Source organism: Acomys russatus, chromosome 8 (assembly GCF_903995435.1).
Source record: "Acomys russatus chromosome 8, mAcoRus1.1, whole genome shotgun sequence".
NCBI lineage: Eukaryota > Metazoa > Chordata > Mammalia > Rodentia > Muridae > Acomys > Acomys russatus.
The window spans coordinates 16,383,510-16,526,054 of record NC_067144.1 but is presented as its reverse complement, the minus strand read 5'-3'; the positions used below and the strand labels follow the sequence as shown (position 1 = coordinate 16,526,054).

Genomic DNA, 142,545 nt, shown 5'->3' with positions numbered 1-142,545 from the left:
CGTGCAGCAGCCCACGCATGACAGGAAGTGGAGAAGATTAACTGTGTTGACAATTCCCATTTCCCCATCTCTCCTCCGTGAGCTGCAGGACATTCAGTGAGATGAGAATGTGAGTGAACAATTTTTTTTTTTTTAAGCATCCTTGGCACTTGCTAAGTCTGGCGACCTTATCTCAGAATGGGCAGGGATCCCAAAGTTTCAGGGGCGCTTCTGTGGGGGGGGCGGGGTAAGGCTGCGGGGAGGACACTGAGGACAGGAGTCCAGATGGTCTGCATATGCCATCTGTGCCCTGTGCTAGCCGGGAGGTAGCAATTCATGAACAGGTGCAGGAATGGAAAGGGCTTTGGAGGGCATTCTCAGAGGCTAGCAAGAATGGGATCTGAGTATAGAGAGCCGACCTGGCCTCCAGTGACAGTCAAGGCCGATTTGTGATGTTTCACTTGGTTTTTTGTTTTGTTTTGAAATTATTATTATTATCTGTTTTCACTGGTGAGCATTCAGATCTGTCCAGGATGTTAAATTACCCTTTGAGGATGGGTAGAAATGCTAGAAGAAAAGCAAAAGGGTGAGGCAAAGGTGGCTTGCATGTGTCTGTCGGCCGAAAGGTCTGTAAGTGGCATAGAAGGTGGCAGCGACGGCACAGGGCTGTTAGCTCTCACACTTGGAGGGTTGTCCATGCAATTACACTTACGGGGTGGGAGGGACTCCCTAGCTACGTACCGTGGATCCCAGAGAGGGGGACCTAGGGTGCTCTCAGGCCTTGATCTCAGTCCATTTGGAACCCTGGACATCAGTGTCATCCACGGACCTTTATTCCCCTGAAATGGGTGAAGATGGTGCCCTGTTACCTCTTCCCCGGAACCTTCTGTTGACAGATGTATTGTTTCAAGCCTTCTCATGCCTGCTGTTCTTTGTGCCCTGACCAGACAAGAGCGCTATGACCGCACTTTAGAACTTTTTCATCCAGCCCAAGACTGTTTTTTTTTTTTTTCATTTTCTCAAGTTTTCTTTCCCTATCCAGGTAAAAACATGAACTTTTTGGGGGGTAGAGGGAAGGGTTATATTTAAAAGAGTTAAACAATGTGATAGACATATTTCTGAAAGTCCTAATTCCTCCTTCTCCTCTTCTTCCTCATCTCCTCCTCCTTCTGTTTTTGTTTTGTTTAGTTTTGGGGACAAGGTCTCTGTGTAGCCCTGGATATCCTGGAACTCATTCTGTAGACCAGGCTGGCCTCAAACTCAGAGATCCACCTGCCTCTACCTCCCACTACAGGTGTGTGCCACTGCCACCTGGCCTGAAAGCCTTCTTTCAGTAAGATAATATGTTTATAAGTCCAGTATTATTATCCCACTTTATCCTTCCTACTTTCTTCCCTTCCTCCCTCCCTTCCCTTATTCATTCATTCGTGGCGTGCATCTCGAGCCCATGCATGCACCAGGCAGAGATGAACTTCAGCGGGAGAGTCTGCAGAACAGCAAAGCACAGGAAACTCTCAGTGACCTCAGGCCTGGTACCCAAGTCCTTTGCATCCCCTGTACTGCCCCTTTGGGGTTTCAGAGGTCAGCCACCTGACCATTCAATAGTATAGGCAGAACGAAATGAGTTCTTGCCAGCGGTGTCAGCTAATGTTTGGCCGTGTTGCCTGAACCGAGAAATTTGAGTAATCTGTGGTTTTCCACCTCTTAAGACCAGACACATGTGGGAGTTAGGCTGGCTCCTTCTGCCCTGTCCTGAGCTCTTGGCTAACCTGACTAACGCGGTTCTTCCTGGTTTTCTGTCCACAGAGCTGTGCTTGAGATGGAGTTCCTGCCCCTTTGGCTATGCCTGGGTTTTCACTTCCTGATTGAGGAATGGAGGAGCGGAAGTGGGACAGCCATGGCAGCTTCCCAAGGAGGCTGCAAGGTGGTGAGTTTCTCCTTGGACTTGGACCTCTCTTTTGCCCCTCTCCTGATGAGGCTTTGTCTGCTTGGAAAACTGATGCCTCATCAATCAAAGAGGACAGGGAATGAGTGGGTCAGACTCAGTGTGTACCAGCCTAGTGGAGTACCTGCCCAGTGCCACGTGCTTACTGCTCAGTAGCAGATTTTCAAGATGGCACTTGGGAAGGACTGGATGTCCCTGCCCCACTTTCCCCCTATGTACTGAAGACAAGAGGCCCCAGAAACAGGCCTAGGTCAACTACCAAGAGCCTGGCTAAGCCTCTGGATGATGGAGAGCCACGAATACTGCCAGGAACACCAAGGGAAATGCCCCAACACCTGAGAAGTCTCGCCTGTGAGTTCATGTGTGAGCCAACACAAAGGCTTCAGCAACCCTGAAGAGAGCATGCTCCCCAAACTGCACTGCAGAGCAATGCCTACCCATGACCAAGCTCAAGCTCTGAAAGTCCAGGGGTGGTGGTGGTGGTGCCCTGAGCCTTCACAGCTGCCTTCGGAAGGCTTCCTGCCTGCAAATGGAGAGAGATTTAGGCCATCACTGGGGTCAGTGCCAGAAATTTGCCTATAACTGATGGATATCAAACATCTGTTTGAGAAACACACACCTAATAAACGTTCCTCAAGCCCAAGACTGGAAAGACAAATTGGAAGGCAGAGTCAATACTTATATTCAAGATCTTTTTCAGTGTATTTGGTGCTAGGGAAAGAACGTGTTCTTAAAGTTGATTAATCTTAAATACCATGGCTGTCATGGTTCTGAACTGCTTGTGGCAACAGGTAGCCACTGTGCTTGAGGACACTACAGTATGGTGTGGGGGTCACTAACCAGACTGCTCAGGCTTAGCTGGTGACACTGAAGTCACTCTGTCCCAGTTTCTTCACCTATAAAATAGAAGTAATAATACTATCTCTTAGTCATTGGTGGCACATGTCTGTCAACCCACTACTCAGGAAGTGGAGGCAAAAGGGTCAAGAGTTCAAGGCCAGTCTCAGTTACATTTCAAGTTCAAGGCTGGTCTGGGCTACATGAGACCTTACCAATAATAATGATGATGTTGATGATAATAATAATAATTTCTACCAATGGTATCATGACACTGGGCTGTTTTGGTGACTGAATGAATGGATTACCAGCTCTCGCGATGATACCTGAGATGTACTGAGTGTTTTATCAGTCATTAATATGTTATTATCAGTGTCATCCCAGCTTCATTTGACTGTCACTATTCCCTTACAGAGGAAACAACTGACTAAACTTTGCAGTGGCTATTTGAAGGCTACTAGACACAGGAAGAGAGGGGAATAAAATATGAGCTCTTCCGCCACTTTTCAGGGCTCCACCTGGACTTTCTGCCTGGTGGAAAGCGGTAGGGGCTTGACCATCACGGAAGTCACAGAAATGGATTTTCCCTGGCTCTCATGCTCAGTGCAGTCAGGAAGTTAAGGTAGTGTTCTCCATTGCTCTTCAGCACATTAGCCATTTGACATCAGCACAGAATGGGCGTGGTGAAACCTTCTGTGTGCTCTGGTGACCATGCCCTCCTTTGCAACACTTCAGTGGTCCATGGGAGTTACCGAGGCCTGAGTCCCCTTTGGCTACAGCAACTGTGGAGAAACAGGGTCAGTTACAGGCTGAGGAAGTCCTCTTAAGTACGATGATATCCAGAGAGGCCTCAGGAAAATAAAGAGAGACATAACACCTGTCTCTCAGCACAGGGATTCAGTTTTTTTTAAATGTCAGTTCTCCACTCATTAATGCAATCCCAAGATAAATGCAGTAGGCTTTGGGAGGGGCCGTCAGGGTGGGGGGAACCTGGAAAGGGAAAATTTATCCTAATGTCTGTGGTGAAATTAAAACAAAACAAAAAGCCCTCAAGTGTTCAACAACGAGCATCTTAATTAACTAACACATGCTGATAATTACAGCTGACATGATAACACTTATTAACCATAATAAATGAGATTTACATAAGCAATCACACTCAGTCCTTGAAAACAAAAAATAAATCTATGAGAAAATTACAAGTATAATAGTGACTTTTATCTGAGAGAGCGTCTAGGAGTATCTGAGTTTCTTTCAGTTTTGTTTGTTTGTTTTTGTTTTGTTGTTTGTTTGTTTGTTTTTTGTTTTTTAAGAAAGGCTCTCCCTATATAGTTCTGCCTGTCGGGAACTCTCTATGTAGGCCAGATTGGCTCAAATTCACAGAGCTCCTCCTGCCTCTGTCTCCCTAGGTGCTGGGATTAAAGGCTTGTGCCACCGTGTTCAGTTACTTTTCCTTTCTTATATTTTAGGATAGTATCAGCTCTTTAGTTGCTAGGTTTTATTTTTAATAACCAGATAAAAAATTTGAGACTGCAAGAGGTTAGCTCTCTGCTCAGGGTCAAATTAACATACAGCAGAGAAGTTCAGACTTGAGTGCTGCCTCTAAGCCACAGCGTCTCACTTTTGGGGGACTTTTCTCCTCATTTCACTCTGTCTTTGGAGATTGGGCCAATTGGCACTCATTGGCCTTGTCCTAATGGCCAGCCTATGGGAAATAATGATGTTGCTCTTCCTTTTTTTGTTGTTGTTGTTGTTGTTGTTGTTGTTGTTGTTGTTTGGTTGTTTGGTTAGTTTGGTTTTTTGAGACAGGGTCTCTCTGTGTAGCCTTGGCTGTCCTGGACTTGCTTTGTAGACCAGGCTAGCCTCGTTCTCACAACGTTGCTCTTCTTAACTTTTTTTTCCCCTGGACACCTAAACTGACACCTTCCGGCTAGCTAACTTTTGCAAACAACGTTTCTGTGCCTAAACTTCGTATGTTTTTGGACCTAGGTGGACAGAGCCACTGACTGCCGAGGCCAGAACCTTGCTTCCGTACCCAGCAGCCTCCCGTCTCTTTCCCGGATGCTCGTCCTGGATGCCAACCCTCTCGAGGTCCTGTGGAACCATTCCCTCCAGGCCTACCCACATCTGGAGAACCTCAGCCTGCGCGGCTGCCGCCTGGACCGTATTGGCCTCCACGCCTTCCAAGAGCAACACCACTTATTCAACCTGAGTCTGGCAGACAACTGCCTCTCCGAGAACTACAAAGAGACTGCAGCAGCTCTCCACACTCTGCGGGGGCTCCGCACACTTGACCTATCCGGAAACTCTCTGACTGAAGACGTGGCAGCCCTTTTCCTTCACAACCTCTCCTCGCTGGAGGCTGTGTCCTTGGCAAGGAATACCCTCATGAGGCTCGATGACTCTGTCTTTGAGGGCCTGGAGCACCTCAGGGAGTTGGATTTGGAGAGGAACTATATCTTTGAGATTGAGGGTGGGGCGTTTGATGGCTTGACTGAGCTGAGACGTCTCAACCTCGCTTATAACAACCTCCCCTGCATCGTGGACTTCAGCCTCACGCGGTTACAGTTCCTCAATGTCAGTAATAACATCCTGGAGTGGTTCCTGGCAGCCAGTCAGGAGGTGGCCTTCGAACTGGAGACACTGGACCTGTCTCACAACCAGCTGCTCTTTTTCCCACTCCTGCCCCAGTGCAGCAAGTTGCACACCCTCCTGTTGCGGGACAACAACATGGGCTTCTACAGAGAGCTGTACAACACCTCCTCACCGCAGGAGATGGTGGCTCAGTTCCTTCTTGTGGGTGGCAACGTGACTAATATCACCACTGTCAACCTCTGGGAAGAGTTTGCCTCCAGCAACCTGTCAGCGCTCCGCTTCCTGGACATGAGCCAAAACCAGTTCCGGCACCTGCCGGATGGTTTCCTAACGAAAACACCTTCCCTTTCCCACCTGAACCTCAACCAAAACTGCCTGAAGACGCTCCACATCCGGGAGCACGAGCCCCCGGGAGCACTCACGGAGCTCGACCTGAGCCACAACCAGCTGGCAGAGCTGCGCCTGGCTCCGGGGCTCACTGGCTCCCTCAAGAACCTGCGGGTGTTCAACCTGAGCTCCAACCAGCTCCTGGGAGTCCCTGTTGGCCTTTTCGACAACGCCAGCAACATCACTACAATTGATATGAGCCACAATCAGATCTCACTTTGTCCGAGGAGGACGGTGCCCTTAGACCGGGCGGGGCCCTCCAGTTGTGTGGATTTCAGAAATATGGCCTCTTTGAGGAGCCTTTCTCTGGATGGCTGTGGGCTGAAGGCATTACGAGACTACCCTTTCCAGGGGACCCCCATTACTCATTTAGACCTGTCTAGCAACTGGGGAATTCTAAACGGAAGCATAAGCTCTCTCTGGGCTGTCGCCCCTACGTTACAGGTCCTGTCTCTCAGGAATGTGGGCCTCGGTTCTGGCGCTGCCGAGATGGATTTCTCTGGGTTCACGAGCCTGAGGGAGTTGGATCTGTCAGGAAATTCCCTGACCAGCTTCCCAAGGTTTAAGGGCAGCTTGGCCTTGCAGACTCTCGACCTCCGCAGAAACTCTCTCACGGCCCTTCCTCAGAAGGCTGTGTCTGAGCAGCCTCTGAGGGGTGTGCAGACCATCTACCTCAGCCAGAACCCTTATGACTGCTGTGGGGTGGAGGGATGGGGGGCCCTGCAGCGCCTCAAGACTGTTGCAGACTCGGCCATGGTCACTTGCAACCTCTCTTCCAGGATCATGCGTGTGGTGGAACTGCCTGAAGGCGTGTCTCAAGACTGCAAGTGGGGGCAGCTGGATACTGGCCTGTTCTACCTCGTGCTCATTGTACCCAGCTGCCTCACCCTGCTGGTAGCCTTCACTGTGGTCTTTCTCACTTTCAAGAAGCCTTTGCTTCAGGTCATTAAGAGCCGATGTTACTGGTCCACCATCTACTGACCTGTGTGTGCGCCGCGTGCGCAGGCCGCGTGCATAACACTGCTTTTCTCCGCGCTGGGTCTTCACGTCTGTAGGTGTCGAGTGTGATGCATTGAAGGTTAAATTAAAATTTAAAGGACTTTTATCCTTACTCCCATTAACTTCTTCTCCCACCCTTGTGATTTATTCTCATCGTCCTGGTGAAATATTTATTAAGTGATATTCTGTGAGAGTAAAGGGCGCACCTCATAAATATTTTTAAGACCAAGTGCTTCTTGTGTAATGTTCTTTGATGGGTTCCCTTGGGTTGTTTTTCAATGATCTTTCTTTGGTGACATCCACGAAGGCAGTGGGTGACAGTCTGATGCTACCTGACAACAAATCCATCTCCCGCTGTGTGTCCCAGGAGGGTGAGAGCCAGCACACGCAGGAGAATTCCCCAGGAGGAGACTCCCAAGACACCCCGAGAGGGTCTGGCCCCGGGTGTGAACTCCCCACTCAGGAGACAGCTGATTGCCACCGCATCGAGAAAGAGGCCATGGTGGGACCCTTTCCAGATGCCCTGGGTTCATGTCTGCAATCTCTGGCAGACAGGCATAGCGCTTCCATAGACAGGCTAAGAGGATACTAACTCAGCCTGCCTGTGACATGGGGTAGTGCTTGCTCTGAGGGAAAGCGGAGGCATGTGCAGAAAGGAAGGGAACGGAAGTCGGCTGAGGACCCTCCCACTCCACATCCGTCAGGGTAGGAATGTTCAGCAATCACTCGCCCGGTTCCTGAAGCCCTTTCTCCTTGCATTCTTCCAAGAGAAGCAGAGCGTTTCTGTGCTCCTCTCAGGGGCGGGGGGTGGGGGGGGGGGGGGGTGGGTTATAAAGACACAGTTCTGCTGGGCGTGGTGGCACACACCTTTAATCCCAGTGCTCAGGAGGCAGGTGGATCTCTGTGAGTTCGAGGCCAGCCTGGTCTACAAAGCGAGTCCAGGACAGCCAAGGCTACACAGAGAAACCCTGTCTCGGAAACAAAACAAACAAACAGAATTATATGAAATGAACAGAGGACAACTGAGGTAACAGAAACCCCGCCGACTAGTTTCTATTACTGTGTAGACTAATATCAGGAGAAATGTTAAGACATCAAAGATTAAAAACCAATGGTCTTAACTCGGCAAAGCAGTCGTTTCCCTTGAATGCTCTGCATGAGTGTGTCAGTAAGGCACCATATTCCATCTATCAGTGGCAACCCTTAGATACCATTAGACTTTGCCCTTAACGGTCACCCACCTTTCCTATTGGTGGCTTCAGACGTCCTGCACAACCCTTGCCTAGAGCTGCCTGCGACCCTCTGAAGCCTCTTTTCAGCCCTGCCAGGCATGTTCTCTCAGTTACTGCTCATAAAACCAGGCCCTCCTAATCTCTCTGTTAGTAAGACCCATTCCCTGGGGCCTGCTATATCCCAAGGTGCTAGCTAGCTTCTTAGACAAAGAAACTTACCTGGCATGAGGTAGCACACCGGGCTTTAGTCACCTGGTGCTTTTAGGGTCTCGTGACGAATGAACGGTTGGTCCTACCTGATTAAAGTATCATGGGAATTTAAGCAAAAGGATCTTGGGAAGTTCTGAACACTCTGGGGGAAGCTGAGGATTGGTTTCAGAAAGTGGGTGGGAACACAGGATGCCATGTTACCATTGGTGCCACAGTCTAAACCACGCAGGAGACAGTGGTTTTGAGAATGTGGCTTACTCCTGGATCCACAGTTCACACTGCTGCCAGGTCCACAGGGTCATTGTCACAGCCACTGACTACTGTCTAATAAATGTTCCTTAAATTCTGCTGTGCCGCCAGCTGATACACACCCTGGCGCAAGCGAGTGGTTAACTCACTGTAGGTCCTGTGCCCCTGCCTGGCTGCCAGCAGAACGGCCACGGAACACAGGATGTGATGTCTTGCAGAGTCTCCAAATTCCGGAAAGAAAAAAAGATGCCAAAAAGATCAAAAGAGTAGTCAAAAGGCATCACACATTTTTAGGCAAGTGTGTACATTTTAGCAGAAGACTTCTAGGAATGGGTTCTTGGCATAAAGGGTTGATTCTAAAGATGGCAACCTCTAAAGGGACTTTAGTCCATTGGGGGGACGTTTGGGGTCTGTGAGGCCCTGTGATGTTCCTTAGGTCAAACCATGTAACTGTTGTTCTTAGGACCCAGCCTGGCAGGACTGCAGATTGAGAAGGGACAGAGCCCTACCCTTGCTGCTGTCTATGGCTTCAGAAGGCTGTGGCTGTCCTGCTAGTTTGTTCTATGCCCCGTGTCTGAAGGCTTCTTTCATGAGGTTTGGTTAGGGGAGGTGGGTTTTCAAAAAGGAATAGTTGCAATTTTAATCGTGTGAGCGTGTGTGTGTGTGTGTGTGTGTGTGTGTGTGTGTGTGTGTTTCAGTAAGGCATGTGAGTACACAGGCCAATGGAGGATAGAGGTCTTAGATTGTTAGTGTACTGTCCCCAGTCTGCCTAGCAACCCATGATGTCATTACCTGTTCACCACTAGGTGTGCCAGCTGCCCAGGATATAAAAAAGGGCAAACCCACCTCATCTCTCTCTCTTGTTCTTTTTTTTAATTAATTAATTTTAATTGATTCATTCAGATTACAGCTCAATTGTTATCCCATCATTTGTATCCTCCCGTTCCTCCCTCCCTTCCTCCCTCTCTCTTGCTCTTCTTCCTCTCTCTCTTTCTCTCTCTCTCTCTCTGTCTCCCTGGGGCGCTCTCCCCTTCCTTCTTTCCCCATGCTTCTATAATAAATCATAGCACGTATGTTGTGTGGTACATATTTAATACAGACCCCCTTCAAGCTAGAGTGGCAGGTGGTTGTAAGCCATCCGGCGGTTCCTCCGCAAGAGCAGTCCGTGCTCTTAACCTGCTTTTAACTGCTGAGCCATCTCTCCAGCCATGGCCTCCACCTTCAGGTAGAATTCTGTCTCTAGTCTTGATCTGTGGTTTCTTCCAGCAAATTCTGTACCTCTGCCCTGATTTCCCCACCCTACATCCATCCACCCAGCCCTTTTCTAAGAGGTACACTCTAAATATTCGCTCCGGACGCTGGAGAGGAGAGAACCTCGAAGGCAGTTAGCAGAGTTCTCTGGTGGGACCCGAATGGCTTTTTGCCTGAGATCTCCTACGTAGCCACACTGTGGGTGGGAAGGTGCCACATGCCAGAATACTCAGATGTGAGAACATTCGGATTCAAAGAGGAAAATGGGAGACGCGTTTGTTGGCACAAGTCAGTCAGGTTTTGACAGTCACAAAGCGAAAGCGCAGGGTCTTCCTCGAAGTACAGAGGGAGTTGCTGGAGGTCAGCTGCAGTTTAACAGACCCCAGTTGCAAGGAACTGAATGGCCCTTAGTTTGATTCCATCTGGTCTCCATTTGCCCGTTCCTGGTCCACTGATTATTCAGTGTGCTGTATCATTTCCTCTGCACTGTCGTCTACTCTATCTACCTGGAAGGCTAATTTGGCTAACTAGGAGCCTCAGCAGATTTGAGGGGACACATGGGAGGTCATGGATTTTATTTCCCTGACTTCTCTTCCTGTGGGTTTATCTTGAGCTGGCTGCAATTATCAGCTGGAGGCCACGCTTCTCTCAGGGTGGTCTGTTAAACTCCTATCTCTGCCTGGAGTCTAGGCCCCACTGGCTCTCCCTGCCCTTTCTCTAACTGTCACTGTGCAAACAGTACCTTTGGAGCGCCTTGGGGCTTTCCTCTTGCTTGACCATACTATCTGGTTCCAATGGGGACCCAGATAGTTTGGTAAAGTTCCTTATTCGGCAGTACCAGCTTGGAAAGCCCTAGCATTTGCATCAAAAAGCCACAGAATGCTAATGAGATAGCCAGAGCCTGGAAAGCCAGCCGTGAAGATGGTATTCCTGAGTCAGTGTGGGTGGACTTGAGGAAGGAGGTGGCCATGAATGGCTGGCATATCTCATCGTATTACAAACTGACATAGACTTTACCCAAATTACCATGGGAGATGTTTCTAACTGAGGGTGGGTGTTGTGATGGATAAGGGAGACAGGCAGCAGGGGCTAAGGAAAACGTGTTATCAAAATACTCCCTGGGGCTGGAGAGATGGTTTACGGGAGGGTCGCCGCAGTAAGGAAACAACCCAAATGGCTGCAGTATTATTGTGGATAAGAAAAAGAGATCACCCAGAGGCAGTTGAAAGAGTTCAGAGGCGAGAGAAAAGGAAGCCGATTGGACATGGCCAGGCCTAGGGCAGCTAAGGGGGGACAAGTTATGCAGGCTTTCAGGATGAGGAGCTGTGGGGGAACGAAACCCCGAAACCCGTGATCTGGAGCAGGTCTGTGAGTTCAGGGTAGAAGGACAAAGGTGGGCCTTTGAAATGTGTGACAGGCACTTGTGAATGGGGACTGAGGAGCCTGGAGGCCAGCGTGGGGTGCGGGGTGTGTGGGGTTTGATGTGCAGCCATGGCTGTATGTCAACGGAGAGCCATGTGCTCCTTTTGCCAGAGGCAAGGGGGAATCGCTCCTTTTGGTGGACAGAAAAGTATTTCTCAGTTCCCAGGGAATGCTGGCTTTTACCTAGCAGCCAGAAATTCTCACAGTACAGTCTGAGCTAAGCCTAGACTGGCATTTAGGACATACGCACTTCCTAACCATGGCTCGGCGGTTAGAGCACACGCTGTTCTTCCAGGGGACTGAGGTGCCGTTTCTAGCACTCATGCAAGGCAGCTCACAATTACCTTGGTCCAAGAGATTCAATGCCCCTAGCCTCTGTGAGCACACACAGAGAGGCAGAGACAGACAGACAGACAGACAGACACACACACACACACACACACACACACACACACACACACAAAACAGAATCCTTCATATCAATCCTTATCTCATACACAGAACCTAGATTGAATGGGTTCATCAGTGAGTGTGTTTATGCATAGGTACAGGCATGTGTATGTGTACTGAGAGAAGGGGACTAATGGTCTAAAAGCAGGATGGGGGGCACACAAGATAGGGTGACAGAAAAAGAAAGAACAACAGAAAGGGTGTGACTGTATTCGGGGCAAAAATACTTATCTACAAAAAGAGTTTTTTCTTTTTAATGCATTTTCTTTTTAATGAGGACAATACTATGGTTCACAGCAACTTGACTCCACATGGGGCCTTGCATGTTTCAAGGTGCTCTCTGTGGGGTCTCAGCACAGAGATTTCACCGTTCCGTGCAGTCAGAGATGGCAGTGGGGTTGGAACGCAGTGGGAAATTCAGGACACAGTTAAACAGGAGAATGCTCTAAACTAGCATCAACTTAAGAAATTCCCACTACTCATCTCTTCCTCCATTATCATCAACAATCCCCAAGCACTTCTTTTGTGCTCATGTTTTGGATAATTTCACTTACTCTGAGGGCAACCCTGGGCGGAGAGCAGTGAAGATTTGCCGGAGGTCACATGGAATTCAGGCCAAGATATCGGTGGGCTGAAGACAGCAGTCTCTGACCCCCTGCCTGTCTTTACCAAAGTTATCAAACTCCAACCCTGGGTGGCCAACAGTCCCTGAAAAAGGCTGATCGACTGGCAAATGGGGAGGAGAAGGTTCGTTTGGGGCTTTGGTAAGGAGGTGCAGACAGGCGGTAAATTAGCCTGTCAATCTCACTCCATTCTCCCCGCCCCCACAGGGTTTCTCTGTGTAGCCTTGGCTGTCCTGGACTGGCTTTTCAGACCATGCTGGCCTCAGACTCACAGAGACTCGTCTGCCTCTGCCTCCCAAATGCTGGGATTACAGGTGTGCTTCGCTCAATTTTTTTTTATCTTTCTGTTTGTTTGAGATGGTGGTTGTAATGATTTAAAAAAAATAAGATGCCAGTCAACAGATATGCTATGGAGAAGCTTATTATCAGGGAAGAGGTGAGAGAGAGAGGTGGATGGTGGGGTGGGGGGAGAGGAGAGAAACAGGAAGAGAGAGAGAGGGATAGAGACAGGAAGAGAGGGAGAGGAGAGCAAGAGAGTGGAAGAGAAACAAGAGAGGGAGAAAAGATGGATTTGTCCTTTTATATACTCCTGGGCAGGCCAGGCCTAGTGGCAGGTAGGTAATGACTCCATAGGTTGCCAGGCAGATTGGGGCAGTATGCTAACAGCGGTCCCATGTAACCCAGGTTGGCTTCAAACTCATCTCTGATATTCCCTCCTCCTGCCTCCTATGTGCTGAGATTACATACCAGTGACACTATGTTCAGTATTGGCCTCCTCCATTAAAAAAAAAAAAAAGTGTGTGTGTGTGTGTGTGTGTGTGTGTTTGTGAGTGTGTGTGAGTGTGCGTGCGTGCCAGGGAATGTGTGTGGAAGTCAGAGGACAGCTTGTAGAGTTGGTCTTCTCCTCCTGTTGCAGGGCCCCCGGGGTTGAACTCGGGTTGTCAGCTCTGCTGGCAGGCATGTTATCACAAACGCAACCATCTCACCAGTCCCATCAGCCCCAACATTTTGAGTGCTGGGATGACAGACACCAAACCAGCTTTGAATGGGGTCAAAGTTAGCTTGAGTGTTGCCCAGGTCCTAGCTGTGGTACAACCCCATGGACTCCGAGGTTCTTGGGGGGGGGGGGTAGGGTGAGGTCAGGATGGGAGGGCACAGAGGGTGTGGGTGGGCAGAGAGGGCCACGCTTTTTTGAGGGTGTGTGTGTTTCTCTTTCCGGCTGATGTTTTCGATGCGGTAAGCACATCCCTTCTACGGAAGCCCTGGAGAGGAAACCTGGCACTTCCTGTTCTTACCGATGCTGTTTAAAAAACAAAACAAAACCAAAAAACCCGCAAACTATAAGTGAAGAGAAATTGGGGGGAAGGGAGGAAATGAAAAGTTGAAAAGTTCTGGCTGGGTCAGGATGCCAGGCTCTGGAAGAGCTCAGCTGGCTTTTTTCCAGGAGATGCAGAGGAAGAGGCACTGCCCCCATGCCAGATGCTCAGACCAATCAGGATCCAAAAAACAATTTCTCCACAAGAGAAGAGCACCTTGGAAAGCGGCCCAACGGACAACACAAGAGAATGAAGCTATACATAACGGGTGAGATTGCCAAAGGAATGCGCTAGCCCCAGTGCTGCCCTTCGTTCTCTCCGCTCCTCCTCCTCCTGCAGCACTGGAAAGAACCGTCTCAGCACCCGATTCTTCTCATTCTTGGGAGGAACCGTCTCTGCTTCCGTGGAATAGCTATTCCACAGGATTTAGCAGTACATCATCCTAGCCTCTGGGCAGAAGTCCATAGAAGCCGCTCCCAGGTGACAGGATATTTAGATGTTTATTTTTATCACGAAAACGAAGCCAAATACCTTTCTTTCTTTGCCACAGCACCCACCGTCCTGTCCTGTCCCTTTCAGAAGAGCCTGTCCGTGCCTATCTTTTCTCTGATATTTTTCAGACACCATCCTTCTCCCCTCTAAAATGTTGCCTGGCCACATGCCTTGTCCCTGACCCCCTCCTAATGCCATGGGAGCCCTCTCATGCTGGGGCCCGCTCCTCCTAACACACTTGCTTTCAGGCCGACCCTGGCTGTCTTGAGCTAGATCCCTTCCTCTGGTGACTGTTTAAAGGAACAGAGCATCCTTTCTGGAGAGAGATAGCAAAAACGAAAATCCCACTTTGATCTTAATGTTTGATTAGAAAAAAAAGCGCCAGCTAGACCTCTAACTTTTCAAAAATGTCATGCTTTCCCTGCCTGCCATACTCAGCATAAGAACTGAGCGGTTATTACTCTATTCTTAACCCTCTAAGCTAATCTGGCTTCCTGCCAGCATACATCCCAGAGGTCCTTGCATTGTGTAGCTTTCCTGCTCCAGCTTTCTCTGTTGGTGTCTCCTGGACATCTCTCATGGCTGAATCCCCTGCTTCCTCCTCCAGCTCCTCCTCCCCCTGGTTGGCAGCAACTCCGGCCCTGTTCTCTCCACTGTTCAGTGACAGTGACTGGCTGTAAGCTGCTTTATTGGCATATCAGGGGACAATTGGAGAGCAGTGTTTACACAGCATTAGGAGTCTCAGAACAAGGATTACAACCAGATATGGAGTGGGCAGGACAGAAATCAGTATTTGAATTACACAATAGCCTTACAACCACATACCTCTCCAGCCGCAGCAGGTTTGCTTCTAAGGATGCCTTCACACTTCTTTTTTCTTTTCTTTTCTTCCTTTTTTTTTTTTTTAAGATTTATTTATTATGTATACAGATCTCATTATAGATGGTTGTGAGCCAACATGTGGTTGCTGGGATTTGAACTCATGACCTTTGGAAGAGCAGTCAGTGCTCCTAACCTTTAAGCCATCTCTCCAGCCCCCGCCCCCCCCCCCTTTTTTTTAAACCAGATGTGCCAATGGTATTTCATTGACTTCTGGACCAACCTTAATGGAAATTTGTCAAATGCTCTGTAATATCCATTAGGTCTCTGTGTATAACAAACCACCATGATGGGACCCCCAGGGTCACTTCTGTTGAAACATTGGCTCTAATATCTAATATCACCCAGAAGATGTCAATCATTGACAGGAATGGAATGGAAGGCTAGATGGCTCTGTCTTTATACTGTGTCTGTCTCCTTTGCTACCTTAGCCTTGTGTCAGATCCTCCTCATTCTGTGGGCTGACTCTTCACTGGAGCTGGTTACTGTTACTCCTACTCTGTCCTTATGCTCTGTCAGCAACTGCAGCCCAAGCATCTAAGACTCTTCATCATAAGGCCCAAACAAGGGCTGGAGCGATGGCTCAGCAGTTAAGAGCACTGGCTGCTCCTCCAGAGGGCCCGGGTTCAATTCCCAGCACCCACATGGCGGCTCCAAACTGTCTGTAACTCCAGTTTCAGAGGACCCAAAGGCCTTTTCTGCACACTAGCGAATACCAGGAATGCATATGGCACACAGACATACATGTAGGCGTGACATCAATATACACAAAACCAAAGAAGGAAGAAGAGGAAGAGGAGGAGGAAGAAGAGGAAAAACGCCCAGAGAGAACTGCCTGGCCAGAATGTTTATGCAGGAAGACGCGCCAGATGCAAGGGAAGCCCAGCCGCTCCGGGACAATGGGGCTGCCTGTAAACCCCAGGGCAGGATGTTTGCCCACGTAAAGTCAAACATCTCCTGAAACTACCCATGGGAAGTTTCCAGCTCTTAAATCATCCCAACAAACAAAAGGGCCTCTTCAGAGAGTAGCCTGGTCTGTCTATTTGGCTTCTACTCATGAGCTAAGTCCCAGTTAGATCTGCCTGTGTGTCTGTGGTGCTTGGCTTGGTGCCCTTGGTTGGTACTGTTTCTGTGCCCAAGATCCGGTCTCTGAGAGGATCTCTGAGATCCTTGTCTTGAATGAAGATGTTCTTCTTGGCTGTGTTCTTGTGAGTTTATGACAGGATGATATTGCATTTAGGTGGGCTACCTTTGTTTTTGTTTATGGTGTGTGTGTGTGTGTGTGTGTGTGTGTGTGTGTGTGTGTGTGTGTGTGTGTGAGTGCATGCTTGGAGACCAAAAGTGGTTTCCTAACTTCTTCAACTTATCTCCCCTTTAATATTTAAAATTATTGTTGTTGTTGTTGCTGCTATTATTATTGTTATTGCTGTTGTTGTGGTGGTGACGATGATGATGATGATGATGTGTGCATGAGTTACACTACCTGGTACATGTGTGGAGGTCAGAGAACAACTTTCAGGAGTCAGTTCCCTCCTTCCACTATGGGTTCTAGAGATCAACTCAGGCCATCATGCTTGTGTAGCAAGTGTTTTGCTGTTGTTGTTGTTGTTTTGTGTTTTTGTTTTGTTTTTCTCCTGTAGCCTTAGATGTCCTGGACTCACTTTGTAGACCAGGCTGGCCTTGAACTCACAGCAATCTGCCTGCCTCTGCCTCCCAGAGTGCTGGGATTACAAGGTGTGCCATGAGCCCAGCTATAGCGAAGGGCTTTTACCTGGTAAGCCATCACCTATTTTGGGGACAAGGTGTCACACTGAACCCAGACATCCTGCCTGCCGTTGATGTGTGTGCTGGAGATCCCAACCCAGGCCCTCTGGCTTGCGGAACAAGCACTTTAACCGCTGGGCTATTTCTCCAGCCCCGGCTTTTGGTTTTGGGTTGAGACAGGCTCTGTCTTGGTTAGGGCTTCTATTATTGTGATAAATACCATGGCCAAAGGCAACATGAGGAGGACAGGGCTTATTTCAGCTTATACCTTCCACATAACAGTTCACTCCTTTGGGAAGTCAAGACAGGCACTCAAGCAGGGCAGGAAGCTGGAGGCAGGAGCTGATGCAGAGGCTATGCAGGTCTGCTGCTTCTTGGCTTGCTCCTTATGGCCTGCTCAGCTTTTCTCCTTATAGCACCCAGGGACGGCATCTCCAAGGATGACTCCACCGAATGAGCTGGCCCTGCCACATTTATCATTAATCAAGACAATGCAACACAGGTTTGCCCACAGACAGATCTGTTGGGGGGAGGGGGGCGCACATTCTAAATTGAGGTTTCCTCTCCTCAAAATGACTCTAGCTTGTGTCAAGTTGACAAGCAATTAACCAGGACAGGATCTCACATTTTAGCTCAGGCTAGCCTGGAATTATTATAGCCTAGGCAAGCAGCAGGCTCCTTGCCTCAATTTGATGAGTCCTGGGAATATGGCTGTAGACCACCACACCTGGCAAGTCTTACTGTCTACGCTCCTCACTTTCCTCTTCTTGCATATAAAGTGAGCTTTCAGGTGTGTGGGGACATCTACATGGATCTTCTTGTTCCTCACGCTTGAGAGTCTTAACTAACTCAATATGAAACTGGATGCTAAAAAAAAAAACAAACCCTGGATGCTGCCGAGAAGCCCAGCAACCTTCTGGATGTGGCTCTCAGCCCTCCCTGCACTTCCATGAGAGTTTTGGGGTCCACCTGTGACAGAATGACCAGGATGGGCTGGAATTCTCCTCCTCCACTTCCTAAGGCAACCAAGGGCAAGTGGAGAGACAGGGCTGGAGGAAGATTAGGAGTTCCTGGGGCTGACAGAGGCACTCCCCCGAGAGCTGCCCACAGGTTTCTTGGTATCTGTCAAGAGTGTTTTAGAGAAATAGCTTCGTCAGCCCACCCACACATCGTCAAACTTGAGAGCTGCATGTAGCTCAGGGTCTTCTGTGATCTCAGGGTCATGAGCAGTAGGCGTTCTGACCTTTAGGAACATGCATTGATTACTTTGGCTTATTTTTATGTCTGAACACACAGAAATACTGTGCCCTTGATTCCATGGTCTTCACTGTTGGCTGAGGAGGAAATGGCCACTTACTCACTCAGGAAACATTTATAGACACCCCTCCACTCTCCCCCGCCCCCCGCCCCACTCCCAACTCCCAGCTCAGTGTCAGGTACTGCTTAGCTCTGTGGATACATAGAGAGTTTGAGTTTGAGGCTTTGGGTTTTTTGTTTGTTTGTTTTTTCTTTATTGGCTGTCACTTATAAATCCTCTCTCCTCATTTGTACCTCTAGTCCCTGCACTGTGTTTGACTGTCCTCAGCATCTTTGAGAGCTAAGAATTGACAAGGGCTGAGGCACTCTGTTGTATGGGGGCAACAGCGAGGAGGGGGTGGGTGTGGTGAAATCGCCTCTCTTAGGTCCCTTCAGCTTTCTTAATCAGAGGTCCCAAGAACGGGACTCAGTTTCTGTTCCTGTGTGAAGAATGCATTTGCTTCGTAATGGAACGCAGTTTCCTCCTTTTATTTTTGGTTCCAAAGTTGGGTGACACAGAATATCAAACCATCGCAGATTTAGTCATCTCACGGGTACATTAGACCAAGCTCTCATCTCTGAATTTTAAAGAAATTAAACATACCAGTCTAGTCCTGACGCCAGTCCAGTGTGCACTCTTGAGTGCCTGTGCGCGCGCGCGCACACACACACACACACACACACACACACACACACCAATAAATAATAACATAAATATTTTTGGAGTTTTTTGTTTTGTTTTCTAATGACAGGATTTCTCTGTAGCCCTGGCAGTCCTGGAACTCACTCTGTAGACCAGATTGGCCTTGAACTCATAGAGATCTGCCTGCCTCTGCCTCCTGTGTGCTGGGATTAATGGTGTGCGCCACCACTGCTCAGCATGCCTGCTTTCTAATTTATTTATTTATTTTTGTTTTTTGAGACAGGGTTCCTCCGTGTATCCCTGGCTGTCCTGGACTCACTTTGTAGACCAGATTGGCCTCAAACTCACAGGGATCCACCTGCCTCTGCCTCCCGAGTGCTGGGATTAAAGGCGTGAGCCACCACACCTGGCAGCATGCCTGATTTCTAACACAGGCCAATCATAGGAAAAGCATATGACAACCTCAATCTGAGGTAGTCTATAAACTATCAGACCAGTAGTTCTCAGCATTATCATGGCCATAAAGAACAAGGAAAGGCAGAAACAAAATCAAATACAGTGTAGTGTTCTGGATTGGATCCTGGAACAAAGTCACGGGTGAAACTCAGGTGAAATGAGGTGGTGCTGGAGTTAGCCAATGGCAGTGCACGGATGTTGTTTTTCATATTTGATAAATATATTAGGCAAACAAACTGGTCAAGGGATGCACAGGAATATTCTGTCCTTTCTTTACAACTTTTCTATAAGTCTACTAAGTGAAAAATATGAATTACCAGCCACCTATGATGGCACATGCCTTTAATTTCAGCACTCAGGAGGCAGAAGGGTCACACATTAAAACCTTGACTTAAAAAATATACAAATTGGGGCTGGAGCGATGGCTCAGAGGCTAAGAGCACTGCCTGCTCTTCCAAAGGTCCTGAGTTCAATTCCCAGCAACCACATGGTGGTTCACAAACATCTGGAATGAGATCTGGTGCCCTCTTCTGGTGTTCAGGTGTACATGCAGGCAGAGCACTGTATACTTAATAAATAATTTTTTTAAATATGCAAATTACTAATATTAGAAATAAGAATTAGTCAAGGAATGCTGGCACACGGCATTAATCCCCTCACATAGGAGGCAGAGGCAGGCAGATCTCTGAGTTTGAGGCCATCTGGGTCTACAGAGTGAGATCCAGGACAGCCAGGACAGAACACAGAGAAACCTTGTCTCAAAAAAAAAAAAAAAAAAAAAAAAAAACCAAACCAAACAAAAAAACTAAGCCAGAACAACAACAGCAAAATACCTCTGAGGGAAAAAAAGGAAGAAGAAATGAAAACTGGAATTTTGCTACATTGCTGAAAAAGCAGTAAGATGATATGATGTCTTTGTGCATTAAGTTGAATGATTTGTGTATTGTTTTTGTTTATTTAAGTCTTAAATGTTAAGAGACAGTGGTATAAGCCTTCAATCCCAGCACTGAGGAGTCAGAGGGAGAAGGATCTCTATTGGTCTGAGTTCAGCCTGCTGGTCTACTTAGTGAGGAGGGGGGGGGCAGGGGTGGGAGGGAGGGAGACAGAGAGAGAAAGATAGAGAAAGAGAGAGGGGGAGAGAAAGAGAGAGAGAGAGAGAGAGAGGGGAGGGAGAGAGAGAGAGAGAGAGAGGAGGGAGAGAGAGAGAGAGAGAGAGAGAGAGAGAGAGAGAGAGAGAGAGAGAGAGAGAGACTTGCTATATTTCTTAGGCTGCCTCAGAACAGAAATTCTGGCCTCAGGAAACATTCCTGCCTCAGAATAAATTGAACAATATATAGTTCAATTAGCAAGTTTTTTTTTGGAAAACACAAGTAAATAAAATGGATACAAAAAGAGAAAAGACGATCTGAATGGCACTAGAAACTGAATCTGTAAGTAAAACTTCCCACAGAGAAAACTCCACCTCCAGATGGCTCTGCCAGCTACCTAAGGAGGAAACATATTCTCTAAGAATGTGTAAAGCGAGGCCATCCTGGTCTACAAAGTGAGTCCGGGACAGTCAAGACTACACAGAGAGACCCTGTCTCGAAAAACCAAAAAAAAAAAAAAAAAAAAAAAAAAAAAAAAAAGTGTAAATAATAGTGGGGAAAGTAATACTTTCCAACTTTCATTTTGTTTTGCTTTGAGTCAGGCTTTTACCACGTGGCCTGGATTGTCCTCTAACTTGAAATCCTTGTGTCCCAGCCTCCCTCGGATTATATATCATCTTGTCCAACTTGTTTGTTTGAGACAGGGTTGTTGTTTTTTGTCCACAACCTTGGCTGTCCTGGAACTTACTATGCAGACCAGGCTGGCCTCAAACTCAGGGTTCCACTTGCTTCTGCCTCCTGAGTGCTGGGACTAATGGTGTCCACACCACTATGCCCCACCAAACTTGTCTTGTTTTGGTTTTTTGTTTGTTTGTTTTGTTTTTCGAAACAGGGTCTCTCTGTGTGGCCTTGACTATCCCGGACTTGCTTTGTAGACCAGGCTGGCCTTGAACTCTCAGCGATCCGCCTGCCTCTGCCTCCCGAGTGCTGGGGTTGAAGGTGTGTGCCGCCACACCTGGCCCCATCAAACTTGTTTTGAGGTAAGCATAATCCTAATGTCAGACCTACAAATGGCATTGCAAAAGCAGAAAATTATTGAATGATTCCTTTAATAAGCCCACACACAACTACTATAAATAAATGGTAACAAATCAATCCAGAATTACACACACACACACACACACACACACACACACACACGGCACGATTCTTTGGTTAGTAATGCCAAGTTTATCCAAGGAATGTGAGATTAACGTATCATTCCAAAATCAGCAAATGCAAATTTAACATCAGCAGACTAAGGGGGAAATAGCTGCAGCTACCTCAGGTTCTCAAAGGCACCGGATAGACTATGATATGTGTTATGTAATAATGTTTAGGAAACCAACAGCAAAATATTCTCTAATAAGTTGTATGCATCTATTAAAAGCCTATTGGTACCAAACTTAATACACTAATACCGAAATATCATTTCATTGTTCTGATATCAGAAGCAAGGTTGCAAAGATGCAGTGTGCCCCAGAGGCTCTAGTGACTACTATAAATAAAGCAAGGAGAAAAGGCACAAGACCTGGGGACAGGTGACACTAGCACAAGCCCGTAGCTCCACTGACTCACACTGCTGATGCGGGGACAATTGTGACTCTCAGTTTTCCCTTTTTAAAGTTTCTTTGTGTGTTTTCTCTGAATGTTTGCCTGTGCGTCACACGCATGCAGTACCTGAGGAGGCCAGAAGAGGGCGTCCCATCTGCTGGGACTGGAGTTACAGATGGTTGTGAGCCCACCGGAAATTAAACCTGGGTTTTCTGGGAGAGAAGCCATCTCCCCAGACCCCTAAGCCCTGCAGTATTTGATTGTACAACATAGTGTGGAGCCCCAGAGGAACCCCTATTTGAGACTGGAGGGGCCAGGAAGCAATATTGATATTGAACCAAATTACTATGTGTGTTCTGTAGCTGTTTGGCCCCTTGTAGGGTCCAGCTTGACTCAAGGCCAGCCAACCTATGCTGAGGGTCCAGCTGTATCTAAAAATATTCCACTACCCCTACCCCTGGAATGTACTTACCCGTCCTAGCTAGCCTGCTAAATTCTGCTTTTACAAAAAAGATATAAAAAGCACTTGCGCCTGCTTTCAGGGATCAGCAGCTTGAAAGAGCTTGTCAGACCTCGATGCGCATCGACTCAATATAATTCCTGTGTGTATTGCATCGACATCGGACTCCGTTTCTCTCTGGGGACCCCGGGTATAGACTAGAGATCTCTCTGGAGGTCTCAGTCTTGCAAGACCCCTGTAGAACCTTGAGGCCCTAAAAAAGGCTACATCTAGGAGCCTAGGTAACTCCTTGACAGGCTTCGGCTTCTTGTTGCTTATAAACTGGCCTAAGCCTCCGTTCCTCAGAAATGAGCCAAGTGGTTACTGGAAATACTGCAGAAAATTGGCAGCCAATCAGAGATGGCTTAGCCACCTTACGTTTGCTTAAGGTTGGTTTACTGCTGGTCTAATTGCTTAAGGATAATTTACCGCCGTTCTGGAAATCTGTTGTCTTATGATTAACTCATGACCCTGACTAAGTTTGCTTGCACTTTTTCAGTTCGAATGCTCCAGACATGTTAAAGATTGCTTAACCTTCTTGGAACTCCTTGGAATGCCTTTTAAAAAAAGCCTGCGATCTCACCGCAGAGCCTGAGAGCTCACCTCTGGGTTACCATTTTGTCTAAATGGTGATCCCACATGCTGGACTTCTGCAGAAATAAACACTCTTTGTTGCTTACATAGTTTCTGAGTCTGGGGTCTTTCCTTCCATGCGTTCCAGATCCTAACAACAGTAACACGCTGTTTCTGGAGAAAGAAAGAGACAGAAACATTCATAGTAACACAATGTTGATTGCTGAAACAATCAACAAAAAAGTATTAGAATTGTCTCAGTTAGGGTTTCAGAGTGGTGAAGAGACACCAAGACCTTGGAAACACTTTTGTTTGTCTGTGTTTTGAGACAGGGTTTCTCTGTGAAACAAGCACTGGCTGTCTTGGGCTTACCTTTTTAACCAGGCTGGCCTGTAACCCACAGAGATCCAACTGCCTCTGCCTCCCAATTGCTGGGATTAAAGGCGTGCGCCACCATGCCAGCGTCCTCAGCAACTCTCACAAAGAAAAATATTTAACTGGGGCTGGCTTGCAGTTTCCAAGGTCTAGTTCATTTTCATCATGGCAGGAAGCACGGCAGCATGCAGGCAGACATGGTCTTGGGGGAACAGAGAGTACATCGTGATCCACAGGCAGCAAGGAGTCTGTGCACCACACTGGGCATAGCTTGAGCATATTTAAGAACCCCAAAGCCCATCTCCACACTTTCTCCAGCAAGGCCACACCTCCTAATAGTTCCACTCCCTTTGGGCCAAGATTTGAAAGACATAAGTCTATGGGGGTCATAACTACTCAAACCACCGTAAGAATCTGTACATGAATTTAATAAGGTTTCTAGACGGAAGGTTAGTATAGAAAAGCAAACTGCTTTTCTATACATTTCTGTAATCAATAGCAAGGGAACGATTCAAAAAGTCATGTAAAATAATGTTTTAAGTACTGATAAATAAAAGCCAGGCTTGGTAGTTCCTGTCTTTATTACCAGTATTCAGGAGGCAGAGGCAGGTAGATCTTTGAGAGCTGGAGGCCAGACTTGTCTATGTAGTGAGTTCCAGGGCATGGAGAGATGGCTCAGAGGTTAAGAGCACTGGTTGTTCTTCCAAAGGTCCAGAGTTCAATTCCCAGCAACTACATGGTGGCTCACAACCACCTATAATAAGATCTGGTGCCCTCTTCTGGTGTGCAGGTGTACATGTAGACAAAACATTGTATACGTAATAAATAAATCTTTTTTTTTTTTTTTAAATTTGAGGGCTGGAGAGATGGCTCAGAGGTTAAGAGCACTGCCTACTCCTCCAGAGGTCCTGAGTTCAATTCCCAGCAACCACATGGTGGCTCACAGCCATCTGTAATGTGATCTGGTGCCCTCTTCTGGCCTGTAGGTGGACATGCACTGTATACATAATGAGTTCCAGGACAGCCAGGGCTATGTAGAGAGATCTTGTCAAAACAAACCAAATCAAACAAACAAAAAACCCTGGTTAAGTAAGTTTGCTAGAGACCTGAAAGTATGTGACTCTGCTAAGGGGAATGAAAGAAAGCGCATATGCTCCACATGTGCTGGCGCGCACCTTTATTCCCAGCACTCAGGAGGCGGAGGCAGGCGGCTCTCCGAGTTCAAGACCAGCCTGGTCTGCAGAGAGAGTTCCAGGACAGCTAAGGCCACACAGAAAAACTCTGTCAAACAACAACAAAATAAAACAAACAAACAAACAAACAAAAAGGCTGGGCGGTGGTGGCACACGCCTTTAATCCTAGCACTTGGGAGGCAGAAGCAGGCAGATCAATGTGAGTTCGAGGCCAGCCTGGTCTACAAAGGGAGTCTAGGACAGTCAAGGCTACACAGAGAAACCCTGTCTTGAAAAACAAACAAACAACCCAAAAAAGAAAAGGAAAAAAAGTTAATTCAGAATATGGCTGTTCTGGCAAAGGATTGCATCCAAAGACCTTCCAGGTCTGTGTGGTCCCACTGGAATGTGGACACTCTGGGCAGTGGTGGCATGTGCCTTTAATCCCAGGAGACAGTGGCAAGCAGATCTCTAAGTGTTGTGACTACAGGCATGAGCTACCACGCTCAGTCGCACACTGGAGCAGGAGAGGAACACAATGTGTAAGTGCACTTGCTAGTCTTCCAGAGGACCCAAATTTGACACCTAGCACCCACATGAGAGGCTCACAATCACCCAGAACTCCAGCTCCAAGGCACCTTTCTCAGTACCTGGGCTCATACAGCAGACACTCACACAGATAAAGAAATAAATATTATAGGTTTTTGTTGTCATTTTATTGATGATGTAAGTTATTTATATGTGCAGAGAATGAGTCCTCCATTGAGTACACGTACTATGAATCTTTTCTCCCAGGTCAAGTCTTTTTCACTTTTATTTTATTTTATTTTTATTTTCGAGACAGGGTTTCTCTGTGTAGCCTTGGCTGTCCTGGACTTGCTTTGTAGGCCAGGCTGGCCTCAAACTCACAGCGATCCACCTGCCTCTGTCTCCAGAGTGCTGGGATTAAGGGTGTGTGCCACCACATCCAGCTTAAGTCTTTTTCACTTTTTAAATATGTCTTTAATAGATTATCTCAATTACTCACTTATTTTGTTTTCTGAGGCAGTCTCACTCCATAGCCCAGGTTCACTTGGGTTTTGCTCTATAGCCCAGTGTGACCTTGAACTCAAAACCCTCCTCTGCTTTGTTCTTCTGAGTAATAACCTGTTTTCTTGTGTGTTAAGATGAGCACACACAGGTGGGCATGTGCGTGTAGAGGCCACGGGACAGCCTCAGGAATGCTGTTCACTTTCTTTGAGGCATGGAAGACATAATGTCAAGGGTAGTGGATGTGGCTAATTGTCTGTCTTTGATATTCAGGGCAGGGCAGGGAGGACTGGAAATGATAAAACCTTGGCTGGGATGTGGCTCGGTTGGTAGGGTACTTGCTTGGCATGCATGAAGCCCTGGGTTCCACCCCAGGACCATGTAGAACTACTATCTCAGGCGCTGCACACTTGTAATCCCCGCACTTGGGGTACATCGTGTGAAGGTGTGTCTTTGTATATTCAATTGTTGATTGCTAAGCTGGCATGGAGCTACCATATTTTTCGGACCATAATGCACCTGACCATAAGACACACCCGGTTTTTAGAGCAGTACAAGAAAAATAATATTCTGAACCAAATTAGTACTAGCATAATAAAATATTTATTAAAATATAACAAAATATGGTAATATTAAACAGTGCTAAATCAACAGGAGGAAAAACTTAGAGACTCAAGCATGCCAGGTGTGGTGGCGCACGCCTTTAATCCCAGCACTCGGGAGGCAGAGGCAGGTGGATCGCTGTGAGTTCGAGGCCAGCCTGGTCTACAAAGTGAGTCCAGGACAGCCAAGGCTACACAGAGAAACCCTGTTTTGAAAAACAGGATAAAAAGAAAGAAAGAAAAAGAAACATCGAGAGATTGCAACTGGCTGGTAAGAGCCCCAAGAACGAGTCTTCACCTCTTTAAATCTGTTTTTATTGCTTCGCTAATATGTGCTCTGAACTGGTCAAGCAGTAATAAAGCAGATTTTTTTTCAGAAGCCCTCCAGGACATTTGGACCACACTTTCTCAATCCTTCTGTCTTCTCACATATGCAGAATGAACTGTTCTGTCTTCTCCCAATGCCCAGTAACATTGTCTGCATAGCACTGTGGTCCTATTGGAGTCAAGGAGGGGCAAATGGGAGTAGCTAGAGCTTCCTGATTGCTACACATTTTACTGCATTCCCCTGCCCCGCTCAATGCTTACCCAGCAGGCTAAGATGTGGGTTGGGGGAGGCAGGACCAATCTCTGTGTGAGAAGGGATTTCAGAGCGATATCGCCCACGCCTCTTCCTGAGGACACACTGAATTCTTAACACATTCCTTGCTTGGCACACTGAAGGAGGCATTGGTAAGTCACCTCTTTGTTGATGCGCGATAGACAGCAATCAGACCATAAGGCACACCTTAATTTCCTCTCCACTTTGGGGGGGGGGGTGCGGGGGGAGTGCGTCTTATGGCCCGAAAAATAAGGTAAGTGCTATCTGGATCTTGGTATTTGTTATTTCTATGGCCCATCACCAGTCTTATATTTTGTAAACTTATATCTTGTAAACATTCGTCCTTGTCACTTTCCTATTGGATGTAATAAAGAGCTAATGGCCAATATCTGGGCAGGCAGTGGAAGGAGGAACTTCCGGGAGAGAAAGGGTGTCTGGGAGAAGAAAAGGCAGGAACAGAGAGAGCAAGTCACGTGGCGGGACAAAAAACGCCAGGTTTAGTTGGGTTAAGCTAGAAAGCTAGCTGGGAATCGCCCAGCTAAAACACTTGAGCTTTAAAATATTAAAAAGCCTCTGTCGGGGTTGGGGATTTAGCTCAATGGTAGAGCGCTTGCCTAGCGGCTCTGGGGGGAAAAAAAGCCTCTGTCATTATTTGTGTGGTCTGAAGGTCTCCTTATATGTACTTGAGAAGGAGACCGGAGGATCAGAAGGTCAAGGTCATTTTCAGCTACATAGTCAGGCCTAGGCCAGCCTTGGGACTCTTTCTAGGGGAATGGCGAGGGGGGGGGGGGGGGGGGGGCGGGTGGTGGATAGACAGCGGAGAGCTAGAGAGATGGCTCAGTGATTAAGAGTACCTGCTGCTATTGCAAAGCACTGGGTTCAATTCCCAACACCGTATCTGCCAGTTCATAGCCACCTGTAACTCCAGTTCCAGCAGTTCCAGACACTTTGATGTCTGCTCTGACTTCTGGAGTTGCCTCACACATATGCACACATACACATCAAAAACAAACAAACAAAAAAGAGTACAGTAACTCTGTCTGACCTTTTCTTTCTTTCTTTTTTTCTTTTGGAACTGGCTTTGTAGCCCAGGCTGGCCTTGAACTCAGAGATCTGCCTGTCTCTGCCTCCCAAGTGGTAGGATTAAAAGTGTTTAAAATTTTAAATGATTTATTTTTATTTCATGTGAATTGCTGTTTTGCCTACATGCACGCCTGTACGAGGGTGTCAGATCCATTGGAGTTATAGCTGTGAGCTGCCAGGTGGGTGCTGGGGATTGAACCCTGATCCTCTAGAAGAGCAGCCAGTGCTCTTAACCACTGAGCCACCTCTCCAGGGTGTGATATTTTCTTAATGCATCCTTGCCTTTAGTAAAAGGGAGCTGAAAGAAAAATGTACAGATCGGTTATAACTGCCAGTGAGCTCTGAAGACCATTAGTCGCGGATTAAAGGCAATCTCTGACATTCACCTGTAGGAGAGATAAACAATGTTTTTGTGTTGATCCCAAGTGTGGGATGGGGAACAGACTAGTGAGAGAGCAGGATGTTCATCCCCTTAGAAGTTGAATGGGGGAGCTTGAACGTTGTTGCCGGCCGAAAACATCCTAGTAGAGACGCTGAAAGGATATGTGTGTGTGTGTGTGTGTGTGTGTGTGTGTGTGTGTGTGTGTGTGTACACATACATCCAAAACAAGAGGCTTGAGAGAGACAGGTCTTGGGATTGTTTTGGCTGTTTGTCCCTGAACTTCGAGAGACGCTCCTAGAGAGAAGTGCTCCAGGGAAGGCTTCAAGGCTTTAGGCTCCAGCTGAGGCTTCAGGTTCCAGCAGCAACCTTGGTAGAATTGCGGGTTCACTAAGGTCCTGCTGACTACGCCAGGAGAATAGTTCCTCGGAACTGATATCCTTAAGGTTTCATTATTGTGTTCTTTAATCTCCTTTTCCTCTTGTTTGGGTTAGTCAGGTTGTAAGGGAGGTAGGCTTGTTTAATAAATTCATGACAAAATATAGTTAAGAAAATTGAGCCTACGTTCACCAAGTGCTAGTTCACCTCCTGTTCACTTCACCCACTCCCAGGTCTCTTTTGTGTAACAAACTGTACCAGAAATTCCATCGCACAGAAAGCCGAAACCCGGCAGGTTAAGACCTGCCACCGGAACACTCCTGCCCCCTGGTGGCGATGCTTAGAACTGCCTGGACAAGCCGGAGGCTGAGAGATGAGGGATTATTAATGTGGAAACCACGAACCGAAAACCATGAAATGAATGGTTAATTTTCTTGCCTCCCGGTGCTTCCTGTCCACCAGTGTCCACTACACCCTGCAGGAAGTGTCAGAAGCCGCCCACCTACTCACAGGAACGACAGTTCCGCTGCTCTCTTTTTTATTTTTAATTCTTTAGTGAACTTGGATCTGCAGAGCATACCCACGTCTTCCTGTCATTAGGAGATGTGATCAGAGTCCAAGACTTGGGAGAGGTGCAAAACAATCCAGCCAACAGCCATTTAAATGAGTAGGCCTACGGGGACATGGGCAGGCGAAAGACCAGGGCATGAATTCAAGATTGAGCAAAGCAGTAAATTGGTTAATTGAGTTTAATTAAGGGGAAAAGCAATTGGGTTGTGGAAGTTCTGCCAGCCCTATCAGGTGCTGGAGTGGAAAGGAGCTTGACGGGTTGGTTCGTTCAGGTGAACTCAAGGGACGGGGACTACAGCTCCAGCCACAGTAGAAGGCCAGTTTGCTTCTTGAAAAAGCAAGCAATGTATGACTTAAATGTGTGAGTATGGAGTTGGAGTGGGAGAGGGAAACAATGAAGGGAAAAAAGTAAAAGAGAGTCTAGAGATGGGATTTAAGTTTTAAAAAGGAGCGGGAGCCAAATCCTTGTGTTTAAATGCCGAAAACCACCTCTGGCCGGGTCCCTCAGCAGCTGGCTGCCTGTGCTGCGGCTTGTCCGGGGTGGGGTGGGTTGGGGAGGGGGTGGGAGCCAGGGGCGCAGGCGAGGTGGGGGGAGTGGGGGGTGATGGGAAGGGTTTAGAATCTGCTCTCCGGCAATTTGCTTTTCTCACTTAGTCACGGAGCCTGAAGCTCTTTCCGGGTCTCCACTCTCGCACTCCCTACTTTTGCTAGGGTCTCCAAGTGGATATGTGATGGGTCGGTCTTTGTTTTTGAGACAGGGTTTCTCTGTGTAACTTTGGCTGTACTAGAACTTGCTCTGTAGACCAGGTTGGCCTCGAACTCACTGAGATCCACCTGCCTCTGCCTCCTGGGTGCTAAAATTAAAGGCATGATGTTTAGTTTTACTCGTCGCCAATTTAACCCAATCTGGACTTACTTTGGACGGGAGCCTGAAGGAATGTCTAGAGTAAGTTGGCCCTCAAGCAAGTCTGTGAAGATTGTTTCTTGTTTGTTTGTTTGTTTTTAATTGAGGTGGGGGGAGGACTCCCCTTGAATGTGGACAGCACCTTTTCATCGGCTGGGAGCTAGACAGTGAGTGAAAAGGACTGAGCCGAGACGCATGCGTATACTTGTTCTCTCCCGGCTCCTGGTTGTCACGTGACCGAGCGGCTCTTTCAAGCAAGCCCCTGCCTCTGGGACCTCCCTGGTATCATGGGCTGCAGCCTGAGACTGTGAGCAAGAATCAGCTCTCCCCTAAATTGCTTTTGTAAGGACACTTTATCGCAGGAACTGAAACGAAGCTAATCCAGGGGCTGGAGAGATGGCTCAGCAGTTAAGAGCACACTCCCAACAACCCCATGGTGGCTCACAGTCATCTATAATGAGATCTGATGCCCTCTTCTGGCCTGCAGGCTCACATGCAGGCAGAACACTGTATATGTAATAAATTAATCTGGAAGAAAAAGCAAGCAAGCAAGCAAGCTAATCCAGCACGCCACATTGTAGATGCTCCACCGTGGATTTCACAAGTGTCTTCCCTGTGGCTACGCGGGTAGTTTCCATTGGCCCCCTGCCACTCGTGTTCACTTCTCACTTGTTCTTTTCAAAGTTGCCAAGCTGAGGGGGGGACGGGGGGGGGGCGAAGGGAAACAGTGATGCTTCCCCATTTTACCCCTGTAGCTTATTTCCTATTGAGCAAAGCATCCTCCTCAGGTCAGTTCTTGCTGCACCCTGCAGGGGTGCTTCTCCCCCCCCCCCCATAGAAAGAAGAAGTTATGTGAACTACCCTGGCCTACATAAACTCGCCCATCCCCTTGGTGGCTGCACACTGCCTTCCCGGGGGGGGGGGGGTCCCCAAAGAACTCAATAATTTCCTATAACAAAAATCAATATTACTCAGGCTCTAATGCAAGTTAGTTGTACCTACAAATTATGTGGTTCTGGCAGCAGACAGGCCCATCGCATGGAATAATTTACTGACGTGTTGCCATCCCGGCACCTGCTCCCCTTTTCCGGGGTCACCAACAACACGATTCCCCGTGTCAGTGTCAGCAATGTTCTTTCCTCTTCCCATTTCCCTTTGAGAATAAACTTGAACCTCGTCCACTTATTTTCGTTTTCAAGATAAGGTTTCTCTGTGTACCCCTGGCTGTCCTGGACTTGCTCTGTAGACCAGGCTGGCTTTGAACTCAGAGACCCATCTGCCTCTGCTTCCTGAGTGCTGGGATTAAAGGCGACCTGGCTGAACTTAGTCCACTTTTTAAAGGGTCCTGGTTGCTTTAGTCTACATCAGTCCTTCCCTCTGTGGAACTGTTCTAGTGGCAGTGTCTTCTGCATGCATCGTGCCTGTGTACCGGGAAGCAGCGAGCCGCAATGTCCAAGGGTGTGGCTGTGGAAAGATTTAAATGGAAGGCCATTAGCCAATTGGCTCTAACAGAATTAAGTTATTATGAGTGTTGCATAAGCAGAGAGCCACAGTGGGGTATGGCAGAGTTAACAGGAACAAAGGAGAATTGTAGATTGTTGTTTTTATCAAAATCTCAATTGTTCAATTTTACCAGTGAAGACTTGGAAGCCAGATGCGGGAGTGGAAGCCGGCTAGCTCAGAGAGGCAGAGAAAGCCCCCAGCTGACCTTCCTCCTCAGCCAACGTCCCAGAAGCAAATCTCTCCTTCTACCACACAGTCTCAAAAAAGCAAAACAAAACAAAACAAAAAAACCTTAAACTGAATGTCCCCATGTTAGAGCCTGCTCTTGGTAATATAGCTGCAAATGACATAGCTGCAGCCACTTTTATAGTCAGCATACTCAGCTTCCATTTCGTTCATAAGGTGAAATTAAGTTCTACATTTTTTAAACTCTGCTTCCTAGAAGTTGTCATTCATAGCTGACAGTAGCCAACCCTGCCAGAGGGTCAGGTGAACCTTATATTTTACCATGACTCAATGGTGTCATGATCCCTGCTCTGTTATCTCCACACGTGGCTGCACTCTGGCTGCCCCCCGTGTTATCTCTGCAGCCTGGCTGTACCCTGGAAAACCCTACCCACCACCTCACTTACCTCACCTGGGACCAATCGGCTTAAAGTCTAGCTGATAACACTTTGCCTACTTAGCCAACATGGACTTAAAACGTATTGCTGCCTCTCCACCTCATCTTCCACACTTGGTTTTCCTATAAAAAAAAAATACTGCCCTAAGAACAGGTTGATGTCACAGGCCCTCGAGCCCTTTCTATGGCATTGATTGAGATTAGCTTGGAAAATATGTTCAATAACCATCCATATCCTGTTTTTTCCCTAATAATCCTAGGTTCACTTTCTGTTGACTGGTTGCTTGCTCTGCCTCTTGACCTATGGTTGACTTTATTTAATCCTGTTTACAATATTTAAACAGAAAGATCTTGGATTAATGGTGTGTGCTAGGGCTGGGCCACACTACAACTAGAAACAGGTTTTTCCCCAGTAAATACCACAATCTCAGGGTTCACAGTGTGATCAAATATCCTCCAACATTTCCCCCTTTTTGTCTAAATGAAAAGGAAAGGTTTTGACTCGAACATAGTAAAACTATTTACAATAATGAAGCTATTTCTGCCAAGTTTTCCACTATGTCCAGCTTGGTTGTATTTGGCAGTGTTTGGTTAAGTATTTTTGAGTTCAGAGTTCTGTAAAATGCTCACCTCAGTCTCCTATGAACTCAGCAATTTGAATGTTCTGAGCAGTTTGTAGTCCGAAGATGATCTTTGGGTGCTGTTTGTCAGCTTAGTGGCAATCCTGGCTAAGTAGAACACAGCAGGCAGAACAAAGGTGTCCACTGTTTGCCCAGAACCTGGCAGCCAAAGAGGCATGGGGCAGTTCTGCCCAGTGGTTAGTGACACTACACTCCAGGTGGGTTAGTTGTTGTAGGGTCCCATCATCTTTGTGGAAATTTCAAAGGTTACTGTTAGGAATGGTCATGCTTTATTGTAGAAAACTTAAATGTTTTATTTTATTTTATTTTATTTTTTGTTTGTTTGTTTGTTTTTTGAGACAGGGTCTCTCTGCGTAGCCTTGGCTGTCCTAGACTCAATTTGTAGACCAGGCTGGCCTCGAACTCACAGCGATCCACCAGCCTCTGCCTCCCAAGTACTGGGATTAAAGGTGTGCGCCACCATGCCCGGCCCAACTTAAATGTTTTAAAAGCCATATTCAGCAGATCTCTGAAAGGTTTGAGGACAACAATCTATTATGTATATTCAAGACACACAAACTTTGGTCCTATTTACCTGCCTCAGACTCAAACCTGAAAACACATACAAGAGGCTAGATGAAGGTTATTTCTAGAATTAGTACTCTATATGACTACTAGTGTCATTACAGAAAGTTTATATATACATAATAATCTTATAGATTTTGAGATATTTATACCTCAAGAAAAGTTTTAGAGCTGAGCTTGGTGGCGCACACCTTTAACCCCAGCACTCAAGAGGCAGAGGTAGGCAGATCTCAAGTCAGTTCGAGGCCAGCCTGGTCTACACAGTGCGTCCAGGACAGCTAGGGCTCTGTTATACAGAGAAACTGTCTCAATAACCCCCCTCCAGAAACCGAACTAATTGATGATCTGTTGGGGGTTGGTCTGGTGCTACTTCCTCAGTGTAGGAAGGCACAGGCCCCTTTGCTACCACATTGTGGTCATGAAGGAATTCAGCTAGGTACCAGTTTCACTGTGATACCTTTCCTTCCATGGGTAAGCGTGCAAAGGACTCTGCCATTGAATGGATCCAATCCATCACTGTGAGGGAGGTGTCCTTCCAATTTTAGCATATATACTGCTGAAGCAAGCACTAAAGGGAGGGGGGTGTCCTTATGACCGTAGAGTCATAAGGTTCTCCACACCTCACAAAATGTCCAGATTTGTTTCTCAAAGAGAGAATATTTATTCTCTGTGTATGGAAGTGTTTGCAATAGAAGCCAACAGGCAAATGTTGGTGGACTCCTTTTTATTTTATGAAGAGTTCCCAGTTGCAATTCAACAATAAATATGATATCTATCATAAAACAGAACTAAATAGAAATACTCTTTCTCCTGCTTATACAAAAAAGCAGAAAACCATTTCTAATTGATCTGCACTCCTTCACATCTTATACATTTATAATTTTAGAACTATATAATGCTTGGGAGAAATTATATATTTTCAGAACAAAAGAACAGGACACTGGCAGTGCTGGATCAGACCTGACAGGAATCATCGTCCGACAAAACACTGACACAACCGTTCCGACATCCTGCATGTTCCAGCCTCACTGCTGCTCATTAAATCTTGCTCCCAGGACAGCTTTAAGGAAAGCTGCTGATATCAACTGGTCCAGCATTTCAGACTGTTCCAAACAGGACTTCTGTTAAGCCTAAACATTTTCAATATTTAGAGACTATACCCCTGCAGACCAGCTTTGGGAACTGTAGGAGAGAAGAGAAAGTCTTGGTGGAGCCAAGGTAGGGAGAATTGAGCAGGCGGTGAACAGCTGGTTAAGGGAAACCAACCGTTGGCGAACAACCAGCTAGAAGAACTAGTTGTTGAAGAGCAGCTGAGGAATGGAGGGAAAGAGAAATACTAAGACCCAGGCATGTGCGGTTCTGCTCCTCTTTTTTTTCTTCTTCCTCTTCTTCCTCCTCTTCCTCTTTTCTTCTTTCCTCCTCCTCCTCCTTCCTCCCAACCCCAGTACTTTATTTAAAGTGAAGTTCAATTTTTTTCATTACAGATTTCATCTGATTTTTCTCATCTTTTACAACCAATACAGCATTACAAAATCAGCAGAGCAAGAGAATAGTCTAACAAAGAAATACAAACAGTTCTGTATAACCTACAATAAAGCATACAGCAAAAACCAATCGATATCCAAGCAATGGTCAGCATGACCTGATTATTATTTCTTAAACAATACTCAGGAAGGTTTAATCACAAATTTCCCCAGACTACAACCATTGTGTTTACATGACTCTCATAATAACATAGCTTGAAACTAAATATTTTTAACACACAAAAAACTTGACTTACTTCCAGTCCCAAAGCAACAGGTGTGCTATCCAAGCCTAGGCTAACTGCCAAGGCATCCTCTATTGTGAAATATCTGTAAAGCATGATGTTCCAAGCCCACCTTCTATTATTTTCAAAGCAGATTCTAAAGAAACAGGTTTTTGCCAGGCATAGTGGCACATGCCTTTAATCCCAGCACTTGGGAGGCAGAGGCAGGTGGATCACTGTGAGTTTGAGGCCAGCCTGGTCTACAAAATGAATTCAGGACAGCCAAGGCTACACAGAGAGACCCTATCTCAGAGAAAAAAAAAGAAACAAGTTTTAGTTTTCTACAGCTAACAATATCTAACCAGGTACTGTTATGTCAAAGTTTTTTTTTTTCTTTTCAAACAGTTTCTGTCTGGCTGATCACAGTCAGAGCCAAGACTCTCTCGCTGTGTCAAGCCTTTGGCCAGATGCCTTCTTTCAACATTTTCTGTGGGAAAAAGTTTTCCCAGTGTGAATTTCAATAGGGATGAGAAACAGAAAGACAGTTTTAGGAGAAAAAGTAGACTTCAAAGTAGTTTTTAGGTCAGCTAGAGATCAGCTAGAGATCTTTGGAACTTTGTCAAGCAAAGCCTCAACAGCTGTTCTAGGTGTCTAGAGATCATGCTGGACAGTTGGAGGTCTCTGGAACTTTGTCAAGCAAAGCCTTTATTTCTCTGACACTGTTCACAGTTCCCTGTCACAGTTTCTTGCTCTGCCTCTTGATCTATGGTTGACTTTATTTAATTCTGTTTACAATATTCAAGCAGCAAGCTCTTGGATTAAAGGCATGTGCTAGGGCTGAGCCACATGGCAACTAGTAATTTTGTTTGTTTGTTTTTCTTCCCGTAATAACACAATCTCGGGGTTTATAGTACAATCAATTACCCTGCAACAGTAAACTATGGGTTTCCAAAATTGAAGAACAAAAGCCTAGCACAGTGGTTCTCAAAGTGTGTTCTGAGGGGCCGTTAGAATTCAGGTTTTCAGTCCTACCCCAGGCTTGCAGAATCAGAATCCCCGGGCTGGTGATGTGTGTTGTGAGTCTGACCATTCTGAAGACTGAAATCCCTTAGCGTGGTTGAGTTAGAGGCTTGAAGGTCAAGTCTTGATAAAGTAGTGAGTTTTGTACTCAAAAGTCCCAGAAGATGTGAAACAAGTTGAAAACAGCTACTACATTTTCTGCACAAGCAAGTGCCAGCGAGATGACTTAGTGGATAAGGGGACCTACTGCCAAGCCGATTTGACTTTGATCCGTGAAATCCACAAAGAGGAAGGAAGGAGAACACGGACGCCTATGAGTTGTCCTCTGACCCCCACCAGTGCACCTGGCACATGCTCATCTCCATCCCCACAATGAATGCATTTTAATTAAAAATAAAACTGTTGCGGGCTGGAGAGATGGCTCAGCAGTTAGGGCACTGACTGCTCTTCCAGAGGTCCTGCGTTCAATTCCCAGCAACCACATGGTGGCTCACAACCATCTGTAATGGGATCTGGTGCCCTCTTCTGGAGTGCAGGCATACATGCAGATAGAGTGCTCATATACATAAAATAAATAAATCTTAAAAAAACAAAAACAAACTCACTGTTACTCAAGCATAACTGAGGAGTATTCTCTTCACTGAGGTTGCTCTTAGGCCACCAGTCTCAGGGATGGCCAAGCATACAGATGTCTAAGCAGATGCTGGAGCCATAGCCTACAGTCTCCTCACAGGAGGAGACAACAGGCTCAGCAGTAGGCAGATGAAGGCCTCTGATTGGAAGGGGTGGCAGATCTGCTGGTCCCTTCCCTGTCAGGGGACAAGTTTTCAGCCTTGTGAATGAAGTGAAGTCAGAGGGAAAGAATTCCAAACCCCATGGATAAAGTTGGAGTTTAGCATAAAGCTTATTGTGCATAAATGTCTATAAAATGTGACTTGGCTGTATAGCTTCCTGGTTATATGAAACAGTAATTTGCATACAGTGTTCTGTTAGGCTCGTCCTTTTTCCTCCTTGACTTTTCAGGTTCTGCAGTAGGTAATGACAACAGTTTAAGACTGACCTCAGGTCATCCCACTTTATCTGCATGGCACTTATGAGCTTATGCTACGTTTTTATTGACTGAAATGTAAGCTGCCTTGTCCTCTGTGTTCTGATTACTGGGGATAGCACTTGGCATCTTGTCAGTGCTTGAAATGATTTAGATGAAATGAGTAAAGAATGACTCTAACTCAGATATCCTAGCATCTTGAAAAGATTATTAAAAGGCGTCTAGAGGCTGAGCAAGGCTCACCATGGATGTCAACCAAGGCACATTGCTCAAGTTATTAAATATACTGCCTACGTTCTTCTGCTGCCAAGTGAAAGGTACATTTTGATAAGTTAAAAAACAAACACTGCCCTTTGATGGTAGGGTTTCCCCCCCCCCCCCCCACTTTTTGTTTTAGCAGTAATAAACATCCTGCTTTCCTTTCTTTTTTCTTCTTTGGTTTTTCAAGACAGGGTTTCTCAGCCAGGCATGGTGGTACATGCCTGTAATTCCAGCACTTGGGAGGCAGAGGCAGGTGGATAGCTGTGAGTTCGAGGCCAGCCTAGTCTACAAAGCTAGTCAAGGACAACCAAGGCTGCACTGAGAAACCCTGTCTTGAAAACCCAAAGAAGAAAAAAACCATAGGGTTTCTCTGTGTATCCCTTGCTGTCCTAGAACTCACTGTGCAGACCAGACTGGCCTTGAACCCAGAGGTCACCTGCCTCTGCCTCCTGAGTGCTGGGATGGCCCCTGCCACACTGCCCAGCTTACCTCCTGCTTTTATTTATGATGAAAATATAGTGGCTGTTGTGGTCCCCAGCTTCCAGCACCTGGAAAGCTTAGACATGAGGACTACTGACGACAGCCTGAGGTAGAGTGAGATGCTACCTCACAAAAGGAGGGTGGTTGGGCTAGAGATAACTCAGTGGCTAAGGGAACAATTGGGACTTTTTTTTTTTTTTTAAGATAGTGGTTTCTCTGTGTATGGGCCTGGATGTCCTGGAACTCTCTTTGTAGACCAAGATGGCCTCAAACTCAGAGATCCACCTGCCTTTGCCTCCTGAATGCTGCGATTAAAGGCTTGCACCACCATGCCCAGTTTAGTACAAACAAATTTTAAAAAGAATGAGCTAATCTTTGCCAACTGTACACTATACACTGAAACTATATGTATCGTTTATTTATCTATGAAAGATTTTGTGAGTTCTTTATGTAATCTAAGACAGATTATATAAGATAGATGATTATATAAAGAACTCACAAAATTAAGTACTGAGCCCCAAATCATCCAGTCAATAAAAAGCCAACAAAAAGCTGAATAAACAGTTCTCAGAAGAGGAAATGCCAGTGGCTGGCCAGTAACTAATTGAGAAATGCTCACATTCTTAGTCATCAGAGAAGTGCATATAAACTCCTTTTGACCCCAGTCAGAATGGGTACCAGGAAAGCAAATAGCAACACATGCTTTCGAGTGTGTAGGGAAAGAGGAACCTTTATGCACTAGTGCTGGGAGTGTAAACTGGTCTAGCCACTATAGACATCTATAAGAAGGTTCAGAAAGAAATCTCAAAATAGAACTACCAAATGACCCAGCTAAAGCACTGCTGGTGTAGACGCAAATGACTCTAGGCCAACACACTGCAGACACACTCCAACATCCATGTTCACTGCTGCTCTGTTCACCACAGCTAGGACATACAACCAGCCTGGACAGCCATCAGGAGATTAACCAGTAAAGGAATTGTACACATACACAACGCCATGAAGAAATGAAATCATGGTATTTACAGAAAATGGGGAGAAAAGGAAATCATCGCGCTATACAAAATAAACCAGGTTCAGAAAGACAAATACTCCATTTTCTCTATGGTTTTTATGAGTATGAGTGTGTGGCGGGGACTAGGAAGAGCACTATAAGAGGGGAGGAAGAACTTTAAGGGCGTAGAGGAAGTACTGGAACACACGGTACATGAAAGCAGAAAGGGATGACTTGTGAGGAAGGGGATCAGCAAGAGGAAGACAAAGGGACACAGTAGGAAGGGGGTGAACAGGAACAGGGGCTATTAATGCACGTGTAAAATGTCGTAACAAAAGATAGGCGTGGTGGTGCACGCCTATAATCCCAGCACTTGGGAGGCAGAGGCAGGCAGATCTCTGAGTTCGAGGCCAGCCTGGTCTACAAAGAGAGTTCCAGGACAGCCAGGGCTACACAGAGAAAGGCTGTCTGGAAAAAAAAAAAAGTCTTAATAGAGCACACTGCTTTGTCTGCTAACTTACACAAACCTGCAGCACCCCAAACCCTGGCAAACAAAACACCAGGTTGAAGGAAAGAAAAAAGGAAGAAGAAAAACTGCTAAGACTTAACACTGACAGTCACATATTTATTCAATGAGCAATAGTTTCCTTGTAGAAAACATACGATTTCTATCAATCAGATAATATTCTACTAAGAGCAAACAAACACATTTGCACATAGTGGCCTTGTTCGACAGGGATCTCTAGTCTAACCTTATGTACAGGTCTGCGCAGGCAGCACCTGTCGCTCACCCACTCCCTGTGGGTGGACTTCCCACTCTACAAACCAGCCTTTCACAGGAAGTGGTTCTGGGTTTTGCAGTAACTTTAGAATCTATTTCCTGATCGGGGAGGAGTAGAATCGCCTGCCTTCTGTCACACACACTTGTTGCTGGGAGGCATTTTAAGGTGTTCTTGTCTACCCAGAGTTAAGTACATGTAGAGACATCATAAATGCGTGTTAACTCAAATCTTGTCACACTATAATTATTCCCCCTTTCTCAAAAATTCTTACCTCTTGTTTCTTTCCTGCACCCTTCCCCTTTGCTTCATCTAGATTTCTACATCTGTAGCATTTCAGGGCCGAGCCCGGCCCTGCCGCTGAGTCTCCCCTAGTTCAGCGGCAGCAACCCGGATTCCAGCCGTCTTCAGCCTTCATCCAAAAACCCAGCTGTAGTCTTTCTCACAGGTAATAGTATCAAACTGTCTACTTACACGTTTTGAACTGCCTCCCCTCTGGGTTGCCAACTCCCTACAGGCAGATTCCTATCCTGTTTTCCTGTTCCTCATAGGCCTACAAAGCACATGAAAGTCACTTGGTTTACATGCACATTAGTGTTTACAGGTTTTCTGGAATGATCCTTGTGCTTTGAGGAAACATGGACTGGTAGGCCTCAGAACTCGTCGGCTGACTCTGCGTCCCAGCTGCAGGACAGCAGCTGCTCATCCTGAGGGAACTCAACCTCAACGTCATACACGAAACTGGGGTCATCCTTCCTCTTCTGATTTTTCTCGAAGAGTTCATCCATGATGCTTTTCCTCTTGGCGAGCTCCTTGTCATCCAGTTTGTTCAGGTCTTCCTCGGGGTCAATGGTTGTTTCCCGCTGGGTTTGGTCCAGCGTTTCTGCCAAGGTCAGGCCCTGCAAGTGACCTCGTAGGAAAGCAAACAGCCTCTCGAGCTGCTTCAGTGACACCTGTTCCAGGTAAGTCCTGTGCCGAGGGTTGTTCTTGAGTTGTTCAGCAGCTCTGCTGCAATCTAGGAGGGAGGGAAGAGCACATACCGGACACATATCACTCCCGTCACAGACTACTGCAAGGACTGCAGTAACCAATGTTCCGAGATCACTAACTCTGTGCTGGGCAAGTGGCCAAAGGGGTTTACTGAAACTAGCCATTCTTTAGATCTGTTCTTTTATAATAAATTGTGGGGTGTGGTCACGTTGCTGTGTAGCAGGTTTGGTTTTGTTTTTTGTTTTTTTTTTTTTTCTTCCTCAGATTAAAACATTCCATCCTATTGGGAAGTTCCTTCAGCCAAAAATAACTCCAGGAAATCCCTAAAACTGACCAGATTCACTAGGCCCTGGCCTCCTTACGATAAAGACTGCTGAGAGTCACTCTCGGAACAGCCAAGCTTCACAAAGACTCTGGAGACCAGCCAAGCAGCCTGGAAAAAAAAAAAAAAAAGCCAGCAGAGCTGCCCAAAAGAGGCTCAGCTAAAAGGACACTCTCCATCCTCTTGAGCGGCCTGCTGGCTGTGCAGTGAGCTCCAGGTTCCCAGCACTGTGAGCTGTCACCCATGCTGGGGTGGATGTTGGTGGTGCTGCTGCCTTTGAGTCATTTCTGCTCCTGTAAGTAACCCCTCACCCATCTTCCTGTAAGTAACCTCAGTAAAGCTCATCGGCTCACCAAACTGAACTACAATGGTATCCACACTTCAGTCTGTCATGGGCTCACTATGTGGGATAAATACACACAAATATGTTGTGTCTCCTTAGGAAAAGTTTGTCACACAACACATGCGTGCCTGTGATCTTGGCATTTGGAAGAGTTGGGAAGATAGAATGTTTGAGGCTAGCCTGGATTACTTAACTAGAGCCTGCCTTAATAACAAGCTGTGTATGGTGGTACGCGTTTATAATGGCTTCTCATCCCAGCATTAGGGAGGCCAAATCAGAAAGAACTATCTTTCTACCCGCTAAATAAAACATTTAAACAAACAAAAACTCTTCTCTGTCTGTCCGTCTGTTTGTCTCCTTCCCTTCTTGCCTCCTTTCCCCTCTTTCTCGCTCAGTGGGGACTGGATCCAGGGCCCTGCACATGCTAGGTGAGTGCTCCACCTCTGATCTGCATTCTTCCCCAGCTTTTTTTTTTTTTTTTTTTTTTTTTGTGAAACAAGTTATCTCAAGTTATCCAAACTAATTTTGAATTTGCAATTTTCCTGCCTTAGCCACCTAAATCGCTTGAATTTTAGGTGTATGTCACCATACCTGGTGATATCAGGCGTTTTTTGTTTTTTGTTTTTGTTTTGTTTGGGTTTCTCTGTGCAGCCTTGGCTGTCCTGGACTAGCTTTGTAGACAAGGCTGGCCTCGAACTTAGAGAGATCCACCTGCCTCTGTCCCCCTGAGTGCTGGGATTACAGGCGTGTGTCACCATGCCCGGCTTGATGCCAGGCTATTTATATTAAGTGAGTTGAGAATATTTGAGACAGGAGGCGAGGGCTGGAGAGCTGGCGCTATGGATAGGAGCACTTGCTGCTCTTGCAGGGTTCCTGAGCTCAGCAACCCAATCAGGGAACTCACAGGCTTGTAACTACAGCGATAGGGAGTCTGATGCCCTCTTCTGGTCCCTGCAGACACAGAGACATAAGTACAAATCAACTGAGAAAAGGCGGAAGGGGGCAAGATAAAAGGAGGCGCACCTGAGAACTTGGAGAAGTTTCGCACTGGCATGATGCGCTGGCGGCTCTTCCCTTGGTTTTTGTCCTCGTAGATTAAGATCACAGCTGGAGGCCGGAACCTAACTCCACATTTCTTGGCAATGCATTTCATTTTCACATATAATTCAGGGTACACTGGAGGAAATTTGACACAAATGGGATAGCCTTACAACGATTTCCTGAAAGAAGACAATCAAACTGAGGTAGGTATTGAATACATCTCTCCCCTCTCCTCAGTGGGTCTGCCTATAGACTAGCTCCAGAATCGTATGCTCAGCTAATGAGGGTCGAGCCCTCAGTCGAGACTTTTGAGGGCTCCCTTGAAAACTCAGCTCAGCCCAGGCTAGCCTCAGTTCCTTGCATCTCTGATTGGGAGGCAGGTCATTCTCACACACGAGCTAGGTAACGCCATTCAGTCCAGACCCCTTTACGCGCTGCATTCTTACCAGAGATCACACACGAACCTCAAGGGAACCCAAGAACTGACCTGCTGGCCTATAGAATAATTTTCATTTTTCAGTTAAAGGATTTCTAATTTGCCCTTTATCAATAGCAAGGCACTATAGTCTTTGGAACTGTTTCCTTTTTGAGACAATACCTCATATAGTCCAGGCTGGCCTTGAACTTGCTATGTAGTGGATGACGTTGAACTCTGATCCTCCTGTCCCTATGTCCTTGGTGTTAGAATTACAAGCATGTGAGACCAAGCTTGGCTTATGGGGTGTTAGAGAGGGAACTCAGAGCTTCATTCATGATAGGCAAGGTTTCTACCAGCCATGAAAATGCCCAGCACTTAAAAAAAAAAAAAAAACCAACATTTTGCACTGAGAGGTCCCTTAGACCAGATTGAACACTGGCCCCATACTCTCTGGTTTTATTTATTTATCCATTTATTAATTTTTCTTTTAAAAATATTTATTTATTTTTATGTATATGAGTGCTCTATCTGCATGAACACCTGATGCCAGAAGAGGGCATCAGATCACATTATAGATGGTTGTGAGCCACCATGTGGTTGCTGGGAATTGAACTCAGGACCTCTGTAAGAGCAGCCAGTGCTCTTAACCACTGAGCAACCTCTCCAGCCCCATCATTTATTTCTTTTTATTTATTTTTTGTTTTTTCAAGACAGGGTTTCTCGGTGTAGCGCTGGTTGTGCTGGAACAATCTTTGTAGACCAGGCTGGCCTCCAATTCAGAGATCTGCCTGCCTGTGCCTCCCAATTGCTGGAATTGCCTGGCCCCCTGAAGTCTTTCATTCAGCAAGAGGTTGTTTGCACCCTACCATCTATTCCCTGGTAATCTCCTTGCCCTAGGAAGGCAAGAAGAGTGTCCGTTTTCACTAAGCTCGTAGGCCAGGAACATAATAAGGGCAATACTCGTTTAATGCTGTGTAGTAATACAAGCTAAGGTTCCTATATATTGTCCTGGGGCTCTGAGGAAGGAGTTAAGTACTGTTAACTGTTACTAGAATTGTTCGCTTGTGTTGAGGCTTCCTTCTGTGAGCATGAAGACCTCACAGGGCAGCAATTTCACAGGCTCAGCTTACACCTAGCAGCCTGGAGTGGGGAACTGTCAGCCTTTCCTTGTAAGTGGCCAGCCTCAGATTTCCTTCCTTCCTTCCTTCCTTCCTTCCTTCCTTCCTTCCTTCCTTTCTTTTTCTCTGAGGATATTCTAGGACCGCAGCTGAGGACAACCATCATGAGCACGCCACACCAGCTTGCACAGGCCTCAGTGAGCATTAGTAATCCTTCTATCTTCACCCAGTAACCCTGATGGCTCAGCAGCAGGTCTGGGGTGTAGAGCACAATATTCATTTGCATGGAGGGTTGTGTCATGATTGGTGCAAACATCCTTGCCTCACATCCATCTGGCACCTCCCTTCTGGAGTCACCTGGGCTACACCCTCTTTGTGCTCCTCCCTCAGGAGCAGATCTGCTAGTCTGTTAGCCAATCTGTTCTGCCTCTAGGTTGCTTAGCAACCTCTGACATCATCACAGGCTACAGCCACCAGGTGTATGCCAGAGGCACCAGATATAAAAAGGACCAAAGGGACCCCCCTCTCTCTTATTCAGTCTGTCTTTCTGTCTCTCTCTTTGTCCCTCCCTCTTCCCTCTCTCCCTTCTCCCCTTCTACAATAAATCTCCAAATCAATTCTGATACGTCTCTATTTATTTTATATCCTAACAGCAGGTATCATAGGTTACAGCATTAGACTCATTAAAGGCTTTTCAAGTGCACCCCCCCCCCACCAGCTTTTGCTCTTTAGTATTAGCAGACCGGACTGAGTTATCAACACAAAGAAAACATGATAAACTTGGCACATTGGTAGCAGCCTCCACCCTGGCGGTAGCAGTTGCAACCCAAGAAAGCACGAAGGTTCTAGAGAGCAAGTAGCCAACGCAGAAGCCTGGGACCAGTGGTGGTGGAAGCTAAGAGCTTCAGGAGGCTCCCAGGCCTTAAGGGCTTAGGATTCTCACACCCTAGGCCCAACAGCTATAACACTAACCATGGTAGGACTGGAGTGTCTCAATACTCAAGGCCCCCAGGAACTGTGACTCTAGCAGATGTCTGGGCTGTCCTTCACTGCTGCTGGAAATAGAGCATTACAGGAGCTGCCAAATGCGGGAGCAACAGGTGCAACCTGGGCACAGAGAGCCTTATGTCTCTGGCTTCTAGGTCAGGGCCACTAAGTCCCTATTTCTCAGTGTTTGCATTACAGTCATCTAGGCTGTTAGTTAAGCCCAGGTCATGGACACTCAAGGGCCTGGGAACTCTCTCTCTCCTACTCAGGATTTCAATCCAGTTAGAGCAAAATGATCCCAGCCAGCTGACTAGTAACAACGGTGTCAATAGGTTAGGAACAGTTAAAGTGGCAGATCTCAACAGGCATAGTGCCTTATTATGTCTATAATCCCAGAGCTCAGAAGGCCAAAACAGTAGGATTGCCCTGAGTTCAAAGACAGCTGCTTGAGAACTCTATTCCCTTACAGACAAAACGTAGGTAAGATGGAGAAGCAGCCTCTCCAGATATTAAACAGTACTGTTTACGTGGCTTTTATTTCAGGTCCTTTGTCTAAGTACAGTATTTCTCCAGATATAAGAAGCACAGATTGGAGGACACAGGGATGGGATAATCATTGAGATATAATATGAATAAATTAATAATAAAAAAAAGAAACACAGATTGCCGGGTGTGGTGGTACACACCTTTAATCCCAGCACTCAGGAGGCAGAAGCAGGCAGATCACTGTGAGTTTGAGGCCAGCCTGGTCTACAGAGTGAGTCCAGGACAGTCAAGGCTACACAGAGAAACCCTGTCTCCAAAAACCAAAAACCAAAAGAGAAAAAGGAAAGAGAAAAGAAACACAGATATTTTCAGATTAATACCTTCTGCTCTCTTTTTCCTTCTCTATGCTCAGTGGCAATGTACACTCAATTATAAGAGTTGCTTAGATGTAGCTGTGATGTGCAAATGGTGACATTTTTTAGGTCAGATAACATATCTTCATAAACTTAGTTCTGTTAGAGAACAACTGTGGGCACATTGTTAAAGAAAGTAACAATAAGGCGGAACTCTGTGAGTTCGAGGCCAGCCTGGTTTACAAAGCTAATCCAGGACAGCCAGGGTGTCCCGCCTGGAGAAACCAAGAAAAAGAAAAAAGAAATTAACTCAGGGAGGTGAAGGCAGGTGGACTGCTGTGAGTTCTAGGGCAGCCTGGTCTACAAATTGAGTCCAGGAAACCAAAGGAATGAATGAATGAATAAACAAACAAACAATATTAATGTTTGTTCATTATAGAAAAATAGGGACAACAGGAACGGTAGCACACGCCTGAAATCCCAGCACTCAGGGAAGCAGAGGCAGGTGGGTCTCTGTGAGTTCGAGGCCAGCCTGGTCTACAAAATGAATCCAGGACAGCCAAGGCTACACAGAGAAACCCTGTCTCAGTAAAACAGAACAAAACAAAAAGCAGGGCAGTGGTAGCGCACGCCTTTAATCCCAGCACTTGAGAGGCAGAGGCAGGCAGATCCCTGTGAGTTTGAGACCAAACTGGTCTACAAAGCCAGTTCAGGACAGAGAAACCCTGTCTTGAAAAACCAAAAGAAAAAAAGGGGGCAGGGGCAGAAAGAAAGAAAGAAAAAGTGGACAAAAGGGAGAGGAAGAGAAGATGAAATATTCACCCAACTGCCATTCTTTTTTTTTCTAGACATTTTATATCATTATGATTTCCTGAGTTAAAAATGCAAATTTTATGGTTGCCAAGTAGATTTGCCATATAGGATCATAAGCTGTCTTCTTACCCCTACTGTTGGATGTGTGAATTTTTACTCCCCTGAGTTTACTCATAATAAAGAGTTGCTTTTCATATTGCTGAGCTCTGCCCTGGGTCTGAGTCAGCGACCGCTACCATTCCCAGTTCACTTTACTAAAGTGTGACGTCAGTAAGCATTCTACAACATACTACTAAACATACTATATGGTCTACAAGCTCAAGCAAATGGCCAGGCTAGTGCATAGAATCGATAGTAATGTAGGGTCTTGACCATAGAGTTTTCCTTTTAATTTGTTGTTGTTGTTGTTTCGAGACGGGGTTTCTGTGTAGCCCTGGCTGTCCTGAAACTTACTTTGTAGACCAGAGATGAACCTGTCTAATGGGATAAAAGGCGTGCTCCACCACCGCCCTGGTTTTCAGCTTGGTTTTTTTTTTCTCCCTCTTCTTTGTCCATATTCCTTAATAGTGTGCTTGCAGTGCTTTGTGTATTACGCTGTCTTCCCACTCTGAGACCTCATAGCCTTCTGATCTGCCTGTCAGCACCAGCACTCTTTAAGCCTGCTAACACATTCCGCAGTTGGGAGGAATGACAGCACATTTACCTAATTTTGCTTGTACGGATATACTTTTCCTGCCAGGGATCAATGTCCGTGTTCCCCACAACACCTAACAGGGTTCGGAACTCCCAAAGCACAGACCCGACTTTTTCCTTACTCAAGTCCTCATCAGTGCAAGGCGACCTTCTTACCCTGGAAGAAGTACATGGGGCGCAGGTCTGAACATCCGTGAGAGGGTTGTTTCCATCCAACCGCATTGCACAAAGGCGCACTTCAAACGACTTTGCGGCGAGGTGGGGCCTGACGCTGCAGGGAGAGGCTACAGCCATAGCCTAAAGGGGTAACCATGGAATGAACTCAGAGGCAGGAGGTGCAGCCTTAACGCATCCGGCTGTTGACAGGAGGCAGGCCTGAGCGCCGCGAGTGTGGGCCTAAGGCTGCTCGCCTGGTCCAGAGGCCAGGCAGGGGCCCCTGTCCAGGGTCGTTCCCAAGGCAACAGCCCGGGCACGCGACTGCGCTTGCGCAGCCTCTCGCCCCGCCCCGGCTGGGAAGGCGAGGGGCGGGGCCGGGAGCGGGCCTCAAGGGAACCTAGAGTTCCTGAGACTCTTCCCAGTGCTAGGGCACCGTGGATGCTAGGGCGCTTGCGCGTGGGGCGCTCGGTCCCCCGGGCGGGTAGGAGCGCGCCCCGCGTCGTGCTCAGACTTCTTCCGCGACCGCAGCTCGTCGCGCGCGCCCCTCCCGGGCGTCCTCGCTCCGGCGTCCTGGCTGCCAGTGCCGTGGCCTGGCTGCTCCTCTGGGCAGCTTGGCTAGTCGGCGCGCTCGCCTCGAACTTCAGCGACGCCCCCTTCGGTGGTGGTAAGAGGGCTGTGGGCTGAGGGGGTGCGCACTGACAGCGGGCAGAGGTGGGGGGCACACGCGGGATCTCGGGTACCTGAGGCCGGAGGAGGTTAGCAACAAAGGCCGCGTGTGTCCCTTCCTTCCCAGTGATCCTCTCCCAGTGATCTTTGCTCCTTGTTCCATCCCGGGCTTCGGAGCCGGGCTTTGTCTTTCCGAGGTGGGACTGTCAAGCTGTGGCTAAAATACTAAACAAGTACAGCCAGGAAGCATCTTGGGATGTTTATGGTACCCTTGAAGCTGCTATGTGCTGGCTGAGAGTCCAGCGAACCCTTCGCGTCCCGAGAAGTGTAAGAATGACCAACCAGATAGCGTGTAGAAAGGGTGAGGTGGTGCGTCCAGTGTAGTGAACCAGTGCATTTAAAAAATTGGAGTTACTAATAGGAATGTGATGAGGGGTTACTACGAGAGGTAGGGATTAACTCAAAAGAAGCTGCATCACCAGAAAGTCCACCCCAACTTGAGTGACTTACCAAAACAGCCAACCCTGGAGCTCACTAAGCAGCTTCCAGGCAGCTCATCAGTCCCAACGTGTGGTCCTCCCGCCCCGCCCCCGCAACTGTTGACACCCCTTTGTACTGTTTGTAGGGCCTTCAAAAATCGTCCAAGTATTTGTTCTCCTGGCTTCACAAGGTTTCTTCACATTACTGAGTAATAGGTTTATCACACTGATTCACGCTGTTTTAATGCTCTTCCCACACACTTCTGAAAGTCAACGTTTTATAGCAAGGTACCTGGCTACTGAGTATTTAGTCTATCTTTTCTTTTTGTTTGTTTCTTAATTTTTGATATTTGAGACAGGGCCTCTCTGTGTCACCCCTGCTGTCTTGGAACTTGGTATGTAGACCAAACTGAGGGCTAGGACCAAAGGTGTGTGTCACCTCCGCTAGTCTTGAAGTTTTAGTCACTGAGTCCAAAATATGCATGGGGTCAGTTTATGAAAGATTTCTGTTTATTCCAAGTTTGTTAATGAACTCTTTGAATCTTCAATTGCTTTTTGTTTTCTTGCTGTGTGTATGTGTGCGCGGGCACGTGCGCGGGCACGTGCGCACCTTTTTAACTTGGCCAACATCTTGACAAGGCACCATTGTCCAATCTTCCAAGATTTGTAGGCATGGATGTAACACAAAGGTCGCCATTATATATCTAACATGGTTTGGTGAGTTAGGATGATGTCTTGGCATCATATGAACAAAGTCCTTCATGTGTGGTGGTCTGTTTGCTTCTACATGTATTACATTCCTCAGACAACCACAGAGAGGACTGGTCTAATGCAAAGACACAGATATTAAGTGATGGACTAACTGAAGCCAGACAAGGCAACTCCCATGGTGATATTCTCAACCTCAGTGATGTACTACTGAAAACAGATTTATACAGAGCTCAAACTGCTTATATTTACATTTTTTTACCTTGGGCTGTTAGGTGGTTAAATTTTTCTAGTAAGTGAAGGCTACTATAGTACTAATTTTCTAACTTAAGATTTCCTTCACTGTGCTTATTTTTCATTTTTAATGTTTTGATTTTTATAGGTATAAGGGCCATATGTTCTGAAATTATTTTGAGGCAAGAATTTTTGAAAGATGGTTTCCACAGGTAAGCTGCCCATTGATTTCCACTTATATTGAAATACTGCCTCATAATGTACAAGAAAAAGTGATAGTTGAAATAATGATAAACTGGAAAAATTGTTTACATTTTTGTTTCTGTGTTTGTTTTGAGATAAAGTCCAGGTCGTCCTCAGACTTGCTATGTAGATTAGAATAACCTCCGACTTTTGATCCCCCTTAAAATAACTGGAGAAAAAGTAGCTTACTGTGTACATATGTATGTGTGTGATTTTATTTAATTTGATATGTCTTCATTTTTATTCTATTTATGTTTTCTTTCTTGAGACAAAAGTATTGCCGTGCAGCTCAAGTTGGCTTGGAATTTATGTGATCCTCCTTACTCAGCCTTCTGACTGCTGGAATTATAGGTGTAGCCATGATTCCTGGCTTATTTTGCTTTTATTTTTATTATCTTGCCTTTTAAAAAGATTACTTTTCAAAAAATATTAATTCAGTAGCAGATGGAATACTGACACTGTTATGTGGTGCCCAGTGCTACCTTTATATCCAATCAGCAAGAAAGCCACTACCGGGGATTTCCTCTTGGGCTGAGAAGGGTATTTTTTGTTGTTGTTGTTGTTGTTGTTAACTTAACTCAAGCTGGGGTCATAATGTGAGGAGGAACTTTCAACTGATAAAAATGCCTCCATAAGATTGGCTGGTAGGCAAGTCTGTGGGGGAAGTTTTCTTAACTGATGACTGATGTAAGAGGGCCCAGCCCACTGTGGGTGGTGCCACCTCTGAGCAGCTGTTCAAGGTAGCAAAGTGTGCAAGCCATGTGGAGCAAGCCGGTAAGCAACACTCCTCTGTGTCTCTGTTTCAGTTCCTGCCCTAACATCACTTTGGGAGTCCAGGCATGAAATTTTGAAATGTTTTACTTTTCAGCTCCTTGGTCACTTTTTTTCAGTCTTCTGGACTTATATCTTATTTACATCTTAGCATCCAGCAAAAATTCAAGGAGTTTATATTTGGATTATTTTATTGATTTTATTTTTTACTATAAGTTCCTTTCTGGGCTTAATTCTGAGACTGCTGCTCCAGTCTCTGGCAACCTGTCTTGCTGTTTCCTCAAGCAAAAGCACCATGCCGTGCTTGGACCTCCTCTGCACTGTAGTCCAGAATTTGCCTCTGCACAGAAAGCTGGGACAGCTATACATCTTATTTCATACCATTGTTTTGAGATAAGGTCTCACCAGATAGCGTGCAACTTTCAGAAATACTTCTGCATTGGCCTGAGTGCTGAGATTATATGTGTGTACCCTCCTCCCCAGTTTATAACCTATTTTAAGCTAATTTTCAGAGAAGATATATTTTAGCCAGGCTTGGTGGTGCACACTTTTCATCTGAGCACTCAGGAGGCAGAGGCAGTTGGATCTCTGTGAATCCAAGGCCAGCCTGGACTATAGAGAGAGTTCCAGGACAGCCAGGGCTTCACAGAGAAACTGTTATTATTTAAAAATGAGATGGGAGAAGGGAAATGGAGAGTATTGGGAGCTGAGTGGGTTGTGAGGGTAAGAGGCAAAGTAAGAGAGAGAGCGAGAGACAGAGACGCAAAGTGGGTTTGTCCTTTTATCCTGGGCCCCTGGCACTCACCTAGTGGTGGGCAGCTGATGCTGTCAGAGGTGGCTAAGCAACCTAGTGGGCAGGCTGCTTATATGCCAACAGAAACCTTGTCTCAGAAAAAAAGTGTGTGTGCATGTGTGTATACCTGGCAGTATGTGTACATGAGCACAGGTATATGTGTAACTGTGGGCATATGTACACTAATGCAGTTGTGTGTGCACCTGTGGGTATGTGTACATGAGTGCAGGTATGTGTGTACCTGTAGGCCTGTGTATGTGAGTGCAGGTGTGTGTGTACCTGTAGGCCTGTGTATGTGAGTGCAGGTGTGTGTGTACCTGTAGGCCTGTGTATGTGAGTGCAGGTGTGTGTGTACCTGTAGGCCTGTGTATGTGAGTGCAGGTGTGTGTGTACCTGTAGGCCTGTGTATGTGAGTGCAGGTGTGTGTGCACCTGTAGGCCTGTGTATGTGAGTGCAGGTGTGTGTGCACCTGTAGGCCTGTGTATGTGAGTGCAGGTGTGTTGTGCACCTGTAGGCCTGTGTATGTGAGTGCAGGTGTGTGTGTACCTGTAGGCCTGTGTATGTGAGTGCAGGTGTGTGTGCACCTGTAGGCCTGTGTATGTGAGTGCAGGTGTGTGTGCACCTGTAGGCCTGTGTATGTGAGTGCAGGTGTGTGTGTACCTGTAGGCCTGTGTATGTGAGTGCAGGTGTGTGTGTACCTGTAGGCCTGTGTATGTGAGTGCAGGTGTGTGTGTACCTGTAGGCCTGTGTATGTGAGTGCAGGTGTGTGTGTACCTGTAGGCCTGTGTATGTGAGTGCAGGTGTGTGTGCACCTGTAGGCCTGTGTATGTGAGTGCAGGTGGCTAGCTGTATGTGAGTGCAGGTGTGTGTGCACCTGTAGGCCTGTGTATGTGAGTGCAGGTGTGTGTGCACCTGTAGGCCTGTGTATGTGAGTGCAGGTGTGTGTGCACCTGTAGGCCTGTGTATGTGAGTGCAGGTGTGTGTGTACCTGTAGGCCTGTGTATGTGAGTGCAGGTGTGGTGTGGTACCTGTAGGCCTGTGTATGTGAGTGCAGGTGTGTGTGCACCTGTAGGCCTGTGTATGTGAGTGCAGGTATGTGTGCACCTGTAGGCCTGTGTATGTGAGTGCAGGTGTGTGTGCACCTGTAGGCCTGTGTATGTGAGTGCAGGTGTGTATGCACCTGTGGGTATGTGTACATGAGTGCAGGTGTGTGTGCACCTGTAGGCCTGTGTACGTGAGTGCAGGTATGTGTGCACCTGTAGGCCTGTGTATGTGAGTGCAGGTGTGTGTGTACCTGTAGGCCTGTGTATGTGAGTGCAGGTGTGTGTGTACCTGTAGGCCTGTGTATGTGAGTGCAGGTGTGTGTGCACCTGTAGGCCTGTGTATGTGAGTGCAGGTGTGTGTGCACCTGTAGGCCTGTGTATGTGAGTGCAGGTGTGTGTGTACCTGTAGGCCTGTGTATGTGAGTGCAGGTGTGTGTGTACCTGTAGGCCTGTGTATGTGAGTGCAGGTGTGTGTGTACCTGTAGGCCTGTGTATGTGAGTGCAGGTGTGTGTGCACCTGTAGGCCTGTGTATGTGAGTGCAGGTGTGTGTGCACCTGTAGGCCTGTGTATGTGAGTGCAGGTGTGTGTGCACCTGTAGGCCTGTGTATGTGAGTGCAGGTGTGTGTGCACCTGTAGGCCTGTGTATGTGAGTGCAGGTGTGTGTGCACCTGTAGGCCTGTGTATGTGAGTGCAGGTGTGTGTGCACCTGTAGGCCTGTGTATGTGAGTGCAGGTGTGTGTGTACCTGTAGGCCTGTGTATGTGAGTGCAGGTGTGTGTGTACCTGTAGGCCTGTGTATGTGAGTGCAGGTGTGTGTGCACCTGTAGGCCTGTGTATGTGAGTGCAGGTATGTGTGTACCTGTAGGCCTGTGTATGTGAGTGCAGGTGTGTGTGCACCTGTAGGCCTGTGTATGTGAGTGCAGGTGTGTATGCACCTGTGGGTATGTGTACATGAGTGCAGGTGTGTGTGCACCTGTAGGCCTGTGTATGTGAGTGCAGGTATGTGTGTACCTGTAGGCCTGTGTATGTGAGTGCAGGTGTGTGTGCACCTGTAGGCCTGTGTATGTGAGTGCAGGTGTGTGTGCACCTGTAGGCCTGTGTATGTGAGTGCAGGTGTGTGTGCACCTGTAGGCCTGTGTATGTGAGTGCAGGTGTGTGTGTACCTGTAGGCCTGTGTATGTGAGTGCAGGTGTGTGTGCACCTGTAGGCCTGTGTATGTGAGTGCAGGTGTGTGTGCACCTGTAGGCCTGTGTATGTGAGTGCAGGTGTGTGTGTACCTGTAGGCCTGTGTATGTGAGTGCAGGTGTGTGTGTACCTGTAGGCCTGTGTATGTGAGTGCAGGTGTGTGTGCACCTGTAGGCCTGTGTATGTGAGTGCAGGTGTGTGTGCACCTGTAGGCCTGTGTATGTGAGTGCAGGTGTGTGTGTACCTGTAGGCCTGTGTATGTGAGTGCAGGTGTGTGTGTACCTGTAGGCCTGTGTATGTGAGTGCAGGTGTGTGTGCACCTGTAGGCCTGTGTATGTGAGTGCAGGTATGTGTGTACCTGTAGGCCTGTGTATGTGAGTGCAGGTGTGTGTGCACCTGTAGGCCTGTGTATGTGAGTGCAGGTGTGTATGCACCTGTGGGTATGTGTACATGAGTGCAGGTGTGTGTGCACCTGTAGGCCTGTGTATGTGAGTGCAGGTATGTGTGTACCTGTAGGCCTGTGTATGTGAGTGCAGGTGTGTGTGTACCTGTAGGCCTGTGTATGTGAGTGCAGGTGTGTGTGCACCTGTAGGCCTGTGTATGTGAGTGCAGGTGTGTGTGCACCTGTAGGCCTGTGTATGTGAGTGCAGGTGTGTGTGTACCTGTAGGCCTGTGTATGTGAGTGCAGGTGTGTGTGTACCTGTAGGCCTGTGTATGTGAGTGCAGGTGTGTGTGCACCTGTAGGCCTGTGTATGTGAGTGCAGGTATGTGTGTACCTGTAGGCCTGTGTATGTGAGTGCAGGTGTGTGTGCACCTGTAGGCCTGTGTATGTGAGTGCAGGTGTGTGTGCACCTGTAGGCCTGTGTATGTGAGTGCAGGGTGTGTGTACCTGTAGGCCTGTGTATGTGAGTGCAGGTGTGTGTGTACCTGTAGGCCTGTGTATGTGAGTGCAGGTGTGTGTGTACCTGTAGGCCTGTGTATGTGAGTGCAGGTGTGTATGCACCTGTGGGTATGTGTACATGAGTGCAGGTGTGTGTGCACCTGTAGGCCTGTGTATGTGAGTGCAGGTGTGTGTGCACCTGTGGGTATGTGTACATGAGTGCAGGTATGTGTGTACCTGTAGGCCTGTGTACGTGAGTGCAGGTGTGTGTGCACCTGTAGGCCTGTGTATGTGAGTGCAGGTATGTGTGTACCTGTAGGCCTGTGTATGTGAGTGCAGGTGTGTGTGCACCTGTGGGTATGTGTACATGAGTGCAGGTATGTGTGTACCTGTAGGCCTGTGTATGTGAGTGCAGGTATGTGTGTACCTGTAGGCCTGTGTATGTGAGTGCAGGTGTGTGTGCACCTGTAGGCCTGTGTATGTGAGTGCAGGTGTGTGTGCACCTGTGGGTATGTGTACATGAGTGCAGGTATGTGTGTACCTGTAGGCCTGTGTATGTGAGTGCAGGTATGTGTGTACCTGTAGGCCTGTGTATGTGAGTGCAGGTGTGTGTGCACCTGTAGGCCTGTGTATGTGAGTGCAGGTGTGTGTGTACCTGTGGGTATGTGTACATGAGTGCAGGTATGTGTGTACCTGTAGGCCTGTGTATGTGAGTGCAGGTGTGTGTGCACCTGTGGGTATGTGTACATGAGTGCAGGTGTGTGTGTACCTGTAGGCCTGTGTATGTGAGTGCAGGTGTGTGTGCACCTGTGGGTATGTGTACATGAGTGCAGGTATGTGTGTACCTGTAGGCCTGTGTATGTGAGTGCAGGTGTGTGTGGACCTGTGGGTATGTGTACATGAGTGCAGGTATGTGTGCACCTGTAGGCCTGTGTATGTGAGTGCAGGTGTGTATGCACCTGTGGGTATGTGTACATGAGTGCAGGTATGTGTGCACCTGTAGGCCTGTGTATGTGAGTGCAGGTATGTGTGCACCTGTGGGTATGTGTACATGAGTGCAGGTACCTGAAGAGAGGAGTCTGATCCTTGGAACTAGAGTTACAGGCTGTGGGTGAGCCACCTGCCATGGATGCTGAAACTGAGCTCAGGTGCTCTGCAAGCGCAGCGCTCACTTAACCCCTGAACCCTCTCCAGACCTGAGTTAATTTTTGTAGATGTTTATGAAATAGTCTTTTTCTACATAGAAGCCAGTGTCAGTACTACTGTTGAAAGACACTGCTTTGCCCATGAAACCATATTGGTTCTTGGAAATATTAATATATGTGTGATTCCTTTTGGATTTTATTCCTTTCCATTGGTCTCCATCTGTTTTTACACTAATGCTATGTCATGGCGCATGGCATGAGTTATGGAACATTTAATGAGTGGTCTCTTGTGGTGTGTTTCATTTGACATGATAGTCTACTTTTGGAAAATGAATTTGAAATATGGTGCTATGCTATTATGGATGTAATGTTTATCTTATTTAATAACTGAATGAGGAGATTTACTTTAAATATTCTTGTCTTACAGAGACCTTTTAATAAAAGTGAAATTTGGAGAAAGCATCGAGGACTTACAGACATGCCGGCTCTTAATTAAACATTACATTCCAACAGGACTTTTTGTGGATCCATATGAGTTGGCTTCATTACGAGAGAGAAACATAACAGAGGTAAGCTATTGGGGAATTTTAAAAATTAATTTATTTATTCACTTTACATTCCAGTCCTAGCCCCTCCCTCCTCTCCTCCCTCTCCCCTTCTCCCTCCCTCTTCCCCCCGTTCCCCCTCCCCTACTCCTCAGAAAAGGGGAGCACCCCCTCAACCCACCCCAGTACATTAAGTCTCATCAGGACTGAGTGCATGTCTTCCTCTGTAGCCTGGCGAGGCAGTCCTGCCAGGGGGGAAGTGATCAAAAAGGCTACAGAGTCCATGTCAGAAACGCCCCCGCCCTGCTCCCTTTACTAGGGCACCCACATGAAGACCGAGCTGCCCATTGGCTACATCTGTTTCGGGGGCCTAGGTCCAGTCCATGCATGGGCCTTGGTTGGTGTTTCAGTCTCCACAAGGCCCCCTAGGCCCTGGTTGATTGGTTCTGTTGGTCTTCTTGTGGAGCTCCTATCTCCTCTGGGTCCTTCTGTCCTTCCCTTCCGTCTTCCACAAGACTCCCAGCACTCTGCCCAATGTTTGGCTGTGAGTCTCAGCATCTGTTTTGATTCTGCTGCTGGTTGGAGCCTCTCAGAGGACAGTTGTGCTAGGCTCCCATCTGCAAGCATAATAGAGTATTGTTAGTAGTGTCAGGGATGGGTCTCCCATGGGGTGGGTCTCAGGTTGCGCCAGGCATTGGTTGGACATTCCCTTAATCTCTGTTCTATTTTTATCCCTGCGTATCTTGTGGGCGGGGTAAATTTTGGGTTGAAGTTTTTGTAGACGGGTTGGTGTTCCTGTCCCTCTCCTAGGAATCCTGTCGAGTTAGGAGGTGGCCTTTTCAGTCTCCATGTCCACTGCTTCTAGGAGTCTCAGCTAGAGTCACCCCCATATCTTCCCAGGAGTCTACCCTGTCGTAAATTCCAGCTTGTCACAGAGTGCCCCCACCCACGGTTTCTCTTTTCTCTGCCAGCCCTCTGTCCTGCCCTGGATCTCCCCAGGTCTGATCTCCGCCCTCATTTCTCTCCAAGCTCTCTCTTCAAATGCTTCCCCTGTATGTTCTATTTCCCCTTCTTAGTGAGAGTCAAGCATCCTCCCTGGGCTCCTCCTTGTTACTTATCTTCTTTGGGTCTCTACATTCTAGTATGATTATCCTGTACTATATGGCTAAAATCCACTTATAAGTGAGTACATACCATATTAGGGAATTTTTAATGAGAAATTAATATAGGAATGCTGTGATTTGGATTAAGGTTAAATGGCAGATAATCATTTTGTAGTTAAAATTTTGTTACAGTTTTTAGAGCACTTTTTTGCAATAGCATAGGCATATTCTTCAACAAATGAGCGACAGTTTGTCAGGACTAAGCCAGCCAGCCTGAGGTAGTTAAATGCTTTTTGGTGGTATAATTCATAGGTTAGTCACTAAGAAAGTTAATGTACACATGTGTATAGCCCTCTGAGAAGGTGCAGGGTTAATAAATAGTGCTCAACTGGTCAATGGGAAAGACACGCTGGCTTTTTGCTTTACTTTTTAGTGTGCAAGTGTCCTTGCATTTGTACATGTACCTGTAGGTGCATGTGTGAAGGCCACAGGGTTACATAGGATGTGCGCCCCCGCCCCATCTCTATCTTATGTTTTGTGTCTGGGTCTATATTAGTTACTTTCCTATTGCTGTGATAGAACGCCATGACTAAGGCAACTCATAAAAAAGAAAGTTTAATTGGAATTACGGTCCCAGAGTCTATGCAGGCTGCTGGAGCAGCAGCTGAGAGCTCACCCACAGGCTTGAGGCAGACAGGCTTTGAGACCTAAAAGCCTGCCCCTGCCCCCACCCCTCCGTGACACACCTCCTTCAGCAGGGCCACATCTCCTAATCCTTCCCAAATAGCCACCAACTGGGCATTCAGACCGCCACAGGGTCCCTCACTGACCCTGAGCATGTGGCATTTGGTTAGACTGGCTGGCCAGTTCGAGCAGAATCCACCTGGCTCCTCCCTCCCACCCCATAGCAGCTCTAAGGGTACAGCTATGCCAGACTGTGTCTGGCTTTTATGTGGGTTCTAGAAATTGGGACCCCGGTCCTTAAATGTGCTTAATGAGCATTTTACACCTTTAGGCACTAAATGAGTATATAAGAAAGAAGAAAGATTCCAAGTAAATAAGTAAGGGTCTGGAGAGAAGGCTCAGTGGGTAAAAGCACTTGCTATCAAGCATGAGGACTTGAGTTCAAGTCCCCACAACTCTGGTAAAATCCAGGTGCTGAGGAACAAGTGCCTGTACACCCGGTGCTTCTACTGGGAGAAGGGAGGCAGAGAGAAGAGGATTGAAGCTCTCAAGCCAGCTAGGCTGGCATAGCACTGTCCCAAGGAAGTTGGAAGGCAGGGACGGACACCCGAGGACATTTTCTTGATATGTGCGCGCGCGCGCACACACACACACACACACACCCACACACACACACACAGACAAAAGGATCTCAGCTAGGCTTCTCTAAGAAGAGCAAATGAAGGGGTTGAGAAATGGCTTGGTGGTAACAGCGATTGCTGCCCTTCGCTTTCCAGCATCTACAGTTCACAGCTGCCTGTGAGCTCCGGCTCCTGGAGGACCTGGTGCCTCTGGCCTCCATGAACACTTGCACTGCCGTGCGTATGCTCACTCACAATCATGCACGATTAAAAAGAAATTCTTTAAAAAAAGACTGAAACCAAAGTTTAAGAAAGAAAATTACGATTATAGTGGAAATCAGTATATAGTGTATAGACTAGGCTGGCTTCTAACTCAGACATCTACCTGCCTCTGGCTCCTGAGTGTCAGGGCTAAAGCCGTGTGTTGCTATATCTGGCTATGGTTGTGTTCTGACATGTGAAAATCTGTAGTAGGGAACAGAATTACTGCAACATCATAAGCAAGAACAACTAGTGTTATAGGTCAGTACATAAGATTTCTACTTATGAAAATAAATACCCTTTTAACAGTAGACAGATTGAGCTTTAAAGTAATGAGCTCCCTTGTGGCCATTAAAGCATTGAAATAGTGGCCGATACGCTTGGCAAATCGTCAGTGGTTTAATGTGGGTCACCTGTGAGGTTAGTGCTCCATACGTCTGTGTATAACCCTGACATTTGCTAGTAGGCTGCTATTCCTGTGGGTGAGAGAGAAAGAATATGTGACAAGCACCAAGCCTTGCAGTCACAACCATATAGGAAAGTGACCATGCATGCTGTAACAACGTATGTGACAGTGCTAATTAATGGTTTCTCTGAGATGTGTTGGAGCTTTGCATAGACAATCTAAAGTGAAGGAAAGGGTGAATGACTGTGTGTGTGTGTGTGTGTGTGTGTGTGTGTGTGTGTGTACTTGTGTGCGTGCATCCATATACATGTTCCATATATAATCCCTGTGTGTCTCTTGCTAAATAAATACACTATAACTCAGGACTTCACCAATTGTTCTTGCTTATGATATCTGTAATAATTCTGTTCCCCGATATACTACAGCTCTGAACGCAGCCGTAGCCAGCTGTGGTAACACATGCCCTTCCTTAGCCCTGACACCCAGGAGGCAAGTGATCTCTGTGAGTTAGAAGCCAGCCTAGCTTACACAGAGTTCCAGGCCAGCCAGGGCTATGATTGTAAATACAGATTTCCAGTGTAACAAATTTCTACATCTCTGTATTTTTACTTTTAACATAGAATACATACCTTTTTATGAGACACAGCTAGTCTAGATTGACCTGAAATTTGTTCACTATGTAGCCCAGGCTAACTTTGAACTTATAGTAATCTTGTCTCAGATTCTTTTTTTTTTTTTTTTAATTTAAGATTTATTTGTTTATTATGTATACAGTGGTCTACATGTACATCTACAGGCCAGAAGAGGGCACCAGATCTCACTATAGATGGTTGTGAGCCACCATGTGGTTGCTGGGAATGAAACTCAGGACCTCTGGGAGAACAATCCATGCTCTTAACCTCTGAGCCATCTCTCCAGCCCCTTGGCTCCATGGCATGCGTGGAGAGACCAGAGGACAACTTTGAAAAAGATTTGTGTATATATTTATTACTGATTTTTATATATCTATGTGTGAGATTGTGTGTGCACATGTGGTCGGTGTCCACAGAGTCAAGAAGAGGCTGTCAGATGTTTTGGAACTAGAGTCTACAGGCATTTGTGAGTATCCAACATGGATGCTGGGACTCAAACGGTGGTCTACAAGTAGAGAAGCCTGTGCTCTAACTACTGGGCCATATCTTTAGCCTGGGGGAAACTTTTTGGACTCAGCTGTCTCCTTCCTCCATATATTTCAGAGTTCGAAGTTAAGTAAGTGGTCAGACTTGCTTGGCAAGTCCTCTTATCTATGAAACAATCTCTAGGAGTTGTTTTTTTTGTTTTTTTTTTTAAATAAAATTTTGCTGGTTTGGAATGATGGTGCATACCTGTAATTTAAGGACTTGGAGGGGTGAGGCAGGAGAATTGTAAGTTCAAGACAAGCCTGAGCTGCAGAGTAAGTTTGAATCCAGCTAAACAATGAGACACCCTGGATGTGTGTGTGTGTGTGTGTGTGTGTGTGTGTGTGTGTGTGTGTGTATGCACGCGCCAGAGAGACAGAGACAGAGCTACAGAATAATTTGTTGGAAGTGGTTAAAGGTTGCTCAGTGGTAGATAGATCCCTTGCCTACAGTGTAAAAAGCCCTGGTTTTGAGCCCCAGCACCACAAAATAAAGATATTTTTCACACCTCCATTGTATGCCCACTCTAGAAAGTTGCTGACCTTTGCTTGACTTCCTGCCTGCGGTGCTCTGTCTTAACACTGCCATCTTACTTCACCAAGGAACAGGAAATGGCCATGATGATACTTTTGGGGGGGGTGTTGAGACAGGGTTTCTCTGTGTAGCCTTGGCTGTCTAGGACTCACTTTGTAGACCAGGCTGGCCTTGAACTCACAGCGATCCACCTGCCTCTGCTTCCCAAGTACTGGGATTAAAGGTGTGCGCCACCACAGCCGGCGATACCAGTCATTTTAATTTAACACAAATTGAATGGTTTTTGTCAATAGTTGTTCTCTAGTTTACTTTTATTATTCATAGATCATAGCCTGTGTTTTCTACATACAATTAAGGATGAAAAGAGGATTGAAATAGCAGATAACAGGGAAACATTTGATGCTTCTGCCTACAGCAGTCTCTGGGTTTTACTTTTTGTCTTTTTTATTTTTCTTCGTTCGTAATTTGTTCTTGGCTAATGTTTGTTTTTTTCTTCAACAGGCAGTGATGGTATCAGAAAGTTTTAATATAGAAGCCCCCAACTATTTGTCCAAAGAGTCTGAAGTCCTCATTTATGCCCGGCAAGATGCACAGTGCATCGACTGCTTCCAGGCCTTTCTGCCTGTGCACTATCGCTATCACCGGCCACATAGGAAAGATGGAGACACCCTGATTGTGCTCAACAACCCAGATTTATTGATGTACTGTGACCAAGGTGAGGGCTGCAAGGCTTCTGCGGGTTGAAAATAAGAGTAAAGGTATTGTGGCATGCCCTAGTCAAAGACAGGAGTGGCAAACGGGTCATCCTTTGTAAATTTTTGGTTATAATATTAAACTCACATAGAAAAGCCACACACACATATGATCTAGAGAATTGTTGTAAGTCAGATGCCTGTAAATACTTCCTAGGTCAGGAAATAAAACTTCACAGGCCTGTAGGATGGCTCAGCAGGTAAGGCACTTGCTGCTAGGCCTGACCACCTGCATGCATGACCCTCATGACAGGAGAGACCAACTCCTGCAAATTGTCCTCTGACCTCCACATGTGTGCATGGTGCATATGTACACACAGGTACACACACACACAAATATATATATTTGAGCGAGGGAACTTTTAATCCTGCATGTCTCTGTTAGTTCTTTCCTGATAGGAGCATTAACGGCTTTTTCACTCCATTCACTTCCTTTATCCAGTGTGTTTTCTGTTCCTGTTAATGATGCCATTGCTTATCCTAAATAAACTTTGAAGAAGTGTTTCTCCTGAGAGAACAGGGAATTCTGATACTGTTTGTTTTGATCTGAGTGCTTTTCCTGGCAATGTTTGATATGGAAATTTATCAGACTGTATACTGAAGATGTGTTCACTGTTCTGAATATAATCAGATACTTCAGAACTGGTTTTTGAAACAAAAGGTCTTTTTTTTTCCCCTGAAGTGATACTTCAAAAGAAGGTAACATTACATTTTTAATTTTTTGTGTTTTGATTCTGTGATTATCACTGCAATTTCCCATCTCTTAGCGTCCACATAAGAGAGGACCCCAGCACACCAGCCTGTGATCGATGGGTCCAAACCATCTACCGTGTGTGTCGAACTGTTTGTATCCTCATATCCCAGCATGAATGGCTCCTGGTGAAATGCAGGACAGGCTTTGGCCTTGAATCAAAATATAAGTTTTCTGACGTCTTGTTTTCTCCCCTCTTCTCAGAGTTCCCAATTTTGAAATGCTGGTCTCAGTCAGAAGTCGCAGCTCCCTGTGCTCTGAGGAGTGAGGAGATCTGTCGGTGGAGAAACATGCACTATAAATCAGTAAGCTGCTTTCTGCTGTTCCTGTAGCGCACTGCCTCATTTCACAATCGGCCTGCTGTCTTTCAAGGCTTAGCGTGCTGCATTCTAATATAGAGCACATTTCACTGCTTTAATACTGTTTCTTTGCGACTGATGGCCACAGTGGGTGAGGTTGGGATCATTTAAATTGGGGGCTGGTGCTGTAGGGTGAGTCCCATGCATCATTGGCCCAGAGTAAAATACAGCTGGTACCCTTTGTAAAGGTGTGAGATGGAGAGGAAAGCTGGGCAAATCCGTTCCGTTTTCCTTTGGCAGGAAGATGAGAAGTTTAAAGCCATCCTCAGGCACACAGTGAGCTGGAGCCCAGCCTAGCTGCACGCAACCCTGTGTCAAACTTAAGGAGAGCGTACTGTTTTTAGAAAAGGAGGCCTCAGGATGTGGGTTAGTGGTGGAGTGCTTGCCTTGCATGTGAAAGATCTGGGATTTGAACCCCAATATAGAAAAATTAAAACTTGAAAAATGAGAAAAGGCCAAGTATGGTGTAACATGTCTGTCATCCCAGCGCTCAGGAGTTTAAGGCAGTGAGTTTCCAGGCCAGCCTGGGTGACCTAGGGAGTTCTAGGGTAAACCCTGCCTTTCTTTTTAATTTCCCTTTTTATGTGTGTGTATGTGTGTGCATGCGTGCGCATGTGTCGTATAGAAGTCAGAGAACAACTTTTAGGAGTCTTCTTTCTACCCAGAGTTCCTTTCTCCTCCTCCTCTTCTTCAAATTTTTTTTTTTTTTTTTTTTGAACTTGCTCTGTAGACCAGGCTGGCCTTTAACTCAGAGATCCTCCTTCCTCTGCCTCCCCAGTGCTGGGTTAAAGGTGTGCGCTACTATGGCCTGACATAGCAGTCACCTCTGTATGTTGAGGGTTCCTTTCACCGTGGGTTTGGGTTTGGGAAGTCAGACTGAGGTCATTAGACTTGGATAATAACAGGTCATTTAATTGTTTTATTTTGTTTTTCAAGACAGGGTTTCTCTGTGTAGCCTTGGCTGTCCTAGGCTCACTTTGTAACTCAGGCTAGCCTTGAATTCACAGTGATTTGCCTATCCCTGCCTCCCTGAGTGCTGGGATTACAGGAATGTGCCACCACTGATAACAGGTACTATCTTGCCTGCCTAAAACCCTGTGACTGTCTGTTTCTTTTTCTTTTCTTTTTTTTTTTTTTTTGAGACAGGGTCTCTCTGTGTTAGCCTTGGCTGTCCTGGAATCGCTTTGTAGACCAAGCTGGCCTTGAACTCACAGTGATCCGCCTGTCTCTGCCTCCCAAGTGCTGGGATTATAGGTTTGCGCCACCATGCCCAGCTCTTTTTTTTCTATTTTCAAAATAGGGTTTCTCTGTATAGCCCTGACTGTTCTGGAACTCACTTTATAGACCAGGCTGGCCTTGATCTCAGAGGTTCACCTGCCTCTGCCTCCTGAGTGTTGGGATTAAACATGTGCCTCACCATTGAGGCTTAAGATCTTGCCTCTGAGTTTGAGGCCAGCTTGGTCTACAAAGCCAGTCCAGGACAGCCAGGGCTATTACACAGAGAAGCCCTGTCTTGAACAACCCCCCCACCCCCTGCCCACAAAAAAAGATCTTGTCTCTTAAGAGAGAGAGAGAGAGAGAGAGAGAGAGAGAGAACTAGAAAGTTAGAACTAATGGATAGTGTAAACTTGAGTTATGAGAATCACAGAAATGGTCTCACCGTGAGATGTGCATTTAAGTGACTCTAATTCTTATTTTGTTTTCCCCTCCCTCCCTCCTTCCCTTCTTCCCTCCCTTTCTTTCTTTTCTCTACCCACCAACCACCCAGGCAGGGTCTCATTATGTAGTGCTGGCTGTCCACAAACAGATCTATCTGATTCCTAAAGGCTGGGAATTAAAGGCATGTGCCACTACCTCTTGGCTTTGTTTTCTCTTTTAAAAGAATATTTTTTAGTCAGGTAGTTGTGATGCATGCTTTCAATCCCAGCACTTGGGAGGCAGAGGCAGGCAGATCTCTGAGTTTGAGGCCAGCCTGGTCTACAAAGAGTTTCAGGACACCCAGGGCTACACAGAGAGAAAAGCCTAGATAGATAGATAGATAGATAGATAGATAGATAGATAGATAGATAGATAGATAGATAATCTATTCTAACCGTTTAAAAGATTTCTTGACACACTATATATTGATAACACCTAGTGCCGCGCACCCTCCCAACTTCATGCCCTCCTTTTAAAAACTTTTATTCATAACCTAATGCTTCTAGTCAGTGCTGTCCACCTGCACATGGATGTGGCTCCCACAAAGGAGAGTAACTCTTCCTCCCTTAGGAACCCTTAACTGCCTAGAGCTCCTTGGCCCAAAGTATGCATTTCACAAGTGTCTCCCACATCTTCTGCGCTTACATTCCTTCTGCCCTCTTGTGAGAAGTTTCTAGAACCTTGAATGGCAGGAGCTTGAGGTAGTTGAGCACCCAAATGTTACTAAATGTCACTGACTTTCTGCTCCCCTCTCTCCACAGATACTTAAGAATCTGACCCTGCAGGTGCCGGTGGGGCTGACTCTGCACACCCCTCTTGTGTGCTCTGTGACCCTGCTCATTACCATCCTCTGCTCTATGTTGATCCTTGTAGCTGTTTTCAAATATGGCCATTTCTCCCTGTGAGTTTTATACAGTTATGTGTTTTCTATGAGCCTAATAAATGAGACCTATTCATTTGTGACAAGAAGTGTTCTTTTCAGAAATAACGAGCTATTTTGTCTTCACTTAGGTTAAAATTGTAGCCGGGTGGGTGGTGCATGCCTTTAATCCCAGCACTGGGGAGGCAGAGGTAGGCGGATCTCAGTGAGTTCGAGGCCAGCCTGGTCTACAAAGTGAGTCCAGGACAGTCAAGGCTACACAGAGAAACCCTGTCTCAAAAAAGCCGAAAACAAACCAAAACAAAAAACCAACCAATCAAAGAAACAAAATTGTGTTTACCAGGCAGATCACTGTCAGTTCATGCCCAGCCTGGTCTACATTGTGGGACCCTGTGTGAAAACACAAACAACAAAAATACTATGTTTCCCAGAAGACATTTTGGGCCATTGTCAGATAATTGGAAGTTTTAGTGTTCCATTATGTAACCTTCCAGTGTTCTGCGGTGGTCTAGGGGAGGGGCTTCGCTGTGTTAATACTGAGAAGTGACTGTCCTCATTTGGTATTGAAAATGAGTTCATTATTTATTAGTGTCAAATTATTCTCCTGTTGTGAATAGAACTTTTAAAGTCACACTAATCATGGAGACACCCTTATAATGAAGAGTAAAGTAATTTAGATGAAGAAGTAATTTACAGTTGCTAAGAACATTTGCTGATCCCCCAGAGTACCTACGTCCAATTCCCACTTCTGACATGGTGTCTCAAAGTCATCTGTAATTACAGTCCCTGGGGACCAAGAGCCCTCTTCTGCCCTCCTCAGACACCAGGCACACAAATGGTACCCAAACATAGATACAGACAAAACACCCACACTTACAAAATAAAATAGAGTAATTAAACCTTAACTTTATGAAAATATTAAACTTAACAGTTTCAAAAAAGAACTAGAAAGTTGGCAGTTAAAAAAATTATTAATATAATCTGGGCATCTTTAATTCCAGCACTCAGGGAAGCAGAAGCAGATGGATTGCTGTGGGTTTGAGGCCAGCCTGGTCTGCAACACTGGTCCAGTGCTCTTTCCCACTGAGCTATTTCTTTGGCCCCTAGTTATATTGTTTTTGAATGTACACATTCCTAAGGGTTTGGTGGAAGTGAGTGCTAGGATTTACCACTGAGCTCGTCAGAAAGACAACTCATCTGTTTACTTGCCCTTAGGTTTTTTGAGGCAGGGGCTCATGTCTTCCCACATGGCCTGAAACTGGCTATGTACATGAGACTCATTTTCTAACTCCTGCCCATGGCTCTCAAGTGTGCTAATTACACATGTTGCCACCATCACTGTCACAGGTTGTCATTTTAAAAAATACATTTTAAGCCGGGCAGTGGTGGCGCACGCCTTTAATCCCAGCACTTGGGAGGCAGAGGCAGGTGGATTGCTGTGACTTCAAGGCCAGGCTGGTCTACAAAGCGAGTCCAGGACAGCCAAGACTACACAGAGAAACCCTGTCTCAAAAAAATGGAAAAAAAAAAGAAAAAGAAAAAGAAATACATTTTAACACACTTTACAGCTAAGGGAGACTGTTCAATCAATGAAGACCTGAGTTCCTTCCCCAACACCCATGTGAAACACTGTACTATGAATGCTTATAGTTTCAGGCCTGGGGCAGGGGGTAAGGGGCCAGGGGCATGGGCCAGGGATGCCAATGGGCTGGCTAGCCAGCCACCCTGAACTGACAGGTGAACCCCAGGTCCCAGGGAAAGACTTGGCTCAAAAACAAACACTAAAAACACTAAGTGGGTGGCTTTTGGTGAGCATCCACGCAAAGTTGACTTCTTGCCTTTGTGGACATGTACATGTGTACACCCACATGCACGCTTCCCTTTAGAATAAGACCATTGGCCCAGCATGGTGCATGCCTTTAATCCAGCCCTTGGGAGGCAGAGGCAGGAGGCAGAGTGTATTGACATTGTTTTATGTTGAGTAATGGGAGATGATAGGTTTTTACATACTTAGAATTACTTATCTTAAAGTATTTTAGTGTTTTTTATGAGAATAATCATTTATAATTTACACATAAGATTTGCCACAACCCTTACTGATTTAAATAATAGAAGAGGCAAACCAGTGCCATAAAGTTAATAATATTAAAAATCTTTTGTTGTTGTTAATACATATTTTGGTTTTTCAAAACAGGATTCCTCCCGCCTCTGCCTCTCAAGTGCTGGGATTAAAGTGTCTGCCACCACCAGAAATCTTTAAAATTTGTTTTTACTAAAGGTTTTTAAATGTTTTATTTATTATGTATACAGTGCTCTGCCTGCATATACACTTGCAGGCCAGAAGAGGGCATCAGATCACATTATAGATGGTTGAGAGCCACCATCTGGTTGCTGGGAATTGAACTTGGACTTCTGGAAGTGCAGTCAGTGCTCTTAACCACTGAGCCATCTCTTCAGTTCCAAGTTGTGTTTTTATATAAGAAAGAACTCTAAGGCTGGAGAAATAGTTCAGAGGTTAAGAGCACTGGCTGCTCTTTCAAAGGTCCTGAGTTCAATTCCCAGCAACCACATGGTGGCTCATAACCATTTATAATGAGGTCTGGTGCCCTCTTCTGGTGTGCAGGCAGAACACTGTATATATAATAAATAAATGTTAAAAATAAAAAGAACAAAGCACAGCTGGGCGTGGTAGCCCACGCCTTTAATCCCAGTACTCGGGAGGCAGAGGCAGGCAGATCACTGTGAGTTCGAGGCTAGTCTGGTCTACAAAGGGAGCCCAGGATAGCCAAGGCTACACAGAGAGAGACCCTGTCTCAAAAAAAAAAAAAAAAAAAAAAAAAAAAACCAAAACAAAACACTATGAAGGAGAAGAAAGAATTCCAAGCTAGGTGTGGTAACACTTGACTAGTTTTGCACTATGGAATCTAAGTCAAAAGGAGGATCAGACATAGCAAGACTCTGTTTAAAAAATAATATATATATGTGTGAGTGTGTATTTCAAATATATTTGAAATATAAAAAAAGAAAAATAAGTGTTTTATAAGCATAAACTATGGGATTAATAATGTGATATTGAGCCGGGCATGGTGGCACACACTTTTAATCCCAGCACTCAGAAGGTAGGTGAATCACTATGAGTTCCAGGCCAGCCTGGTCTACAAAGTGAGTCCAGGACGGCCAAGGCTACACAGAAAAACCCTGTCTTGAAACCCCCCCAAAAAAAGTGATAATTGAAATGGGATTACTTTTTATTTTTGAGTGGGATTATGGCATTTATTGAGTTTATCTACTAGAGTGGAAATAATGTCTATAAATATCCAAATATTTGTTACTGTGACTTCCAGATCACAATTAAAATACAAAGTGGTATTGGTAAACTCAGTCAAAACCCATTAATTCAGAATCAATAGTTTCTTTCAAGCCAGAGTAATACTTAAATAGGAATTGAATGTAGAAATTTTGTTGGTTGGTTGGAAAGCTAATTAAACTTTCAGCTTGCTCAAATAGAATCACAAATTCACAGAGGCGAGTCCACTAGACTTACCAGTGTTGGACAGCCATTGGGAAGTTTTAGAGCTGGGCATAGTGGCTCGTGCCTTGTATTCCAGTGCTCTCTGGAGGCAAAGGTAGGTGACTCTATGAATTCAAAGTCAGCCTGGTTCACATAGTTCCAGGACAGCCAGAGTGGTTTTTGTTTAGTGTGTTTGTATTTAATAAGACCCTGTCCCCCCAAAAAACAAAGCCTAACAAAAACGGGCTTTTGAGAGTGGTGATGGCTCACACCTGTATTCTCAGCACTTGGTAGTAGAGGAAGATAATCAGGCTTTGAAAGCTAGCCTTGGCTATACAGCCAATTCAAGGTCAGCCTGGACTACCTATCCACCCCCTCCTAAAGAGAGACAGGATTGAGTGTCCTGAGATAACATTGATCAAGGCAAAACCATTCTTTTGCTGTCCTTCCTTCCTAGTTACAGACTTGTGGAAGTGTGGGGTGGCACAGCCACAAGCGGCTATAGCCTTGATGAGAGAGTCTGATTCCTCATCTCTACAAGTAACAAGTTGCAAGTGACATTGGGTAATACATCTTTGGTGCATTTCCTGCCACTTCAGATACCTCTGCAGCGAGGTACTCCAGGACAGCTGCGTTGTTCTCAGCGGGGAGCTGAGCCCACCCACAGCTGGTCACCCTAGATTTCAGGTGAATTGCAAGCTGGCTTGCCATGAGTGGGAACTGATGTCTGTCTTAAGACCTAAGACCGTTGTATTTACAGTAGGATTCGTAACAGTAGCAACGAAAATCATTTTATGGCCTGGGGTCATCACAACATGAGAGACTATATTAAAGGGTTGCAGCATCAGTAAGGTTGAGAGCCACTGCACAGGAATCCTGCCATGCCTCAGCACTATGTCTCTTTGTATTCTGAAGCTCAAAAGCAGCACGGCATGGCATTGGTGAGATGACTTATCAGTAGAGACGCTCGGGCACAGGACTCTGCCTGAGTTGGATCCCTGGATCCCCCAAAGTGGCAGGAGAGAACTGACTTCTGAGTTGTGTGTGTATACAAGAAAGAGAAAAGAAGGAAGATTTAAAGATAAAACTAAATCAGAGGGGGGAAAAAAACTCATTAGATTAAAAAACAAAACAAAAATCTTTATCCTACGGAGAGTCTATCTGCATTAAAACTGTTTCTGTTTATGTGTCTGAAAGTTTTGCCTGCACCAGTAGATATATGCACCACATGATGTGTCCTGTACCCTGCATCAGATCCCCTGAAACTGGAGTTACAGGTGACTGTGAGCTGCAGTGTGGTTGCTGGGAATCGAACAGGTCCTCTGGAAGAGCAGCCAGTGCTCTTAACTGCTGGGCCGTCTCGCTAGCCTCCCTAAGTACCCACCCCCCCTTCTTAAAAGAAAACTCCATCTTTGCTGATGTATGGGTAAGCATGTGTACTCGTCTTTCTGCCCGTGTGTATGCATGCGTGTAAAATACTTGTTCAGTTGAACCAGTTTCATCAATCTATAAATATAAAGTTAATATTTAAGATTATTGTATTATATAATCCAGTGTTTTATTCATTTATAGTGATGTTGAGGAGTGCAAGAAAAGCATATGAATGGCACAAACTTTGACATGACTCTTGTTGCCTGACCAGTGGATGATACTAATTTTGATACAAGCACATGTCTGAGTTTGGCCTCTCTATATTATCTTCCTTCTGTAGACACTGAGTCGATGTTTTATATTTTCAACCAGTTTTGTACTTTTGTGTGTGGTCCATTGGTTTCAGGCCAAGAGAATGGATCCTGTTGGCTTGTTCATTATCTCCCAGTATTCCACTTTTTCCCCCCCAGACAGGGTTTCTCTTTGTAGCCTTGGCTGACCTGGACTCTCTTTGTAGACCAGGCTGGCCTCTTAACTCACAGCGATCCGCCTGCCTCTGCCTCCCGAGTGCTGGGATTACAGGTGTGCGCCGTCGCGCCCGGCTCTATTTGTTCCACTTTTATGAATTATTTATCTTAGAGAACGGTGTTCGGCTCTTTTGGATGCAGAAAACAGAAAACGAGCTCATCTCAACTAGGGGTGGTGGGAGGGAAGCAGATGTGTACGAATGTGTGTCTCGGCCACTTTCCAAGAATTTATATCACTTAGCTAGTTATTTAGGAGAATGCTACGTGCTTTAGGAACTAGAATTATCTAGTTTTGCAGCTCTAAGGAATTGGAATATAATGAATTTCACGGTTATTCTAAGGAAGCCACTTATTTTGATAATCCATATTCAATGCTAATTATATGAAAGTGGAGTTAGAGCGAAGTAACCAACATCCATGCGAAGTGACATACAACCCTATGTTACTAGCATGTGGTGAATGTGGGATTTGATAGGTTACAGAGAGTAAAATGGTATACACTAAGTGTGCATTTCAGAATTGCCCTAAGCAGGGATAATACTAGTTATTCATGTTTCTTTAACCTTAGTTTTTCCCCTCTCCCCCTCCTCTTCTCCTCTCTCCTCCTCCTTTCTCCTCCCTCCCCTTCTCCCTTCCTTTTCCCTCTCTCCTCCCTTCCCTCCCTCTCCTCCCCTCCCTCCCAACCCCGCCCAAGTCATGTAATTTATCTGGCCTCCAACTCACTAAGTGACCCTCGAACTCCTTACCCCCTCACCCTTCCTCTGCCTCCCAGGTGCTGGGATTTCCAGCTGGCACCGCTATGCCTGGCATGAAGTGTGTTTTTTCTAGGTATCAGTTGGTGATTTTTCTGTTTTAGTTTGATGATTAAGCTACATGTGCATTTCCAAGTTTACTTATTTTCTCTCAGTACTTTGAGGTCTTTATTCCATCCCAGACTGGAATCCATGGCTGCTTTGGATTTATTGCCTGTTTGCTACAGGGTCTCATAGCCCCTGCAGGCCTCAGATTCACAGGTGTGTGTCACCATGCCAGGCTAAGAAATTTGGTGAGAGTTTAGCGGTTGTGTGTCTGTAGAGGACTGTCTTTGAGGGTTTTTTCCCCCGTGGTCACTTTGTCTTTGGTATTCTGCCATCTCCTGAGCAGCTATCAAAACCCTAGAGACTCTCAAGGGAAGTGGGTATCTTAACCTCGGCAAACATGGCTTCTGTCACTGGTTTTCTCCTTGTTTGGGGTTGAGCCTGAGGCTTGGAGAACCGAAAGAGAGACAGAGAGAGAGAGAGAGAGAGAGAGAGAGAGAGAGAGAGAGGCATTCTTCTCTAGTGACTACTTAGCTAGCTATGTTTCTGCAAGGTTGTCACATGTCAGCAAGGGTTTCTGTGTCCCGCAGTGAGAGCACTGCTGAGTTGTCTTGTGTCTTTTTCTCTGCTCTTCATAGCAGTCATTGTTTTCAAAACAGAGAGCACAATCCACTTGGTCCATTTCCTCTACTATGCTCTAGAATCTCTTGGAATTACTCTCCCTACTTCATTTCTCTCTCGTTTTACTGTTTTATTTTGAGGGGAGGATGCAGGTGTGGAGGTCAGAGTTCTCTCCTACCATGTGGCTTCTGGGGGTCAAACCCAGGTGGTGAATGTTGGTGGCAAGCACAGTTACCTGCTGAGCTACCTAGCTGACACTCCCCCTCCCTTTCCTCCTCCTCCTCCACTTCCTCTTTCTCCTCTTCTTCCTCTTCTTTTTATCTCTGTTTTAGCCTTGGCTGTCTTGGACTCTTGTAGACCAGGTCTCAGATTCACAGGGATCCACTTGCCTCTGCTTCCCTAACTGCAGCGAACAAAGGCGTACACCATCTTTTTCTTTTTCTTTCTTTCTTTCTTTCTTTCTTTCTTTCTTTCTTTCTTTCTTTCTTTCTTCTTTTTCTTTTCTTTCTTTTCTTTCTTTCTTCTCTTCTTTCTCTTTCTTTCTTTTCTTTTTTTTCTTTCTTTCTTTCTTTCTTTCTTTCTTTCTTTCTTCCTAGGTAAGTCTTTATAGGTGATCCAGGCTGGTCTTAAACTCCCCTGCCTCAGGGTTGCAAACACTGGAGTTGTAGGCATGTACCACTGCACCTGACAACCTAACAAGCTTAAAGGGGAAACCAGGTAAAGTTACTTCTCTGCTTAAAATCGTTTAATGCCTTTTTGAAATAAAGGTCATATTTAGGATTCTTTATGACTTAAATCTTGTCTGTTGTGAAGTTTGGTTTTCTTTGTTTTTGTTTTTGTTTTGTTTTTTGAGGTGTGGTCTTGTATTTCAGGCCAGCCTAGTACCCAGGTTCCTCATTTTACCTCAGCCACCCAAGTGTTTGGAATTACAGGTTTGCTTCCTCGTATCCATTGCACTCCAGTGGTTTCTAGTACACCCATCTTACACCAAGCTGCAGCTACACAAGTCTTCCTGGGTTTTTGGTTGTGAGCCTAGCCTGTAATGGCTGAGCCATCTCTCTAGACCTACACAGGCCTTCCTCTTCCTTCCTGCTTGTAAGCTTCTGGCTTTTTCTTTCTGTTTTCACTTTAAATGCTGCCTACTCTGTTCACGTAATCCCTCAGTTTTTCTTTTTAACAGGTATCAATACTCTGATTATTCTCTTTCCATATTGTTTAGCTTTACAAAGAATAGGTAAAGCGTGTCCACCCTCAAGTCCCTGGTGCCTAATGGAGTCCTTTGTAGATATTGACATCGACTTAGTTGAAAAAGGATAATACTCCTTTGTTGATAAAATACAGAAAGATAAAAATCTTTGTAAGGAGGGAGGACCTAATTTAGTAGCATAAACTGGTTAACTTTGTAGGTTAAAAAAAACCAAAGTGAGCCAGGCAGTGGTGGTGGCCCAGGCCTTTAATCCCAGCACTCTGGAGGCAGAAAGAGGCAGATCTCTGAGAGTTGGAAGTCAGCCTGGTCTACAGGGTGAGTTCCAGGACAACCAGGGCTACACGGAGAAACCCTGTCTCGAAAGAACAAAACTAAAAAAAAAAAAAAAAAAGCAAAGTGGTGATTAGATGCGTTACTGCAGACAATGCAGAATGCTGAATTAAATGAGGTGCAAGTTTTTTCTATAACCCTCCCCAGCAGATGACTGGACTACGGTTCCCAGCAGTCCTGTGCGTGCCCGCCCCTCGGGAGTGACGCTACGGGAGGGGCGGGGCTACGTCTTGGCCCCGCCCCGCCACCGCCCTCCCCCTGGGTTGTGGCCACGCGCAGCGGCAGCGGTTGTTCCGCTTCCCCTCTAGCCCGGGCCGTCGCCATTGCCGAAGGCTCCTGCCCTCCCCTCCCTGGCCCGCGGGGTTCCGCGCTTCACGGCCTCGGTAGAGACGGCCGCGCCCCGCGCCGCTCCCCTCCGCCCTGCCCTCCTCCCTCCCTCTTTGCTGCCCAGCGCTGCGCTCGCCCGCATCGGCCCGGCAGCTCGCCCTGGGTCGGGCGGAGACCTTTCCTCTGGTAAGTGCGGACGCCGCTCGCCCGGGCCGGGCCGCCGCCCTCCTCCCGCCTCCGCGGCCTGGGCCCAGCGGCCCGGGACGACGGTACCTGCGAGCGGGCCCGCGGCTCCGGGCGGTGGCTCATTGTCTGCGTCCCGGCACCCCTCAGCTTCGGCCGAGAGGAAGCTTGCAGGGCTGCGGGGGACCCCGCTCTGCCCGGCCCCAGTCCTGCCGCTCTCGCCCTTCTCTCCCGCCGGCGCGGCACCAGACGGCTCCGGTTTGTTCCTGGATGTTCCCTGCTTTACTGGCTGCGTTCGCTGCTGCCCCGCCGCTCAGGAATCTTGTCGCGAGCCCCCTTAGGTTCCAGTCTGTAAACTCTTCCTCACTCTCCACGGCAGGAGAAAGTTTTCCAGGGCTCTGGGAGCCTGCGCTTAAGAACAGAACTTAAGGAGTTTTTGCTTGATCTTCAGCCAGGAGGTGAACATTTGCTTCTTAAGGTTACTTGGGCTGAGGTTGGCTTTTCACCATGTTTGGGTGTCTGAAACACGCGCGCCCTCACTCACAGGAACGCTGTCGCGAATAAGTTAGAGGATTAGATCAAATTGTCCAAGACGTGTGTAAAATAATTGCCATTGTGGCAATTCTCCCTGTCCCTATCTTAATAGGAATAGGTAGAGTGGGAGTGAGATTTGTTTCCTCTTTGATAAATAACCAGCTCCTATCGGTAGCGGCCAGGTTTTTTTTTTTTTTATCAAGTGACCTGTAGATTTTCTATCTTTTTACTTCTAACCCTTCAAAAAAGACAACCAAACCAGTTAGGCCCAAAATTAGAGCAAGACGAGCTGTGTTTTGGATGAAAGTTGTGCACGTCACATTTTTTCCCCTGCTGCGTCTGACTCTTCCGCTCCTATAGTAGGCAGGATATTCAAATAAAACACAAGAATTTGCTCTGGGGATTTTTTTTTTCTTGTAGTGTTATCCAAAAGAATAGCATGAATAAAATTAGGTTGGGATGAAGGCGGTGATTGTAATTTTTAAAGCAGGTTAGGGCATGTCAATTTTTGCCAGAAGGTGTGTAGCATTTGTAGAACATTCTTGCTTGTCTCTACCCCAGATCTTCAGTTCTTAAGTTGGTTCCTCCCCCCTCCTTCCCCCTCTCGTGTGTGTGTGTGTGTGTGTGTGTGTGTGTGTGTGTGTGTGTGTGTGTGTGTAGGGGAAGCTCTTTTCATGTGCTTTTACACCCATCCTCTGCCTTTTTTTTTCTAAGACAGGGCCTTATTCCAGCTCAGGTTGGCCTGACACTCTTGCTGTCTCAGCCTTATGCGCTGGGATTACATGTGTGAGCCAACATATTTGGTAGCCTCTGCTTTTAAATCGTTCTATAAATTAATTAGCCAGGAACACTGTTGTACATTTATTTACATCATGGAAACTCATGTGGATGGATAGATGGATGGATGTTCATTTTAAAGTAGGTTTTGGGTTTTAGTAAAAGAGGTAGACCTAAATTTAAAATGTTTTGTTAATTTCACTAAATAGTCTGTTACTATCTTTCTCTCTATGAGGCTGTGTGGGGAAACGGCTTTGGTGCTATGAATTGTTCTTAGGCTAACGAAATGCCTTGGCACCAGGGATTTAGGTGTAGAAATGTCAAGGAATGAAAAAGTACCCTGAGGTTAGCTTCTGCTATTTCTTTTTCTTAACTCCTTGTACCAGATTGAACCAAAGACCTTCCTGTGATGCTAGGCTGAGCTACAACCCCCGCCCTCTCTTCACTTTTTGAAACAGTCTCACTCAGCTTCCCAGGCTGGTATTGAACTAGCTCTTGGCCAGGCAAGCCTTGCACTGGTGTTCTTCCTGTCTCAACCTCCCTGGCAGCTGAGGTTACAAACCTGTACCAGCAAAATGACTCATTGCTTTCCAAAAGCAGGTGTTTGTTTATTTTGAGACTGGCTCTTTCCATGATACCCAGGCTTGTTTCAAACTTTGGAATTCAAGAGGCTGGGATTACAGGTGTGTACCAATGTGTTGGGCAAGCAGACTTTAATTTTTTTATTTTTTAAATTCTTGGGTATTTTGCTTCTCTTGAGGCCATGAATCTAAGTTTACCATCAGAGAGGAGAAACAGATTAATTCTTCTGGACGTTGTGTTATATGATGCTAACACTGTGAACCTAAATTCATGAAGTGAAAGGTTCTAGTTGATATAGGTCTGCTAAAGGAGTAGGGGTTCTCATGTGTGTTTGATCTTTATGATATGCAAGTTTCCAAGTAGACATGATAAAGGGTAGTTTATATTTCAGTTCAATTACATGTTTTAAGTGAGGGAACTTAAAACTTGTTCTGGTTGGCTAAGGTTAAACTTTAAATTGTATTTTTACAAAACTTAGGAGCTTGTATAAGTAACCAAGTATAACACAAGTAGGTATGGTTGAACCCTGATTATCTTTATCAGTATCGGTCATTACAGCAGTGATACTCAGTATACATTTCTTTTGGATTTCTGAGTTTTGTGGTTTTAGTTCAGATTGGACTATGTTGAAGCCTTGACAGCAGATCAACCCCCCCCCATCCTCCAGCGCCTTCTGCTTACAGAACTAACTGATTGTTGTCTAGTGAGCGGGAGGCTGTTACCTGGGGATAGTAAAAATAATGCTGTAATACCAATTTTACAGGGCTGTTTAGATCAAGTGAGGTGATGCCAACAAAGTCCTTAGCAAGTGAAGTGCTTTAAGTGGATAACAGACATTAGTTACTAGTTTATCATAAAGATAGTTTTAAACTGGGCATGGTGGTAATGGCAGTTTACACCTGTGAGTTCACACCTGTGGTCCCAGCACTTGGGACTAAATGCCACCACCCATCTTCAATTATATAGGGAGTTCAGGTTAGCCTGCAACACAGAAGATTCTGCCCCACCAAGAAAGAAAGTTAAGGTTTTGAAGCTTGTTTGTGGCCCAGGTATGACATAAGCCTGACATCTCAGCATGCAGGAGGCTAACAAAAGGAGTTTGAGTTTGAGTTCACCCTGGGCTGCCTAAACCCTGCCTCAAAAATGACTTTGTAGGGGAAGTTGGAATCACACAACCAGGGATTAAAGGCATGAGCCACCACCGCCTGGCTAGATTTACTAAAAAGCAAAGCAAAACAAAATGAACCTAAGTGTAAAAGTATGCATGTTTCTCACAGAAGATATGAAGAGCAGTGAGCACTGTTAAGCAGTACAAAAATTACCTTAGCCTCACTGTTTCAGTAACCTCCATAACAAAGTAGAATAGATTTTCGTATTTTAAAAATAGATTCTGAAAGTAGTACATACTCAAGACTCAAGTACCATGATTATTTAGAGTAAAAGATGAAAATTACTGTTTCCTCACATCCAAGTTCTATTCCTTACATGTATCCACGCTTAGCTGTTGTTAACCGTTTTAAAATCTTCTTACTGTCATTTTATGTGTCTGAGTGTTTTGCCTACTTGTCCATCTGTGTGTACTCTATGTGCTTGGTGCCCTCAGGCCAGAAGAGGGCAGCAGATGCTCTGGGGGCTGGAGTTACAGACAGCTGTGAACTGTCATATGGGTGCTAGGAATTCAACACTTGTCCTCTGGAAGAGCACTTGGTGCTTTTAACTGCTGAGCCATCTCTCCAGTTCCCATTGTTAGTTTATTTAATAAGAAGTTAGAAATGTCCTGGTAGAGTGTGTAATAATTTTTAGTTTATTTATTTTATTTATTTATTTTTATTTTTTATTTTTGGTGCTTCTGAGGCAGGATCTCTATATTTAGCCTGACTAGCCTTGAACTCATGGTGATCCCCTTTTCTGAGCCATCCAAGTACTAGAATTATAGGTTGAGCTACCATGACCTGTTTACCTTAGATTTTAAAATTGGGAAGAACCCTTGTGTATTGATTTCCATATAAATACATACGGTGATACCTCATCTTTTTAACAGTTATGAGTATGTGTCAAGATGGCCAACTGGTCTAAGGACCAGACCCTGGCTCAGCTTCCCTGGAGGCATGCATTTCAACCCCACTTGTGACATGAAATTATATTGGGCGGATGTGGTGGCTTATGCCTTTGATCCAGCACTCGCAAGGCAGAGACAGGCAGATCTCTGTGAGGTCAGACTGGTTATGAGTTACCCTTATTTTCTGTGGTCATTCATGGTTTTCTAATTCTGACCCTGGAGAGCCTTAATGAGCTTTCCTGTCATGCATCTATTATGCATTTATGCATATGAACATGCTTCTTCTAAGAGGATTAAATGTTTATTTAATTTTGTGTACATTGAGGGGAGGGACTTGTAAAGGCCAGAGGGCAACTTGTGGGACTCCGTTCTTTCCTGTGTTCTCTCCTTCTGTGTGGGCTGCATTGAACTCAGGTCATCAGGCTTGGCAGCAGGCACCTTTAACTCACTGAACTCATCTTTCCTACCAACAGGATTTTAAAATTTTTTATTTTTGGAGACAGGGTTTCTCTGTGTAGCCCCGGCTGTCCTGGACTCACTCTGTGGGCCATATTGGCCTCAGATTCAGAGACCTGGCTGACTGCCTCTGCTGGGATTAAAGGCATTGTGCCACCACTGCCTGGCCTGACCAAGAAGATTTTTAAATGTGTATTTTAAGGTGTTGCTTCATCTTTTCGGTTTTGTGGCCATGAAGTAAAAGGGAAAGATGCTCTTAGATGGTCAGCTCAGGCTGACTTAGTGCGCATCAGCCTCCCTTTGGTGCTGGTGTTCCAGACCTACGCTGCCACCATTGACTTCATTTCAAGTGGTTTGTGTTTTATTGTTTGTTAAGGTCCTGGGGATTGAACTCAAGTTGCTAGTTTGGTTGTCTTTACCTGTGAGCCACCTTCCCTACCTTGTTCTACATTTTTATAGTTGGCTAACTGACCTCTAGAAAGACTTCACCAATGTAAATTTTCTTACCTATATTTCTTTATTAAATGGGTATTCTTTTTGCCTCTGTGTTAAAATCTTGCCAGTTACACTTTTGTAAAAAAAATTCTATATTTTATTTTATACTTGTAGTAATAGGTATATGTTTATAGTAGTAATTATTTATATGTTTGTCTGCCTGTATTTGTGTGTGTTTGAATGAAAGTGGTTCCCATAGACTCATGTTTTAATGCTTTTTTTTCTTTATTCCTATGACCCAGTAGATCGAAATAAGCAGGTGTTCATTGAGTAAATGTCAATTTCTTGTATTTCTAATTATTTTAAAATTTATTTTAGTAGACTTTATAACAATTTTAGGGGTACAGCAAATACAGCAGAAAGTGTAGAGTTCTCAAAAGTTCTCCCTCAATAACTGCTAGTGTAGTAGATTTTTGATAGATGTATGAATAAACCAACATCGACTTGTTATTACTACTCAGAGTCCATTTACGTCAGTTCACTCATGTTATACACTGTATGGGTTTTGACAAATGTATAATAATGTGTTGAAACACATCATTTCATACACAGTCAAAATTCTTTGTGCTGGCTGGGTGTGGTAGTGTAGGTCTTTAATGCTAGCACTCTGGAGGCAAAGGGGGACCTGGTTTTACACAGTGAGTTCTAGTATAGCCAGGGCTACATAAAGTGACCCTGTCTCAAAAATTTAAAAAAAAATTTTTTTTTTCTCCTCTCTCAGTTCATTTCTCTTCCCTTGAGCCCATGGCAGAGAACTGAACTTGGGCCCTCTGAGAAATGAAGAAGCCCTCTTAGCTACTGAGTCGTCTCTTGTTTGTTCCTGCTGTGTAATCCATGCAAGTAAGACTCCAGATGATCCTGGTGTCTCTGCTTCGCAGCCCACTGTAGCAGTGCTGGGCTACAGATGCATGCCACACACAGCATCTGCCTTCATAGTTCTGCCTGCATGACCAGTGCTTTTACACACTGAGGTATCTTCTTGGCCCCAGATTTTGTTTTCAGTTTTTCCGTTGCAGTATAAAATATTCCTAAGAATGCATAACATTGTACCTATTTTTAAGTTTACAGTGCCATAGCGTCACATTTAATTCACTGTGTTTCATGGCACCACCATCATACCACTCTGTAGCTCTTTTCATCTTATAAGACAGCCTGGTAATTCCTTGCTGTGCTTTTCGTCTCCGTGATTTTGACTACTTGTGTAAGTAGAATTTTACCTTTGCTTTATTTCATCTAGCCTAATATGCTCAGTGTTTATCCATGTTGTACCCTTCCTTTTCTTAAGGTTAAATACTCATTCTGTGTATGTAACATATTTTGCTTAACCAAAAGAGCCAAAGAACATTTGAGTGGTGCAAATATACATATTAATATAGATGTACAGATGTCACTTCAAGAACTGAAATTACTGGCTTATATGGCAACTACTTTTTCTTTTTAAATTGTTTTCCACAGTGGCTGTATTGTTTTACATTTTTACAAGCAGTGCACGAGGGTCTTCAATTTCTCCACATCCTTGCCAGTTTTGGAGGGGGGGGTTGTAGGGTGGGGTTTGGTTTTTGGAGACAGTTTCTCTGTGTAACAGTCTTTGTAGACCAGGTTGACCTTGAACTCACAGAGATCCACCTGCTTCTGCTTCCTGAGTGCTGGGATTAAGTGTACCACCATGTCTGGCTTGTTGTTGTGTTGTTTTGGTTTGGTTTTTGGCTTTTCGAGACAGGGTTTCTCTGTGTAGCCTTGGCTGTCCTGGACTCGCTTTGTAGACCAGACTGGCCTCAAACTCACAGTGATCCACCTGCCTCCTCCTGCCTCTGCCTCCCGAGTGCTGGGATTAAAGGTGTGCGCCTCCACGCCCAGCTATTCTGTCCATTCTTAATAGAGCTGTTAATTTTCCTGTTGCTGGTAATGAGTTCTTTGTATATATTTCATGTAATAGTCTTTTATATCAGGAATGTTTTTTGTGGGTATTTCTACTGGTCTGTGGCTTGTCTTCTTGTTTTCCTAACTGATGATTTTTTTGATGTGCTCTGGTGTGGTGGTGTTTGGTAACAAAGAGGTCCTGTACTACTTGATCTTTTTTACAGATTGTATGTTCTCGGTAAAATAATTGTCCTATTTCATATTTTTGCATCTAATGTGTACTTCTGGTATTTATTTCTGTGGTGAGGCACAGTTAAATCAGGACACCTTGCCAAGTCTGGCTCTCCCATGTGGGTTCAGTGCATGAAGCTCAGATTGTCAGGCTCGACATCAGGTGCCTTACTCATCTCACCAGTCCCCTAGTTCCTTTCTGAGAAAGAGCCACATGCAGCCCAAGCTGACTTAGAACTCACTATGGAGCTGAGGGTGAACTTGAACTCCTGATCCTCCTGCCTAAGCCCCACCCCCAAGTGCTAGGATAACTAGCATTTTAGGTCTGTGCTGTTTTGCTCTGTTCTGTCTTAGGTTTTGTCTTAAAGTCTTGTCTGTGCCTTTTTGACTCTATTATTAACTTTGTCTTCCTTGCATTTTGGTTTTGTTCTCTTTTAAATTGCATGTAGTCTGGTGGGTAGCACACTTGCTAATCGGTGGGCTGGATTCCATGAGTTCTAGAGCTGTTTGGCTGTTCCTCCTGCAGGCTCCCCCCACCCCCACCCCCACCCTACTCTGCCCCAAGTAGTACCCAGGAGGCTGAGATAGGTGGATCTTTATGAATTTGAGATCATCCCAGTAGATCAGGCTGGCCTCAAACCCACAGATATCCTACTGCCTCTGCCTCCTAGTGCCAGAAATTAAAGGTGTACACCACTACACCTGTCTTTCTTTGTGCTTTAATTAATTATATTTATAGTTTTGGGCCACATTTATAAGTTGAACATTATCAGCATTTTTTCAGGCGGGAGGCTGAGTGTGAAAATAAAGTGGGGTCCTAGCCAGGAGTCAAGGTGAGGCTGTCTGGTCCCAAAGATGAAGAAAAGTCAAGATTTTTAGTTTCTATAGGAATTAGCTCCCCAGGGAGTTCTTATCTGCCCTATTCATTTCAGCTGCCTGTGGGGCTGCTAGTGGGCACGGGCCAGTTAGACTTTGGAAAGCATAGAGAATTGTATGTGACAGAAAGTTATGGGGAGACTTGCCAGTGCTAGGAGATGGTGGCACACAGGAGACTGTTGAAGCTGTGTGGTAGGGAAAGGAAGATTGATGGCCTGCTGGGAGCTGTCACCAGTTTCACAGGTGTGGTTCTTACACATTCACAGCTTTGTACAGCATCACGTCACTCTTCTCCAGAATGTGCCTAAACAACTCCTAGCCCACCTACCTAGTTAGTGATCGTTCTCTGGTCACCTATGTCGAATCTGCTTTCTGCCTCCAGATTTGGCTCTTTCTGGGTGTTTTATAAAGTGAGATGTACAATACTTGTTCTGTGTTTGGCTGTTTTAGGTAGTATAATGTCTTCAGGGTTTATCACACGTACTAGTAGTACTTAATTCCTTTTAGGCTGTTACGTTCCATTGTGTGATATGGACCAAATTCCACTTAACCATTCATCTACCAATGCTTTATGTTTTTAATTTGTAGAGTATATTTTGTTTCCTTTGATCTTAGGAGTTTGAAATGAATGAGTCCTATAAAATACACTAGTTTGAATGAATTGATGTCTAATCTCTTGTTTTATGTAACCTTGGCTGGCTTGGAGCTCACTATGTAGAACAGGCTAGCTCAAACTCAAAGAGATCATCCTGCCTCAACCTCCAAAGTGCTGGGATTAAAGGTGTATTCCACCATATTTAGCTAATATCTAAATCTTAATGGAAAAATACAGAAGCATTTCTGATTTGTCAGTCTGAAAATTCATTTTGACTCCCATAGCTGAAGACTGTATGTAGTCTTTCTTTGAACACAGCCATATTTTATTGCTCATGGTTTTCCAGGGCAAACTTGAAAATAATATTAATGCATTGTTATATATTTTAAGTATACGAAGTATACTTTTTTCATATTTTGCTGGTAATTACATTTTGTAAAACTAGATTCAGGTTTTGCAATTAAGTTGGCCATGTGCATATCAGCCTGCATTGCAGGAACACTTGGAACCCTGGACTATCGGTTGCCATATTGCTGACCTCAAGACTTCTTTCAGTGTTGTCTTGTGTCATATTTACTTATCTTTTTGCCTTGGGTTGTTCCCGACTCCCTCCTGGTACTTCTTGTGTCTAAATGATGGTGGCTAGGCTCCCCTGTTGGTTCCTCACTTCCATCTTGACAGCTTATGTCTTGTAAATAAATATTCACTGATGTTGCCTGAAACATGACTTGGCATTTCATTTCCGGATATACCCCTGGTTACTTGTGTTTAGGTTGTCTGTCCTGTCTCCCTTGCAAACCATTTCTGTCCTCTCTATGAACCACTCAAATGTTTGCTGTTTTTACCTCCAACACTGGCTTTATTTCTATTGTCATACTTTTAATTCTTTTATATCTTTTTAAGTTATTTTCATTTCACCTTGGTCTTTTATCTCCATATGTACCTGTTGAATGGAATTTGCCAAAGTGTTAGCTCCATGCTGAAGCAAAGCATCTGTCTTCTCAGAGTAGACCCCTCCGTGTGCAGTGATCTTTCCTTCTGTGCTTCCTTATGTTTTGTTGGCCTTATGTTGGGTATTTGGGTTTATCATTGAATAGTAACTTTTGTATATCAGATGAACATTTTAAGAAATGTTTGTGCTCCAGATGATGGCAACTCACACCTTTAATCCCAGCACTCGGGAGACAGAGGCAGGGAGATCTCTGAGTTTGAGGCCAGCCTGGTCTACAGAGTGAGCTCCTAATCAGCCAGAGCTACTCAGAGTGTTGGGGCTGCTGTGCCCCCCCCAAATTTGTTTGTTTGTTTGTTTGAGATAGAGTTTCTCTGTGTAACAGAGCCCTGATTGTCCTGGACTTGCTTTGTAGACCAGGCTGGCCTGGAACTCACTCCCCTACACCCAATTTTTAAGAAAAATTTTTTCTTTCTTTTTTTTTTTTTTTAATGGTTTTTCGAGACAGGGTCTCTCTGTGTAGCCTTGACTGTCCTGGACTCACTTTGTAGACCAGGCTGGCCTCGAACTCACAGTGATCCGCCTGCCTCTGCCTCCCGAGGGCTGGGATTAAAGGCATGCGCCACCACGCCCAGCTTGAAAATTTTTTTCTTTAGTTTTTAATTATGTGTTTGTATATCTCTGTGTGTGGGGTTATGTAATGTCCATGAAGGCCAGAGGCATCAGACCTCCCAGGAGGGAGTTACTGGCAGTTGTGAACAACTTGACATGGGTGCTGGGAGCCAAGCTCAGTCTGTAAGAGCAGTGCAAGCTCTACCACAGAGCTTCTCTCTAGCCCCAGGAGTTCAAATCTCTTCACTTCAAATTATCCTCTCAAGCCAGGCTTGGTGGCACACACCTTTAATCCCAGCACTCGGGAGGCAGAGGCAGGCGGATTACTTTGAGTTCCAGGCCAGCCTGGTCTACAAAGGAAGTCCAGACAGCCAAGGCCACACAGAGAGACCCTGTCAGGGGTGGGAAGTGCTGTTCTTCCAGAAGACCTGAAGTTTGGGTCCTAGAACCTATATCCAGATTCAACACCCTCTTCTGGCCTCATGGACATTTCACCCACATGATGTACACTGACACAGTGACATACATATACATTAAAATAAATTTTTAAAAAGTTTTTTGTCCTCAAAACATGTGACTTTCCAGATTTGATGTTTGATGTTACTAGATTGTCCCCACAACTTAAGAAGGATCTGCTGAGCATGTTCAGACCACTGAGCTACATTCCCAGCCATATTTGGTTTGTGTGTGAGAGAGAGACAGAGACGGAAAGAGAGCTCATGGGCATATGTGTGCTTGCATGTGTATGGTTGACATGGGTGTCTTCTTGATCCTTCTTCCTTATCTGTTGAGTCAGTGTCTCTAGCTGAATCTACAACTTGCCTGGAGGGCTAGTCTGGTAAGCTAGTGTGCTCCTGGAACAACAAACAACAGCAGCACCCACCACCAGAGTGTTTGTACCCGCTTAGGAGCTGGGATTTCCAGCAAGTCAGCACCTCTTCTGGCATGTATGTGCTAGGGATCTGGACTCTGGTCCTAGTGCTTGCACACCAGTGCTTGGCCACTGAGCCATCTCTATCCTTATTCTGGATTTTCAAGACATAGTACACTCCAGGTGCAGTAGCACAAACCTGTAATCTCAGCACTCCAGAGCTTGAGATGAGTGACTGTGAGTTGCAGGCTCGAAAGGAAGACAGCTCAGTCTTGACCTTCATTCTTCAGTAAATAATAACAACAGCAATGATACTTTGTTTTAGACTGTGTAGGCATTACTTTGATAGGAGAGAATTATGTTGTCCCAATTACCTCCTCATTGCTGTTAAGCGAAGCCCCTTCTACCCTCTGCTCTTTTCTTTTCCACATTTGAATTGCCATTTAGAGTTTGTAGCCAAACTGAAAGAAAGCTAGATTTCATAGTGTTTTGCCCATTTTTTAATTTTTAATAATCTTTGTTGCTTGCCTACCTGTCTTGCTAATGCAGTGTTGGAGCATTTTCTAAGCCTGACGCTTAACTCCATGGGTGATCCTGTTTTACTTTGTGAGTATGGGGCTTGGATGGAGGCCAAGGAGAGAAGAGAGTGTCGCAGTGTGGGTTACAGAGTGTACTCACACTTGCTGTTCCTTCTGAATATCTGGCAAATTGCCTTATTTTCAAAAGCCAGGTGTGACTTCTGGCTAATAGTGTGTAGAATCAGGGCCCTTTTCCCCGTCCACGTTTCATCGGCCTGTTAGACGTGCCTTGTGCAGCATGATGACGTTTCCCATGGATAGTGCTCAAAACCAGGGCGAAGTCTTGGCTCTCTAGTATCTAGCAAGTTTTGTCCACCAAATAAATGTGTTAGTGTTTTGTTGTTTGTTTTTAATACATAGACTCACCATGTAACACTGTCTGGTCTGGAACTCTTATAAACTAGGAACTGGCCTCTGCCTCCCAAGTGCTCACATTAAAGATTTGAGCTATTGTGTCCATTTGAACAAATGAATGAATGAATGAATGAATGAAGAGAGAATAAGATTCTTTATTCTCAAGTAGTGCCATTTAACTTCTAGTGTGAAGATATGGTAAATAGGTTATTTCTGGAAAGTAGGATAATGAGTATCTTTCATTTTTATTTCCAACTTTATTCTAGATTGAGGGGTTATTTTTGGACAGGTTATTAAGATATTTTAAGATGGGTTTAAGAGAGGATTAAGAGAAAGAGGGTGTTGAGGAAGGCCTGCTGCTGGACATGGGTGTGCTCTCTAAGACAGAATTGTAGTGTTTGAGGGTTTTGTAACGACTGACCATATACTGCTTTTATTTTCAGAGTAAAACACTATTAAAACTGTCCCCTTGCCGGGTCGTGGTGGTACACACCTTTAATCCCAGCACTCAGGAGGCAGAGGCAGGAGGATCCCTGTGAGTTTGAGGCCAGCCTGGTCTACAATGTGAGTCCAGGACAGCCAAGGCTACACAGAGAAACCCTGTCTCGAAAAACAAAACAAAACAACCCCCCCAAAAAAACAAAAAACAACCAAAAAACTGTCCCCTCACAAACTTGGAGGTGCTTCCTATTGCTCAGGAACTGCAGATGGAGCCTTATTTCCCACTGCCTGCCACTGCCAGGTGCCCTCTGACCTTACTATCTCATGGCTACAGCATACTTGTTCTTTTACCTTAATCCCACCTTCTGCTAAGTGCTACTTGGATGAGTAAATTATGAGGACAGTCTTAAATCTGAGTGAACAATCTGTTTAGTTAACCAGATGACTCACCGGATCTGTGCTTGTGGCATTTATAAGTAGTTAGGGAAGAAATATTCATTCACTGTAGTGAATATTAGGTTAGAAAAAAAATTAATGCTGTGGGTGTGGCTGGTAGTTTCCTGGGGATGTGACAGGCCTGTGTGCTTACTGGATAGCTTTAGGGTAGAGAGAATGAGGTGATCAGCTCGTGTTGGCTTGCCCTGAGGCCTCTGACTTTAGCACTGAAAAGTCCTATGACCCAGGAACTCTTCTGGTTCTAGGGCAGGGGGTTGGTTAGTCTTCTAGCAGAAAGCCTTTTTAGGAAGGCCACATTTAAATGTTTGAGGGGGCTGGTTGAAAAACTAAAGAATGGCTCTATTTAAAGTTCAAAGACAGAGACTGAAAAGACACGCATCTGGACAGAGAGTGGCCTGGTCCTGAAAGGCATCATGGGCTTCATCCCAGTCCCTTGAAAGGATTTTATACGGTGACCCATAGTGTGTGGCATTTCTAAAGTCATTACCTGCCTTGTGAGAGAAAGACTCTGTGAATCTGAAACTGAAGAGTAAACTTGGGGATAATAGGTAGCAGTGATTAAATCCTGACACAGGCCTGGTCACTTTTCAGGCTCACTTTTCAGGGAATGTTAGGCTACTAATCACTCAGATTTCATAGGTCACAATGTAGACTGAATGTAGACAGGGCCTCTCTTCTCTCTGCCACCTACTGAAGCACATGTGACACAACAGCCCTCTAGGGGCAGGGTTAGAGCTTTTAAAAATTGTTTTAGAGCCCGGTGTGGTGACATACGCCTGTAATCCCAGCACTTGGGAGGTAGAGGCAGGTGAGCCTCCATAAGTTTAAGGCCAGCCTGGTCTACACAAAGAGACCCTGTCTCAAGAAACAAACAAACAAACAAACAAACAAAAACAAAAACACAAAAACCCAAAAATTGTTCTAGAAACATCTGGTATATTCTGAAGAGCCTAGTTTTTTTTTTCATAATTTAAAAGGATTTTTAAATTCACATGTATGGTGTTTTGCCTGCATAGATACCTATGTGGTGCTGTGCCCATGGAGGCCAGAAGAGACTGTGATACCCTGGAACTGGAGTTGCTCATGTGGATGGGAAATTTGAATCAGCCTCTTTGGGACAGCAGTCTATACTCTTAATTTATTTCTTCATTCATCGTCATCGTCATCATCATCATCATCATCAGTTTTGTCCAGGTGTAGTGGCACACACCTTTGGGCAAAGAAATAAAACAACAAAAAAAGTCAAAATGGAGAGAGGCATTTCATTATGTAGTTCAGGCTGACCTGGAACTTTTTATTGTAAATCTTGTTTTGTTTTTTAACTTTTTATTGATTCTTTGAGTTTAACATCATGCACTGCAGTCCCACTTATCTCCCTGTCCCCTCGCATCTTCCCTCTACTTTTGCAACTTCATCACCAAGATTCAAAAACACACAAACAAAACAAATCAAAGCATGGAAAGCATCTCGTCATGGAAGCTGTAGTGTGTCCCATGGTATACCTCTCTGTTGGCACATCTTCTCTTGCAATGCTCATTGCAGTGAGTCACTGCTGACCTGGAACTTGTAATCTACCTGCTTGAGCCTCTGGAGCAGCTGGCATCACAGGCATGCTCCACTGCACCTGGCTTTAGAAAATCTAATGGTTACCTGAGGAGGATAAAAAATGATGTCTAATTTTGTCTTTGTGAAAATCTGTCAAAGAAGTTATACAAAGCACTTTGTATGAACATCAAAGGTAGAAAGTATCGCAAAATGCCATCTCAAAGTCTATTTAAAAAAATTTTTTTTTAATGATACAAGGTCTCACTATGAGTCTCTCTGGGTGTCCTGGAACTGACCACACACACCAGGCTGAGCTTGAACTCCCCGAGATAAGGCCGCCTCCTGCCTCCAAGTGCTAAGATTCAAGACATGCACTACCACACCTGGCTAATTATTCTATAAACAGAATTATAAGAGCTGTGGCTGCATCATGACCTAAAGCTTTCTTTTCCTACTGTACCCACCACTTGACTATATTGTTTTCAAATTAAACTCAAAATGAAATACCATTTCAGAACCAGTGGAATGACCATATGAAAAAAGCCAGTGTGGAGCTGCAGAGTTGGCTCAACAGTTAAGAGCACTTATAGCTCTTGGCAGAGGACGGGAGTTCAATTTCCAGCACTCGTGTGGTGGTTTACAACTTCTCTAACTCCACCTCAAGGGATCCAACAGATCTCCAGAACAGGGGACTGTCTTCTGACCTCTGCAGGCACCAGGCACACATGTGGTACAGACATACATGTAGGCAAAACACTCATGCACATAAAATACTAAAATAAATGGGAGCCAGAGGCAGGCAGAGTCTTCAAGTTTGAGGCCAGCCTGGTATACACAGTGAGTTCCAGGAACAGGGTACTAGCAGACTCCTACCACTGCTGCGTCTTGTACTGTCTTTCATGTGTTGAGTGACTGAAGTTGGCCTTAAATTCTGGTCTGTTCTGGCTCCAGCTCCCAAGTGCTAGAGTTCGAGGTGTGTGTGCCACCACTTCTGGCTTGGTTAGTCTTCTTAATTCTTGTCAACATTAACACTATTAAGTAGTATTCACTGGTGGCTTATTTAAATTTATACAGTAGCTGAGATTGTCATATTCACATGTTATTTGCTTATTATTTATTGGATTCTTTTGTTTTATTTTTTGTTTGTTTGCTTGGTTTTTCAAGACAAGGTTTCTCTGTGTAGCCTTGGCTGTCCTGGACTTACTTTGTAGACCAGTGGCCTCTATCTCTCAGCCATCCGCCTGCCTCTGCCTCTTGAGAGTGCTTGGACTAAAGGTGTGTACCACCATGCCCGGCTATTTATTGGATTCTTACGAACATTTATTTATTTTTGTTTTCTATGTCTGCATGTGTGTGTGTGTGTACCATGCATGTTCCTGATACCCCCAGAAGGCAAGAGAAGATGGGTACTGGATCCCTTGGAATTGGAGTCACAGGTAGTTGTGAGCTGTCCTGTGTGTGCTGAGAGCCAAACCCAGGTTCTTAGCTGCTGAGCCATCTCATTTTTTGGATTCTTTGTCTTTTCATTTTTTCTTTTTAATCCAAAGTACATTTTTAAAATCTATCTTTTAAATATTGACCAGCTTCCTGCTTTGATTCTCTTGTGTAGACTGTACACTTATTTACCAGGAAGTGCTCTCTGTAGTGGAAGTTTTGGTTTGTTTAAAAACTCAATTATGTTATATAAATATGTTTTTGTTTTAATCCCAAGTGTGGCACATGGGGCTGCTTTTACTTTGTCCACAGTTGATAATTGCCTTGTGTGGCTTGGAGAGGGGTGTGGTCTTTGCCAGCTACAGATTAATTTGGAGGACTCTTGAGGGGCTATAAAAATCAGAGCCCAGAGAGAGAGGAAGAGGACCTACACACAGACAAATCCTGTCTTGAAAAAATAAACAATGAATCAATCAATGGTAGTGATTTTAAACTTTACTTGAATTTTATAGGCAATCACTTTTATTTAGAGACAAAAGGATTTGGTAATAAGAAATTCAAAAAAAAGAAAAGGAAAAAAAAAAAAAAGAAAAAGAAATTCAAATGATGTGTGGTTAACATTGATTGTGACCCTGGCAGGATTTATAATAAATAACCTTGAAAACAAACCTCTGGGCATGTGCGTGAGGGGTGTCTAGATTAGGTGTGTTGTGGGAAGAGCCATCCTGACTCTGGATACCATCATTTCATGGACGAGGATCCTAGACTGAATAAAAAGAAGAAAGAAGCAGCAAATAATAGTGTTGTATCTCCCTGCCTCATGAGTGTGGTGCAGTGTGGCCAGCAGTCTCATGTTCCTGCCACCGTGCCTTCCCCATTATGATGGTGGTTGTTCTTGTTAGACATTTTATTACAGCAACAAGAAAAGTAGCTGATGAAAACTTCAAAATACTTTACACATCTGCCGTTCCCCACCCTACTCCCTGAAAGAATAAGCAACAGTGGTACACCATGATGAGCAATGATGCTTCATCCCTGTAACCTCAGTGTTCAGAAGGATCACAAGCCTTTACTGCACAGCAAGGAAAGGAGTGTGTGTGTGTGTGTGTGTGTGTGTGTGTGTGTGTGTGTGTATTTCTCAGTGATTTTGTTTTTCCCTTTCACTGTGATGAGGCTCACTAGTTAAGATTTGTTTGTTTGTTTGTTTGTTTAATCTGCCCAGAGAGATTTATTTTTGATTTGTCCCTGAGGACTACAGCTTTTTAGATCCTAGCTTTATGTGAAAGGGACTTACATTACAGGTTTTAAACTTAGGTAGAGTCTGGTTTGGGTGCCTGTTCCTTCTGGCTCTCATCAAAATAGAAGAGTGTGGGTTTAGTCAAGCATCACTGAGAATAAGTGGGCTAGTGAATGGCTTACTCTTTTGAGTATCTATTTTCACTTTCTTTTTGGACCTAGTAGAACTTTGGCTTTGAGGAAAACTTGTAGGTACAGGTGCTCCTTCCGCCATGTGGATTCTGGAGATAGAACCAAATCGTCAGGCTTGGCAGAACGTATCTTTGCCCACTGAGCCATTCCTCTGGCCTCATGACTTAGAATCTTTTGGTCAGTCACATGAACTTGTATTTATCTGAGTTTGATGTGGTCTCACTTCCCTATGCTCTCTACAAGTCCTCCCTGTGTTCCTGCACCCGCCTGTCATCTCTTTGCTTTGGAGCTTGGCTCTCTCGGCCTGGTGTTCTGACTGGAGTTCTCACCGGGTGAACGCATTCCTTCCTTTCCAGTGCCGAAGCCCCTGTCTCAGTGAGTAGCAGCGCCTCCAGGTAGCTTGGCTTATTTTCATCTATACTAATGCTCACAGAGGTTCTTCAGGTTTGGAGTGCAGTGGTGTCAGCTTATGGAGAGATTGTTACAGAGTTCCAGTCTGTTATTACATTAATAAATTCCTGAAAATATATAAAATTTAAGTAAAAGTTTGAACCAGAATTCTACTTTCTTTCCATGTTTTCTGGTAATGTGCTTTTCACTTGTACCACAGTTGATCCCTGTAGATTTTAATAAATTCATTTCTACTAGTTTGACTGACTGATTCCAGACACTTCTTATTTATTTTTGCGATGTATTTAGCTACCCCTGGTCTTCTTTAGTACACAGTTGAGGAATTGTTTGTGTTTGAGGCTCATCACAGTTAAACAATAGGCCTGTTAAAGACACAGTGTTATTTGGGCACACTTTTTCTTTTGCCTACTTGTTTGTCACTGAAAAGTAGCAAAAAGTAAACAGATTGGAGAGAGGCACTGCTTAACTTGTTCTTCCCACCCCTCGACATTTGTGAGTAGTGATGGAACAGAATATAGGGTATATTATCATTTTATCATGAAGTTTGTTTGGCCTATTTTGGTTTTGGGACAGGGTCTCATGTGCCTCGGGCTGGACTCAACTCCTTATGCAGCCAAGGATGACTTTGAGCTTCTTGCCTCCAACCTCCCCGTGGTAGGGTGAGCGCACCCCTGTCTGCTTGGCACCGTGCTGGGTTTTGCACACTAAGCAGGCATTCTCTACCAACTAGGCTGCACCTCTAACCCCATGAATTGTTCTTGTCTAAAATATAAAGCTGAAGAATTTCATCAGGACTTTGTTGAGCCCTTTTCAGGCACCTCACACTGTCGATAGAAGCCGTGCGCAAAAAGCTGCTTCTTGGAAAAGAGATAAGGTCATAAGTCAGCTTGAGGGGCAAGTACAAAGTTTTCCAAAGGTAATCCTGTGAATATGGCATACTTTATCTGTGACTAGGGAACTGCTGTGTGAGAAAAGGACCACTACATTCAGGAAGGATAGACTTCACTGGGGTATAGAGTATGGTCAACACAAGTCAGTCAGCATTCCTGTCTAAGATATGGAAAGCCCTTGCCCTTTGGACTGAGTGAAGTGTTGGGGAAGAAAGTGACATAAATCATGGTCACAGTTGTAATTCGGTGCCAGAAGTCATCCGGTCTGCTGTGTTAGTTAGTATAAGAGAAAAGCATGAGGAAGGAGTTAGGAAACTTGTTGGGTCTGTGTGCAGGTTTTAGGAAGTCTCTTACCTTTTGGTGGGTTATTTCTTTCATGTATCAAATAAGGCAGATAATATATGTCAAAGTAATGCACCAGAGCAAGGAGCATTTGTGACAACATACTTGTGAAAGAAACAAAAGCTGCAAGACTCAGAGGGAAATAATATGTCTGCGATCTCTCAGTTGTTCTAAAATTATAGCTGCCTTTCTCCAGGTCTAGAATTTGAGCTAAATTGAATAAGTAAAGATTATTTTAAATTTTGTGTGAGTGCAGTTGGCCTTATTTTTGTTGTATAAAAAGGTTTCCTCACAAAAGATGCAGATGCAATTACCACTGAAAACCTTGTTTTTTGAGTTGTTTGGTTTCCTAACATATTTTTATATCAGAATTTATGTAAGGTAGGGATCCTATACTGCTGTACTCCACTGTTTTAATAAGACAGAATAGAGCTCAGCTGGTAAAGGTGGCTGCCTCCAAGCCTCAGGGCCAGAGTCTGATCCTGTTGTTGGATGCCTCTGTCCATGCTGTGGTGTAGTCCTGTGAATGGTGCTGCAGTGAGCACTGGCCTGCAAGTGTCTCTTCATATGCTGACTTGGAGTGTTGGCAAAACCATCAGTGGTATATTGCCGGGTCTTACAGAGATTCTTGTTTTAGTTTTTTTGGGAACCTCCACCACTGATTTCATAATGGCTGGACTAGCTTACACTTGCCCCAGCCATGCTTAAGGGTTCGGTTTGGGCACTGACAGTAGCATTTACTGTTCCTTGTTTCCTTAGTGACTGCCATTCTGGCTACAGTTAGCTGGAATCTCAGCCTAGCTTTGATTTGCACTTCCCTGAGGTTGGACATTCTTTATATATTTATTGCTGTTTGTTTTACAGATTTATCTCATGTGCAATCATTTGTGCCAGAGGACAAGTCTGGAATTCAGTTTGTTTCCTGTCACTTTGTAAGATTCTATCAAAATGTTGTCAGGCCTGGATGTAAGCACCTACCTACTGAGCTACCCCACTGATCCTGTGTTTTGTTTTTTGAGAATTGTCTGTTAATTTTTATTAGCCCATTTATTGATCAGGCCATTTGATTTTTTGTGTGTGTGTGTGTGATTTAGGTTTTTTTTTTTTTAAGTATATTCTGTCAGTCATGTCCAACCTGCAGTTCATGGGCCACAGGGATAGAAAGAGACCCAAAACAAAATATTAAACTTAGTTAAAATATTATGAGGTTTGTTTGGTTTGTTTGTTTGTTTGGTCTTTTTATGTGTGTGAGTTGGTTGTTTTGTTGTGATGACATTGCTGTTGCAATATCAAAAGGGGGAACACACCTGTTTGATAAACCTCTATAAGCTATATAGCCAGCAAAGTTTCCCCTTTTTATCTGGGTCGGGTCTCACTTGATTAACTATTTCCTTCATTGTACGGAAGTTTTAATTTCACGATGTCCCATTTGTTGTTTGTTGACCTTATTTCCTGAGTGAGAGGAGCCCATTCAGAACAGTATTAAAGTGCTTGCCCTAGTTTTTCCTTTAGCAGTTTCAGAATTTAAGGGCCCTGTTCAGAACCTCCTTGCCTATGCCAGTATCTTGTTTTTCCTCTACCAGTTTCAGACTTTGAGGTTTTACATTAAGATCTTTGATCCAGCCAGGCGTGGTGGTGCACACCTTTAATCCCAGCACTCGGGCAGGTCTTTGTGAGTTCAAGGCTAGCCTAGTCTACAAATTGAGTCCAGGACAGCCAAAACTACACAGAGAAACCCTGTCTTGAAAAACCAAAAAAGTGGTCTGGAGAGGTGACTCAGAGGTGAAGAGCATGGACTGTTCTCCCAGAGGTCCTGAGTTCAATTCCCAGCAACCACATGGTGGCTCACAACCATCTACAATGAGGTCTGATGCTCTCTTCTGGCCTGCAGGTGTACATGCAGACAGAGCACTGTATACATAATAATAAATAAATATTTTTTAAAAAAGAAAGAAAAACCAACAAAACAATCTTTGATGCATTTGGAGTTGATTTGCATGAGAGATAAGGAACTAATTCTTCTGTATATGGACATCCAGTTTTCCTTAAACATTTGTCGAAGAGGCTATCTTTCCTCAAATGTGTTTTTAACATCTTTGTCAAAAGTCATGTGTTTGAAGCTGAGTGGTTTCATATCTGGGTCTTTTATTCTGCTGATCTGTGTGTCTGTTTTTGTGCCAGTACCATACTGTTTTTATTACCATGACTCTATAGTGTAACTTGAAGTTAGATACGGTGTTACTTCCAGCATTCTTTCCTCCTCCTCTTCTTCCTCCTCCTTCTCCTTCCTCCAATTTATTTATTTTTATTTTATGTGCATTGCTGTTTTCCCTGAATGTATTTCTGTGAGGGTGTCAGATCTTGGAGTTACAGACAGTTGTGAGTTGCCATGTGGTTGCTGGGTATTGAACCTAGGTCCTTCCGAAGAGCAGTCAGTCCTCTTAACCACTGAGCCATCTCTCCAGCCCCCCAGCATTCTTCTTTTTCCTAAGGATTGTTTTGGCTCTTAGAGTTTTTTTGTGCTTCCATGTTAACTTTAAGAGTATTTTTCACCCATGTGATGGCACACGTCTTTAATCCCAGCACTCAGGAGGCAAAGGCAGGTGGATCTCTATGTGTTCAAGTCCAGCTTCATCTACAGAGCAAGTCTGGGATAGCCAAGGCTACTCAGAGAAACCCTGTCTTGAAAAAAGCAAGCAAAAAGATTATTTTCCTATTTTTGTGAAGCATGACATTGGAATTTTGATGGTTGCATTGAATGAGTAGATTGCTTTTGGTAAGGTGGTCATTTTTATGATAACTGTACTAATCCAAAAGTGTTGGAGGTTTTTTCATCTTCAAGGGTCTTCAATTTCTTTGATGTTTTAAAGTTTTCAATTTAGAGGTCTAGTACTTCTTTGGTTGCATTTATCAAGGTATTTTGTTGTTGTTGTTTTGTTCTGATACTGAGGCAGTTATGCAGTTGTGGGGTTGCTTCCTTGCTTTCTCAGAATGTTTATTGTTAGTCTGTGGGGAGCTGTTGATCTCGTCTCTCTGGCTAAGACTTGAAGTGCTGTATTGAAATCAGAGTGGAGAAAGTAGATGTCTTTAGCTCTCATCTGGGCCTAAACTTTGCTTGTTGGAAGAGTTTTGTTGTTCTTTTAATTGTTGTTTCAATATCATTGCTTGTTGTAGATATACTTACATTATTTGTCTCATCTTGGTTTAATTAAATATAGTAGAATATGTGTGTCTAGCACTTTGTCATTTCTTTTAGATTTTACAGTTTAGTGGAATGAAGTTTTTAATATGTGTCCTTATGATTTCCTAAATTTCATTGATATTTGTTATAATGTCGTTTTTTCTCATTTTAAAATTCATTTAATTATTTTTCTTTTTACATATGCATTTATGTTATTACACATATATACACAATAAAGTTATAATGTCTATTTATCTCTTAATTTTAAACTCGGGGTTTCTGTATATTATGGTTAGTTTGGCTAAGAGTTTATTCTTATTTATTCATTTATTTATTATGTATACAGTGCTCTGCCTGCATGCACACCTGCAGGCCAGAAGTGGGCACCAGATCACATTATAGATGGTTGTGAGCCACCATGTGGTTACTGGGAATTGAACTCAGGACCTCTGGAAGAGCAGCCAGTGCTCTAACCTCTGAGCCATATCTCCAACCCTGGCTAAGAGTTTATTAAAGAACTAACTTTTCACTTTATTGATTCTTTGTATCTTCATTTCCATTTCATCAATTTCTATTAGTGGTACATTCTTTTAGGAAAGTTTATATGAAAGACTAAATTAAAATCAATCACAAGGCTCTGGTGCATCAAATCAGCTTAAAGAAGTATTGTTTGGTAGGTTTAAGAGCTAAGGAACTGAATTGGAAGATGACTCCATCAGTAGAATGTGCGTTGTACAAGCGTGAGGACCTGAACTTGGGTCCCAGTGCTCACATAAGAAGCCAAGTGTTACAATCACAGCTCTAGGAGGTAGAAACAGGAGGGTCCTTGGGGCTTGCCAGCTTGCCCATTTGAGCCAGTTGTTGAGTTCAAGTTTCAGTGAGAAACCTGTCTGGAAAATAGGTATAGAGTGGTTGAAGAAAACACCTTTATCAGCTTCTGGCCTCCTTGTGCATGCGTGTAAAGGAAAGCCAAGGACTGGTCTCTGTGTCTTAACAGTAGGCCTACCAGAAATAGCCAGTATGGCTACTCAGGACACATCCTCATGGGAAATCTGTTTTTCTTAAGACTCCATATTATGTGGTGTGCCATGCCTATAATCCTAGTGCTCATGAGGCAAGAGGAGCCGTACAAGTTTATGCCTGATTAAAAACAAAGGGGCTGGAGACTTGACATGGTGGATAAGAGCAACGGCTGCTGTGGGGGAGGACCTGAGGACATTTGATTCCCAGTGTCCACATAGCAGCTCCCAACTGTCTGTAACTGCAGTTCCAGGGAATCTGATGCCCTCTTCTGGCCTCTGAAGACACTGTGCTCATGTCGTGTGTATACACAGAGAAATAAAAAAAAACAAACACACACCCAAGCCAAAACAACAATAACAAAAAAGAAACCAGACTGTTCTAATTTGCTTCTCTAATGTTATGCTGAAACACTGATAATTACTTGAAAATTTATAACAAATAAAAATGAAAACAAAACTGGTTAGAAACAACTTAGGGAAGGAAAGAGTTTAGTTAGCTCACAGAGTGCAGTCCATTATTGTGGGAAGCCAAGGCAGGAGCTTGAAGCAGTGACCGTGAGGAATGCAGCTTGTTGCCTTGTTGCCAAGAAAGCGCCCACAGACCAGTCTGATGGCGACAGTTCCTCAACTCAAGGTTTCTCTTCCCAGGTGATTTTAGTTTGTAACATGGTGACCAAAAGGAAGCAATGCCCAAACACGTCCAGCTTTATTTTGAAATCCTCTCAGAGTTGTTAGGTGTTCATGTGAACATGTTCTTCAAACATTTCTATGCCTAAGTATTTAGTGGAGATTGGTTTTATTGAGATAAACTTGTTTTGTCTTTTATCATTTGTCCAAAATTTTCAAATGTCACTAACTGGATCACATTTCCTAATTTGCAGCTATGGTGGGGGTAGTTACTGTCTGTGCTGTCCTTAACCTTGTAATTAATGGACTGTTTGGGGGATTCTCTCTTTCAGGCCATTTCATAATTCTGAATCATGTCTGATAACGGGGAACTAGAAGACAAGCCTCCAGCACCTCCTGTGCGAATGAGCAGCACCATTTTTAGCACTGGAGGGAAAGATCCTTTATCAGCCAATCACAGTTTGAAACCTTTGCCTTCTGTTCCAGAAGAAAAAAAACCCAGGAACAAAATCATCTCCATATTCTCAGGCACAGAAAAAGGTAAACAGTTGCTGTGATTTCAGAAGTCTCACATCGGCTTATGATATCCTATGGTGAATATAAATAGAGAAAACACTTGCAGACTGGAAAGATGGCTCAGCAGTTAAGGTCAGTTGCTGTTCTTGCAGAGAATAGCCCTGGTTTGATTCCCAGCACCCTCGGGGCAGTTTATCACTCTCTATAACTCCAGTTCCATGTGGGATCTAACACCCTTTTCTGCCTCCACAGCCTCCATCTGCAGTAGGTGTGCATTTGGTACACATACATACATGCAGGCAAACACCCCACACATAAGATAAGAATAAATGAATCTTTGAAAAGAAAGAAAGAATGAGCTGGGCAGTGGTGGCGCACGCCTTTGATCCCAGCACTCAGGAGGCAGAGGCAGGCAGATCTCTGAGTCGATGCCAGCTTGATCTACAAGTGAGTCCAGGCAACCAGCCCCCTACACAGAGAAACCCTGTCTTGAAAAAAAAAGAAGGAAAGAAAGAAAGAAAAAAGAAAAAGAAAGAATGGAAACACTTGCTGCTGATGCTTGATGGCACACTCCTCACTTAGGACCTGGGAGATCGAGGCAGCAGGGTCACTTGCGTTCAGGAGTTCAAAGAACCAAAAAATTCATTCAGTCAGTGTCTTATGTGTAGCCCAAACTGTTGATCCTCTTGTCTGCAGGAATGTGCTGCCATGCCTAGCAAGTCTATCTTACTAAACTACAGTTGGTTATTTAATCTGCTTGCTACAGATAATGAGTTTATATACTTTATTTTTGAGGCTTCCTAACATTAGTGAGATTTGTAATTGCCCTATTCTATTCTGTGTGGCTTTAACAAAATCTGAGGCTAAGTAATTTATGTCACTCAGGAGGTAGAGGCAGATGGATCTTTATGAGTTTGAGGCTAGCCTGGTCTACATATTAAGTTCCAGGTCATCCAAGGCTGTATAAGTTAAATCCTGTCTTAACTCTTACCCTCGCCACCCCAAAAGAGGTCCGTTTGGTCTGTTTCTGGTGGCTAGAAACTGCAAATAGCACAGCCCCAGTGTCTGATGAGGACAGTGTCATAGCATGGTGAAGAATCAGATGAGGAGCCAGCTCCTATGGGAATGTTCAAATTTAGAAGATTCAGAAGGAGCAGTCACCGTGTGAAGGAATCTGCACCCTCAGAAATCACTGTGCTCTCTGACACCAACATTAATCCATTCCGAAGGTGGTTATGACCCAGACCTATGTGATTGTCCTTCCTCTTAAAGCCCCAACCACCTTTCTGTACTGCTTTATTGTTGTGTGGTTGTTTTTGTTTTGTTTAGACATTCTCTTATAGCTGAGGCTGGTGTCAAATTCTGTATGTAGCTGAGACAGGCCTGTGATTGCTGCTCCTTCTGCCTCCACTCTCAACACGAATGATTGCAGGCTTCAGAACCATGCTCTATTCTTTCCTATACCACTGGCTGGGGATCAAGCCTCCAGGATATGAACCATTAGAGAACAAGCCATATCTAAACTATAGCAGTGATATTTGAGGGTATCTGCTTGTAATGGTTAATCTCAATTAATTGTCAGCTTGACAAGAATCAAGATGGGAACACACCTGCCCACTGGGTGGCACTAGTCCCTGGCTGGGATCCTAGACTGTGTATAAGTGGGAAAAGGGAGCTGAGCAGAAGGAACCATTCATCTTTCTTGGTCCTGGTTGAAGGTATAGTGTGACAGTAAGAGAAAATGAAACTAAGCTTAGATTCAGTTCCTAGCACCCAAATAATGAAAGAACCAACTCCCACAAATGGTTCTCTTACTTAAACACCACATACACAGACATAAATTAAAAGAAAAAAGAGGCAACATGGGATAGGGACTGGTGGGTAAAGTGCGTGTTCTGGAAGCCTGAAGGTCTGAGGTCAGGCCCCCAGCACCTATATAAAAAGCCAAGTGTGCAGTGTGTGCCTGTAGCCTCAGCATTGGGAGGGAGGGGGCAGGCAGATTCCAAGGGTTCACTGGCCAGCCAGTCCACCCAGGTTATGAGCTCTTTGTTCAGTGAGATAGTCTCAGAAAATAAGGTAAAGAGGGTGATAGAGAAAGACACTTACAGACCTTTCACTCTGCTAAGTGCTGGGATCCCAGGAGTGAGCCACCAGGCCCAGCTTAGATGAGACTGTTCTTCACTGTGACTTCAGCTAGGTCACATGTAGAAAAAGGCAGTGGCCTTAAGATTCCATGTCAACATGTGGCTCAGGATTTCACCTCCTGTTCTTCCTGCTGCTGCTGTTTTATTATTTAATAACTTTCAGAAGTAATTCAAAGAAGCTTCCATGATCCGTTATTTCCCATCTGTTGCCTGTAGATATCTTATAGATTATTATGTTTGACAAGCAAAAGTGGGAAATTAACATTTCTTTTTAAACATGAACAGATTTCTTCTCCAAAGTTCTCTTCTCTTCTCTCTCTCTCTCTCTCTCTCTCTCTCTATTTCTCTCTCTCTCATATATATATATATATATATATAAATAAAATCTCAGATAGTCACCCTGTGAAGCAGTTGGCTGGAATGTTAGGTGGGTGGAAGACAGTTGTGGCTGATGTGGCTTAAAGTTGATGCCCACCTTGGACTAAGCATCCATGATCAAAGTCGCATAAGAAATGACATTTTCCCCAATCATATGCGTTGGGAAGCAGTGAAGAGTTAAGTGCTCAGGAGAACAGGAGAAAAGTCTCTGGAATGGACTTTTTAAAAAGAAACCAATATTTCTTTATACACAAGCTTTTGTTTCTCTGTCATTTCTACAAAAATGGTATACAAATAAAACTAACACTTTTCCTGTTTGTTGTATATTGAGTTAGAAGCCCAGGGACAGAGAGAGAACAAGAAGTTCTGGCCTCAGATTACTCAGGTCAGTCTGGTAGAAAACGAAAGGTTGCTTACGATAGGTGTAATTGTGTGTTTTAGTAAAGACAACAAAATTTTTGCAAGCTTAATAATCGCCTTTCCCTCTGCTCCTTGCCATAACCCATGCTACCGCCTTCTTGCCACATCTCTTGTTAGTAAACATGCACACCTGGAAGGTCTAGAGGAAGCATGGACATTTTGCAGAAATGTGTCATCACTAGTCAAAAAATGGTATTGTTTCCGGTGAGTGCTAGATTAGTAGCATCTTTGTGCTAGTTTACTTCAGTGTGGAGTCTTTTGGTTAAACATGATGTACTAAAATAAAATACTAAAGTACTTGTGAAAAACAAGTGGAATTAAACAGATTGGGGTTTTAACACATTGAAATATTTTATTTTAAAATATTTACACATGTGTGTATATACATACATACTTGTGCATGCCAAACCCCAAGACTCAACTGAAATGACAGTTTAAAAGCCTTAAAGTCACTGTAAGGGTAAAGAAAAGGAAGAAGCAATAAGGTCTAAGAAATCTCAGCATGCACTGAGAAGATTGCAATGGAAAGACCATACCTGCCTAAGTGGACCGAGAGACAGCCATTGCAAAGTGTGTGTTGAAAGAGAAGGGAATCATTTTCCCTTCTAAGAGTCTCTGTGACTCGGGATTTAGAGACTGTAGGGAGAGGAGAGAGATGTCCATGGGATGACGGGAGTTACTTAATTCTATATAGGAAGTTATCCCCCGTACTTGTCAGAATTCACAGTTTCACTCCATTAATGGGCCATGCATATATTTTTATTTGGGAATTCTGAAAAGTTGAAGCATCAGAATAAAAAAAAAATACAGATTTGGTCTAAGTCATCACACAAAACTCCTTTTGTCTGCCTTGCTTTCAGAGTACTTTCTGCCTCACCTGGTCCCCAGACTAGACACTGGAAGGTCTCTCTGGATAACAGACTGTTCTGGGGGAAAGTTCTATAAGCTGAACCTTATCCTCATCTTTGATCTAGCTCGTCTCCTAGCATAATCTTTAAGGAAAGAAGACAAATTCATGAAACAAGAATTTTCAGAGGAAAAAAAGATAAAAGAATAACGAGAAGTAATTCTTGGAAAAATCAGTATTTAAAATGAACAGAACAAGAGGGTGGTGGTCGTGCATACCTTTAATCCTAGCACTTGGGAGGCTGCGGCAGTTGGATTTCTGTGTTCCAGGACAGCCAGGGCTACACAGAGAAACCCTATCTTGAATGAACAAAAACAAATAAAAAATTAGCAGAACAAATGTGATACCACAATAGGAGGTTGAGAAGATAATCAAGAAAATTCTCCCAGAGTGTGCTTTTTTGTTTTTGTTTGTTTGTTTGTTTGTTTAAGAAAAGGCACCAGGATGAGACTAGAAAAGATAACAGTTACACGTTGCAAATAATGAAAAAATTAAGTAGAATAAGGGAAATAAATAATATAAAGAAAAGAACCAGGGCTGGAGAGGTGGCTAACTGTTGAAGAACACTTGCTGCTGGATTTGGTTCACAACCATCTGAGACTCCAGTTCCAGGGACTTGATGCTGTCTTCTGACCTCCATGGACATTGCATATAGGTGTTGCACTTATGTACATTGGTATAAAATACTAATGTGCATTAAGAAAAACGATATTTTTAAATGGATGATGGAGAGATGAGTCAGCAGTTAAGAGCACTGAGCACTTGCTGTTCTTTTTATTTATTTACTTATTTATTTTTATTTTGCACTTGCTGTTTTTGCAGAGGACCCAGGTTTCTTCCCAGCACTCATATTATGTTATAACTTCAGCTCCAGGGCATCTAATGGCTTCTTTTGGCCTTTGAGGGTACCCACACACACTAGGTACATAGACTCAACTGGACGTACACACATACACATAAAAATAAATAAGATACTGAAAAGAGATTATTTGGTGAAGGGTTAGAGTAGTGGGCAAGGGTAGAATAGGAGTGATTGCCAATAATAAGGAGTGATTTCTTTGATGAAAATATGCTGGTTATGTGGCAATGATTGTGAAGTTACGAATATACTAAACCTCATTGGATTATACAGTTTAAACAGGTAAACATAACACAGGAGGCAGGAAGGAATAATAAAACTAGATTCAAACGATTCAAAAAATAATTGATAAAGCAGCCAAAATTGTACTATAGGAAATCTACCTTTTTATATATATATATGAAGTTGGGTTTGGTGTTTTTTGGATTTTTTGTTGTTGTTGTTTTGTTGTCTTTTTTTTTTTTTTTTTTTTTTGAGACAGAGTCTCTCTGGGTAGCCTCGGCTGTCCTGGACTCGCTTTGTAGTCCAGGCTGGCCTCAAACTCAGCAATCTGCCTGCCTCTGCCTCCCGAGTGCTGGGATTAAAGGCCCGCTCATTGTTTTGTTTTCTATACAAGGTTTTTCTGTGTAGCCTTGGCTGTCCTGGAGCTTGCTCTGTTTGAGGCTTGCCTCGAATTAACAGATCTGCCTGCACAACTATGTCCTGTATATATGAAGGTTTTGTATACACTTGCATGTTAGGTTAGAATAAAAAAGGTTTGCTGAGGTTGGGAGTAGAGGTCAGGATGAGCACATACAGGTCTAGGTTCAGTCTCCACTGAGAAGATACAAGGTAATGTTGTATGCAATTATGATCTGATAAATTCAAGTTATGAAGATTAATTTTATTTAAAAATACAGATTTCCGGGCCTAAGAGATGGCTCAGAGGTTAAGAGCACTTCCAAAAGTCCTGAGTTAAATTCCCAGCCACCACATGATGGCTCACAACCACCTTCAATGAAATCTGGTGCCCTCTTCTGGCCTGCAGGTGTTACATGCACGCAGAACATCATAATAAATAATAAATAAATAAATAAATCTTTAAAAAAAAAAATACAGATTTCCAAAGCTTACTTTAAAAAGATTAAAGACTATGTATGTCCTAGAAAAGTTCTATTTATAGCTAGCAATCTTTCTACAAAGAAAATCTAAGACTTGCCTGGCTTCCTTAGTGAATCAATAAAATATTTAAGGAAGAAATAATACAAGTTCTATACAATTTCCAGAAAATTGAATATGAGATAATGTTTCCTAACACTTTTAGTTAGTTTCATGTTTCCTGAATACCCAAGCGAAAAACATTAGTGGTGTGTGTGAGAGAGAGAGAGAGACAGACAGACAGACAGACAGACAGACAGAGCACACTAGCTATAGATCTCTTGAACTTGGAAGTGTTTTAATAATAGTAATCCAACAATGTATAAAAAGGGCCAAATATAGTTTGTCTCAGGGCTGCAAAGCTAGTTAAGCATTTGAAAATTTGTGTAATTTAGGATAAGCTGTATAATAATGTAAGTAGATTTAGAAAAGATATTTGACATCATCCAGTATTCATTTTTGACAAGTGTTGAGAAACCTTTAAAATCCAAGGAAATTAATAAATTTATATGAAAAGGTCATGTTAGAAACAGTGACTGTTGATATTAAACTAAAACACTGTGACTGTTTTCACTCCCTGTTTCAGTAAAAACACAAAAATACCTATTAGTCCTTTATTGAACCATGGTCTAGGAACTAGCCAATTCAATAAGAAGAAACAAGTAAATGAATATGATCTAGATTAGAAAGTTGCCAGCCTCTCCTTAGCTCAGCATAGCATATTACTCACAGAAAATCCTGTGCACCTACAGAAATTTTAAAAGTAGCTAGAAGAGAGTTTCAAAGGATCAGTCCTGAAAAACGAGTTTTATTTTGTGTTTTCTGGTGGGGTTGAACCCAGGGCTCTAAGTATGCAAAATGAGCAAGCTACCTCTTAGCTACATTACCAACCCCAAAACTGCCATTTTTAGTGACATCAAAAACCAAGTAGTCCTGCTTTTAATCCCAGCACTTGGGAGGCAGAGGTAGGTGGACCTTTGTTAGTTCGAGGCCAACCTGGTCTACAAAGTGTCTAGGATAGCTAAGGCTACACAGAGAGACCCTGTCTCGAAACAACAACAACAGCAAAAACACTAACTATTTTGTAGAGAAACCAAAACAAAAGAAAACAAAAAAATTTAGTATTCCTGTGCAGAAATACAAAAGTAATGGTAAGGTCTGTATTCTGTCTCCCAATACTAGCAAACATAGCTGAGAAAAATTAAAGACCTAATTTATAGAGATTTGTTGTTGGTCATGGATCAGTAAACTCTAAATTGATTTATAGGTTAAATGCAATTCCTGTCACCATCCTAGAAGGCCTTTTGTAAAAATTTGTTAAAAAGATGACAGTAATCAAGGTAGACATGATTTTAAGAACGCAGAACATCCAGAAATAGATCCAAGAGTCTAGAAGTTAGAGATTAGAGGAGGAGGACTAGGGAGAAGGAGGAACTGGTGTGTTTGAATCTGCAAAGAATGTTATCAGTGTTGTAAGAATGTTGCAAGAATTTTTTTTAAACCAGTAGAACCATAGGAAAGTTGTGTAATTTAAAAATGTAACATTTATATGCTAATAAAAAGGAAAGTGTAAGCCAGGTATTGTGGCTCATGCATTCAACCTTAATATCCATACACTGATACAGAAGAATTGCCATGGGTGTGAGGCCCTGTCTCAGAAAAGCAAGTTGGAGGAGGAGGAGGAGAGAGTGAAAGAAGGAAAAATTCAGCTTGGGCAAGTGACCTCTGTAGAATGTGTCTTTGGAGACACTTGCCAGCAAGGTGCATGTTGTGTGTACCAGTTTCCTATTGTTTCTTCACTCCTAATCGGTTTCAGGAAAAATAAAAACACAGCAATAAGTGCCACAATTAGCCTGTTTAAAGAGATTGTTTTCTCTTCCCCACCCTCACCCTTTAGGAAGTAAAAAGAAAGAAAAAGAGCGGCCAGAGATTTCTCCTCCGTCTGATTTTGAGCACACCATCCATGTTGGCTTTGATGCTGTTACTGGAGAGTTCACTGTAAGTTTACCTAGTGTCGTTTGCTGATGGCATTAAAGCATTGCTGATGAGTTGGGGAGATGGCTCAGTGGAGAGAAACACTTACTGTGCAAATGTGAGGGCCTGAGTTCAAATCCCAGAGTGCACACAATCAGCTGAAATAGTTACAGTACTCCTACAGTGTGGTGGGAGACAAGAGACTCCGAATGCTCATGGGACAGCTAGTGTGGTATATAATGAAGTAGTAAAAACAGGAGACCTGGGGCTGGAGAGATGGCTCAGAGGTTAAGAGCACTGCCTGCTCTTCCAAAGGTCCCGAGTTCAGTTCCCAGCAACCACATGGTGGCTCACAACCATCTGTAATGAGATCCGGTGCCCTCTTCTGGTGTGCAAGTGGACACTGTATACTTAAATAAATAAACCTTAAAACAAATGCCTGGATGATTTGGCATCTGGGATTTAAAAAAAACAAAAAACAAAAAACAGGAGACCTTGTCACAAGGTGGGAGACAGCAATGCCTGAGATGATCTTCTGACCTCTGCAAATGTGTACACACTCAACATTAGAAACCAGAAAAATGCACTTAAGCATTTTTTTTTTCAGTGTTGTTTGAAATCAGTTTTTCTGTGTGGCCTTTTGAGACAGGATTTTTATGTAGCCCAGGCTGGCCTCCTTTGACATTTTGTAGTTGAGGCTGGTCTTGAACTCAGTCCTCCTGTCTTTGCCTTCCATGTTCTGGGTTGACAGCTATGGGCTACTGGTGACATATATCTATGACTTTTCTATCCCATGTGGTTACCAGTTCTTTTTTTCTTTTTTGTTTTTGTTTGTGTAAATCTTTCTGCTTTTAGTCGCAGAGTGTGGGGTTACACACTGACTACCATGATTAGCATTAGTTGTCAACTCTTACTGTTTTTTGCTTGTCATAAAAATATTAATGATTGGAGCTGGAGAGATGGCTCAGAAGTTTAGAATACTTGTTGTTCTTGCAGAGGACCTCGGTCCATTCCCAGTACCCACATGGTGGCTTACAACCATCTGGAACTCCAGCTCATTGTATCTGATACCTGTTTCTAATCCCTGAGGGCATGAGGCATGCAGGTAGACATACGTACATGTAGGCAAATCATTCATATACATAAAATAACTTTTAAAGAAATAGGAAGGCCCTTTTCTCTATAGAGAGCTGAGCCTATAGTTATGAAAGACAGATACAGAGAAATGGACTGTTGGGGCTAGGGTGATGGCTCAGCTGACAAAATGTTTGCCCTGCAAATATGAAAAGATCTGTATTTAGTTATGTCCCTAAAAGTCACATAAAAAGCCAGGTGTATGGTATGACCGTATAACCCTGCATTCCCAGCCGACTTGGTGGCATTTTAGGCTAGTAGGCACTGAGGGCCATACTAGAGAATGTCCTTTGGCCACATAGTCCTTTAAAAAAAATAGACTTTTGGCTGGGCGGTTGTACACTCTTTTGATCCCAGCACTTGGGAGGCAGAGGCAGGTGGATCTCTGAGTTTGAGGCCAACCTGGTCTATAGAGTGAGTGAGTCTTAGGACAGCTGGGATTACACAGCGAAACTCTCTCGAAAAAACAAAACTACAAAAAACCCTATAGGTTTGTAATCGCAGTACTAAGGCAACCAAAGGAAGTATTGTGAATTCCAAGCTGGGCTAAGCTATAGAGTTAAAACCTTGTTTCAAAAATAAATAAATATGGGCTGTAGAGATGGCTCAGTAGTTAAGAGCACTTGTTTTTGTAGAGGACTTGGGTTCAATTCCCAGCACCCACATTATAGCTCACAGCTATCTGTAACATGTAGTATACAGACATATATTCAGGCAAAATATTCATACATAAATCTAAAACTTAATAATACATTTTTTACAAAAGTTGTTTTTAGTCAGGCTTAAAATTTATGTGTATTGGTTAGTTGTCACTGGTCTCTGAAAAATTTGATACTAAAGCATTAAGCCGTAACTTACCTTGTGGATTTCGTTTTGGTAGGGCATGCCTGAACAGTGGGCACGGCTGTTGCAGACATCCAACATTACCAAGCTGGAGCAGAAGAAGAATCCTCAGGCTGTGTTGGATGTCCTGAAGTTCTACGACTCTAACACTGTGAAGCAGAAGTACCTGAGCTTCACTCCTCCTGGTGAGACACCAGACAGTGGTGAGAGGCTGGGTGGAACGGAGAGAGCCAAAGCCCTGCCAGATAAAAGATTCCTTCCAGGAAGATAAAAATGGAAGCATGGCTGTTGATCCTCCTCCTCTGCTGCATAAATCTGCCCTTCAGAGAGTGAGGAGGTGGCCCCAGAGCGTGGCAGGAGCCTTGGGATATTAGCCTCATCATCGTGCAGAAATGGAGTTGGTGGATGTTCCAGTTCCGTGTTTTTCCCTTTTGATCTTTTAAATGAGTGCCAGCAATAGAAGGCAGAGTCTGAAGTTATGGTCAAGTTCATGCTAGAGATGGTTACTGCAGGATCAGATAGAAGTGCTTTTATACAGAAGCAACAGGCTTTCAAATGAAAAATGCTTTTCTACTTATCTGGGTGCTCTGGAAAACACTCTTAATTCCATCACCCATGAGGCGCAGGCAGATCTCTGTGAGTTCAAGGCCGTCCTGGTCTACATTATGAGCACACCAGCCAAGGATATACCTAACCCTATACGTTATGTATACAATATAAATAAAATCTAAAATTGGGAGGAAGGGAGGAAGAAAGAATGACTAACAAGGACTGTATAGCAAACATCAAGCAGTCCAGGGCTACAGTAGCAAAGCCCTGTCTGTTTGTTTTTGTTTTTTTGTCACATCCCAGTTCCCAATTTTATTTCCTAAATTGGTAATATCTTTTCTGTTTCACATTTAGAGAAAGATGGCTTCCCTTCCGGAACACCAGCAGTAAGTTAATGATTTATCATAGTTTCTTTTCTAGTTTAGGCTGCCTAAAACTTGCTTGGTAACGTGTACGAACCGTTAGGTGTGGCAGCCACATCTCTAACACCAGCGATCAAGAGGCCGAGGCTTCGAAGTCACTGGGAATTTGAAGGACTGAGTGACTAGCAAGACCATGGCTCAGAAAGCCAAAAGTAAAGTAAAATGAGCCATCAGATAAATATCACTTAGTTGTGGGTTGCTGTGTCTAAGTTACCATACTCTTTTGGACCAGAAGACACACTTTTCCCCCCGAAAAGTGTGTGTGTTGGGGGGAGGGGTTAAGGTGCACCTTATGATCCAATTGCTATTGTTTTTCTTGTTTTACTGCTCTAAAACCTGGGTGTGTCTTATAGTCAGAAAAATACAGTAGCCACTTGATTCGGTGAAGCAGCCATACTGAATAAGTAGGGTGTGCTTGGTGGGCAGTCTAAGCAGTAACTCAACTTTATAGTGACCTCCAGAGCAATTTAGCTACTTCCCAGCTTTGCCATATGGAATCTGGATACGATGAACTGGCTGGCATATTCTCTCCTACCCAAACCTCCTACTAGTACCATTCTGAGTCTGGTAAACTGTGGCACATTCTAAATAGTTAAAACTTATCAGCTCCTTTTCTTGCTTTGTTACCTGGTAAATCTGGATCTTTTAACTCCCTCAAAATGAGGTTTCTGCCCACAGAGTACAGAAGTCCTTTGCTTTGGACCTAAAAAGTAGTTTACTTCCTTATAGAGTATTGTGTGTGTGCTTTTGGAGAGGCAGGAATGGCCCTCTAGTACACTTGGGAGCTGTGACTGTGCTCAGTGATAGAGCAATTACACTGTACACAGGCCTTGGGTTCCATCCTTAGCAGAGTCCCCTCTTCACCAAGAATGATATTCACCGAATGTATTCATTTACTTTAATTGGTTGTATCTGAATATCTGAACCAGTGAATTTTGATAGTTTTTATATGAGCTGTTAAAGAAATAAACTTTAAAAAATATTTTAAAGAGGCAGTCCCATTTTAATCTTTTAATTTTATTGGTTTATCCTCCTTTTCACCCCTGTGATGAGTACAGCTGAATACCAAGGGATCAGAAACATCAGCAGTAGTAGCAGAGGAAGATGACGATGATGAAGACGCTGCCCCTCCTGTCATTGCTCCTCGGCCAGATCATACAAAATCAGTGAGTGATTGAATGATGATGTGCAACTGTGTGTTTTTTAAAACATCTGTCTGCATTTGACTTGCAATCAAAATATTAAAAGGCCCTCAAGCTTAAAATATTGTGGTATGGAGAAACTTAGTTATCTATCAGAACCTACTTTTTGGAGCTGATGAAATGACTCAACAGGTAAAGGTGCTTGCCACCAAGCCTGACAGCTTGCAGTTAATCCCTGGGACCCACGTGGTAGAGAGAAGTAACTCCTGCAAGCTGTCCTCTTGACTGCCACACGTACATTAGGGCACATGTACATACAGACACACAATAAGTAAATTAAAATTAATAAAATCTATTTTTGAAAAGTAGACGTGATTTTAATCCTAGCATGGAAGGTGGGTCTCTGTGAGTTGGAAGCTAGCTAGTGAGTTCTAGGCCAGCTAGAGCTACATATTAAGACACTAGACCCCATCTCTTTAAAAAAAAAAAAAAAAAATCAGGGCGATGGTGGCATATGCCTTTAATCCCAGCAGGGAAGGCAGAGGCAAGAAGAGATCTCTGAGTTTGAGGCCAGCCTGGTCTACAGAGCGAGTTCAGGACAGCCAGGGCTGTTACAAAGGGAAACCCTGTCTCAAAGGGAGAAAAAAAGGGGGGAAAGGAAAATATTTTTTCTCTATTCTAAAGACTGTATATTTCTTTAGCTTTCTCAATATACATAACTATTATATCTAAAACTTAGATTGCTGCTGTATTTTACCTTGAAAGTCTATATGTTTAGTCAAGAGGCATTTGGAGTGAAATTACTCACCAAGAGAATTTTAAGAGTAGGGGCCTTAGCGGGGCATGAGTGGCACATGCCTTCAATCCCATCAGAGGCAGGGTCGGGAGCGAGTCTCTGTGAGTTCAAGGCCAGCCTGACTTGTTATACACTGAGAAGCCTTGTCTCGAAAAACGAAAAAGAAAAGTAAAAAAAAGGGTCCTTAAGTGGAGCCAGGCAGGGAGAACTGCTCCAGTACTGCCTGCACTTCCCTGCTATGATGAGGGAGAATGCAAGCTGATGCTTGTGCTGCCGTGGGACTCTGGTCCACTTAGCAGACAGAGCTAGGACAATGGCAGTGATAGAGAACCGTTTTCCTTATGACTTACAGGACAGGAACTGATCAACAGTGGATTTGTGTAGAGCTTAAGGGGCCACGTGCTCATAGTGAAGTCAACATCAAGACTCATTCTTCTCAGTTACTAAGCTGTGTTGGGATTCTTTTTGTATTTATTTGAGCCAGTGTCTCACACACTAGGCTGGCTTCAAATTCACTGTGTGGCTGAGGCTGCTCTGGAACTCCTGATCCCTCTGTCTCTGCCTCTCAGGCACCTGAATACAGGTGTGACCCACCATGCCTGGCTGCAAGTGTGCGTTTTTATTTTTATTATGTATCTGGATGTTTTGTCTGGGTGCATATGCACGCACCCTGTTGTACCTGTTGCCTGTAAAGGCCAGAAAAGGGCATCAAATCCTCTGGAACTGGATTTACAGATGGTCGTGAGCAGCCATATGGGTGCTGTATCTGTTCCTGGGTGTTGGGCTTATAGACATGCACCACTGTGCTTGGCAGCTGCGTGTTCCTTGTGTGAATATACTGTTTCCATTATTCAAAACAGTGGGAGAGATAACTTAGTTTTGTTTTAAAAGAAAAAAAAAAGTCAAAGAATTTTCTCCTAAGATCATCTGAAAATATTTTTTTCTCAAGTCTCAGCAATGAACTCTATCTCTGCAGATTTATACACGGTCTGTCATCGACCCTATTCCTGCTCCAGTTGGTGATTCTAATGTTGACGGTGGTGCCAAGTCTTCAGACAAACAGAAAAAGAAAGCCAAGATGACAGATGAAGAGATTATGGAGAAATTAAGTATGCAGTCTATACTTTACTTTATTTTCTTAAAAAGAATTTGCCCTAGAGCTGGAGATATTTGTTGCTCATTTGGGAACATGTGCTTAGGATGTGCAAAATCCTTGATCCCTGCCGCCATATCTAAGGACATAGTTTGAAACTCTGACAAAGGAGTTTGTGTGTGTGTGTGTGCATGTACAACTTCTCAGTACAAACCTATGGAAATGTCCTTAGGGACTGGCAAGGCGGTTCAGAGGGAAAGGGCACTCACCACCACTCACCATGCCTGATGACCTGAGTTCCATCCCTAGGATCCAAATGCAGGAAGGGAGAGAGTTGACTCCCAAAGTTTTCTGACCTCCATACACACAAAACAAAAACAAATGTAAAAACTGTTATAGAGAAAGCGACCTTCTGTAATGTGTGTCAACATAAAGTACATATGGGTGGGTTCTTTTTCTTTCCTTATAATCTACCATTATTGACTTAGGTCAAGCATTAAAAGGTAACATCTGCTCAAAAATCTGCAGCAACTTCAGAGAGCACTGACTGGGGTGCAGGGGAATCAAGGAAAGATTCCATGTAGGTTGTGTGTGTAGCTCATGGGTGTGCTATAGTCATTGCCTTTATTCCGTAATACTTTCAAGTGTGAACCTGCTTTTGCCCTGGCATTTTGTAACATGGTGGCCTTCTCTTAGGAAAGCTGCTCCTTCAAACAGTAAACCAGAGCAGTAATTGCCGCCATCTAGTCATGACTTGGTTATCTCGTCCCCGTTGCTCTATCTTACTGTGTGTCTTGACTTGGTTTTAGCTTGGAGTTACATGGCTGGCTTGTGGTGGGGACTGAGGTAGACTACTCTGACTGAGCTTCATGTGTTCATGTCTTACCTTGAGCAAGTGACACTGCCATGTCATTGTCTCTCCTTTTGACTTAATAGTGAATACAAGTTTAAATTATGATATTTTTCTAATTTCCTGAATTTAATATTTATTTCTTAGTATATTGAAGTTTTTTTTCAATATACTTAAGTTTTTCTAAGTATATTGAAAGGCAGAAGGTAACTGGGAACGTTTGAAAAGCCGTTTAAGGGTATTTAGTTACCTATTTATCTTTTATTATTTCTGATAGTAAGTTCTTTCATGGCTTATCAAAGTCCTAGATGGGCATGGTGGCTCTTACCTGTAATCTCAGCACTTGGGAGGCACTGCCAGGAGTATTGGTATGACTTCAAGGCTAGCCTACGCTACATAGTAGGTTCTGGGTTAGCCAAGGCTATCTCAAACAAGTAATAGTCTAAGAAAAGGCTCGGGGGTGGAGCTCAATTGGTAGAATGCTTGCCTGGCATGCACTAACAAGTCGGATCCCTAGCACTACATGAATAGGACAGGATGGTGCATACTTGCATCCTGGCATTTGTGATGTAGAAGCAAGAGAGTCAAAAGTTCAAGATCATCTTCAGCTGCATATAATGAGTTCCAGGCTAGCCTGGGATACTTGACCCTGTTATTTTGTTTTTGTTCTTAATATAGTACTGTTATCCCCTGTGTTCAGGCTGACTGAGAGAATTGTTTATGCTACAGTTAAAAATGTCATGATTTTTAAAAAAAGTGATTAAGAAGTCTAACCTGGCTGGGTAATGGTGGCACACACCTTTTATCCCGGCACTCAGGAGGCAGAAGCGGGTGGGTCTCAGAGTTTGAGGCCAGCCTGGTCTACAGAGTGAGTTCCAGACTAGCCAGGGCTACACAGAGAAACTCTGCCTTTAAAAAAAAAAAAAATCTAACCTGATGGGAAGTGTACCACCACCTTTTATTGCTTATTTTTCTTAATTTCTTTTCAACTTTAAAATCTGTCAATTAAGTTTTGCGTGTGTGTGTGTGTGTGTACACGTGTGTACGTGTGTACACACGTGTACCAAGTACATGTCTGGTGCCAGCAGAGTTCAGAAGTGGGTGTTGGATCCCCAGGAATTGGAATTACGGGTGTATGTGAGCCACTATGTGGCTTCTGGGAACTGAGCCTAGGTCCTGTGCTTTTAACTGTTGAAACATTTCTCCAGTCCCTACTTAGCTTTCTTTAGTGTTGATTGTTTAAAGTAACACTGTTTTTGAAACTTGGTGTATGGAAACTACTTTTATCATCAATGTAGATTATTAAAAGGTTAATCTTCAAATTTTGTTCGCAGTTAATTTGCTGAAATGATTTCTAATTTTTGTTTGTTTAAAACAGGAACTATTGTGAGCATAGGTGACCCTAAGAAAAAATACACAAGATATGAGAAAATTGGGCAAGGGTAAGTGTTGATCTATTCTGATGTCTTACTCGGGACTGCCTGAGTGTACACACAGAGCTGTTCCCTCTGACGCTGAGCATGTACCTGCTCTGTGTGGTGCTGTAGGAGATTGCGCAGAGACATAACCCAGTTGCGTGTAGATGCTGTTAAAGCAGAGCTGCACTTGTAATCCTATCACTTGAGATGCTGAGGCAGGATTGCTTCAAGTGGGAGGCTAGCCTGAGCTACAAGTAATCCAGCACTGGCTAACTGTAACTTTACATTGTCTGTCCTCCTTCCCCTTGTCTTCCTCTTTCCCTGACCCTGTTCTTCTCCCTTTCACTTCCTCCATCTTCCATCCTCCATCCTCTATCCTCCTCCTCCATCCACCATCCTCCATCCTCCATCTTCCTCCTCCTCCTCCATCTCCATCTCCATCATCTCCACCTCCATTATAGCCCAGGCTGCCCCCACACTCACTATGTAATTGAAAACCTTAGTGATCCTGTTCTCAACTTCCCTGGTGTTAGGACTAGAGGTATATGTGGTTGTTTTTGTTTTTTTCTTCTTGCTGTATGTCATTTCCCATAGGTGGTGAGAGATCACATAAGTAGAAAAGTTACACATATAATGTATTTTAAAGACAATTAAAATATTTATTGCAGGCTATTGGCAGTCAAAACAATTCTTTTTAGATCAAGTATTAGGTTTTTGGGTTATTTTATTTTATTTTCCAATCTTAATTGTATCACTGGTTTTAATAACAACAACAACAAAAAATGAAAGTCGCCCTTTTTTTCAGTGCTGGGGATTAAATCTAAAGCCTTGTGCATCCAGGCAAGGGTTCTAATACTGAGCTACATCTTCAGCCTTTTTACCTTTTTTTTTTTTTGGTATAATAATAGATAAGTTACATAGTAAGTAATGATGAGTGAACAAGAATAATTCCTATTTGTAATGAATGACATTCATAAATCCAGAGAGTCTTGTTACAAAAAGTAGAGGCAGTCTTCAAGCATGACATAGTCCATTGTTTGGTTTGAATTTTTCTTTTCTTGAGGTAAATTCTCTGAAGCCCAAACTAGCGTTGAGTCAGCATTACCCTCCTGCCCTAAACTCCCAAGCAAGGGGTCGTAGACATGCACACCCTGCCTTACTTCTTTGGTTGGGAGAAAGGGGTTTTTTGAGTCTACGAGGTTAAGTCTTTTTTAGTTGTTCAAAGTCTGAAGTATTTGAATTGTGTAAATGGTGAAACTTAGGAGCTTGCATTTCATTCTGTCTTTTTGTCTTGCAGGGCTTCTGGTACAGTTTTTACTGCAACTGACGTGGCACTGGGTCAAGAGGTAGCTGCTTGTCAAGTCTGCATGTTAGCTTGTTGTGTAGGGAAAAGGGATAATGAAAGGAACCATGTTGTGTGCACATGGATGTGCTTGCATGTCCTCATGATTGTGTAGTATCTAGAGGCTGTCTCCACTAGACAGTGAGGCATGCTGACTGGGAAACCAGCGGGTCTGCCTGTGTGGACTTCCCTAGCACTGGTTTTACAAATACATGCTGCCACAGCAGGGTTTGGGGATGGGGGGAACTCAGATCTTTGTGGTTGGGAATGCTTTAACAGCCCTAGATGTATTGTAAGGATTAATCTGTCTAGTCTTAACAACAGTTATCATTTTAGAGGTACAAAGAATGAAAGTGTTTAGAATTTCAAAAATTAATTCCTTTTGTAGACCTTAGGTTGGTTAGTAAACTTCAAGGTAAATCTAGAGTCAATGAGATGGCTTGTGGCTGGGGGGGAAGAACTCATCAACCTGAGCTTATTCCCTCTGTCTCGGTGTGTAGAACCATGCCACATACACAACCACACATGTAACATGCAAAAATGTTTTAATTACAAATTAAAATGTAATTTAGAATCTATATCACAAAACATTGTGGATAGGCTTATATACATGTAAAAACATGTATGTAAGTTACAGTCTTTCTGTGTAAGGTATACATATTAAATTATTGACTAATTGGTGCTTATAACTTTGTGAGAATTAGGAATGCTATTTTGATGCTTCAAATACGTTTCTATTATAGGTTGCTATCAAGCAGATTAATTTACAGAAACAACCAAAGAAGGAATTGATCATTAATGAAATTCTGGTGATGAAAGAGTTAAAGAATCCCAACATAGTTAACTTCTTGGACAGGTAAATATGAATATTTTCTTTAAAATTGAGATCAACTCAGGAGTGGTGAATCATAGCTATAATCCCAGCGTTGGGCGGCTGAGGCAGGAAGATGAGGAGCTCAGGGCAAGCCCTGCCCTAGAGATGAGAACAAACGAGCTAGAGTGAAGAGTGAGAATGTGGCCTGGGGGGATGGCTTTGTGCTCTTAATGCGGACTTAACTACTTTTGGAGAGGAGCCGTGCCCGGTGTTGGCCTCTGCTAGCACTCACATGTACACATAAACTTACTGAGGCAAACATACACATATAATTACATAAATAAATCTTAAAACATGCTGGGTGGTGGCAGTGCACCCCTTCTATCCCAGCACTTGGGAGGCAGAGGCAGGCAGATCTCTGTGAGTTTGAGTCTAGGTGGGTCTACAGAGCGGTTCTAGGACAGCCAGGGCTACACACAGAAACCCTGTCTCGAAAAAAAAAAACAAGCCAACAAACAAACAAAAAAAGGAATAAAAATAAAAAAAAAAAAAAAAAAAAAACCCAACAACCTTAAAACATAAAAAATAAATGAGAAAAGAAACAAGCATACATTGAGATAAAAATGTGGAAATTTGGGACTGGAGAGATGGCTAATCAATTAAGAGCCGTTGCTGCCTTTGAGAGGACCCAGGGTTGGTTGATTCTTAGTACCCACATAATGCTTATACACCTGCAACCCTGGTTCTAATGGGATCCAGCTTCCCCTTCTGGCCTCTGCATGCATACATACATGTAAACAAAGCAAAGCAAACAAAATAAAATGAAAAAGACAGATGTGTAGTTTGATTATAAGATGCAAGCGTAGCACTTTAGGTTAAAATGCCAATGCTGAAAAGTAAGCCAAAAAGAGGAGGGGGAAGAAGTGAAAACAGCAGGTGAGAGGACATTTCAGTGAAGGATTGCTGGCGGTGCTTGTAGTCATTGAAAATGTAACCCAGGAAAGCCTCAAACTTGCCATGTGCTTCCTTTGCCCTCCCAGGAAGCTGGGGTTAGAGTGGCCCAGCCAGGCTTTATTGCAGATGTCACTTCACATTTCCATCCCAGGTTGCTATCAAAAGATCTCTGAGCTTAGGTACTGTGTCAAACAACAGATGAAAGGCAGAGTATAAAACTGTATATTACAACTGACTTTTAAAAAATTAATCACATTTACTTTAGTGGGTGATAACATGGATTGTATGAGATATAATAGAGTACAGATAATTTTGTTCTATATTTAAATTTGCTTAGGATTGGGGAAAGATAATATATTTTGATTTTTTTTGTTTGTTTGTGTTTTGATTTTTCAAGACAGGGTTTCTCTGTGTAGCCTTGACTGTCCTGGACTCACTTTGTAGACCAGGCTGGTCTTGAACTCACAGCGATCTTCCTGCCTTTGCCTCCTGAGTGCTGGGATTAAAGGCATGCGCCACCACGCCCGGCAGATAATGTATTTTGAGACTTTTTTATTTAAATAATTTATTCAGATTACATCCCGACTGTTAACCCCTCACTTGTATCTTCCCTTTCTCCCCCCACCTCTTTCACCCTGTTCCCTTCCCCTAGACCTGTGGCAGAAGTGAACTTCCTCCCCCACCAATGATCCTAGCCTATCAGGTCTCACTGGATGGATAGTCTGATTGCCCGTCCTCTGACCTTCCCGCCAAGGCGAAGTGGTCCAATAGGTGCACCAGAGGTCATGTCAGAATCAGTCCCTGCTCTTCACACAACTGTGGAGGATGCACTGACCATTGGCTAGAATATTTTGAGACTTTAACCCTTACCTGTGAGGACTGTATTCAAAAAAACAAAAATTTCAGGCCCATTTCCTTGCTTTCTTTGTTGAATCTTTTTTATTTCTTTTTTTAATTTGTATATAACGTTACATCACTTAACCCTTTCCCTTTTTATTTATGTTTATGTGTGTGCCTGCTTACCTGTGTCTGCGCTGTGCTTATCATGACAGTGCCTGTAGAGGCCAGAAGAGGCTCAGAACCCTAGAACTGGAGTTAGAAGTTTTTTTTTGAGCCTCCCAGTATGGGTACTGGGAACCACACTCAGATCCTCTGGAAAGGTAGCAAATTCCCTTAACACGAACCATCTCTCCAGCCACCCATTTTCTTGCTTTTTAAAAATATCAGTTTCACAGGGCTGGACAGATTGCTTAGTGGTTGAGAGCACTGGCTACTCTTACGGAGAACCTGGATTCAATTCTGAGCACCCACATGGTGGCTCACAACACTATCTCCAGTTCCAGGGAATGCAGTACCCTCTGCTTGCCTCTAGGCATGTACATTGGTGCACAGACATGTACATAGGCAAAACACCCATACATGTAAGTTAATGTAAATAAAACATTGTTTGCTTGGCTTCAGATTTTGCTCTTGTCAATTCTGTGTGACTGCATGAGTTCACATCTCCCACTTTGTTTGCCTCCCCTCCCACTCCCTCCCTCATACACACAGTCTTATTTTTTTCTTTTTTGTTTGTTTTATTTTGGTTTTGGAGACAGGATTTCTGAGCTTACAGATTCTTACCTCAGTGACTGGCATACCTATAATGAAATAATTCCTATATTGAATTATTTTAATTGCAATAACATGTATATACTCAAACAATGTGGGCAAACTATAACTTGAAAATGAAAAAAAAACTTTTTTCTGGCTTTTGTTTGTTTGGTTTTTGTTTTTTTTTTTTTATTTATTTTTTGAGACCGGGTTTCTCTGTGTGGCCCTGGCTGTCCAGGACTCATTTTGTAGACCAGACTGGCCTCAAACTCAGAGATCTGCCTGCCTCTGCTTCCCAAATGCTGGCATTACAGGCATAGCACTGGTGGCCTCTAGTTCAGGGTGATTTTCATAACTGCTTCCTGAGTGTTGACATCTTAACTTTTTGTTTATTTCTTTTTCTTTTCTTTTCTTTTCTTTATCTCTCTCTCTTAAAATTTATTTTTAAGATTTATTTATTAAGCTAGGTGCTGTGGTGCATGCCTGTAATGCCAGCACTCAGAGAGTCAGAGGCAAGTGGATCTCTGTGAGTTTGAGGTCAGCCTCGTCTACAAATGAGTACAGGCCAGCCAAGCCTGCCCAAAGAAAGCCTGTCTTCAAAAGCCAAAAAAGAAAAAAAATTCATTTATTACATATATAGTGCTCTGCCTGCATGTACACCTACATGCCAGAAGAGGGCACCAGATCTCATTATAGATGGTTGCGAGCCACCATATTGTTGCTGGGAATTGAACCCAGGACCTTTGGAAGAACAGCCAGTGCTCTTAACTTCTGAGCCATCTCTCCAGTCCCTGTTTTGTTTTTTCCAGATGATCTCACTGTATAGCTCTGGCTCTTCAGGAAATCACTCTATAAACCAGACTGGCCTCAAGGTCACAGAGATCCCCCTGTCTCTGCCTCCCAAGTACTGGGTTTAAAAGTGTAGGCCACCACAGCCAGTTGAGGACATCCTAATTTGTGTGTTGTGCCTATCTAGAGCTCTTCCTACTTGTCAAACTGTTGACATGGCATTGTCATGGCATTGTGCTTAGCATTTTAATTCCTCAATGCAGAGAGCCATGTTCTTAGAAAAAATAAAAAGTCATGTGTATTTTGTATATTCTTTTTCAGTTACCTGGTAGGAGATGAGTTGTTTGTGGTAATGGAGTACCTTGCTGGTGGGTCACTCACTGATGTTGTAACAGAAACGTGCATGGATGAAGCACAGATTGCAGCTGTCTGCAGAGAGGTGGGTCTTTCTCCTTGTGCATGCTAGGGTGATTGTGCTCAGCAGAGATGGAAACCAGAAAATGTGTTCAGAGAATTGTTCTCTGTATACCTCTTGTTTGTTTGTTTGTTTTTAGAGACAATGTTTCTCTGTGTAGTCTTGTCTGTCCTGAATTCACTTTGTAGACCAGGCTGGCCTCAAACTCACAGAAATCCACCTGCCTCTGCCTCCCAGAGTGCTGGGATTACAGGCGTGTACCACCACACCCAGCTAAATCAAGTTTAATTTCTTTTTTATTTATGAATTTATTAATTTTATGTACATAGTGCTCTATTTGCTTATACACCTGCACTCCAGAAGAGGGCATCAGATCACATTATAGATGGCTGTGAGCCACCATGTGGTTGCTGGGAATTGAACTCAGGACCTCTGGAAGAGCAGCCAGTGCTCTTAACCTCTGAGCCATCTCTCTCTAGCCCCTCTGTGTACTTCTTGAATACTTTTTTGGGAAGTTTTTCCTCTATCATTTCATCACATAAGAGCTTCAGTCCTGCTTGGCACAGAGGTGTGTAGGGAGATCTATAAACTTGATGCCAGCCAGGAGTGCATAGTGAATCTGAGACCCTGTCTTCAATAAAAACAAAAGAACTTTAGCCCTTTACTTCCTGTGGAAGATAATTTAGGAAGAAGACATGGTCCTGTGAAGTACAGAAGTAACAGGCAGACTTTAGCAGCATGATGGTAATAGTTTCTATCATCCACATAGGACACTTTGCAAAGTAAAATGTGGTTCCATTGAAAATGTATGATTCAGGGGCTGGACAGATATCTCAGAGGTTAGGAGCGCTTGCTGTTCTTCCAAAGGTTCTGAGTTCAATTCTCAGCAACCACTTGGTAGCTCACAGCCATCTATAATGAGATCTAGTGTCCTCTTCTGGCTTGCAGTTGTTACATGCAGGAGAACATTGTATACATAATAAATAAATCTTTAAAAAAAACTATTTAAAAAAAATGTTGACTCAGTAGTGGAGACTAGAACCAGTGTGACAAACAAGATATATTTGCTTAATATCTGTGCATCGCCCTATAGTAAAGAACATTGAAGGCTAAAGAAACTAGTTATTTTCTTATGTAATTTTACATGTTTTATTACATTTTTATTTGCATGTGTATGTATAAGTGTGGCCATATGCATACCATGACACACATACAGGGACGTCACAGGGAAACTTGTGGGAAGTTTGTTCTCTCCTTGCACCATGTGTGTCTGGGGAATTGAACTCGATCTTTAGGTTTGGCAGCAGGAAGCCCATACTGCTGAGCCACCTCACCAGAATACACTTAAATTTACTAATGAGTGTCTGGACTATGTTTGCTTAAGCCAGTAGAATTTTGCCAGTATGCTAAGTATAGACAAAAACCAAGTGCTTCCTTTATCTGTATCTTTTTCCACAGCTAAAACTTGGCTTAGTGATTTGCTTATTGCCATAGGAAGTGATTCTGCTTTGCTGCATTATAGAAGTCATGGTTACAAGGAACGAAACTGTAAAAGGTCATAGGACACACATGATCTTAGTCAAAGGCTGAGAAGTGCTGAGCTCACAGCTCCCTGAGATTTGGCTTTAGCTCTTAGCAACTCTACAATAATGCAAATGAGAATTGGAACCACTGTACATATGAGTCTTTCTTTTTCAGCTTATATTCAAAGTAATTAAAAAGAGCCGGGCATGGTAGCACACACCTGTAATCCCAGCACTCAGGAGGCAGAGGCAGGTGGATCTCTATTAGTTCGAGGCCAGCCTGGTCTACAAAGCAAGTCCAGGACAAAAGGCTACACAGAGGAAATCCGTGGGGGTCAGGGAGAGATTTTTTTGTTGTTATAAATGGTGTACAGATTTTGTTCCACTCTAATGAGACTAAATTAAAAAAAAAATAACTGACTTCTCAGGTTTACTACTTACAGTCTCCTCTTATATTTAAGAATATTGAACCAAACAGTTTTGTTTTGAAGGCGTGTCTGTGTGTGTGTGTGTGTGTGTGTGTGTGTGTGTGTGTGTGGTTTTTATGCATTTATGTCTGTATACTATGTGTATGCAGTGCCTTAGGGGGCCAGAGGAGGGCATTGGAGTCTCCTTGGACTGGAGTTAACAGCTGTGAGCCACTGTGAACACAGGTACTCTGGAAAGTAGCTAGTGCTCTTAGTTCTGAACCGTTTCTCCAGTCCTCCTAAAATCTCACATCTTTTTTACTCAATGCTTTCTGGTGCGAGGCATGAGGGGAAAGTTACTCTTTTTTTTTTTTTTTTAAGAATTATATTTTTATTATGTATACAATGTTCTGCCTGCATGTGTGCCTGCCCGCCAGAAGAAGACACCAGATCTCATTATAGATGGTTGTGAGCCACCATGTGGTTGCTGGGAATTGAACTCGGGGCCTTTGGAAAAGCAGCCGGTGCTCTTAACCTCTGAGCCATCTCTCCAGCCCAGAAAGTTACTCTTTTATATTTCCAGCTCTTTATTTTGTTTTTGTGGGGTTGGTACTGAACCCCAGAGGCTCATATTCTAGTGCTGTGCCAATGAGCTCCCCCCCCCCCCCCAGCCTGCTTCTTTTCTCAGATGTGGATATAGTCTGATAGGAAATCCACTGTGAAAATATGAGGATCCCAACTTATACCACATTGAAGCCCAGAACCAAGCTACCCAAATCTTCTTACCTATTCTTTCCATGGCTTACATCAATTAGATTTTGAAGTATCTCAGGTTCTAGTAGGAATAATCAGAAATTCATTCTTGGTGGGTCTGTGTACCTCTTGCTGGCCTCACAAAAATGCTCCTTCCTCTGCCTTCTCAGTGCTGAGATTAAAGGTGTGCACCCACTGTATGCCTGGTCACAGGTCCACTTAAGGTTGAGATAATTTCTAAATAAACCTGTGTATGCCTGCCACGTGCAGTGTAGCTTTAGGCAGTTAAACCTGAGAAGGCCTAGAAGTTAAATAGGCCCAGTGATTGTTTTATAAGTGAATCCACTAAAAACAAAGTTTTGAAAATTAGTGGGAAGTGGAGCTCAGAAAGATGGCTCAGTGGTTAAGAATGCTTCTAGCTCTTGCAGAGGACCATAGTTTGGTTCCCAGCACCCACATCTGGTGACTTTCAGCTGTCTGTAACTCCCAACTCCAAGGGATCCCATTTCCTTTTTTGACCTACAAAAGCACTAAACTCATGCTTCCCACACATAATTAAAATTAAAATGTTTTTTAAAAATCAGTGGGAGCAACAAACAATCTCCAGGTACCATGGCTTGTACTGTATTTCTAGTACTTTGTGAGACTGAAACAACAGGATTACTGGGAGCTCCAAGCCTGAGGTACAGAAAAAAACCTGCCTTCCCCCAAAGTAAGCAGAGACCAAGGACATAATTGAGGCATTATTTAATAAGCCTAGCATAGTAGCCCCGCCCCTCACCCCCACCCCCATCATCCCAGCACTGTGCAAGTTGAGGCAGGAGGATCAGGAGTTATCCTCTGCTACACAATAGAGGTCAGACAGTAAAAGAAAATATTTGTTTTGACACTTATTTTGGTTTTTGTTGTTGTTGGGATTTTTTGTTCTGGTGGGTTTTTTGTTTGTTTTTGTTTTGTTTGGTTTGATTTGGTTTTTTGATACAGGTTTCTCTGTGTAGCCTTGGCTGTCCTAGCATTCTCTCTGTACAGACAAGGCTGGCCTCGAATTCACAAAGATCTACCTGCCTCTGCATCATGAGTCGTGGGCCTAAAACTACCACTGAACTCTCCAGTCTCCTTCCTCAACTTCCCAGTGTAGAGATTACAGACATGTTGCATCATGCCCTGCCAAAGTTGTGGCTTTGTTTGGTTTTCTTAACTTTGCAGATGAGAAGATATCTTTTCTCTAAAAATGTTGAATCCTGAAGGGTCTGCTAGTAGTCAGAGCAGCACTCGGGCCATTGTAGCTGTATGTGACCTCTTTTAGACTTGTTGGACTGTTTCATCGATAGGTGTTTTCTCTGTTCAGTGTTTACAGGCGTTGGAGTTCTTACATGCTAATCAAGTGATCCACAGAGACATCAAAAGTGACAACGTGCTCTTGGGAATGGAAGGCTCCGTTAAACTTAGTGAGTAACAGTGAAATGATGTTCTATTACCATATCTGATGGTCAGTGAAGGGTGGGTTGCTGGTTAAACATGCATAGTGAACTGGGCAACTTGTGTTCACAACAAATCTGTTACTATTCAGTGACCATTTTGAGCAAGTTACTTGATCTTCTTTTGTGTTTTTTTGCAGATGTACAATAAGGAAAATACTAATATTGGTAATTACTTTTGGAGATTAAAGTAAAGCAAAGTAATAGGCAGAGGACTGCTCTCTGGGAACCTGGATACTGGTTCTGCTTTATAGGAGAGTTGGGACTGGTGTGGAGTATTTTTCTCAATCTGCTCCTTCACCCTCTTAGAATTTTGTAGAGATAGTCTGTCTAATCAGAGGAAGACTGTATGACCTTGACCTCAGGGGTGACATGGAAAGAATCCTCTCCTTAAGATCTTATCTGTCAGATACAGGAAGACCATGAAACAGCCAGACTTTTATCCTCTGGGGCCATAACCCTACAGTGCTGTGAAGTAATCAGCAAGACCTAAGAGTTCTCAATTTCAAATTTCAAGTCAAGAGCCAGGTATGGTGGCACAGGCCCGTAATCCCAGCACTCAGGAGGTGGATCACTGCGAGTTTGAGGCCAGCCTGGACTACAAAGAGAGTACAGGGCACAAAGAGAAACCCTGTCTCAAAAAACAAAACAAAGAAAGAAAAGAAAAACAAATATTTCAATTGATAAATGTACTAAAATGAGAAGATAAAAATAGTTTTGGGGGGCCTATGCCTATAATTCCAATACTCAAGAAGCTGAGGCAGAAGGATTGCTGCTAATCTGAGGTCAGCAGTATTAGACCCTGTCTTCACGAAGGCAGAAGTCAGGTGTGGTGGCACGTGTTTTTAATTCCAGTGAGTTCAAAGCCAATCTCATCTTCAGAAAAAGAAAATAAAGTTTTAAAAAACAAGTTAATGAAATAAAATAAACCAAAGAGCTTATTGATACTATTTATAAATACTTATAAATAGTAAATGTATTATTAAAGTCTAGGGGCTACAATGCCACTTGCTAACAGCTTACATAAGGAGTCATTGGATACCAGATAGACTAGTAGCACATACCTGTAATCCTGCACTCAGAAGGTTAAGTTAGGTTGCTCAAGAGTTCAAGGTAGTTCTTTTTAGAGTATTGCTTTTGTTGTTATTGTTTTTGTTTTGAAACACGGTATAACTCACTGGGTAGTTTTGGCTGCTATGCACTCAATATGTAAACCTGGCTAGCCTGAGATTCACCTGCCTCTCCTTCCCTATCAGTCTTTGGGACTAAAGACATGTTCTACCACTCCTGGCCTGCAGGGTCATTTTTTACTACATCTTGAGTTCAAAGACAGCCTAGGCTACATGAAACCCTGTCAGAATAAAATCTAAAAAATAAGGAGGGCTAGAGAGATGGCTCAGAGGTTAAGAGCACTCATTGACTGCTCTTCCAGAGATCCTAAGTACAATTCCCGGCAACCACATGGTGGCTCGTAACTATCTATAATGTGATCTGATGCCCTCTTCTGGCTTACAGGTGTACATGTAGACAGAGCACTGTGTACATCATAATAAATAAATAAATCTTTTTTTTTAACTGTAAAGATGCATCATAAGCAATTTCTTAAAAAGTAGTCAATTAAGGAGTTAGATAGATTTAACAGCAGAAGGAAAGAAAAAGTTGTAACTTCCCTTCCCAGTTTGTTTAGCATCAGGCACTACAATAGGCCTTGTGTGAGTGTAAATGAGACAGTTGCAGTAAGTGTGGCCTTCTGCTAAGTTGGATACATAGTGAGCTTTGGTTAAATGTAAGCTCCTGCTGGCCATGTGGTTCAGCCAGTAAAGGTGTGTACTATCAACACTAACAACCTGAATCAGTTCCCAGAACCCATGCAGTGAAAAAAAATAAACTTTTAAAGATTGTCCTCTAAACTCACACATACACCCTACATACACAAAATAAATGTTAAAAGAAGGCATTAAAAAACACCAACCAACCAAAAAAAGAAAGAATACAATTTCCATGTTCTGAACACTGCCAGGTTGAACACTGCATTAGAGCTGGACATGGTGGCGCACACCTTTGATCCCAGCACTCAGGAGGAAGAGGCAGGCGGATCCCTGTCAGTTCAAGGCCATCTTGGTCTACAGTGCAAGTCCAGGACAGCCAAGGTTACACAGAGAAACCCTGTCTTGAAAAACCAAAAATAATAACAATAATAATAATAATAATAATAAACTCACCATGCTTGGCTGTGCTTTCACACTCTACCAAGAAGAGGGTGAGTGACTGAAGTGCAGCCACATCTGTTGCACTGAACATGATGGAGGCATCCACTGAAGCCATTAACCTGGTGCTTTGCTTTATTCTGTAGCTGATTTTGGCTTCTGTGCCCAGATCACCCCTGAGCAGAGCAAACGCAGTACTATGGTTGGAACACCATACTGGATGGCACCAGAGGTGGTTACACGGAAAGCCTATGGCCCCAAAGTTGACATATGGTCTCTGGGCATCATGGCTATTGAGATGGTTGAAGGAGAGCCTCCATACCTCAATGAAAATCCTTTACGGGTAAGACCAATAAAGCACTAACCTTACTGTAAGAAAATAGTTTGCTTTCTTCTTTAAAAAAAAAAAAAAATGTTTTGCACATATGCATGCCACAGCACATGTGTGGAGGTCAGAGGACAACTTGTAGGGATGGGTTTCTCCCCTTTGCTGTGTGGGTCCTAAGATTTAACTCAAATTGTCAGGCTTGGCAGCAAGTGCCTTTTCCACAAGCCATCACTCAGGACCAAAAAAAAAAAAAAAAAATACTTTTCTTCAAAACGTATTTTGCACTTGGTTATGTCAGCCATTGTACAAGAATTTAGAATATGGTTGGTGAAATCTAATCTCTTTCTCTGTATCTAAAAATTGTATTGTTTCCGAGTTACAGAGTAGATAGTTGAAAAGTTTGTAGATTTGGGATAGTGAGTTATATAGATTTTTGTTTGTTTTGGTTTTGTTTTGTTTTTTGAGACAGGGTCTCTCTGTGTAGCCTTGGCTGTCCTGGACTCACTGTGTACACCAGGCTGGCCTTGAACTCACAGCGATCCGCCTGACTCTGCCTCCTGAGTGCTGGGATTAGAGGCATGGGCCACCACGCCCAGCACATTGTGTTTTTATTTTCTCACTGTATATCCTGGTCGAAACCCCTCTCCCCCCAGTCCCACCTCCCAGAACTATGGTTTTGTGTATGTAAATGTAATCACCTTTCTACAGAAGTGCCCTAAATAGGGGTTTGGGGTTTTGTTGTTGTTATTTTCTTTTTGTTATAGTGTGTGTGGGTGCTTTGTAGCTGAAGATGACCTTGAATTTCTTATTCTCCTGCCTCTGTCTCCCAAGTACTGGAAATACAGATGTGTACCACTACCACTCAGTTTTATATGTTGCTGAGAACTGAAACCATGGCATTGTGCATGCTAAGCAAGCATTCCATCGATTGAGCCACAAACCAGGCCATTAGGTGTCTTTCCCTTTCCCTACACATTAAGGTACCCTGTGTAGAGCAAGGTTACCACCAGTAAACCCTGGCCCCTATGTTCCAGGACAGTGGACAGGTTAGATCTCTGAGATAAGATGCCCAAATGGTAATGTTGAGGCGTGTATCACACAGAAGAGTGGACTGTGTATTCCAGCAGCTGAGGGGGTGAGAGTCTACTGCTCTGCTTTCTTTAAATTTCCTTACAGTAGCTCAAGCCTATCATACAGCACTAAGAGGTTGAGGGAGGTAGATAACCACAAGTTTGAAGCCAGGCTCAGGTACATAGTGAGTACCAGGCCAGCCAGAGCTAAAGACTAAAGATGCTGTCTCAAGAGACAAGGAGGGGGCCTGGAGAGATAGTTTGGCAGGTAAGAGCTCAGACTGCTCTCGCAGAGGACCTGAGTTAGGTTCCTAGCACCCACATGGCAGCTCACAACCATCTGTAACTCTAGCTTCAAGGGATCCAACATCCTCTTGTATACACTGGCACTAGACATACACGTGATATACAGACATACATCCAGACAAAAACAGCCATACATATGAAATAAAATTAATTAAAAACTTAAAAAGAGAGAGATGGGTGAGAGAAGGCATTATTTTCTAGTATGGACCTTGGCTGAGCCACAATGAAAACTGTCCGACTTAGTACTGAAACCAGGAGAGATCCATAGTCCCCCCACCCCCCAAGACAAGGTTTCTCTGTGTAGCCTTGACTGTCTTGGACTCACTTTGTAGTTCAGGCTGGCCTCGAACTCACAGAGATCCTCCTGCCTCTACTTCCCAAGTGCTGGGATTAAAGGCGTGCGCCACCATGCCTGGCCTGTTCACTGATCTTAATGTCAGTCTAGTCATGAGAAATGAAATATACCGAGGAAGAAGAGGAGCCTGCTGGTGGTGACACACATCTTTAGTCTGAGCACTCAGGAAGGCAGAAGCGGGCAGATCTCTGTGAGTTCGAGGCCAGCCTGGTCTATAGAATGAGTCCAGGACAGCCAAGGCTACATAGAAAAACCCCTTTCTTGAGCACCCCCTTAGCGCCCCCCCCCCCAGTGAGAGTAAATGGAGTAGGGAAATCTTTCGTGGTTGTTGGAAGCATTAAGCCTATATGAGGTATTGGGTGGTATTTTTTACCTTATTTGGGTTGTGGGTTTTTCTGGGTTTTGGTTTTGGGGGGGTGTAGAGTTGGAGGGTACTGTGAAGCTCTGCCTGGCCTAAAACTTACTATACATTGGCCAAGTGATTGTCGTGCCTCTGCCTCTGGAATGCTTAAGCAGATGTCAGTTTTAATGGTTTTGCCTTTTGAACACCATACTTTAGCTGCATAGACTGAGGGAACAAGTGATTAGAACTTTCACCACATTCAACCAAGTGAATACTGTGAAGTAAAGTAGGCAAAGTGACATGAGCTGGCAGTGAAGCTCAGTGGCACAAGGCCCTGGGTTCTGTCCCTACTATGCACACCACAGAGGTACACACAAAAGGAAATGATGGACACTGGGCAGGGGGCCTGGGGCTCAGTGTTGTCACAGAGTTGCTGGGTGCTTGGGTGAAAAGGCTGAACTGTGGAATGCATTAGTCATTGCAGTTACTAGTCCTAGTGAAGGGAATGTGTGCCTGTAAGCATTCGTCTGAGGAAGCATCATGGGAGAAGAGGTCAGGGAATGTGTCATGTTTCTCTGTGGCTGCTGATACCACCACAGATCAAGACTGGAATAACATTGGAGACCACAGTGCAAAGAGCTACAGTGATGAGTGAGGAGGAGTCACCTGGACTTAGTACTGAAACAAGGAGAGATCCATAGCCCATCAACAGCATGAGTTAGGAGGTGGGTGGTGCTGGTTTCAAAGAGCAGTGAGGGACCAAAGCCCTTAGCTTCTCTAGTCCCTCAGTTGTGGGGAATAAAAAAGCTGCCACTAGAGAGCACAGAGTGACAGAGGCCAGAGTATGGCACTTGATGCACTGTCGTTTAATTGCCAAAATGTTCTATTTTTAGGCCTTATACCTGATAGCAACAAATGGAACTCCTGAACTTCAGAATCCAGAAAAACTTTCCCCAATATTTCGGGATTTCTTAAATCGGTGTTTGGAAATGGATGTGGAGAAAAGGGGTTCAGCCAAAGAACTGTTACAGGTAAACTTAATGAAGATAACTTTGGGGGGATGGACTTCATAGTGCTGATGTTTCTCTATTCTCTTGCCAAGAGTCTGGCAGCTACTGCATTTTAGACTTTCATTTCTGTGAGGAAAGTTTAAATTTTTAGCTGTGTGAATACATGCGTGTGTGCATACAGACATGCATAGAGGAAACTTGGCAAGAGATGGTTCTCTCCTTCCACCAAGTAGGTCTTGGGGATGGAACACAGATCATCAGACTTGTCAGCAAGTACCTTTATCCTTAAAGTACAACTATCTCCTTGGCCTTTAAAAAAGAATTTTTTTAATTGTATAACTTTTTTTTATCATAGTAGTAAGTTTCTGTAATTAATCAACTCTTGGACCTGTCCAATACTGTCATGAGAATATTTACGGGTCTTAACTCTGAAGAACTATTTTTATTTCATTATTCATTTACTTCTATGAGCCCCACTGGCCTACAGCTCACTTATGTGGTTGAAGATACAGAATGATCTTGAGCCTCCTGCCTGTGCAGTGCTAGGGACTGACCCAGGGCTTTATGCATGGAAGGCAGGCACTCTGTCTTCTGAGCTGTATCTGTGGCCCCTTATGTCTGTAGATGTTATGCAGTTAGAAAAACTTACTAGGGGTTAGTTAAATGGCTCTCTGGGTGAAAGTACTTGCCACCAAGCCTGAATGCCTAAGTCTGATCCCTAGCAAGACACACAGACACACACAGATACACTGTAATTTAAGGAAATAAAAAGGAGCTGGGCATGATGATGCGCACATCTTTAATCCCAGCATTCCAAGGAGCTCTTGAGTTCAAGGTCAGCCAGGACTACACAGAGAAACCTTGTCTCAAAAAACTGAAAAGCAAAGAGGAGGAGGAAAGGGAGTATCTTTTTAGATAGTAGGCAAGGAGACTGCTGCGGGCTGTAGAAGTCATGTGCCGAGTATGAGAATTTAGGAATCAGCCGGGTGGTAGTGGCGTACATCTTTAATCCCAGCACTCGGGAGGCAGGGGCAGGTGGATCTCTGTGAGTTCAAAGCCAGTCTGGTCTACAAAGTGAGTCCAGGACAGCCAAGGCTACACAGAGAAACCTTGTCTCAAAAAAAAAAAAAAAAAAAGAGAGAGAGAGAGAGAGAATTTAGGAATCAGAGTACATGTTCAGTTTATTATATGATGCTCCATAGGTAGTTTGTGGGCTTTAGTTTCTAAATATGCAGTTTTTCTAAGCTTCCTTTCTCCCTTCTGGTTGCAGCATCCCTTCCTGAAACTGGCCAAACCATTGTCTAGCTTGACGCCACTGATCCTGGCAGCTAAAGAAGCAATGAAGAGTAACCGCTAATGTCATCACTGAGGCCTCATATTCTTTTATCCATTTTCTAAGAGAAGTCTTTTAATACATGAAATTGTTACTCTGAAGGGTGTAAAGAGACAGTCTGCATCACATGGAGAAAAGCAAGCAAACTACTATTTTCTAAAGATGACCAAGAAAAAATTGCAGTAAGAAAGTTATGACTTTGAGATGAGCCCCTGCTGTAGGGTCCAAAAGGAGTCATGGACTGCATCGCTAGCCTTACATTTTCCAGCAGACAGCGCTTGACGTTTGCACACACTGTTTTGATGACTCTCACTACAGTAGATCTTGTTTGTTGTCTCCTTTGGGGTATTTTTCATACTTGAATATCAGATTCGAGTTTTTCTGCATATTTCATCTGCTCGTCTTCTCTCTCCATAACCTTCCCTTCCTCCAACCTGTACCTTTGAGTTGTTGCTTTGAGTTTTTCTCATGCCTAAATTCAAGGCAGATGTGATGATAGAAATTATGTAGCTCTTTATATTGGCAAAGGAGCTTGACATGTTTCAACTTTTTATAGAAGTTAGGACAGCTGTTGTACGTGTAGTATTTCAGTTCAGAGCTTAAACTGAAAGGGGCAAAGTATGTGATTTTCTACCTTTTTTAACAAATGTGAAAGAGTCAACTTTAGAATTTCATAGTAGTCAGTTTGACATTTGTTACATGTATAGAAAGAGGACTAATAATCTATATTTATAACTAAATCATTGTTACAGAGAAAAAAAATCCCACTGACTGTATGTTCTTACTATTTTGTCTTTTCTCCCTGTTTCTCCTCACATTTGACTGTAGGAACCAAAGTGATCTGTGCCTGTTAGCTCGGGCTCTGTGACTTTGGTGCCACTCCCTTCCCTGCTGCTCTCTTAGAAATGAGTGTCTGTATATGTTGCAGTTTTAGGTGTCAGTTTTTGATTGAATCAACCCTTATTTCACATGTAGCCCCTCTACCCTCTAGGGCAAGTGATAACCATTGAATTTTCAGAATTTAAAAGTTAAAGACTTTTTATTTAAAAAAAAAGTATTTGGGACCTACAGAAACCAAATGAGATTTGAATCTTGGTGAGTTCTAGGCTACTTGTAATAATGAAATGTCAATATTGTAGAGGTGAAGCTTATGGCAGTAAACTGTAAAGATTCATCTGATCTACATTACTGTCTGTGAGAGATGAAATAGCAAATTACTTGATGGATCATTTGAGGTGTTGGGTACTTTAGTTTTTGTTTTTCCAAATGAGTAGGGTATTCATTGTTTTAAAAAAAGAAAGAAAAGAAAAACTGGAGAAAGAAAATTGCAATGTGTGTATTGATAGTAATACTTTTTATTTTAAAGGTTTAATGAAAGGTCTGCGACCTGTAACATTAGCTGTTAGCTGCCCTCTCTCTTCTCTGCTTCTCCTTATTGCTTTGTTGTTTTGCCTGTGGAGGAGGTATTGTCTGTTCTGTGTTCCTGCAGCCATAGAAAAAAAATGTCTGATTGGTTCAGGCATGTTCCCACCATCCCCTGACAAAGAACTTGACGCAAGCTTGTCATTCTGTACAGGACAGATCATGAGTGAACAAGTTTGCTCTTTGGGGTATTTGGGGAAAGGGGTGGGATTTCATTTCCTGTTGTGCCCATTAAGATAACGGAATAAGAAGAGATCACTAGGGTTTTGATAACAGAAAAAGGTTCTGTGAAATCCAACATCTAGAGCACTTAATGGCCTGTTTTCCATGTGATTTCATTTTCCTTTCAACTATATTTGTCCTTCTACAAGTGTCACTAAATTACAGAAAGAAACTGGTGTATTTCTGGTGGGAAGCTGTGCTGCCTCTTTAGCTCTGGATGTAAGCATTGTTTGTAAACAGTTGTCTGGATAGATTGTGATATGATGCTGCCTACAAAGTAGAAAGCCAGGTGGAGCTGGTTGTCTGATGACTGCTCAAGAAGTCATAGAGACCACGTGGGACACAAGTCGACGCCCCCGCCTTAGGCTGTGACTCCACAAGGGCTTTTTCTTCAACAGAAGCAGTTTGGGGTTCGTATTTACAATTTCTTGGATGGTAATTTGCATGTCCATTGCTGGCAACGGACTTTGTCATTCAAACCTGACTCCGAGGTTAAGGGAGCTGCACTGTTGTTTATTCTCTCCTGACCTGGATAAACTAACCTATAATAGTTAATAGTAATGGTTAATTTTGAGATGTGTCATTTTTAAACAAAATAATCTTTAAAGCAATATAGAATTGTGATTTATTAGTTAATTTTAAATTAAAATGTTGAAATCCTGTTAAAAGACAGTTGTATGAATTGAGATATTTTAAAAAAATAATTTGCTGTGTATTCCCTCTCTTTGTCATCTCAGAGTAAGAATCCCTGTTGGAGCCTCCTTTAGTAGTTCTCTTGTTTCATTAGGGACTGTTACCTGACTGCTTTTATCACCTTACAGACTTGGTGGTGGCCCCAAAGGTGTCCTCTTGTTCTTTGGGCTGTGTTTACAGAACAGCTTACCCTGCCTAGAACAGTAAAAAGTAGAGTGACTGCAGCATACTGCACCGTGACTGCCACAGTTCTGCCTTCATGCAAAGTAGGAACCCTGTTCCCTTCAACATAAAGAATTAAGCTGCTTGACATGTGTCTAGTGACCACCAGTCCTAAACATACTGTGCCTTGACAGGCAGCTTGAAGCTTCTGAGTAGTAGTTCTTTAGGGGCTCATGTGTGTACACTGTGTTCTTGCCAGAATGCTTTTAGACCTTATCAGAACATGGTTAGAGTTAGAAGGCGGATATTTAAATAGTATGCATCTAGTCTTGAATATGAAAATCTTAGAAGCATACTAAGATATATAATCAGTAGATTACCAAAATGTTAATAGGGCCAGTGAGCCCTGTAAGGGCATTTACTGCCGAGCCTGGCCGCTAGAGGTGATCCCTGAGACCCACATGGTGAAAGGGCAGAACCGATTCCTTCAAGTTGTCTTCTGACTTCTATGTACACTCCCAAGCACACTCCCACAGACACACACAGTCTCATAGATAAACAAATTGTTCTTTCTTTTTTGAGACAGGGTTTCACTATACAGGCCTGGTTAGCTTAGAACTCATTTAGATGGGTGGCACATGCCTATAATCCGAGCACTTGGGAGGCAGAGGCAGGTGGATCTCTGTGAGTTTGAGGCCAGCCAAGGCTACACAGAGAGACCTTGTCTCAAAATAAAAATAAATAAACATTTTTGTTTTATTTTTTTCTGACAGAATCTCATAGCACTATACAAAACAGATTGGTTTTCCTGTCACCACTGTTCCTATAATAGGTGTTTAAATGGACTTTCTATGGCATGTGTGTAGGAAAAATCTACACCCTTTCTCCTCTCACCCCCCCACCCCCCCAGACAGGGTCTCTCTGTGTAGCCTTGGCTGTCCTGGACTTGCTTTGTAGACCAAGTGGGCCTCGAACTCACAGCGATCCGCCTGCCTCTGCCTCCCGAGTGCTAGGATTAAAGGCTGCGCCACCACACCCGGCTCCTTTCTCCTCTCTTGTCATTGTATTCATTGAGCGTCAGGCAAAGACGCTGTGTTAGATGATGCTGGAGTTAGGAGGCAGCCTCAAGCACTGGCTTGGCCTTGAAAGGACTCAAGTATTTCTCATTCACTGCTCACTGCTTTACATCACTCAAAGAGCAAAAGAAAATATATGGTTGGCCGGGCATTGTGGCGCACACCTTTAATCCTAGCACTCAGGAGGCAGAGGCATGTGATTGCTGTGAGTTCAAGGCCAGCCTGGCCTACACAGTGAGTCTAGGACAGCCAGAGCAACATAGAGAAACCCTGTCTCCAAAAAACAAAAAAAAAAGAAAGAAAAAATATTGTAACCCTGTCAAACATGTGCATTCTGTGTAAAGAGAAACAAATAATTGGTTGAAGTACAAAATATTTGGTTGGATAGTAGTCACTGTTTTTTGTTTGTTTTTGTTTTTCCTGTTTTGATAGGTAGAAGGTGAGGTGGGTAAAAGTAGCTTATTTCTGGTTTTTTTGGTTTTTTTTTTTTTCTTTCTTTCAAATTTTATATTGCCTTCTATTTTTAATTTAATCCAAAATAATTGACTGTACTTTGGTATTAACTACTGTATTTGATGACTGAATAATTTTGTTCTTTCAGGGGTAGAAATAAACTTTGATCTCCATTTTCTTAAATTTCCGCTTTTTGTCAGAATAGCATAAAAGTATAAATATTTAAAAGTCTTAACAGTTTTCATCCAGGTGGTGGGGGCCTACACCTTTAACCCCAACACTCTGGGAGGCAGAGGCCAGCCTACTCTATAGTTCCAGGACAGTCAAGGCTACACAATGAAATCTGTTCTGAAGAAACAAAGGGAGGGAGCTGGAGAGATGGCTTGGCATTAACAGCACTAGCTGCTCTTCCAGAGGTCCTGGGTTCAATTTCTAACACCTGCATGGTAGCTTACAACTGTCTGTAACTCCACGTGTAGAGCATCTGATACCCTCTGCTCAAAAAATACCAATACACATAAATAAAGAATAAAAAACAGGGCTGGAGAGATGGCTCAGTGGTTAAGAGCGCTGCCTGCTCTTCCAGAGGTCTTGCGTTCAATTCCCAGCAACCACATGGTGGCTCACAACCATCTGTAATGTGATCTGATGCCCTTTGCTGCAGATAGAGTACTCATATACAATTTTTAAAAAAAGAACAAAAAACATACATTTAAAAATAAGGTTTTTGCTGGGCAGTGGTAGCGCATGCCTTTAGTCCCAGCACTCGGGAGGCAAGAGGCTGGCAAATTGCTATGAGCTCAAGGCCAGCCTAGTCTACAAAGCGAGTCCAGGACAGCCAAGGCTACACAGAGAAACCCTGTCCCTGGGTGGGGCGGGGGTTGGGGTTCAACGAAAAAAACTAGTATTTTGAAGGGGACAAAGGGAACAGGGTTTCTCATAGCCTAGGCTGACTTCAAACTTACTGTACAGCCTAGGGTGACAAACTTCCCCTGCCTCTCATTCCCAAGTGGTGAGCTTACCTCAGCTTTCCAAGTAGTCAGGCCCATAGGCACAGCCTACCATTCCCTGCTCCAACTCTTTACAGCTCTCAAAGCTTTAAGTGCCTAAGAACACTTGAATAGAGCCTCAGTTGTTGATGCCACCTATTTCTATTACTGTGTACTCATTGGTGTCACATTTCCACCTCTGTTCTCAGCAAAACTACTCTTGACAGCGTTACCAATGACTTTTCTAATTAAGTTTACCAGTCTTTTGTTTTGTTTTGTTTTTTCCAAGACCGGTCTTTTCTGTGTATCCTTGGCTGGGATTAAAAGACTTGTGCCACCACGCCCCGCACGCCTGGCCTTGTTTTGTTGGCCTTGGTGGTGGTGGGTGGGTGTGTGTGCGTGTGTGCGTGTGTGCGTGTGTGCGTGTGTGTGTGTGTGTGTGTGTGTGTGTGTGTGTGTGTGTGTGTGTTTTCTCATGTGCGTACATGCCATCAAGAAATCAGAAAGCGCCGGGCGGTGGTGGCGCACGCCTTTAATCCCAGCACTCGGGAGGCAGAGGCAGGCGGATCGCTGTGAGTTCGAGGCCAGCCTGGTCTACAAAGTGAGTCCAGGATGGCCAAGGCTACACAGAGAAACCCTGTCTCGAAAAACAAAAAAAAAAAAAAAAAAAAAGAAATCAGAAAGCTGCCTAAAGGCAGAGGCAGGAGGATCTGAGGTTGAGGCCAGCCTGGTCTACAGTTCAAGTACCATACAGCCAAGGCTACACAGAGAAACCATGTCTTGGAAAACCAAAAATAAAAATAAATTAAAAAGAAATCAGAACGGGCAGGGTGCAGGAGTCAGTTCTCTCCTTCCCTCTTTGGGTTATGGCATTAAACTCAGCTCTTTGAGCGTCAAGGGCATTTACCTCTGAACCATCTTTCTGGCCCTTTACCAGCTCTTTTTGGTCTTTCTGAATGACTTGTGTCACATTGGGCATAGTTGACCTGACTCCAAAAAAAAAAAAAAGTGACAAATTTGCTGGGTGGGAGGAATGGCCATGTGGCTAAAGTACTTGTGAGCAGGGCCTGAGTTCAGATACGCAGAGTCCACAAGAAAGCTGTAGACTCTTCCAGACCCAGTACTCCTCCCTCCTGTCTACAATAAAATCCTAACATTGAACCACAATAAGTGACTAAATGAACAAATAAAGTGAGTGAGGTTGGGCATGGTGGCACACACCTTTAATCCCAGCATTTGGGAGGCAGAGGCAGGTGGATCTCTTGAATTCGAGGCCAGCCTGGTCTACAGAGGGAGTTCCAGGACAGCCAGGGCTACACTGAGAAATCCTGTGTGGGAGGGGCAGATTTTAAAGAAAAAAAATGTCTCCATAAAATCATGTTATAGGCGAGCCTGTAGGGCATTTTATTAATTAGTGATAGATCTGGGAGGCCTTGGGTTCTATAAGAAAGCAGACTGAGCAAGCCAGTAAGCAGCACCCCTCCATGGCCTCTATGTCAGCTCCTCCAAGTGCCTGCCTTGTTTGAGTTCTTGTTCTGACTTCCTTAGATGATGACCAGCAATGTGGAAGTGCAAGTCAAACCCTCTTCTCCCAGCTTGCTTTGGTTGTGGTGTTTCATTGTGTTATGATCCAGAGAAAGCTGCACAGAGCACTCAAGACACCAGTCTCAGGTAGCTATGGATGGTTTATTCAATGCACACCCCAAGACTGATCATGATCAGGGACACAGAGTGGACTTGGGGGGGGGAGCAGCAGACTGACATTGTTTCTCAAAGAGACTATAAAAGCAAAACTTGCAATTAACACATGAAGGCAGGGGGTAAGCGGGGAGGGTGACAGTGGAGCAGGGTAGTCATGTCTGACCCGAGTTACTTTTGCTAGATAGACAAGGCAGTTCTAGCTGACATTTAATTTAATTGGTACGAAATGGAGTTTATCTAGTAAGGGCCAGGTGAGCTTATGGTAGGGGAATTTCTAGGAATAGCAAGGCCATAGAGTGTGTTGAACATAAGTTTTTGTTTGACCTGACCTCATACAGAGAGCTTTTCTCTGTATCAGCAACAAGCTGAGATGATGTGGCTTTTAGGCATGAAATAAGAATGACTATAGTTATGCTACCGAAAAGGAGCAGGCCTCAACAACTGCACAATAGAAACCCTAAGACACTTGGCTATATAGGTTGAGGCAGCCTGAGATATGAGGGATCCTAGCTTAGAGAGGAGAGGGGTGGGGGAGCAGATGTGAATCTGAGAGAAAAGTGTCAAGACTAGACTCATCTCAAATCAGAAGTCAGTAACAAAAGCATGCACCCCACATGGAGATCCTGTCTCAAAAAAACATTTAAATTGCATGTACTGCTGGCCATAGTGATGCAAGCCTCTATTCCTAGCCCTCTGGGAGCAGAGGCAGGTGTATCTCTTGAGTTCAAGGCCAGTCTGGTCTATATAATAAGTTTCAGGACAACCAGAGCTACATAGTGAGACCCTTTCTTGAAAACACATGCACACGCATGCATGCACACACGCACACTGCTAACACTCATGGTCTACTAACTTCCTTACACTGTCCAGGCCCACTTGTGTTAGCACTACTTTTTATCTTATTTTGATTTCTTAAACCTCCAACTCCCTTCACCACAGTCCCTTCCATCACCCCAACACCTGGTAGGAGAAAAAGAAGGTTAGTGGGGAGACGATGTAATTCTCTTGGCCTACTTCCTGCTAGCTACAGTCTTTGATTCTTTCCGGCAAGCCCGGTCTTCATTTCAGGATACCTCCAACTTCTTGTCAAAACTGTATCAACAGCAACCAGGAGCAGCAGGGAGGAGCACCAGCGTTCTTCTTTCTTGGAGCCACCCATCTCCTGGCTCTGGCATTTATTCCCTCTCCAGAGTCCTCAGAATTAAACTATTTGCAGCTAGCAAAGATCACGCCCCTCTCAGAGCTGCATGAGGCAAATACCCTGCTGCTGTGGACAATCCAAATCAGCCCCATAGCCCACACCTGGGGTTAAAACAAAAACATGTTTAATAACTGAGTTTTTATGTATTTATCTTTGGTTTTTCTGAGACAGGGTTTCTCTGTGTAGCTTTGGCTGTACTGAACTCACTTTGTAGACCAGGCTAGCCTTGAACTGTTAAATTTTATTTACTTTTATATGCATTGGTGTGAGGGTGTCGGATCACCTGGAACTGGAGTTACAGACAGTTGTGAGCTGCCATGGGGGTACTGGGAATTTTGAACCTGGGTCTTTTGAAAGAGCAGACAGTGCTCTTAACCACTGAGCCATCTCTCCAGCCCCGTATCTGAGGGGTTTTTTGTTTGTTTGTTTTGGGGTTTGTTTTGTTTTGTTTTGTTTTTTAAGACAGGATTTCTCTGTGTAGCCTTGGCTGTCCTGGACTCTTGTAGACCAGGCTGGCCTCGATCGAACACACAGCGATCCGCCTGCCTCTGCCTCCCTGCTGGTATTAAAGGCGTGCACCACCACACCTGGCTTGTTTTTTGTTTAAGAGACCAAAACTTCCACTACACACTTGGTATAGGATGGCACCACTCAGAGTTGGCTGTGCCCCACTTCATCAGTCATCAGTACAGACATACCCACAATCAAATCTGACCGAGGCAGCTCCTCCATTGAAGCCTCTCTCTGATGACTCTAGGCTGTGTCCAGTTGGCAGTGCTAAACCAGCGCAGAGTGTGCATATGCGGATGTGTGCTGACACAATATCCCCAGTGAGATTTGAACAAACCAGGATGCTACAAAAGCACAACTTGGCCAATCAAGTTAGGGTCCACGCTCCCCAAGCTTATATAAGTAGTGAGGACTGCTGCGAGACACTGTCAGACCATCTAAGCTGCTTGAAAAGAGACACTCTCCAGTCTTTCAAGCTGCCTGCTGGCTGTGCAGTGCACTCCAGGTTCCCAGCTTTCATGAGCAGTGAGCCCTGGTCATTCAGCTGTCTGTGAGTCATTTCCGCTTCTAAAAGTAACCCCTCACCCATATTCCTGTAAATAACCCTAATAAACTCAAACTTTACTGCTGCTATTGTTCTCTCCTTTTTTTTTCCTTGTTTTTTTTTTGTTTGTTTGTTTGTTTTGTTTTGTTTTGTTGTTGCTTTGTTTTTTCTTTTTTAGATAGGGTCTTATGTAGCCTAGGCTGGCCTTAAACTCCAGATCTTTCTGCTTCCATTGTAGCTCCCAAGTGCTGCGATTACAGGTGTGCACTGTTAGGACTAGTGCAATCAAAGTGTCCTTCCCTAGTTTCCTTTTTATTATCTGTTGTCCACAACACAAAGATCTTGTAAAAGGGACTAGAGTTTTTTAAGGGCGAAATTTTGCCTGAGCAGCCCCTCACAGCTAGGCTATGCCTCCTCTCTCCAGTACACCAAATACAGAGACGTGTGATGGTGAAAAGCAGGAGACTTATCAATGTGGCCACAGTGAGAAGAGGAATGAATGGCGCTCCGAGGTTCCACAGCTGTATTCGAGATTCCAATATTCATCTCACAGGTCCTGATATGAAGGCTTGGTTTAAACAGTGCAACTGGTGTGCACTCTAAACAGTCCTGGCTAAGGTGAAGTCCAGGCCATCCCAGAGTTAGTCAACTCCAGTTCTACCTGCAAGGTGATCTGATACATTGTTACAATGCTCCTTTATCAATTTGTGAGGAGGCAGTGCTAACCTCGGAGATCAGAGGTTTGCAACCTGGGTGTCAAACGACCCTTGCCCAGGGACCACCTAAGACCAACCAGAAAACATGATTTGTAACAGTATCAAAATTACAGTTATGAAGTTGCAAGGAAAATAATCTTGTGCCTGGTTCTCATAATGGGAAGAACTGTATTAAAAGGCCATAGCATTAGGAAGGCTGAGAGCCACTGGCTTCATCTAGGTGGGGAGGTGAGCCCTGTTTGTGTAAGGTTTCAAGGTGACTCAGGAAATGTGCCTCTGTGCTAGACCCTGCCCTCAGTTGCAAAATCATTGACAAAGAGAATTTATTTAATCTCTCTCCTCTCTCCTCTCCCCTTCCCCCTCCTGTGTTAGTAATGTCTGCCCAGGGGAGATGTTCCTCTATTACCTGACATTCTTTCACCCACTGCTCATCTTGTTTCCTTAGATACGCCCAGCAACGACCAACCATTGTGGGGGGGGGGGTGCAGAAAGAACAGAAAAATTTAGTCCTTGTCACACTTCCATTTCTCTTCCACATTACTACTGCCTGGCTCCAGGTGACACACTAGAGGCCCAGTGTGCAGGTCTTCCTCCAGAGCCTGTGCTGCCCTGAGGTGTTCTCTCTTGTCTATCCCATCTTGTTGACATTGCATGTGGTGGCCCGAGTGGGGGAATTGGGATGTGGGAACTCCTGTTCTCCACTGCTTCTCTTCCATCCTTCCCTGGCTCCTCATATGCCTTCCTCCACAGGCAGCTCCAGCAGTGACTGTCACCACACTAGTCATCTACTAGACCACTAGATAGACTTCTCAGAATTCTTGGTGCCAAAGTGAGCTTTCCCCCCTGACCTGACTGGGCTGCTCCTCTCCCTCACCAAGATCAGTTTACAGGTCCCTTTTCTTTTCAGTGGGCACCTCACCAAGCAGACTAACTTGTGTGGATGCCCTTTATTTAATTTATTTTTTTTCCCTTCAAGACAGGGTCCCTCTGTAGTCCTGGAACTCGCTCTGTAGACCAGGCTGGCCTCAAAATCAGAGATCCTTCTGCCTCTGCCTCTGCCTCCTGGGGTCAAAGGCATGGGTGCTAATCAAACTACAGGATCCCTCCGCTTTTCTATGTCAAATCCAGTGCCCTCTTTACTCCAAATAGACTCAGTGGATTAAACCTAGATTTATCAGACTCCTCAAAGTCCACCTTTATGACCAACAAACTCTCCACACAACATTTTGTTTTTGTTTTTCAAGACAGGGTCTCTCTGTGTTACCCTTGGCTCACTTTGTAGACCAAGCTGGCATCAAACTCAAGGCTATCCACCTGCCTCTGCCTCCCAAGTGCTGGGATTAAAGGCATGGGCCACTACGCCTGGTCCCATTCTGGCATTCTGAAAGCCAGACATTTACCAAAGATTTATGCCTGCTCACTCAACTCTTCCCCCCTTCCATCCCTCACATGTCCTTCCACCTCTCACTTCTCAGTCCTGGGTCAAGACCTTTTCACATTGATATGGCCAGACACTGACATCCAGATGTCCTGGACCATCCTTCCCTGGGGGTTTCCTGCTAGACCTCTTCTCTTTGACCAGGCTCTTGCAAAGCCTCCTGCTGCCAGCACTCCCCTCCAATATGTT

At 44.2% G+C, this 142,545-nt stretch overlaps 4 protein-coding genes and 1 pseudogene across 4 annotated transcripts in view; 3 read left to right on the top strand and 2 right to left on the bottom strand.

The window, feature by feature from the left end:
• The window catches only part of Nrros (negative regulator of reactive oxygen species), a 17,183-nt gene extending 10,445 nt beyond the window's left edge, over positions 1–6,738 (top strand). The window contains exons 2-3 of the mRNA XM_051149764.1: positions 1,786–1,906; positions 4,751–6,738. Of these exons, the coding sequence (XP_051005721.1) occupies positions 1,799–1,906; positions 4,751–6,724 (2,082 nt within the window). The 5' untranslated portion in view covers positions 1,786–1,798 and the 3' untranslated portion in view covers positions 6,725–6,738. The remainder of the gene's footprint in view (positions 1–1,785; positions 1,907–4,750) is intronic.
• A 33,227-nt stretch (positions 6,739–39,965) lies between these two features.
• On the bottom strand, positions 39,966–47,572 carry Cep19 (centrosomal protein 19). Its single transcript, XM_051149761.1, has 3 exons — positions 47,251–47,572; positions 42,209–42,361; positions 39,966–40,545 (listed from the first exon to the last, which is right to left on the bottom strand). The coding sequence occupies exons 1-3, from the start codon at positions 47,264–47,266 to the stop codon at positions 40,184–40,186; spliced, it is 531 nt and encodes a 176-aa protein (XP_051005718.1). The 5' UTR covers positions 47,267–47,572; the 3' UTR covers positions 39,966–40,183.
• Positions 47,573–47,624: 52 nt separating this feature from the next.
• Pigx (phosphatidylinositol glycan anchor biosynthesis class X) lies at positions 47,625–65,243 on the top strand. Its single transcript, XM_051149763.1, has 6 exons — positions 47,625–47,914; positions 49,486–49,549; positions 55,825–55,966; positions 61,209–61,422; positions 62,415–62,515; positions 65,029–65,243. The coding sequence occupies exons 1-6, from the start codon at positions 47,689–47,691 to the stop codon at positions 65,170–65,172; spliced, it is 891 nt and encodes a 296-aa protein (XP_051005720.1). The 5' UTR covers positions 47,625–47,688; the 3' UTR covers positions 65,173–65,243.
• An 8,543-nt stretch (positions 65,244–73,786) lies between these two features.
• Positions 73,787–132,538, top strand: Pak2 (p21 (RAC1) activated kinase 2). Its single transcript, XM_051149760.1, has 15 exons — positions 73,787–74,024; positions 97,960–98,167; positions 105,886–105,986; positions 107,977–108,124; positions 108,843–108,874; positions 109,969–110,076; positions 111,825–111,957; positions 114,170–114,233; positions 115,507–115,555; positions 116,295–116,407; positions 120,023–120,140; positions 124,148–124,247; positions 126,631–126,827; positions 129,780–129,917; positions 131,167–132,538. The coding sequence occupies exons 2-15, from the start codon at positions 97,981–97,983 to the stop codon at positions 131,251–131,253; spliced, it is 1,575 nt and encodes a 524-aa protein (XP_051005717.1). The 5' UTR covers positions 73,787–74,024; positions 97,960–97,980; the 3' UTR covers positions 131,254–132,538.
• On the bottom strand, positions 87,354–87,475 carry LOC127193484 (uncharacterized; annotated as a pseudogene).
• Positions 132,539–142,545: the final 10,007 nt, after the last annotated feature.

What these genes read in the sequence shown, in the direction of transcription:
- Cep19 (XM_051149761.1), bottom strand. An exon ending in AAACTTCTCCAAGTTCTCAG is followed by an intron (nt 40,546 to 42,208) that starts GTGCGCCTCCTT and finishes CCTCCCTCCTAG; the next exon opens with ATTGCAGCAGAGCTGCTGAA.
- Pigx (XM_051149763.1), top strand. Translation starts at nt 47,689, where the DNA reads ATGCTAGGGCGCTTGCGCGTGGGGCGCTCGGTCCCCCGGGCGGGTAGG. An exon ending in CGACGCCCCCTTCGGTGGTG is followed by an intron (nt 47,915 to 49,485) that starts GTAAGAGGGCTG and finishes TGATTTTTATAG; the next exon opens with GTATAAGGGCCATATGTTCT. An exon ending in ATTGATGTACTGTGACCAAG is followed by an intron (nt 61,423 to 62,414) that starts GTGAGGGCTGCA and finishes CCCTCTTCTCAG; the next exon opens with AGTTCCCAATTTTGAAATGC.
- Pak2 (XM_051149760.1), top strand. Translation starts at nt 97,981, where the DNA reads ATGTCTGATAACGGGGAACTAGAAGACAAGCCTCCAGCACCTCCTGTG. An exon ending in AGAGATTATGGAGAAATTAA is followed by an intron (nt 111,958 to 114,169) that starts GTATGCAGTCTA and finishes TGTTTAAAACAG; the next exon opens with GAACTATTGTGAGCATAGGT. An exon ending in ACGTGGCACTGGGTCAAGAG is followed by an intron (nt 115,556 to 116,294) that starts GTAGCTGCTTGT and finishes TTTCTATTATAG; the next exon opens with GTTGCTATCAAGCAGATTAA.